This window comes from Rhinolophus hipposideros (assembly GCF_964194185.1).
Source record: "Rhinolophus hipposideros genome assembly, chromosome: 1".
NCBI lineage: Eukaryota > Metazoa > Chordata > Mammalia > Chiroptera > Rhinolophidae > Rhinolophus > Rhinolophus hipposideros.
Genome location: NC_138047.1, coordinates 49,916,299 through 50,060,477, shown reverse-complemented (window position 1 = coordinate 50,060,477; position 144,179 = coordinate 49,916,299). Strand labels below are relative to the sequence as shown.

General features: G+C 34.8%; 2 protein-coding genes and 1 pseudogene across 3 annotated transcripts in view; all 3 read left to right on the top strand.

Annotated features, from left to right (window-relative positions):
* LOC308499247 (transmembrane protease serine 11B-like protein) overlaps nucleotides 1–2,755 on the top strand; it is a gene marked incomplete at both ends in the record, with an annotated part of 14,700 nt that extends 11,945 nt beyond the window's left edge. Inside the window, 4 exons of the mRNA XM_081052316.1 lie at nucleotides 82–256; nucleotides 942–1,201; nucleotides 1,650–1,792; nucleotides 2,594–2,755. Of these exons, the coding sequence (XP_080908442.1) occupies nucleotides 82–256; nucleotides 942–1,201; nucleotides 1,650–1,792; nucleotides 2,594–2,755 (740 nt within the window). The remainder of the gene's footprint in view (nucleotides 1–81; nucleotides 257–941; nucleotides 1,202–1,649; nucleotides 1,793–2,593) is intronic.
* Nucleotides 2,756–30,881: 28,126 nt separating this feature from the next.
* LOC308499242 (transmembrane protease serine 11F-like) lies at nucleotides 30,882–129,176 on the top strand (the record flags this gene model as incomplete). The annotated part of the gene is made up of 10 exons (XM_081052304.1): nucleotides 30,882–31,012; nucleotides 91,956–92,107; nucleotides 98,508–98,626; nucleotides 107,727–107,794; nucleotides 109,960–110,123; nucleotides 113,173–113,211; nucleotides 119,626–119,827; nucleotides 123,044–123,303; nucleotides 124,799–124,941; nucleotides 129,018–129,176. The coding sequence occupies 10 exons, from the start codon at nucleotides 30,882–30,884 to the stop codon at nucleotides 129,174–129,176; spliced, it is 1,437 nt and encodes a 478-aa protein (XP_080908430.1).
* On the top strand, nucleotides 109,109–109,512 carry LOC308495889 (large ribosomal subunit protein eL34-like; annotated as a pseudogene). Its single transcript has one exon. The product of its transcript is annotated as a large ribosomal subunit protein eL34-like (transcript).
* Nucleotides 129,177–144,179: the final 15,003 nt, after the last annotated feature.

Genomic DNA, 144,179 nt, shown 5'->3' with positions numbered 1-144,179 from the left:
ATTCACTTCACTGTCAGCTTTGTAATCCAATAAACAGTGTCTTCCTATTCTCAATGAAACAATGCTGACTCCGTTTGACAGGTTGTGGGAGACGAGCAAGGATGTCAGCTACATATGATAGAATCAAGGGAGGTTCTGCTGCTCAGGAGGGAGAGTGGCCATGGCAAGCAAGTCTCAAAAAGAATGGCCATCACATCTGTGGGGCATCTTTGATCAGTGAAAAATACCTAGTGACTGCAGCTCACTGCTTTCGAAAGTAAGTTCATCATGTCGCCCAAGAGTAGGAAGACTAAAGGCCCTGGAACAATTCCAGTTTACCCTTATTATCCCAGTTTAATCATCAGTATCACTTCCTTTCATTCTCAATAGCATCCTGGAAGGTTTGAGAGAAAAATTGTATGGTAAGCCAATAAGGCTTTCCTGCCTTACCAGTCACATGACATATTTTATTCACGTGATTCTTATCTCACATCACTTTATACTCCAGACATCCCAAACTATTTATAGTTGCCCAAACCACCTTCCTGGTCGGCACATCTGTCCTTCTCTACTCTTCTTTTAGGCAAATATGACTCAGCTCTATAGTTTCATCCAAAACGCCACATTCCCTAAAGAATCTTCCGTTCCCTAGAGCATGCAGATTTAAATCCTCTTCTTTTGTGGTCCCACTAATTGTATATACAACCATTTAAGCAATTATAACTGCCTGTGTTTATGCTATTTTTCATTGTTTTAAATTTCTTAAAGGCATGGGTTATTTATTTTTATTTCTATATCCTTATTGCCTTACATAGTGTATGGTATAGGGGCCCAAACAGGATTTTCAAAATGAGTTTAAAAATCATGTATCACAGCCAATGGACTATCCAACAAGGAAATACTAATGTTGTATTTCTATTATTTTGAAATAAATACAAAATGTATAATTTTTGTTTCTTTAGGACACAAAATCCCAGAAACTATACTGTCAGCTTTGGCACCAAAATACATCCATCCTACATGCAACATTATGTTAAAAATATTATTATTCATGAAAATTACACCCGGGGTGAACATCATGATGATATTGCAATTATAGAGCTCACTGAAAAAGTTTTATTTAATAATGATGTGCATCGAGTTTGTCTTCCTGAGGCCACACAGGTTTTTCTACCAGGTGAAGGAGTTGTTGTTACAGGATGGGGACAACTTTCATATGATGGTAAGTTCAGTGAAAACTTGACATAGTGTTTAAGGTTTTAAAAAAAATTAGTGATAGATACAAAGTCATCATTTACCTCTGGATGCCTGGTACTCCCATGGGATCTCTCAGGAAATAGAGTTATGACTTTGCAAATTTCCTTGGTTTGGAACACTGTAAGGAGTCCAATCTGTTTGTTGAAATTCCCTAATCTGGAGAACCTAATTTAGAAAGTTCTGTTCCAAAGATGTAAGAAGAGAGATCAGGACATAGAAAGGAAGCATTAGGAAGCTGTTCCAAATTATTCTTTGAATATTTCTTTTTAATTGGTTTGAGTCAGGAAACTGAGTGGGCTTTTTCATCCTAATAGGCAAGAGTGAAATACATGACTTACGTACAGAGGATAAAACAAATTTTCCGTCCTGCTCTGTTTCAGAGCAGCTCTTTTACTGATGTTTACTTCCTATAGGTAAATACCCAGTGTTACTTCAGAAAGCACCTGTGAAGATTATTGATACAAACACCTGTAATGCTAGGGAAGGATATTATGGCTTGGTGAAAGACACAATGCTATGTGCTGGGTACCTGGAAGGAAATATCGATGCCTGCCATGTAAGTCTGGACATTATTCACATTGACCATGTAATGTTAAAATAACTATTATTTTTTGAAAATTATCAATATGGAGACAATTCTATACTGCAATTAATTTGCACTTTGATAATCCTGTCAAACTCCCTCTTGGCCTTGCCACTTAAGTAATTCTCCCTTACATGCAACGTAAGTTTGTGTTTAATAAACATTTATGTTGGACTTACTCTGAACCAAGCACAGATTGAAATCCTTTACAAATATTAAACCATTTAATCCTCATCACACCTTGTGATATAGTTACTACCATTATTATCATTTCATAGGTGAGGAAACTGAGGCAGAGGAAGGTAAAGTAATTTGCACAAGGTCACACAGCTAAAAAGTGGGAAGATTGGCATCCAAAACAAGGTAGTCTAGAATCACAGTTCATACTTTTAACCATATTTCAATAAAGGATCAGTCTCAGAAATTTTTCAGTTACTTCCAGCCCACTTCTCTTACCTTCTTAGCTTTCTCATGGCTAGGGGCCTGGGTACTTTTCTCAGATACTTGGAGTATATCAATAACATATGTCTCCCAAAGATTTCTCATTGAACTAGACCTTGTAACTTATCAGTTCATGCCTTCAAAGTTCAGTAGAACCTCAAAGAGCCCTAGGGATTATATTCTGGCTAGTCATTGTTACGGATAAGGGTGAAACAAGGATTCATGGTCTCTATGAAGCATGAATCACATACTTCATCTGGGCTTATCACTTTGTGTGAGTAAAATATCTGGGAGTAAATTCTCAAAATGACAAATATTCTTTGTTTTCTTTAGGGTGACTCTGGAGGACCTCTAGTTTATCCCAATTCTCGAAATATTTGGTACCTTGTTGGAACAGTGAGCTGGGGATCAGAATGTGGTAGAATCAATAAGCCAGGAGTCTATATGCGAGTGACTGCCTACCGCAACTGGATTGCCTCCAAGACTCATATCTAAGAGAAAAGCATCTTGTAGAAATTATCTTAGGTCATTTTTACCTGTTACTCCTATTAAACATGTATTCTAAATTAGTGTGTATAATGGGTTTCAAAAGAATTGTGGTCCTGAGGGAATACTTATGAACTTTAATTTTAAGCAGACTCTACCTGACAAAACCAGAAGTCTCATGTTTAGTGGAGAAAGGCCTAAGCAAAGTACTCCTATCAAAAACTGACTTTTACTATTTGTTTTCTATTTCACGATCCCACATCATAGTTATCTCACCATAACATAAAGCTTTTGGTTTTAGGCATTCAGACTTTATGGAATTATGTTCTTGTCCATTGCAAGTTACCAGGCAGCACTGTGAAAGACTGGAAACAACACTTCCTAAAGGTTGGGTTAGAGGATGCTGTTTGAGACATCAGCTTTCATGTCTTAGTTTTTGCAGAATGGGTGTTGCTGTGAATTAAATCTGATCGGAATTTAGGTACTGAGTTAGAGTCTCTTATTTTGGATCTTGGCCAATTCTTGCAGTCATTGTGAAAGAATTTCATCAGCAAAACTGGGCAAAATAACACATTTTAGATGTACAGAGACCAGGTGCACCAATTCTTCAGTGTTCATACAGTTTTCTGTAGAAATTCCTTATTTGTATCATATGTAAAAAGAAGTAGCTATGAACCATGAAAATGTGTAGAGCATTTTAATTAAAACAAATTTAAAAGCAGACTATTTTTGTTCAACGTGACAATTCACTTTCCTTTCTTTTTGTTTGTTTTCTTAAGAGTCTTTTGCAGGTGGCTTTTTCTCTTTTCTTTTTCTGTTATTTCTTCTACTTGGTCAACGGCTTGGGAGAGGGCTCCATGGATGGTTAAAAAGCTACCTTGAGGCAGGAAGGAGAGGCTCAGGTGGGCCAGGAGGGTGCAACAGGTGGGTCCCTCAAAGGCCACTGGGCACATGGGAAGCTCCTAGTCATACTTGAAAATGAGGCCGGCTCAGCCAGGATTGGGGCCCGACAGCTTGGTGAGTTTGGTCAGATGGCCGCCCATCTTCTGGATGAGTTTCAGCTCCAGGTCTGAGAAGTGGTTCTCCAGGAAGCCACAGAGGTGGAAACCCATACAGGTAGAGCCCAGGGTGTGCCTAGTCTCCCGAGGCTTTCACGGCGTACAGGCTGCCGCCCCACTTGTCTTGGATGGCTTGTGAACTTCCTGGAAAAAGGCTTGGTCACTCTGCTGGTTTTGCATCTTTAAGAGAGGCAGGGTGTCCTCCCTTCTCAGCTAACTTGCCGAAGAGGTGCTGCACACTGTACAGGGCCACATGGTATTCCACGTGAAAATGGAGGCCCAGATTGGGTAGGTGTGTGAGGCCCACAGATGCAGGCTGACCAGGCTCTGATGGCAGCTTCTACCTTGGAGAAACAGTTCTAGCTGATCTGGGGTCTCATAGTTCATTGGCCACTAGGAGCCAACGATGGCCCCAAAATGGCATTCAGGGGTCTCAGAAGCGGATGCTGGAATGACCAAGAAGATGGTTCTAGAAGCTGTGGCTGGGGCCTGAGGAGGAAGGAGGGTAATTGGAGGCTGGAGAGCAGGCAGGGGAGAGCACTTGCATCCTGACAATAGACAGACGCACCCACCGTGCCTGTACTTGGCAGTTTTGTAAGGGAGAAATATTTATTACTGGCCATGTTCTTGGTGTCCGTTTGTAGAAGTGAACATGGGTACTGTTTTATGAACCATACAGTCTTCACAAGGTAAGTAACTTCAGTTTGTAATATTCATTTTTCAAGAGTAGAATTTTTCAGTATTTACTGAAAATTTGACTCAGAGTCTTCACGAGTCCTTAGATAGTATTTAAAATTTATTTAAGCTTCAATTAGATTGGATATATAAGAGGAAATGTTTTACCCACTGAATTTTCTCCTCCCAGAAAATATGGATTTTACTCTATCTACTGATAACAATTTTCTATGTACCAAAGATCTGGAATAAGTACATATCATATACTACCATGTAATTTAGTTGTCCCAGAGTTTCATAAATTTGCTTTTAAATGGTATTTTAAAGTTTTTTCTTCTATCATATATAATCCCAGTTTCTTAAGATGCTCAAATACCAAAGGCTCTTAAAGAAGTCTTGGCACATTAAATTCAGTTATTAACTACCTTGATATTTAACACATTTGGTTATAATTAACATAAAATATTATATTATTCATTAGCATCATCATAAGAAATTAAACAATAAAGCTTAACCTTTATTGAGTTCTATGTGTCAGGCACAACTCTAATAACTTTACATACATGATCCCAGTTAATCCTTATGTCCTATGAAGTATAGCACTATTATCTTAATGGTACAGATGAAGAAACTGAGACACAAAGAGGTTAACAACCTTGTCCAAGGACGCAGAATAACATCCATCTTACATCATTCTTCTTCTTAGTCCATCACAGAAATCCATACTAAGGAAGTGACTTTAACCAGAGGTGTGAACTGTTCACATTTTTGTGGGTTTTTTTATTTGTTGAGGTTATTCTGTTTGTTTGTTTGTTTGTTTGCTTATGCTGAAAACAGTGAAACTCCTTATAGCTTTGGGTAATACCTAACATTAGTAAGAAGTTCACGCTGCAAAATGACACCAGGAACACTTCCACAAAACCATTTAAATTTGTAAAGTATTTTATATCTCTCTCGATTCTATATAAAAATGCCCTCTGAATCATGGCCTTGTGAATTTGATTCCCACTGACCATCTTTTCACTCACAGCATTCCATGAAACTTTTCAAGTAGCACTAAATATCATTTTACCTTGCTCTCTAGAGGAATTGTTAAACATATACTGAGGACATAAAAGAGATAAAAAAATGGCATAAGTTAGAAATGTGCCTGAGAATAGATCTCAGATTTCCCAAGGCTTACTCAACTTCAGATGAAAGATAGAGAACATATGTCACATTTCTCATGGCAACCTAGTAGAAGGAAACCTAATATAAACTTAATATAAATATCTAAATAAGTTTTACATAAACCAAAAATAACTAGACCATCAACTCTATTTGGTCTATGACATTTGCAATGGTCTCTGCCAATAAAAGTCATATTTTCTATTTTTCTTGAACATCAGATATTATTCTATTGCTTCCATTGTTAAGATTTACGGAATCTGTACAAGGATCTATTAACCATATCAATAGGAAGTAGATTGGAGTTTCATTCACAGAACTCAGGCAGTATGGCTGCACCCAAATGACTTCCTTTGCAAAGAGAAAATTGATGTTATGTGTAATTTGCAAAATTTCTTTGTCAATATCTTTATCTACTCATAGAAGTCTGTTGCTATTTTTGTTCTTTATGAAATTTTTGTCACTAAGAAAGGCAGGATTATATATTTTTTTCTTCTCGACTGAGTTGGTGTGGTGTATTCTTGTTTATCAAAATACTCATACAGCTTTGGGACTTTGAAATAGTAAATATTCATGATATGTGAAAAAGCTTGATACTTAACTGTATGATCTTAATTACATAAAAATGAAAGCTTAATTGTGTAAATACACACAGGAGACCCAGCAGGAACTACAAACTGTAAACTGTGTGTGACTATGAATGACTTTGTTCTTTGCTTCTTGTATTTTTCAGTTTCCTATTATATGCACATATTTACTTTAAAAAATAAATGTTATTTTAAAAACCTAAAAAACCCTCTTTATTTTGCTATTGTTAATTTCAAAAGTCTTTTTAGAATAAACCAATTTTATACCCCCTTAGAAGTAATTTCTGAAATTAACATAAAGTATTGTACTCAAACTTCCTTACTTCGGTAAAGAACTAAGTTACATACATGTTAATCAAGCATTAATTAGGAAGGAAGGATGAATCAAGGGTTCTGAAAGGATAGAATAGAAACTTAGTTACCCGGATGATTTTATTTTGATTGGGAGCTGAGGACCATGTGATAAAGCAAATGGAGAACACTCTGAAGTTTCAAAGGAATCCAGTTTTCTTTTGCTTTCATTTATCATGGATAGAAATGTCAGCTAAAAGGATAAATTAATGTTTTTAAAATGCAGCCCAGCTGGAGTAAAAAAAGTCATATCAAGGACTTACTTAACACATGTGAATAAAAAAGGAATAATTCATCTTTAGAGAGTGCTTAATTCTGACCCAATTCTGGTCATGGTGACATGTGCATTTTTATATTGGTGTGATGTCTCTGACAACTGCTCCTATGAACTGCCAAGAAAACAGAAGAATAACAAAGTCAATAAATCAACGTACTTCCAGAAGGGTTAAGGATTCAGAGAGATACTGGACACTTACTCATCCAGAGGGGGTGAAAGGATTCAAGAATTTGGTTTTAGAAGTGTAAGTTAAGATTAGAACTGGGAAAGGGTGATACTCTGACCACTAAGAATTTTATCAATCCTGTAATTATTAATATATGTTTCTGACACTTCAGGTGCAGCTTTCATAATAATTGAACTGTTCAACATATACCTTTGCTGGAATTCTATCTTGGACTTAAAATCTTCTTGTCTACCATCTTCCTATAAGGGCTGGAGTTTATTTATGTGGAATAATAAATTTCATCTTTTTATATAAAAAAATCAATTTATAACAAATAAACATTTGTGTACCTCCCATTTGAATACAAAATAAAAAGAGCTTTATGGAGGATAACTGGTAAACTATTTAAAATTCTAAGTATTATTTATATTGTATTTTATTGAATATAAGTTTGTTAATGACAAACTTAGCAACGAGAAACAGCCATGCCAAGGCAGCTGTTTTATATATAAAATTTTATTGACTATTTCTTTTTTGACTATTTTTTAAAATCAAGTACTGCCAATTGAATTATGTCCACTCATAAACTAATCAAAACAGATGGATAATTCGGTGGATATTTTTAAATGATAGCGTATGCCATAAACAAAAAGTTACAACTTAAAGTGTACTCTGCTTAATTTTTTAGACTGGTAATTTTAGATAAAGAAGAACTAATTTGGTTCCTTTATTCATAACGTGAAAAATTTAAATTTATTTCCTGATAGTCTTAATATTAACATTATGTTATGAGTAGTGCAAAATTTGGCACAGAGACTTTTGATTAGAAACATGTTTACCTTAAATACTTCATGTAAATTAATTAAATGTGCATAGCAACATGGACGCAGTCAATGCATAATAAAAAGTTTTCAAATATAGGTGTTTTGAACATTTATGGATATGTATATTATGTATTAAACATATTAAAGTTCTATACCTTAAAATAATGAAATTAAGAAAAGGATGATTCTTGGTATTTATTGAGTTTGTATAAGAAATCAAACCTCAGAGATCTCAGTGTCTGGCAAGTCTGGAAACTTGGTTAGCTAATAATCATAATACACTTTTTCTAAATCCTGGGAAAGGTGCATCTCCTATGGTGCTGTGAAATAAATCTGGATTATCACTGCCTTCATTTTCTCTTTTGTAGCTGTCTTCGCCATTTGCCCCTTGCTCCTCCTCTGGTCTTATATATGCATTAGGCCTTTGACAATGTTCTCAGTTGGTGGTGGCAGTTTCTGCAACTGATTTTTCTGCAAAACTAGTATCTACATACAGTTACTTTTCTACTGGACGTTTTTGAAGTCTTGTCTTTTGAGTTTTTAGCTGCTCATTTTTTTTTCTTTAATCACTCATTCTCAGCCACAGGACTTTCCACATGCCTCTCTAGATCTGCTAATGTGTTAGCTGGATTTGTTAGTTTGCTCTTTTGTGATCCTATGAGATCCTTTGAGGACTTGCTTCCAATAGTACAGGGATTTTTTGGCTTACTCATTTTCTCAAAAAATGTCAGGTCCTGTCAAAAGCAAAAATAAAAAGCAACAAAAAGCAAAACTTGAATTCGTAGCATGTGTTCCTCTTAGGCTTCTCCTCTGAGAAAGGAGAAAGGCTTCTCCTCTGAGAAAGAAGGGGACTGGGGCACTTAGCATCTCCTGAAGAGTCTTTGTGAAAGCTGAAGATGGGTCCTTCCATTTTTGTCCACGTTCTACTGTGCTGTAATTCTTTTTTTTTTTTTTAATTTTTACTTGCTTTTCTTTTTCCAACTCTCCTACATGTATCGTTAACTATTTGATGTGGCTATGTAATTTCTGTTATAAATGAGCCTGCTCAGACAGTTAGCCTCATAGTTTCAAAACAATAGTTCACTTTTTACAGCACTAAGTAAGTCTTTTAGTATTTTCCTTCAACAAATTTCCTTTTCAAAAAATCTGAAAACATTTATCCATAAAGACAAGTGTGCTCCAATGTTCATTGCAGCTTTGTTTACGGTGGCCAAGACATGGAAACAACCAAAATGTCCTTCGATAGATGAATGGATAAAGAAGTTGTGGTATATATACACAATGGAATACTATTCGGTGGTAAGAAAAGATGAAACAGGACCATTTGTGACAACATGGATGGATCTTGAGATTATAATGCTAAGCAAAATAACTGAGACAGAAAAAGTAGAGAAAAATATGATTTCACTGATAATGTGGTATATAAACCTAAAACAACAAAAGAACAAGACAAACAACTGAAAGAACAAAAACTCACAGACATATACAATAGTTTAGGGGTTACAAGAGGGGAGGGAGTGAAGGGAGCAGGGCTCTAGAAGAGGGTAAATGGGGTCTAATATATGGTGATAGAAAGAGAACTGACTCTGGGTGGTGAACACACAATGGGATTTATAGATGATGTAATACAGAATTGTACACCTGAAATCTAGGTAACTTTACTAACAATTGTCACCCCAATAAACTTTAATTTAAAGAAAAAAAATTCCTTTCAGTTACAGTGGGGTGGATATCAGTGTAGGAGCAAAGGGTAGCGGTGTCCCAGCACAGGGAGTGAGGGTTTAAAGGAGTTTAGTCAGCCCATTGTGAAGGACTCTCTCCTGTACCTGGGAACATGGAATAGTGAGAGTTTTCATCACTTTCTTTGGGGCAGCTTTATCCTGAAGTGAGATGGAAGGACTTATTATGAATGAGTTGCCTGAGACTGTGGACTTGAGGGTGCTCATAGCTGGTATGAACTTTCTCTGTCAGTGTAGCTAGTCGACTAGCCTAGCTTTCCAAGTCCATAGTCCCCATCCTAGAGTTTCTATAGCAATGGTTCTCAAACTTTGACATCTTTAGGATCCCTTCACATTCTTCACAATTATTGAGAACTCCAAAGAGCTTTTGTTTATGTAAGCTATATCTACAGATATTTACCATACTAACAATTAAAACTAAAAAAATATTTAACTCACTTAAAATAACAATAAGCTTATCACTTGTTAACATAAATAACAGAATTTTTATTTTAAAAATAGCTATATTTTCCAAGACAAAAAAGTGAGAAAAATGTCATTGTTTTACGGTTTTGCAAATGTCTTTAATATCTGGCTTAATAGAAGACACCTGAATTCTCATATCTGCCTTTTTATTTAATTAATTATTTTGGTTGAAGTATGTGAAGGAAATCAGCCATAACACAGATATGTAGTTGAGAAAGAGAAGAGCATATTAATAGCATTTTCAGATATTTGCAGATATTCTCCTTTGAAAATACATCAGTACTCAACAAGTGGTAGTTTCTTCCAATGTGAAAATACATCAGTACTCAACAAGTGGTAGTTTCTTCCAATGTGTTTTTAGCCACATCAGCGAACTTTGTATGCTCTGTTATATTGAAATCCATTTGCACTTTAAATAGATATTTTATCCATGCATGATTTTATAACAGTTTTTATTGGTCATTTTGAGTTGAGATGATGTTCTAAATGTTGACACCTTTTATTATACAACACCAAAAATATCACATTCATTGATATCAGAACTTATCCCATCATTGGGTCTTTAGGTAAGAGTGGGCTGTCATCACAGGTGCACATATAAATTTACCAAAATTCTAATTTTCATGCTAAATCTCAAAATGTATTACCAATGAATATTGTCAGTTGTTTTCCTTGTGACAGGATCCTTTGTTCATTTTCAAAATAGTGATATAGGAGAGTTAGCATGTCCATAGGTAGACAGGGAGTTCCCTGGTGGGATAAACAAAGACAGTCATATCCTAAAACTTCAGGTTTTAAAATCACTGCTTTGTTCCAGGACATAATGTAACAAGGCCTTGAGGTTAATCATAAAATTCCTTTTGGCCTGACAAATGGAGCAGATCTGATAGATAAAGAGTGGGTTACTTTGCTAATTCCTTTAGGATGGGCAAGCAGAACAAACCTGGTAGACGAATTTCATTAGAAGGCGCCAGTTCCCTTCTTCAAACAAGTTCCCTTCTTCACAGCTCCCCTTCCCCAAGCAGGCAAAAGAAGGTATAAAAGTAAGAGCTTTTGCCTCAGTCATGGGGCACCCCCCACTCGGGAACCCCTCCCGCTCGGGCGCTGAAACCTCTTTTCCTGCCTCTAATAAACTATTCTTTTTAAAACTTTTTGCCTCTCCCTGGTCCATGTGTCCATTCTTCGGCTTCATAAGACAAGATCCCGGCCCACACTCAGAAACTGCCAGCAGGTCCAACATCATCTACCTCAATAATGCCTGCCAAATACTGATTCTAAATAACCATAGTTTGTCAGTTATTCTTCCAAATAAAATGTTCTATGCTAAAAGTGCCGAGTTTAGTATACAAATCATACAGTTCTTCAATGGCTTTAATTCAAGACAGCCATTTTAATTCGGTAGAATTAAAATGTATGTAGCAGAAGTGCTTATTTGTACTTCTCATTTTGTCATTCAGAATACTACAAAGACATGAACTCAGTATGAAGATTTTATACAGTTTATAATATTTCACTCAGGGAATTGCTAAATTAAACTATTTTTTCCCCTTGTGACTGTGGCAGTGAAGAATACAATAATACAATGACTTCGGATAGAGTTTGATGCCACTACCTTGATTTGCTAAGGTGCCAGCAGCTTTATCCACCATTGCTTTTGCACCATTGATGTGATTTCAAAGACCTTTTGAAAGAGTCTCAGAGACCCTCAGGGGTATGCAGACCAAACTTTTAAAACTACTTATCTATGCTAATTGTTCTAAAGGGAAGTATATGTTACCAACATCCACAAAATAATCTCATCAATCCATAAATAACCAAGAATCACTTATGCATGTAGTAATATATGACAGAGCCTGTGAAAGAGGAAACTAACCCAGAAAGGAGGTGGGGGGCAATCCAAACTGAAATAAGTCCTCTAAAATGAACAAGAGGAAGCCAGAAAAAGACTTCCTGGTGAAGGGGTGGAGTTGCTTGGAAGGGCATCCAAAAGACATATTGTCAAACATCATGACTGAATATAGCATCACGAATTAGTCAGGATAGGCTAGATTATGTTGTGGTAACACAACCTAAATCTCCATAGCTTAACACATCAACATTTATTACTCACTTATAGACTATTGCCACTAGGACATCTCTGCAAGGCAGCTGGATCAGCAATTCAGGCTGCTTTTGTCTTATGGATATACATTTGAACATGTGGCCTCCACAATCTCCATGGCAGAGGAACAGAGAGCTGCTAATAGGTCTATTAACAGAACTGAAAATGTATCTATTAATGCTCCTAGACCATTAGCTAGAACTCCTCAAGTGACCCCTTTTAACTTTAAGGGGGCTGACAAATGAGAAAGCAGTTGGATATTTGGAGAGACATAAATTTCTTTGTCCTAACCTAGATCCTTAAAACAGACCCTGGCACTAATTTCTACTGTTGCAAAGAAGAGGTAATTTTTATGAAGTAAACAGTAAAGGACTCTGTTAATCAACCATAATGATGACTAGTAGCCATATTCACACTACAGTTTCAGATCAAAACGGAGTATAAGTAGAACTTGAGGATTCAGATAATAAGAGGAAATTCTTTATGGTGTAAAGAGCAAAAGCTAAGACTGATATTGGAGAGCTAACTTTTTCCTTTAAGTAAGGCGATAGAAGAGGGAAAAGGAAACAGGTATGTAGAGAGAAGTCTTTAGAATTACACAAATTTAACTCATAATGCTAAGAGTACATAAGTTATGTAAAACTTCTATGTAATTTGTCTGTACTGTGTAAAATATGCATAGAAGGAAGACTAAAAGGAAATTTATTTCAATAATTTATTCTGGTGATATTATGAATGATTATTGTTTTCCACATTCTATTACTTATATTTCCATAATGAGAATGGTTCCTTTATTACCAAAGGGGAAAAAATTAAGCTTTGTTTTGAAAAATGCCAATTTTAATGATAAATTTTCTGCAAATAATAAGTCAGATATTGAGATGAGAAATTCATGAATATGGTGAATATGTCTCCTTAAATTGGGACATGAACCTTGATATAAAATTTGACAAGATTGAAAAATTCACATCAAACAGTTTTGGAAAATCATGATTACTTGGCCCCCCTGAAACTAAAAAGCTGTAATTGTGTGTCTTTAAGCTTAAATGGGGTGTATTATATGTGATAGATTTATCATAACACATAATCCTTGCTCTCTACAAATATGTTAATGAAATTTATGTTAATCCAATTTTTATAAACTGAATTACATTTTAAATTTCCAAAATAGCTTAGCATTTAAATAAATGTATTATTTTAAATCATTTTTCTATATGTTTCCTTAAAGGAAAATAAGGTTTTACTTTTTCTGTATTTTTAAAAATTATTTTTTTCAGTTACACTTGACATTCAACATTATTTTATTTTAGTTTTAGGTGTACAACACAGTGGTTAGACATTTATATTACTCATTCATTGATTCCCTCCGATTAGTCTAGTACCCATCTGGTACTACACATAGTTGTTGCGATATTATTCACTTTATTCTCTATTAAGCTTTTAATTTTTACCTCTGAAATCTGGGCTTTTTAATTTTTTTTTTCTTTTGCCAACAGAACACCTATATTCTATCACTTCTCCCAGCAGAGGGCACTACAACCCAAGTGTGCCACTCCTCACACATTTTCCATAAATGTCAAATTTGCATAGTTAATTTGCAAGTTACTTCAAAAGTGATCAATTTTATTGGACTTATCAGGGGGATCACTTCATAGATTGCGTATAATAGATGCCTGACCACAGTGCAATACACCTGAAGCTGAAGTAGCATAATACTGAATGTCAACTATATGTGTGTTGTCACGGGGTGTAAAGTACAGCATAGGGAATACAGTTAATAATATTATAACAGCTATCTATATATGATGTCGGAGGGGTAGTAGACTTGGGGTGGGTGTTAATCACAATCACTTTAGGAGGGGTGTAAATGTCTAGTCATTATGTTGTTTTGTACACCTGAAATTAATACAATAAATTGTATTATTTTTTAAAATTTTCATAGTTACTTGACAACTCTCCTGCATGGGCGAAGTATAGTCCCACTAGGAGGCAGGAGGATAGACAAAGTAAAAACTTCCCTTCCAATCCTTGTTTCTGATAAACAAAGAATATAAACTGACATGATTTGTGCACATTGTTATCAATTTGTACCAGGCATCAGATGAATGGAGACAGCTAACAGTGCAAAGGGCAAACAGTTTTTATGAAGGTGGCATCACTTCTAGGAGGGGTTAAAAATGTTTCTGGGAAGAAGATTAAGTTCCATTTAAAAAACCCGTTCTTGCAAAGACAGTATCAAGATCCATGATAAGGATGTCTATGTTGAGGAATGGATTCTGCTCTAAAAACTACATGATCTAATGGAGAGAAAGTACAAAGAGACAGCAAATTCTAAGGCAAGATACCATAGTAATAACTGCCAGGTCTAGATTCCTAAAGTCCATTTCATATGTTTCACATCTTCTGAGTGAACTTCTTGACCACTTCAAACAATTCAAGTTCCCATAAACTTACCATCTCCACATTTAATCATCTAACTCACATACACATGTTTCTCTTCCTCTGTTCATTCATTTATAAAAGGGCATGACTGTTCTTGAGAATTCATTGTCACCTGTAAATTCACCTTCTCTACCATCTTTCCCCAAGTCAAAACTTCCAACTGTCTCGTAACTAGGTGATTTACTTATACATGAAGCATAAAACATGTTTAGGAGAGACTTTTTAAAAAATTAAATTTACTGGAGTGACACTGGTTAATAAAACTTTATAGATTTCAAGTATACAATTCTATAATACATCATCTATATATTGCGTGTATATTCACCACCCAAAGTCAAATCTCCTTCTGTCACCAAATATTTGGCTCCCTTTACCCTCTTCTACCTACCCACGTTCCCCTTACCCTCTGATAACTACTAAACTGTTTTCTGTCTGTGTCTATGAGTTTTTGCTTGTTTAATCTTGTTCGTTTGTTGTTTTCAGTTTTATATCCCTATATGGATCCCTATGAAATCATATGGCGCTTGACTTTTTCCATCTGACTTTATTTTGCTTAGCATGATCCATCCATGCTGTTGCAAATGGAAGTATTTCCAACCCTCTATCCATTGGAAATCATGCTTTACTATGCACCATCTTAGCATCAGCAGGACAGCAGCATTCTCTAATACTAGCAACTCCTTTTAAGGATGAAAGGTGCCAGCAACTTGCAGCTTATGGGATCCTGGATAGGATCATCAGAGGAAAACAACTTCAAGAATTTGCTGCCATGCTGACGCCTCACCAAAAAGCTACTACAGCTGATGGTTCTAGCATCTTGGACAGAGCTGTTATTGAACACAATTTGTTGTCTGCAAATAAATTATATAATAATATTACCTTTGAAGAACTTGGAGCTCTTTTAGGGATCCCTGCAGCTAAGGTAGAAAAGACAGCATTGCAAATGATAACACTAGGGTGTATGAATAGATTTATTGATAAGATTGATGGAACAGTTCAGTTTGAAACACAAGAAGCCCTGCCTACATGGGACAAACAGATCCAATGGCTTTATTCCCAAGCAATTGTTTTGTTCCCAAGCAAACAACCTTTTGGAGAAAATTAGTCAGACAGCACCAGAACACACAGCACAAGCCATGAAGCCCACATGGCTCAGTGAGTCCTTGTAGAACTTCTGGGCACACGACATCTTTTTCCATGTTGTATAGATTAATTTCAGTATCTCCAAAGCATTTGCATAATGACCTTACGTATTTCAATCCCTTTTATGCTGGATTCCATTTAAAGAAGACATTATTAGGGCAGGAAATTCAGGCATTTAAAATATGCAGTTTCCATACATTCAGGGTCTCTGTGTATCCTGCTAACTCAGATGTTTTGAAAGTTTTCTTTAAATGGAGTAAGTAAAATATCTGTGGCTAAAAGGTTTGGATTTGTGATAACTTTGTAGTCATATAAAACTTAAGTGCTTTGTGCCTCTCCAAATTGTGGTTATTCTAATAAATGGAGAAATGAGCCAAATAAAAGTAGTATTTTTTTTTAAAGACATAGAACCTTTCTTAAAAACAAATGCATAGTTGGCTTGCGTAGTACCGCACTTCACAAAAACCATCCATTTATTATTTCTTTGCTCTGGTATTAGATGCTTTTCCAGCACTTAGAACTATTACACTTTAGGTACCTGGGATAAAGTCATGTTTGTTGCTTGACATATTCATTCATTCTACAAACATTTACTAAGAATCACACTGTACCAGATACAATGTACCATAGTAGGTTGTCACAAAGATAATAAGAAACAATACACATATTCTCTGAGCTCACATGAAGACAAATAAACAAATACATAATTCAAAATAAAGGGATATGTTTTATAATCGCATAATATAGGTGTTGGTATAGAAGTACATGGGACTACCTAAAACTTCTGGTTGATGAGGTACTTCTGAGAAGATTATGTTAGTTGAATTTAAACACTAAAGATTTTCAGGCTGTCAAAAAATACTTCTTGCACGAAGGCACACCACCCAAAGGGAAAGACAGACATGAAGGACGGGAGGTGGAACTGAGCATAAAGCCTATTTGCAGAACCACAAGTAGTTAGGCCTCTCTTAATTAAGAAAAGAATGCTGAAGGAGTTGTCGGGGATGAGGCAGGAAAGCTAGATGAGGCCTTTGTTAAACTTACCGAGAAAAAAAATATCCCAAACAGGGAAAAAGATAATATAATTTGATGAGCTTAGTGATTAATCATCAAGTATTTTCTGAATTTACATGTGTTCAGAACAGTAAACATTGTTATTGAGTCTGGTCAAGAAGCACAAAATGTGTCCCTTGCTTCCAAACTGGGAAATATAAATTAAATATATGAAATACCAGTGGACAAAGCAAGGCAGGATCAAGTTGGGAAGTATGCTTTCTTTCTATAAGCATTCTAAGGAGGTAAGGCCCTATGAAAATGGAAAAATTGTCCCAGGATGGTCTGGGAAAGTACACTAGAGTAGCCTTTTAAAGCACCAACATTGGAATCATCAGCTCTGTGTAGGAATTCTGTCCCTGCCACTGTCCAGCTTGATGAACTCAGGCAAGGTTCTTAAACTCCATAAGTCCCCGTGTCCTTCTGTACAAAGTAGTGATGATAATAATATCAATGCTTGTATGTAACAAGATAAATACAAAGCATTTAACACAGTGCTTACCACATAGACCACCCCTTCCCACCATCTGTTGTTACAGAAGTTAGGCCTTGATGGCAAGGGAGGATTTGGACAGCAGAGAGTGCAGGAAAAAGGCTGGGGTATCAGGTGAGGGGAATAATAAACTTGAACAAAGCAATAAACATGGTACATTTAAGCTCAGTGGGAAAGAAGTGCACAAGACGGAGTGAAGGGATAGGATTGGGCATATGGGGTCGATCTAGAGAGTGTTTCTCAGCTTTGGGGCTCTAAGGAAAGGAGTGGGATATGTAGTCATCATAAGGAATCCTCACATCTATTAGTCCTTCAAGCAATAGTTTAAATTAAAAACAGATTACCTACCGCTTTCAAATATATAGAGTTGTTGAAATAAAACACAATTTTATTTAAAAGAGCCACTAAATTAATATATTTTAAAATTTACCAAAGAATTTCATTCTTCAGGTCTCAATTTCAATTTCACATCTTTGGAGAGATTTTTCCTCACTTCACTACTTAAAATAATGTCCATGCCCTTTTCACTTCCTAGTCCTTATCCTGCTTTGTTTCATAGCACCAAATGCAACCTGGAGTTCTCTTATCTATTTATTCACTTACTCCCTGTCCCCTCTCTTTAACTATAAACTACCATGACTGAAGGGACTTTGTTTTATTCACTACTGTCAGTCCAGCATCTGGACCAGTGTCGCTACATGGTGGGCCTTCAGTAAATATTTGTTAAGTAAATAAACAAATCTATAAAACACTAGTTTCAAATGCTTACAACAAGGCAAATGAATTGATTATTATATGCAGCCATTTTCATCTTCTCAGAGAATAATTTAAATTAAAAGAGCATAGAAGACCCTTCACTTCTTTATAGGCATCATTGGATCTTTGCCTGAAATGAGAATTTCTTACTAATAAAAGAGGTGCCATAGAAGAATTGCCCAGTTAGGAAATGCGTAAGAGAGAATGAGTCATTGTTCTAAAAGGCTTCAGCTTAAACATATGGAAGAACATTGCTTTTCAGATATAAGTACATGGTGTAGCTATTCATTTCAGTGCTCACATGATAGAGACATTAATCAGAGTTTCCCCTAAACCCAGACAGGTTAAACCTCTAACGTATTATTTAAAATTAAGTAATGTGTGTTGTCACTTGGATAACTAGTCATCAAAGTGACAATACGTTTTGAACTCCTGCAACCTCAGCCACTGTAAGACAAAGAACACATGTCATGAGATTGCTTAAAGGTGTAATAGACTAGACCTGTGCTTGTACACTAAGGAAGCAGACCATCAAAGAATATCCTCAACATTGCATGAAAAATCTGATGTGGCCCAAAATACTTAATTTACAGTATTATGTCAGGAGACATCTGAATTTTTAACATCCATGTCACATTATTTGATCCTGTCTTTATCTTTGATCTTTACCCCAACACTTGCAGACACATATCAATTAGATTCCCATTAATTATAAGACAAAAGTTGATAGCTCCACTAAAGTATTTTATGTGTCTGAACTTCCCTCTCCCACGAGTTTGATACAGTTGTCTTCAGTTCATTTTCTTCCTATGAGAGCAATGGAAACAGAAATCATGCTGTACTCTTTTCTTCTCTCAAGTTGGGCTATTATTCTTTAAACACAGTACATCAGCAAATTTGCTCTGGATATTTTGCCATGAATGAATACAATGCATTAATATACATCACAAGCGTAAGCAAATGAACAATTTATACATGGAATAACCTGTTTATCCATATGCTCACCTATTGCTGCATCAGAATTATTTCTGATATGTCCGTACCTAAAAAAATCCTGAACTCCACCTCTTGCAAATCAAGTCCGATATTTTCAGTGCTAGTGACTGGAATAGTTGCATGTATAACTCCCTCCCACCCACCATACCATCTGTTACCTGTGACGCACAGAAGTTACTCAGGAAATTTATCATGATGCTTTTAGTGGAACAACGCCCTCTACTTGGAGCCCAGTAAACGTGATTCTCTCTTCTGTCTCTCAATCAAGTAACTGTAAGTCCGCAAATATTCTATTTCTACAACTTAAGTTGTTGCTTAGGTCGCTGATCTTTTTAAATAGGGTGAACAGGATTTGACTCTAGTTAAGAGAGGTTAATGGTAGGGGAATCTTAAGATTACCAATGATCTTATTTGGAGTTCCTAGAAAAGAGCCTGAGGCAAAAACCTTACTTTTGGGGGTATGCAATTCTGGAGAAGGAGTGAGGGAATGGAGGCAATGAAGCACAAAGAGATGGAGAACAAATGCAAGGGGTAGATTACCAATCTGATTGGAGCTTTTTATCAAGCTAGTGAGATATCTTCAGAGGACTGTAGGAGCTACTGTGTTTCTGAAGAGTCTGACAATGGAGAGAAAGGAAGAATTTACTTATCCTATCTTCTCCTATCTGCCTGTAAACTAAGTTCAGCCTACAGTGAATCAACAGTGACATGGTTTTGCATTGTACCATGTGACCCTTCCAGCAGCCCTGGGAAAGCTACATCCCCAAACAGCAGTGACAACATCCACAGCAGCAGCCACACTGCATGGGGTGAGCTAGTGAGCAGAAACAAGTGAGTGATACTTCCTACTTATCTACATATAGACTTTAGTACATCTCTAAGGTGTCTCAGAGGCAAAGGAAGATCCTAAGTGAGAAGCTGGAAGTGCAGAGTAAAGCATGAGACAACGCGTTGTCAGGTTTTGCTGGAGAATCTATGAGGGACTAGGAACCTCAATGGGACTGACTGTCCAAGCAAGTGGAATACCATGAAAACATGGCACCCACCATGAAGATATCAGCAAGCTTTCCTCCAATAAAGTCTGAAATCCCTACTGTATGGTCTACGCTTATGCGATAGGTGCCAGGAAACCTTCTGGGGGATTATCAGGAGCATCCTGTGGAAAATTGCAGTCTAAAATCCAAGGGATGAACAAAAACTGGGTCCAACAATGACCCAAAAGAGCTAAAAGGGAATGAGACCATGATAAAGGAGTGCAGTCATTGTAAGAAAAAAACTATTTATGAAAATCAAACTTGTAAAAGAAGCAGGTGAATAAGCCATTCTTAATTCATACCTGTTTAAACTAAGTTCGTTAGAGATATCCAACCATTTTGCAGTATTCACCAAAGTGAGTTAACAAACAAACAAAAAAACAGTGCCTGCATCATGGGAAACGTGAGGCACTGTGAGGTATGAAAAGAAAACTGATTGGAAGTAAGAAAAACTGGATTGCAATCCAAATTCTGTTACTCATTTTGTGGTTTGAGAAATGTACTCAACCTCCCTGATATCTCAGTTTGCTCTCCAGTTTAATGGGAATGATAGTACACACTTCACAGCTCTGTGAGGATTAAAGGATACAAAATACTGAAAATGCTCAGTATAGCATTCAGTATGACACCAGTAAATCTTGGTTGAATTGGAAACTGCTCCCAAACTACATGTTGCCACACCTTTTTACATTCTCAAATATTTAATTTCACATACAAATATGTATGACAGTATCTTCTACCAGCTACCTAACACCAGTTGGTTGGATCTTAAAGTGATTTTGCTTTGACTTAGTTAAAAATTGAACTGAGGTGTTACAAACATTCTCTGAAGAATGATTGTTCTTGGATATTAGTATCTGAGCACTGACAATAACTCCTTAATAACAGTACTTACTATTTATTAAACACTTCCTGTGGTAAGCTAAGTGCTTAGATGATCTCATTTAACTTTCTAATAGTTCTATGATGTGGGAACAGGCCATTTACACAATTTGTTGGGCCTAGTAAAATGTGAAAATGTGAGGCCACATAAGCTTTACCCTCTAAAAACATTTTATTACTTACAAAACATAATAGGAATATTGGTGGTACATGAGTAACATTATAAACTACATAGTAAAGTGTAAAAATATAATTTTTGGTGTCATAACTTCAGGTAATTTGATACATAATAACACTTAAAATGTTATATCTTGATTTATCATAGAAATTTTAGGCTGGCTCCTATGGAAACTCATTTGTTAGGTTATCAAAATTTATACTTTTATCAACCTCATTTTCAATTGATGTAATTGAAATTAACGTCAGCTGCTTTTGGCAAGATCACAATTATTATTATTTTGTTGTTTATAAAGATGAGCCTTTTAATTAAAAGTTTATTTTAAATAAACTTTTTATCTTGGACAGTCTTAGGTTTACCAAAAAGTTGTAAAGATACAAGTGCAGTTTCCATGTCCCTCTCACACCAATATCCTCTATTGTTAACAATTTGCATCGATGCGGTATATTTGTTATAATTAATGAACCAATATTGATACATTATTCTTAAACAAGGTCCATATTTTATTCATATTTGTTCTTTTTTTTTTTTTTAATGTCCTTCTTCTGTTCCAGGACCCTATCCCAGATACCATATTATATTTAGGTCATGCATCCTTCGGCTCATTTCAACTGTGACAGTTTCTTATTTTGATGATCTTAATAGTTTTGAGGAGGACTGGTCAGGTGTTTTGCAGAATGTCCCTTAAGTAAGATTTGTTCGATGTTTTTCCCATAATTAGACTGAGGTTGTGGGTTTTTGGAAAGAAGAACACAGAGGTAAAGTGCTACTTTCATTACATCATGACGTACCATCAATATGATTTATCACTGTTGATGTTGACCTTGATCACCGGGCTGAGGTAGTGTTTGTGAAGTTCTCCACAGTAAAGTTACTCTCCCTCCTCCCCTTCTACAGTACTCTTTGGAAGGAAGCCACTATTTGCTGCCCACACTTAAGGAGTAGGGAGATATATTCTACCATCCTGAAAATAAAATATCTACATAAAAATTTTTGGAATTCCTCTGTATGGGAGATTTCTCTCTTCTCTCTCATTTATTCATTTATTAAATCATTTATTTATATCAGTATGGACTTATGGATATTTATTTTATACTTGGAGTTATAGTCCAATACTTTGTTGCTGAAATTGTTTTAAATTTGCCCATTGGGGGCTCTTTTAGTTGCTTCCTGTATTTGATATACTTCCATCATGGTTTTTTATTTTGTTTAGCACTGATTTTCTGGAATTCCAAAGTAATATAGGCTCATGTATATTTCCTGCCCTGTCTTAAAATCAGCTATTTCTCCAAGGAGTCCTTGCTACTACTACTGGAGAATGATATTAGAAACCAAGACCTGGGAGCTAAGTGTGCTTCTGGTTACTGGGTTGTCCTTGCCTCTAAGCCCTCTCAGCTGAAAGAGGGAGAAAATATATGCTTGTATTCACATATATATATATATATATATATATATATATATATACACACACATAGTATATACATAGTAAATATGTGTCTATACATATATATATCAAGTGTATATGTACATATCTATAAATTTTGCTTTATGTAACAATTTGTACCTGTATTAAGCTAAATATGAGTTTATACTGATATCTCCAAGTCTAATTCATTACCACACAGATTATTCTAGTCTTGCAATTTTTAAGAATTTCTAATTTTGAAAAATCTCTTTTTACTAATGCAACTGCTACTAGACCTCTTACGAGTATTTTAGAGGATATGATGCCATTTGGATAAATTCCTAATAAATTGTTTAAAAATATAAGTTTTAGTACCCCTGTTGATATCCAGTTGATAAGCTGAAAATTATCAACTATTTGTCTAAAAATTTAAAATATTCTATTCAAGTGACGTCATAGGTATGACGGCAGTGAGGTGGTCTTCTTGAGCTCTCCTCAGGAACTTACCACAAACTGAACATCCATAACCCATCAAAGAACTCTCTGCTCATCACACAGAACAACTAAGATGCTTGTTCGAGGATTACTAGAATGTGAGCAAATTGAGCGAGCAGAGGAAGAGGGAGGGAGCGGAGTGGAGACAGCGGCCTGCATCCACAGATGTTGAGATGTAGGGGGTTCCAGGACAGAACAGAGACCACAAGAGCCAGGAGGTGGGCTCTTTCCCTGCTTCCTACAGCTGATATTTCCTGCTAGAGCAGCATATCCAGCTTTTGAGGCAGTAACCTCAGCTGAGACCTCCAGCTGGGCCCTAGGTTGGACAAAGGATGGAAACACCATACCTGGGCCACTCCCCCACTCTCCCAATCCTACCCTCGCTTTTCCAGACACTCAAACTGGCGCCTGAACTGAGGAGTAGTGTCAGATTACAGAGAACCAATAGCGCTCAGGATCTGGGAGGACCCGGTTTGCAGCTGCTGTGACACAAGGAAGACACTGGGAAGAGTGTGACACTGCTGGGCTGGGAGAGAGAAGACTCCTCCATTCCCAGCCCTCACCTTTTCTGGCATGCCTTTGGCAGGGCAATTACAACTGCGGAGACAGACACTCCCAGGGGTCAGCAGTAGGTGGCAGATGCAGCTCTGGGCTTTCAGCAGCACAGAAATCTCCTGCTTTACACACACACACACACACACACACACACACACACACACACACACACACACACATATATACACATGGAAGAAGTGCCCTAAGACTCAGGAGACCTGGGCACAGGGCTGGTTGTGTTACTCTCAATGTGCATATGTGCAAGAAAGAGCAGAAACTGCACTGACTTTGTAAAAACTACCATCCAGACCCCATAGCCCCACTCATCTAAAACTGTAGTCCCAGGGTCACTCTGGGCACCAGGTGAACAGCTATGCCTGCACAAGATGCAGAGGACTGTGGTACATCAGAGGACAACCTGGAGATTACTTGATGGGCTTAAGCCAAGACTGGCACTGCTTTTTATGTTTTGTTTTGTTTTTGTATTTTTGATGTTTTTACCTGTGTTGAGTGTGGATTATCAGTTGTTTTTACATGTGAGTGTATTTGTTTTTTTCTTTGTTGTTGCTGTTGTTGTTGTGCTTGGTGATTTGCTTTGTTCTGAAATTGCCCTATGCCCGGGCCCAGCTCAAGAGGCACAAGATTCAACACACCCACAGGCCAACTCCAGACCAAACCAGAGTATTACCGGGTTGGACCTACAAGTGACGCACCCAGAGGGAATTCTCTACAGGCAGAAGAGGCCATAGGGGTCAAGCCTCAGTTGAACGGTCAACCCTCACACAGCAGAACATCCACTGTGGGCAGAGCCAAGTCTCACAACTAGGAGCCATCCCACCTACTGACAAGCCAAAAGCAATTAAAGAACAACTTTAACAGGACAATATACGCAACCACACAAGAGTCACATTTGGACCACATGCACAGGAGAAGGAAGTGCTGCAAGTCAAATATAAAGGACACATACTACATAAGATAACCCAGCAAAAACCAAGAACCCTAAGGGATCTACCTAATATATCGAAGAAAACACAGAGAGTCGGCTAGAATGGGGAAACAAAGAAACATGTCCCAAATAAAAGAACAGAAGAAACCTCCAGAAGTGGAACCAAATGAAATAGAGGTAACCAACCTATCAGAGACAGAGTTCAGAATACTGATGATGAGAATGTTTAAGGAGCTTAGTGACGACATAAAGAAGGATAGAGTAATCATAATGAATGACCAGTTAGAACTAAAGGATACAATAACTGAAATAAAGAACACACTTGAAGGAATTACCAGCAAACTAGATGAAGCAGAAGATCAAATCAGTGACTTAGAAGGCAAGGTAGCAGACATCACCCAAACGGAACAACAAAAGGAAAAAAAACCCACAACGAAAATGGTTTAAGAGACCTCTGGGATAACATCAAGTGCAACAACAAGCGCATCATAGCAATACCAGAAGGTGAAGAGAGGAAGCCAGGGATCGAGAACATATTTGAAGTAATAATATCCGAAAACTTCCCTAACCTGGAGAAGGAAAAGTACATACAAGCCCAGGAAGTACAGAGAGTTCCAACCAGGATAAACCCAAACAGGTCCACACCAAGACACATATAGACACAACATGGCAAAGGTTAAAGACAAAGAGAATCCTAAAAGCAGCAAGAGAAAGATAGCGGGTTACATACAAGGAAACTCCTATAAGACTATCCAATGACTTTTCTACAGAAACATTGCAGGCCAGGAGGGAGAGGCCAGAGGTACTCAAAGTGATACAAAACAAAGACTTACAATCTAGATTGCTTTATCCAGCAAGGCTATTATTCAAAGTTGATGGAGAGATAAAGAGCTTCCCAGAAAAGAATAAGCTAAAGGAATTTATTACCACCAAGCCAGCATTGCAGGAAATATTAAAAGGGCTTCTATAAACAGAAGAAAGATGAAAACAATCAGCATTGCAGGAAATATTAAAAGGGCTTCTGTAAACAGAAGAAAGATGAAAACAATCTAACTACAAATTTTAAAAATGGCAATAACTATGTACCTATCAATAATCACTTTGAATGTAAATGGATTAAATGCTCCAATCAAATGACATGAGTGGATAAGAAAGCAAGACTCTTGTATATGCTGTATATAAGAGACTCACCTCAGATCAAAACACACACAGACAAAGTGAAGGGTTGGAGTAAGATATTTCATGCAAATGGAAATGAGAAAAAAGCTGGAGTTGCAATACTTATATCTGACAAAATACACTTTAAAGTGAAGAATATATTAAAAGACAAAGATGGACACTACATAATAATAAAGGAATCTGTCCAACAAGAGGACATAACCCTAGTAAACATTTATGCACCCAACATAGGAGCACCTAAATGTATCAAACAGATATTGACTGACATAAAGAGAGAGATCAACAGTAACACTATCATAGTAGGGGACTTCAACACACCTCTGATAACAAGGGACAGGTCTTTCAGACAGAAAATCAATATGGAAACAACAGCCTTAAATGATACATTGGACCACTTGGATTTAATCGATATTTTCAGAGCATTTCACCCCAATGCTGCAAAATACACGTTCTTCTCAAGCACATATGGAACATTTTCCAAGATAGACCACATGTTAGGACACAAAACAAGTTTTGATAAATTTAAGAAAATTGAAATCATACCAATCATCTTCTCTGACCACAGTGCTATGAAATTAGAAATCAACTACAGGAAAAATACTGGAAGACACACCAATTCATGGAGGCTGAATAAAATGTTACTAAATAATGAATGAGTCACCATGAGATCAAAAAAGAAATCAAAAGATATCTCAAGACAAATGAAAATGAAAACACGATGACTCAAAATCTATGGGATGCAGCAAAAGCAGTCCTAAGAGGGAAATTGATAGCATTGCAGGCCTACCTAAAGAAACAAGAAAAATCACTAATCAACAGTTTATCTTCACATTTAAGGGATCTGGAAAAAGAACAGCAAAATAAGCACAAATGGGGTACAAGAAAAGAGATAGATAATAAAGATCAGAGCAGAAATAAATGAAATAGAAACCAGAAAAACAATACAAAAGCTCAATGAATCCAAGAGGTGGTTTTTAGAGAAGATAAACAAAATCGACAAACCTTTAGCCAGACTCATAAAAAAAAAAAAAGTGAGGACCCAAATTAATAAAATCAGATATAGAAAAGTGACAACAGACACCACAGAAACAAACAAAAAAATTTAAGAAATTACTATGAGCAACTATATGCCAAAAAATTAGACAATCTGGAAGAAATGGACAATTTTCTAGAAGCATACAACCTTCCAAGGCTAACTCAAGAAGAAACAGAAAACCTGAATAGACTGTTTACCACCAGAGAAATTGAATCAGTAATCAAAAAGCTCCCAACAAACAAAAACTCTGGACCAGATGACTTTACAGGTGAATTTTACAAAACATTCAAAGAATTATCACTTATTCTCCTCAAACTGTTCCAAAAAATACTGAAGGAGGGAAGGCTCCCAAACACTTTTTATGAGGCCACTATCACTCTGATCCCAAAATCAGACAAAGACATTACAAAAAAAGAAAACTACAGGCTGATATCCCTAAAGAACATAGATGCAAAAATCCTCAACAAACCATTAGCAAACAGAATTCAGCAATACATAAAGAAAATCATACACTACAATCAAGTGGGATTCATTCCTGGTATTCAAGGTTGATTCAATATCTGCAAATCAATTAATGTGATACATCACTTTAACAAAATGGAAAATAAAAATCATATGGTCATATCACTAGATGCAGAAAAAGCGTTTGACAAAATCCAGCAGCCATTTATGATAAAAAAAAACTCTTAAGAAAGTGGGAATAGAGGGACCATATCTCAACATAATAAAGGCCATATATGATAAACCGACAGCTAACATCATACTCAATGGGGAAAAGCTAAATCATTCCCCTTAGATCAAGAACAAGGAAAGGTTGCCCACTTTCTCCACTTCTATTCAAGATAATGCTAGAAGTTCTAGCCACAGCAATCAGACAAGAAAAAGAAATAAAAGGCATCCAAATTGGTAAGGAGGAAGTAAAATAGTCATTATATGCAGATGACATCATACTGTATATGTAGAGAAGCCTAAATACTCCACCAAGAAACTATTAGAACTGATAGATGAATTTAGTAAAGTAGCAGGATACAAAATTAATATTCAGAAATCAGTTGCATTTGTATATACCAATAATAAAATGTCAGAAGGAGAAATTAAGAAAAAAATCCCATTTACAATTGCTTCAAAGACTATAAAATATCTGGGAATAAATTTAACCAAAGAAGTGAAAGATCTGTACTCAGAAAATTATAAGACACTGAAAAGAGAAATTAAAGAAGATACAAATAGATGGAAACACATACCATGCTCATGGATAAGAAGAATTAATATAGTTAAAATGCCCATACTGCCTAAGGCAATATACAGATCAACGCAATTCCTATCAAACTACCAACGATGTTTTTCACAGAAATAGAACATATAATCCTAAAATTTATATGGAACCATAAAACATCTTGAATAGCTTTGGCAATCTTGAGAAATAAGAACAAAGTGGGAGGTACAGCCAGACAGAGAAAGTCAGACAGAGAAAGTCAGACAGAGAAAGACAAATAGCATATGATCTCACTTATGTGTGGAATCTAAAGAAAAGTATAAATGAACGAACTAATCAGAAACAGTCTCAGAGACATAGAGGAAAAACTGAGAGTTGCTAGATGGGAGGGGGAGGTGGGGATAATGGGGACAGTGAGGAGATTAGAAAGCACAATCAGTAACCATAAGATTGCCATGGGGATATGAAAATCAATTTGGGGAATGTAATCAATAATGTTGTAAAGATTTTGTAGGGTATCCAATGGACACTTGTCTTATTAGGGAGACCACCTCATGGATAATGTAGATGCTCGATCACTGCACTGTACACTTGAAGCTGATGCTGAACAATAATGAATGTCAACTACAATTATATATATTTTGTAAATATATATATTTACAAGAAGTGGAGTACAGCATTAGGAATAGAGACAGTGGAAATGTAATGGCTGTGTGCGATGTTAGAGGGGTAGTGGATGGGGAAGGGGGATTGTCACTGTGTGAGGGATATAAGTGATAAATGTCTAACTATTACATTGTTCTGTGCACCTGAAACTAATAGAAAAAATGTTTAAAAATTCTATTCTTAGAAGTCAGTTCTGAGTATGTCTGAATTTTATTTTAAATTCAAATTTACACAACAAAAATTTAATATTTCTTCTATATTTAATATTTCCTATAACTTGTGGAGGTCATTTAAGAAATTGAAGAAGACCTAGGCACAGCAGTCAGATAAGAAAAAGATACAAAGCCATCCAAATTAGAAAGGGAGAAATAAAACTGTCATTATTTGCAGATGACATGATACTATATAGAGAGAACCATAAGCAATCTACCCCAAAACTATTAGAACTGATAAATGAATTCAGTAACATTTCTTGTAATACGGGTTTGGTGGTGATGAATTCCTTTGGCTTTTTCTTGTCTGGGAAACTATCTGTCCTGCAATTCTAAACAATAGATTTGCTGGCTAGAGTAACCTTGGTTGTAGGTCGTAGCTTTTCATCACTTTGAATGTTTCATGCTTATTTCCTCTGGCCTCAAAGTTTCTGTTGAGAAATCAATTGGCAGTCTTAGGGAAGCTCCCTTGTACATTGCTAACTGCTTTTCTCTTGCTGCTTTTAAGATTCTTTCCTTGTCTTTAACCTTTGGCATTTTAATTATGATGTGTCTTGGTGTGGGCCTCTTTAGGTTCATCGTGTTTGAGACTCTCTGTGCTTCCTGGACTTGTTATCTATTTACTCTGCCAGGATAGGAAAGTTCTCCATCATTATTTCTTCAAATAGATTTTTCAATCCCTTGCCCTTTCTCTTCTCTGTGATGTGAGTGTTGGTATGCTTGATGTTATCCCAGAGGCCTCTTAAATTAGCCTCACTTTTGAATTTTTTTTTCTTTTTGCTGTTTTTTTGGGGTGTTTTCTGCTACCGTATCTTCCAAATCACTGATTTGATTCACTGCTTCATTTAATCTACTGTTGATTACCTGTAATGTATTCTTCATTTCAGTTATTGTATTCTTCATGTCTGACTTTTGACTTTATATGCGTTCTAGTTCTATTTGGATATTTCCTATCTCGTTGTTGAAGTTCTCTGAGATCATTGAGCACACTTAAAAACCAGTGTTTTGAACTCTACATCTAGTAGATTGCTTGTCTCCATTTTATTTAGTTCTTTTTCTGCAGCTTTTTTCTGTTCTTTCATATGGTAAATGTTTTTGTTTGTTTGTTTGTTTGTTTGAGTGTGTGTGTGTGTGAGGGTCCTCATTGTGGATGCCTTCCTGTGTTTGTTTCTATGTATCAGGTAGAGTTGCTATGTCTCCCTATCCTAGTATAGTCACCTTATGTTCTAGGTCTCCTGTGGGATTACTGGCAGTCTCACTTGTCACCTGAGCCAGGTGCTTTAAGTGTGTCTTTTGTGTGGGTTGTGTGTGCCCTCCTGTTGTAGTTGAGCCTTGGTTGCTGTTTGCACATCAGTGGGAGGGACTGACCCTCAGGCTGATTGGTTGTGAGGACTGGCTGTGACTGCAGTGGAGAAACTATTGTGGAGGGGCTGACCCTATAGATCAGGATTTGCTTTATCAGGGCTCTGGTGCCTGATAAGTCTGTTTATTGGGTGTGTCTTTTATGGAGGTGGTTGGGTATTGCTCTCATGTGGTCTGAAACTGGCCACCAGGTATGTTGGTATAGGGCCTCTTGGGAGAGACTCTGTTGCAGGCCAAGATTAGTCACTACCTATGACCTGTCTGGGGCCTCTTGACATGAGCTACAAAGTGATCTGCAGATGGTTGCCATCTTGCAGATGGCTGCCACTTGTGCTGTGCTTGCAGGAGAGGCTAAACTACGCCCTGAGACCAGCTGACACTAGTACCGGGCTAGAGGCTGTCTAGGTAGAGGTATGGGGCATGGTGAGGCCAGATACTACTTGTTTGTGAGCCTTTGAGAGGTTTTAGAGAAGTCTGCAGCATGAGCTAAGCAAGATAGGTCATTTGTATGGAAAAGCCACTGGAAGTGGGTTGGGTGAGTCCACAAGTGGGTGGGCTGGGGTCTCCAGGAATCAGCAGGATGGGGTGAACAGTGTTAGGTAGGTTAATGGAGACTCCGATATGGCAGCTGCCTTAATTTGCATGCTGGGAGTGGGGAGGGCTCAACAAAGGAATAATGGCTTATGTTAACAATTCTGTCCAGGAGAAAACTGCTCCTCCAGCTTTCTCCCTGATGCCAGACAATTCAGTTCCTCCTCATCGGTCCCCGGTGCCTTTCAAGCTGCTGTCCCAGCACTGGAGCTCAGAGTGAGTCCATCATCATATAAGTCTGTCACAGGCAATTTAAAAGGAGCATCCAGCATTCAAGCAGCCCTCTATCTCACTCAGACACAATCTCCTCTGGTTTCCGTAGCCAGAAGTTGTGGGGACTTCTCTCCTTGACACTGGAACTCTGGGCTGGGGAGATTGTGTGGAACTAGAACACCTTGCTCTTCAGGGGGAACTTCTGTAGTCAAGATATCCCTCCTGATCAGGAGATCAGCCTATTCTGCATCTCTGCATCTCTTATCAGTGTTGAGTTGGCTTTTTCTATGTCCTTAGTTGTAGTGCTTTAGTTCTGTTAGACTTCAGGTGATTATCAATGATGGTTGTTCTGTAGTTTAGTTGTAATTTTGACGTGGCTATGAGAGGAGGAAAGCACAGCATTTACCTATTCCACTATCTTGACCAGAACCCTCTTTGGTGTCATCTTAATTAGGATTTTATTTTTCTAAAATAATTTTAAGATTAGAGAAAAATTTGCAAGTTAATATAAGAACTTTATTTTCTTTACACAATATGTAATATACAGTCATCTTGTTCAATCACCCCCTGCATATTGAAGTGTATATTTCCTACAAATCGGGACACCATTCTGTTATAGTAAAACCACCAAAATCAGGACCGTAAAGTAAATAAATTACTATTACCCAGTCCAAAGACCCCATTCAAGTTTCATTAGTTATCTTAATCACATTCATTATAGCTAAGTGATTCAGATCACATGTCGCATTTAGTTTTTTAGGTTCCTTCAATTTAGAAGAGTTTTTCAGTCTTTCTTTGACTTTCATTACCCTGACATTTTTGAAGACTATAGGCCATCTATTTTGCAAGTTATCTCTCCATATAAGTTTTGCATTTTTGGCAGAAACATTACAGGAATGATGCTGTCATGTTCTTGTTATATCCTATCGAGTAAGACACAACTTTAATTTGCCCCATTGTTGGTCATATTAATTTTGATCACTTGATTAAAAATGCGTCTGTCAGGTTTCTCTATTGTAATATTTTTTGTACGTAATAAGTAATTTGTGAAATTTATGTTGAGTCTATTCATTCTGTTCTTCATCAACCTTACTTACTAAATTTAGTATACTTTTTGGCTGAATCAATCAATCATTGTTATGATGGTTGCCAAGAGGTGATTTTTCTAATTCTATCATTCTTTTTACATTCATTGATAAATACTCCACTATAAGGAAAAACTATTTTCTCCATTTCTTTATTCATTTATTTATTTATAACAGCATGCTTTGTAGCTTCCTATTTTATTTAATGGATCATAATATGGTACTAGTGGAATCAGTCATTTCCTAAAGAGCTCTGGTTACTTCAGTAGAGAATAGTCTTTAGAAACCAAGACCTGAATACTAGCTGTGATCATTACAGTTGGGGTATTATTGCTTCCCCCAACCTCTTTTAGTGGACAAAGCTACAGAACATATTTATATCTATAACTGTTTATGTATATACATCTTTACATCTGCATTTCTTTTCTAATATATTGAAAACTATGAATTAATACCAATACCTCAAATTTCAATCCAAAATCACAAGTTCACTCAAGTTTTCTTCCTTGTAATACTTTTAACGTTCTTATCCTACTGTTAGAAACACGGCTTCTATTATCTTCAATATATTTACTTATTTAGTCAAGCTACTATTGAGTAATCAGTCACCTGACTCCTTGACAGGCAGCTGCTTCTGCCTACTCCTCCTAAGCTCCTAAGCCCCCATGTGAACTTATTTTGCTGGGTTTCAACCCTGAGCCAGGCTTCTGCCACTGCCACCTTCCTGCATGGATGCCATCAATCAACTTGGGCTCTCTTTAGACTGCCTCAGATAGACTCCTATTTTACTTAGCCACTCTCAATCGATTTGGAAGGAATTATAAAAGGAAAACAGAAAGCAACCAAGGAAGAAAGAAGGAAAACAAGGAAGCAAGGAAGGGAGGAGCACCGGCTTAATAGATTTTAAAATCAAGATCATGTTAACATTTAGAAAGACCTGAGGAAATAGTTTATTCTTTCCCCAGTATGTGAGACTGCCTTTTCCCAAGACCTGTGCTAAGATTCGGTATTAAAGAGTTTTTAAAAATGCTCATCTAATGGTTTTAAATGATATATCTCTAATTTAAATTCAGAGTTCCATATTTTTATTGGAACATTTGTTCCTATGTTTATTGGTCATTTGTATTTCTTTTTTTATTTCCTATTTACTAGAAAGTAACAATTCTTTATAGAAATTTTGCTTTAAAGTATAGTAATGAGGAAATGGCCTAATATCAAGGATTTTCTCTCTTTCTTAAAAATAGGTTTATTCAACATGTTTGTAAATCTAAAAGGAACAAGTCAGTACAAAGTAGAAAAAAATGCAGATGCAGGAGAGAAAGTCCATCACTTTCTAGAGGGACATCCTTTGACAGACTACTGGAGAACAGCTCAAGGGGAATAGCCTCAGATAAGAACAGTTAGATTTATGCATCCGCAGACGAGAAGAGGGCAGAACGTGTGGATTCAGATGAAGGCAGGTTCCTAGGTGAGTGTGGGAATTCATTTCTGATTCATTTCTATTTCTTTAGTAAAATAAGTAATAAGGGCATCAGCTGAGTGAGAATGAGGAGGAGGTATCTGAAAAGAACATAGAGTCTGAAATAATTGTCTGGGAGAATGTGATAAGAATTGAATACAGACATATAGTAGGGTTACTAAACAGCATTCAAGGGCCACTTGAATGCATCATAAATTTAAATAGAGAAGACACTTGAGAGTGTATATAGGTGAGTACTTATAAGGAAGGGCTGTGCAATCTAAAATGTGTAACAAAGGAACAGAAGACTTCATATGGGTGAAAAATCATCAAAATCGGATAGGATTAATGGATTGAAGGTGACAGTGGGGTCCAAGATTTGTTGGAATCAGGTTACTAGATAGAGTGAGCTGGAGAGATAGGCAGTGAATGTATAATGTCTTCATTTCTTCCTCCTCCTTAAGTAATCACATATCTAGAAAATGGAGTACTAGGTTCTACATTATTTTTTTATATTTTTGAAGATATTGCTCTATTTTCCTCTTTTTTCATCTGTGATTTTAAAGGGTAAGATGTGCTTTTATGTTTGATTTGCTTTTTTTTCTAGTTACTGGTATTCTGAAATTTTATAGAGGGGGACTTTTAAAAACAATTTATCCTATTTTAAACTCTTTAGGTCCTTTAATCTGCAGATTTATATATTCAGTTATTAGAAATTCTTGGTTGTTACTTTTTTTAATGTTGTCTCACTCCATTATTTTCAGATAAAAATCCTATGGAATATGTTTTTTACCTTCCTCCATGCCTTTATAGGTATTTTAGGTAATATTTTTGACATTTCAAAATAAATTCTTGGAGCCAGAATTTTAACTATTATTGTTAAATGAGTCTCTTTGTTCTAGATATTTATAAATAGCAACATCTGGAGGTGTTCTTTAGAGATTTTCAAAGGTGACAAAATGCTAAATGAGACTATTTAAAAAAATAGTTTTATAAAAATATTTTTTAAAATACATAAAGAATTATATTTAGTTTATTAAAAGTTACCTAGTAAGAGGCTGACTATTCGAATAGGCAATGGCCAGACCACATAAAAAAATGAAACTCTGACACATTATCTTCAACAACTAGCCCAAAAAGCAAACCCACTATCTGCAAGAACCAGCCCAGGAGGCAAAACCAAAAAGCAATTGGCCCTGATTATGATTTGATTGATAACTTTATTAATAACTTATACTTCTCTATTAGTTTTCCCTGTTTCTATCTTAGGACCAAACAGAGAAAACTAAATATGCACTCCATCAAATCAAAGAGTATGCCTCAATTCTAATTAGCCTTCCTACAGTTTTCCCACGCTAACAGCCTCTAATGAGGGCACACATGAAATCTTCCCCTTTTCCACTATAAAGCTTTCCCCCTGCTCTAGCTGCCTTTGAGTCTCTGCCAAACACAAATGATGGTTGCTGACCACCTTGCTATAGCAAACTCTGAATAAATAACCTTTACTTGTTCTCATTTAGTTTCTCTTTGTTTATTTCTATAATATACATGGAAAACTTATAAATATTATGTAGTTACTAGGAAAACTTATAAATATTATGTAGTTTAGTTCCAACATTAAATTCCTTTAGTGCTTTAGTATTAAATAATGTTTTAAACCTTGGCCAGTAGGTACAGCTAGAGAAACTCTCAAAAATTAGATTTTATGTGTAAAATCCTTATGATAGATAATAGATTAATTCATTACTTCAACAATATTTACAATTGTTGTGAGAACTAGAGAGGAAGCAATCCATGTTTTCATTCTACTGATAATTGATAAATTTATGTATATTTTTACTGTTTCCCCCAAAATAAGACTAGCTGGACAATCAGTTCTAATGCGTCTTTTGGAGCAAAAATTAATATAAGACCCGGTATATATAATATTATATATATTATATTATATTATATTATATTATATTATATTATATTATTATTATATTATATAGACCCAGTCTTATATTATAGTAAAATAAGATGGGGTCTTATATTAATTTTTGGTCCAAAATACGCATTAGAGCTGATTGTCTGGCTAGGTCTTATTTTTGGGGAAACACAGTATATGTGTATACATACACACACGCACACGCACACCAGAGGTGCCAAAAAAATGTATACAAGTGGATACTTTAGTCAGTGTTGCTCAAGCACTAGTTTGCCATAATCAGAAGTGTCTGGACAGTGATGGTAACCACTTTGAGCACCTCTTGTAATTGCAGAAGCCAAATGTGACTTGTATTCATCTTTTGTTATCAGTATATATTGAGTATTACAATCTTAGTACAGTTTTCCTTTCTTAAAATGTGTATACTTTTTTCCGTGTGTGTGTGTGTGTGTGTGTGTGTAGTCATACTTTGTGTATATGTACACACACATACGCATTTGCATGGAATGACAATTAAGGTCGTGAACTTGTTGCAACAATGTTGCTAACCTTTTGTTTTTTTAAATATCTGAGGGATTATTCACTATGAATTTGTACCAACTGGACAAACCATTAACCAAGTTTACTACTTGAAGTGCTGAAAAGGCTGCATGAAAAAGACAACCTGAACTTCTCGCCAATGATTCATGGCTTTTGAATCACGACAATGTACCAGCTCACATGACACTGTCTGTGAGGCAGTTTTTAGCCAATAAACAAATAACTGTATTGGACCACCCTCCCCACCCACCTGATCTGGCCTCCAATGACTTCTTTCTTTACCCAAAGATAAAGGAAATATTGAAGGTATGACATTTTGATGACATTCAGGACATCAAGGGTAATACAACGATAGCTCTGATGGCCATTCCAGAAAAAGAATTCCAATATTGCTTTGAAGGGTGGACTAGGCACTGGTGTCAGTGCATAGCTAACCAAGGGGAGTACTTTGAAGGTGACCATAGTGATATTCAGCACTGAGGTATGTAGCACTTGATTGTCAGACCTTTGTGTGTGTGTGTGTGTGTGTGTAGAGATGGGGATAGAGAGAGAGAGAGAGAGAGAGAGAGAGAGAGAGAGAGAGAGAGAGAGAGAGAGTGTTATGGGTTGACTATTTCAGATATCATAATCGGAGAAACTCCTTTGATGAGGTGACATTTGAGCAGAAGCATGAAAGCAGTGAAGGAGCAAGACTTGAAAGTTTCTGCAGGAAGAATTTCAAAGGAGAGAGAATAGAAATTACAAAGATTTAGGACAACAAGTTTGGAACTGAGTAGAGACAAGGTTGGAAATATCAGGGAAATAGTAGGTAAGATTATATATGGTCTTTTATGCCAAAATAAAACTGAATTTTATTCTAACTGTGCTGGAAAGCATTTGAGGGACTTATGTAAGACAGCAACATAATCTGACTAGTATTTCAATAAGATCACTCTGACTATTGCATACAGGATAGACTGAATGGAGCTAATCATGGAGCAGTGACACCAGTTAGGAGGTAATTCATTATTTCAGGTGAATGATGATCAGAGCATTGATTAGGATGGTATTAGATGGCAATAAGTGATCAGATTTGAATATACATGTATATTTTGAAGGTAGAGGTTCTAGGATTTTTAAATGAATTGGATGTGAGGAGGGTTTAACAAGACTACAAGCTTTTTGTCATGACCAACTGGGTGAAGAATGGAAACTCACTGAGTTTGAGAAGAATGGAAAGAAGCAGTTATGAGGGTTAGGAAGAGTTGATTGCTAAGTTTGGGACATGTGAAGTATAAGATGCCTATGTGAAATACACTGAGTATATTGAGTAGAGATGTAGATATGCAGGTCTGGAGTTAGAGAAGAGAGCAGGACTCAAAGTGTACATTTGGGGATCAAACATGTATAGACAGTATACTTGAAACAAAGAAAGTGAATGAGAGTCAGAGAGTAAATGTGACTCTGACGACTGAACCCTGAGAACTTAGCAAGATTCAGTGGTTGGAAAGAAGTAGAGGATTCAGCAAAAAGTGTCTGAGTTGTTGCCCTGTAATGACAGTTTTTATAAAGTATCAGATACAATGTACTATTGCCAAAGGCACAGTAACAGTATAGAGTATAGTAGTTTGAACAGATCTCCTTGTTAATTAGCAATAAATTAAGCCAAAATGTAACTACAAATTATTTTCTTAGGGTATTTGCTCATAACCTTTTGAAACCTTTTTATTAAATTGGATTAATCAAACACTAAAGGTACTGTGAATAATTATGTAATAATAATGTCTGCTTAATCTCTCAAATCTTTCGTGCCTAAGTCTTGCAGTAGTAAGAACTGAATAAACATTTGTTGCATGCTGTGATGATTCATTAGAAATATATTTAATAATCATAAAGCCATTTTATGTACTAGCAAAGAACACTCTAAAACTATTACTGTAGGGGATATTTCCCATTCACTTTCTTCAGCGACATAAAGAAATATGAATGAGAAAAAAGGTATTTCTTGAAATAAAGAATCCATAATCAAGTTCCTTCATCAACATTTTTACTTCTGAGTTACTGAGGCTTTGGTCAATTTGTGTCACATTTGTATAGAGTAAGCATAATATTTTCTTTCTACATCTTGGAAGCTGTAAGAGCTGATAAAATGTGAGCTGTCCTCAGAACTCTCTGGAAGACAGCCAGGGATAATGATAATGGAGATTATAGGTGTGCTAGAAAATGCCTCATTGACCAGCTGTTTTTTTTTTTTCCAGCATGGCCCTATAATTGGCTAAAGAAAGGTGTCATGTGACTACCTTCAAATTGGCAAGAAGCCTTTTGAAACCATGGTCCATTCCTGACACAGATTTAAAGGGTTAAATTCTGGGAGAAGAAGGTGAACTCTGCATTGTCTTCTATATATTTTGGATCTCAGAGAAAAGCATCGGAAGTATCATTCTAGGACCATTTCCAATGGCTGCTATCTAATGACAGAACCACTTCAAGACTACAAAATACAAGGTATGGAAAACAATGGTTAAAAGAATTAATGCATATTTGTAAATCCTTTTGTTTTCCTCCTTATGTCCTTTTATAGTTCCCTATGGTGTGATTTTTATTTTTAATTAGTTTCAGGTGTACAAAGCAATGTAATAGTGAGATATTACACCACTGAAGCTGGTGTGATATTTTTAAAAGTTTACTTATGTTTATATTTTAAATGTGTCCTTTTCAAATTTTATTCTCTCTACTTGATTTGTAACTGAATGATTACACATTTCAAGTCATTGCTCAGAAATGTACTTCAAATCAACTGAAAAATTTCTTTTAGCTTGAAAAGTTAAATTCAGTACTTCTCAAAGTGTACACCGTGGAATCCTGGAGTCCATGAGATGTCTTCGGCTGATATCAAAACTAAAGTCTCCTTTGTGGTTTCACTGTGTTGACAATTGTACTGATGAAGCAAAAGCAAGTTGGTCAATAACTGGCACCTTAGAGCGACTCCAGGCAGAGACATCATTGAACCAGGAATCATTACACATTTTAGTTTCAAACACTCCAGAAAAAAAAAAAAATTCCAGTTTTACTTAAGAATGGTTTTGATTGGAGTATTACACAGCCATAAAGAAGAAAGAAATCTTACCATTTGCAATAACATGGATGGATCTAGAGAACATTATGTTAAGTGAAATAAGTCAGAAAGAGAAAGACAAGTACCATATGATCTTACTTATATGCGGAATCTAAAGAAAAGAATAAGTGAATGAACTAATCAGAAACAGTTTTGTGGACAAAGAGGAAAAACTGAGAGTTGTTAGATGGGCGGGGTGGGGGTTGGGGGAAGGTGAAGGGATTAGGAAGCAGCTGGTAACCACAAGATGGCCTCAGGGCTTTTGAAAATTAATTTGGGGAACGTAATCAATAATGTTGTAAAGATTTTGTAGGGTATCCGATGGACACGTGTCCCATTTGGGAGACCACCTCAGGGATACTATGGATGCCTGATCATGGCATTGTACACCAGAAGCTAAACAATAATGAATGCCAACTATAATTTTATATATATAATGTGATGGCTCGGTGCGAGGTCGGAGGGATAGTGGATGGGGGGAGGGGGGTTCACAGTGTGAGGGATATAAATGATGAACGTCTAAGTATTACCTTGTCTTGTACACCTGAAACTAATAATAAAAAAGAATGGTTTTGATGAAGCCATAGAAATTAATTTTATTAAATCTTGATCATTAGGTACAGATTTTTTTTTAATATGCTGGGTGACAAAGTGAAAAGCATGCATAAACACTTCTGCTGTATACCGAAGTACGATGGTTTTCTTGAGGAAAGTCTCTGACATTTGAGACCGAAAGCTGAAATATCTACTCTTTAACATATATCACCATTTTTACTTGAACGAGAGGCTGACAGACAAGTCATGGTTATTTAGACTTAGAGCTTTGGCAGACAGTTTATTAAAAGTTAATGAAATGAGCCTGCCACTTCAAGGAAATGATTAATAATTTGTTGTTTGTGATATAATTCAAACTCTCAATGAAAATTAGAATTTTGAAAAATTTGTATAATCCCCTGTAAATTTCACAGCCTCCTAATACTTAAAGATTTTTTTATAATGAGATTGATGTTGATGTTAAAGAACATGATTTTTTGATATTGTATAATGAAATGTGCCAATATTTGGCACATCCATATGACTGTTAACTAAGTGAACCAATACTTCATAAATAGCCAATGCATAATACTACAAAATTATACTCATTAAAAGATTCACTCAAAGTGCAACGGAGAATGATGGAAGTTAACATTAAAAAGTACAAAAATCTCGTTGATATGGTTTCAGATTCTATATTGCAACAACTAACCTCTAAGAAACTACCACTTTTCAAGTTTTGGTGTAGAATCAAAGAACATCTACAATTATTTGAAAACGCTATCAAAGTACTCCTCCTTTTTTCCAACTACATCTTTGTGTGAGACAGAATTTTGCTAAAATACTTCTATCAAAACAACCCATTGCAATATAGTGAGTTCAAAAGCAGACAGATATAAAATGAGATTCATAACTTTTGAAAATATAATTTCAAAAACTAAGCACGTTATTTTTTAATGGTTTATTATTTTTATTTTAAATTAACACATACATATTTTAAATTTCTGACTTTTAATTTCTAATAAAGCAACTATTGATAGATCACATAAACCATAGTTGTTTAGGGTCCTCAATAATTTTTATGAGTGTGAAGTGGTCCTGAAACTAAAAGGTCTGAGTACCTCTGGTTTAATTCTTTGCAAGGGAGAAGTCAGCCATTACAGAACTATGTAATTATAGAGTGTTAATTTATTTACCTTTAAGCTGTATTTTAAAAAATATATAAACACACACACACACACACACACGCACACACATTATCTGTTTTTTTTATTCAGTGAAACAGCCCACCACATATTTAACATAGTGACTATACATCTAATGACTGTGCAGACCAGAACCTTTAAAAAGTATAATGTTAGTGCTCTAGGTGGAATATTTTTGTCTTAATTAATTCTTATTTCTTGGTCTCAGGCACTTAACACAATCATCTCCACAATCACATTGATGATATCTAACTAACTCTATACATATACATATACAAAAACATATACATATGTATATATATGATATCTCTCTCTCTCTCTCTCTCTCTCTCTCTCTCTCTCTCTCTCTCTCTCTCTCTCTCTCTCTCTCTCTCTCTATCTAATTTGTATATGTATGATCAGAACCTTGTTTGACCCTACTTCAAATAGTTTTAGGTTTGCCATAGATCATGTGATTAAAATCCTGGAAGTATAATTATTTTAGAATAAAAAAAGATATCAGAAATTATGTAGTCCAAACTTTCTTTTGGCAGAGACAGAAATGGAGGCCCAGAAAGGAATAGATAACATACAAGATTAATGTGTGACTAATTCTAGAACTAGAATCTGGCTTCTTAGTTGAATTCTCTTCTCACTATGCTGCTTTTATTCTTTCCTGATCTCCACTTTCTGATAATGTGGAATCTTTGCTGTTGAGCGCAAAATACGATTATAATGTTATAGCAATTCCATAAACCTAAGTTGGTGATCGTTGAAAGTTTCACCCACTCCTTCAGTCCACTAGGATGGCTCAATTTTATAAAGTTAATGTCTTGAGGTACTAAATTAGAGGTGGGAAGATTTGATACTAAAAATCAAATTTGGAACTTTAGCTTAATTTTCCAGGTACTACAGTCCTAGTTGCTGCTACCATGTCTGTTTTATAAAACAAAAACAAAAACAAACAAAAACAAAAACATTACTATGATTATTTGGGTAACAATGATAAATTGGAACCTCTGAGAGATTATAGCTAAACAAGCATTTGAAGAGCCATGACCTGAGAATATTCTGAAGTTTATATTAAGAGAAACATTTGAGCTTTGTAATCTTCAGAATTTCCTGTTTCTTCTCTCACTTTAAAAAATTTTTTTCTGCCCATTTTCTTCTTTCTCTTCTCTATTCCTCCCCTTCCCTATCCTTAAACGTAAAATGAATTTTCACATTTAAAAAAGTGTTACATTTATTTAACAACTGTATGTTGCCAGTTTTCACATGTAAAAATCATCTTAGCCTTATATAATGTCTCTTTCTTTTGTAATATTTTTGTGCATATCTTTGCAGAATTTTTTCTTTCTAAATGTATGTAGTTTCTCTGTATGGGTTTTGCACATTTCATGACTATTACTAGTTATACTGTACAATTTTTGCTTTTGTGAAAAGAATTTTTATTATTTTTTACAGTTGGCTAATACTGATAAAGTTATTAAATTTGGTATATTTACTTTCTGAATCAAGTCACTTTAAAATTTTTATTAGTTTAGTAGTTTTCCCCTTAATTAGCTTGGATTTTCTTTGTAGAAATAGTATTTTTACCTACCAGCCTTTGAGTAGCTAAAAGTCTTACAGTTTCCTGCCGTATCATATTATCATGAGCATACAGAAAACTGTTAAACAATATTTAAATCCTTCATTTCAACAATGCGAAAAACGATGGCTCAGAAGAAATGATAACCTACGTTAATACTAGCTAGTTAAAAAAGTATACATATTAACCTATAATCAGTTTTTATAATACCTATTGAAGCAGGTTTAAGATCATCTTCTCCCTTGATATAAAATAACTGAATGGTTATTCATGTAGAATTAAGAATAAACCATCCCCTGTTAAATCCTTACCTAAATATGTTTGATAACATTTTAGTTGTTTATAATAAATTTCTGGAAATTGTATAATAATAATTAAATCTGTTTACAACTGGGGTCTATCCTAAACCAAAATAAATAAGAGAGAATAAGTTGTAATATTTGAAATGTGCCATTAAGCATAAATTTTTCGTCTTGTTATTAATCAGGCATCTAACTATAGCTGTCATGAGGAAATCCTGACCAGCCAACATTGCGTCATGTCTGGTTTCATTAACGAATACAGGAAGAATCTCCTCCAGTGATAAGTACTTGAATTATGCATAGATAGTGACAGAGATAATTACGAAATTAGTACACTCACTGGAGATGAATGAAACAAAACACCTGGTTCAAAAAGGGATGGTGATTAATAAATGTCAGTGTTAATGTGAACTTGGAAAGGAATAAAAAATTGGCCAGAATTCAATAAGAATAATAAGTATGTTTTTAGATGGGGACTAGCATTGGGGGAGAAATTGAGGGATAGTGCTCAGGTCAGGGCCAGACTTGGGAAGAGAAACCCCAAAAAGCAAGGGTAGGAGTCTTTGGGTGACGCCCACCTCTCAGCCCGACATCGGCTTTGAGGTACTATTATCTTTGTTGTCTTTGCCTACTAGTGTAGGGGCCAAAGAATGTAAATCAGCTCCTTGATTTCTATGACTACCCCTCAGTATCAGAAGTCTAGTTTAGTTTCCAATTTAGAATTATATCTAATTCACAGGACCCCAATGGAATCATGTAATTTATTCTAGAAAAGTTTCTTGGTAGCTCTAATTTGTATGCCTAAGGATCAAATGAGAGAGATATTTTTCAAAATCAGTGCCATTACCTGTTGGTAGTAAAGATGACTGTTTTGGGAAACATACATGCTTATCTATGTGTGTAGTATGCTAGATATAAAATGTATTTTTACTGTGGACCATGGTAAAAAGAAAAACTTGGGGGGGAAAGCTGTTCAAAGATGTGTTAGAATCCCCAATACTGACAAGGAAAAGTCTAATGCCCACAAAAATAACTTTGGAGCATGATGTAAGAGGTAGGATGGGAGTGGGGCATTAGTGGGAGTAGTCCATCCTCAACAGGAAGGAATATTTTATTAATGATGTTTGGAATTGCTTGTGAATGGTGACAAGAATAGTCATACCAACTTTAATCAGTTTCCTTTTGCTTTTAAATTCTTTACAGACAACATAATCCCCTCATTTCTTGAGTACTTCCTAAACACTTGACTCCAATCTCGGTGTGCCATTGCTGTAGAGCAGCTGTGGAAATCCCGTTATTACATATCAGTCTCTTTTATCGTTATCAATAAAAATAAGCCACTTATGAATAAAAATATAAGCAACTGCAAAATCTAGATCAGCCACCAAAAAGAGAAGGAAAGTATTTAGAAGAAATGGCTATCCAAATTTTCCTCTGAAGTGTAATTTATTAGAAGATTCCTTTTTCTTAACAAAATGTGGCATAGGTTGTAAGTGCTAGCCAAATCTATCAGAGGAGAAACTATAGTTCTAGAATAATATACCACTACTATTAAATATTGAACAGGATCATTAGGGTTATGCAATGTTTATTGAGTGATTACTCTTGTTAGATACTTTTTTCAGATCATCTACATTCATTATTTCATTTGCTACTCACAACTATTCTAAAGGGTAGATACTCTTTTTTATCTTTTTTTGTTTTTTGTTTTTACAGATTAAGAAATTGAGGCACAGATTAAGTGACCTAACTAAGATCACAAAGTTAGTGGCAGAACAAAAATTTGAATCAAAGCAGTTGATACCCAGGAATTGCACTTTAAACTGTTATCTTAAACTGTCAAAGATTTCATTAAAGAAATGGTAATTGGGTTGCTTTTATGAAGTATCATATTTAAGTGAGAGAAAAGACTAGGGAGAACAACTCAATTGGAAGGAGGCTGTGATAACAAAAGAGAAATTACAAAGATTCCATAATACATGTTTTAGGAATGAGAAAGACTGATTAGATTTAAAGTTCATGATGTGATGTATCATGAGAAATAAAGTTGAGATGAAGTTGATTCTTAGAAGATTTTAAATTTCATTGAGCACATTCTTGATGAAGTAGAAAATAAGTATCCATTAAAATATTTTTTAATAGTAATGTGATGAAAGCCATGTTTATAGACAATTAATTTTTAATGAGCATGAAGGTGAATTAGAAGGAAAGAACAAGAGTCATGGAGTTCAGCTGGAAGCTGTTATAATAGTCCAAGCTAGGCTAGGAAGAGAAAACAATATATGGACCAAAGAAACAATTTGAAGGAATAATTATCAAAATCATGGCTGAATACAGAGAATGAAATTAAGGACTGAGTCAAGGATACCTTTCAAATTTAGAAGTAGGTGATTGGGACATTGGGTGGTGCCACTCACAAAGACAGAGAAGCTTGCAGACACCAAGATTTACCGAGTTTGAAATTCCTGACTAGACTGTAAAATTCTCTGAGAGCTGGTGTTAGTAGAACTACCATTTTAGACTTAGCAATGAAATGGGCATAGTGCCTGGCACATAGTAGGTGGTCAAGAAAATATTTTTTTAAATACATGATTGAATGTGGTAATGGTAGGATAATGAAAAAAAAGTCAGTAAGCATCTATAAGACTACAACTTCAGGAAAAGAGTAAGTGAGGATACAGAATTAGGAGTCATCTGAACAGAGGAGAGTTCTATAAAGTCAGAAAATGGATTAATTCATTGAAGAGAAATTTGTTTTGAAAACAAACAAACAATCCAGAGGACCTAGTATAGGAACCATCTACTTGAGGTCTTAAAGGACTTCCTTTAATTTAAAAATTATGCAAAAAGAAATAAATGCTTATTTAGTGTTGCTGTCATAAAATAGTCTCTTTGAATTAAATCCTGGCTGAGGAATTTATGGTGCCTTGATCCATTTGACATGTTTTTCTTTCAGTCAAAGTCACTGAGATACAGCTAATACACAAGAATGTAAAGCAGATTAGTCTGCCCTACTCAAATCCAATATCATTTGATAAAGAAGAGAATATCTCAGTCGGCTTGATTCCAAATGAGAATCACCTAATTGGTTTTTGGAAGGACACACTAGAAAATGTTAGTAGATCATACTCATAGCTCATGCTTTCTCATTTTGGAATGGTGTACACCAAAACAATAGCAGTGGTTAACCCTGAGTGGCCTAGGAAAAGAGAAGACTAGAAGAGTGGGTATTAATCCAAAGAGGCATTAGTCACACCTTAAAGTTTAATTATATTTTAGAAATAGGTTGGATATATTGTACTATTTAGAGGTATGAGAAACAAAAGTTGCACTTTCTCCCATGCTTCTCTGAAAGAGGTTATACTTCCCAATAGATCAAACTTCTGTGTGTTTGGGTATTTATTATTTATATTCAATCCTTTCCATTTTGTGAGGAAAGTTGAACTAAAACCAGATAATTTTATTCATAAATAATCCACTTAAATAAATAAACATAAATAACAATACATCAAAATATGATGTCAGTGCCACTGTCAACTGAATGCTTAGTTTTTCCTGAGGGTATCTGGCATTCCGTATGTGACGTATGACCTGACATCCAAGGCCAAATGAAGATTCCAGTGTTAATCAAAGTATTAAACATTAGTGACATTTTGCTTCTTTGTTTATATTATTTACATTTTAAAAAATACATGTACAATAAGTTCTAGTAGTTTCCTCCCATATCTCTTAATCCCTCTCATGGAGTGTAAGCCCTTCTCTTTGGAGAGTATGGCAGACTAGTCTAGATTCACTCTACATGTTAATAATTGAAGGTAAAGTGGCAAAAATCAAAGCTTGCTCTTGGGAGTGGTTCTTCAAAATTTCTGGAAGCAGGCAATGTTTCCTAGGTGTTATCTTAAATGCAATCAGCAGGGCTATGTAAAGAATGGCCACATCACATTGTGGGATCTACACAGTATAGGGCAACCAATCTTGGTTTATCAAACTAGAAAACTGAGCTCTTTAAATATCATCAGGATATTGATGACTTCATGCAACAAATGATAATAGAGGCAGATATTGCCCTAATTCTTCCCTCATTTCCTGCTGTATGTCTTAGACTACATCCTTCCATAGAAATACTTTTTAAAAAATAATAATAAAAAAATTGAATAGAATTAAACTTTGAAAATATTCCAGTTACTCTTCCAATTTTATTTCCAACATTACCTTAGTAGTGCAAATGGACTAAACTTAGCACTACTATGTGTTAAGTTTATGAAATATGTAATATGTAAAATTCTTTATTCATATTACAGCATTTCACTGAAATCTACTAGTTTATAAGTGGGTGAAATAAGACCATTTAATCACTGAATCTAAATTGTTAGTCAAACGTTACATGGGAAGCTTGTAGTAAAGTTACCCAAGAAAAAAATCACATGAAAATGTAAATGAGACATGATGGAGTCTTTATACATATCACTTGGAGAATACTGGAACACATTTAATTCACATTAAAAAAACCTAACAATTCTGGAAGAAATTGTTAGAGTTTTACACCTATTTTGTAAAACTCAACTGTAAATGTTCAATTTATTAGAAACTTCTTAATTCTGTATTACCTAGTATTAAAGAGCAAAAGAATCAAAATGTTTCTTAACCTGACTATCATATCTTTCTGAATTTCTTCTCTGCATGGACTGAAAACTGCTAACAAAAATATGAAATTTCATAGTGACACCTCCCTTTCCCTCAATGTAAGATTTTTGGAGAAAAAACAAAATCAAATCAAATTTATTTTACCTTAGGTATCAGAATGTTAAAATTTGATTAAAATAATAAATTTTCTTATCATAGTTATTGATAGTTACTGAAACTCTTGAGTCTAAGGTACTATGATAACTAAAAGGAAGTCAAAAAATCACAATCTGAAAGAATGTTGGACAACAGTGCATAATTTAAACCTCTAAATAGAGTTCGGCACTAGAAAACTGGATTTCTTTTTTCAGAACGTGCTATCAATCCTTCAGCTTTTTTTGTACCTAGTATATAAAACGAAGCATTGGGTAAAAATCCTTCCTACATTACTCACCTCCTCATCTGTAATCATTAAATTGGAGCAAGGAATAAATCTGATATAGTATAAAAATGAATAAACTAGATATGTCTTTAAAATATTCTATAGAGTTATATTCATATCTGTCTCACAAAATTTTACAGATTAAAGACTATTTTACTTGGCACAATATGAAATACAAAGTCAGTGATACTTAAACTAATTCAAATATAGAGTGAACTAAAACTGAGTGTGATTATTCACTGACAGAAAATGTTATTTGTTTGGCTTCTCTGAATCTTAGAATCTTCACTGTAGTAGTCAATTTTGCTGCCATAGCACCTTGTACTTCTGCTATCATAACACGCGTTACTATGATTATTTGCTGATGTATGTCTTGTTTGCTCAATTCTAAGGTATTTGCAGATGGAAATTAATCTTGTTTGCTACAGTGTGCTCAGCAATTAGCACACCATTTAGCACATAGTAGGTGCTCAATAAATATTTAATGACTATGCCTGAATAAGTGAAAATCTAAGTCCAATTCCTATCTAGATCTTCGAATCCAAGAAGCAAATAGAACACCTAATTGCCTCAATCCCAACAGGCCTTCTCCAAGGCACATTGTATTGAAGCTGTCTAAAATCAACGGTAAAGAAACAATCCTCAAGGCAGCCAGGGAAAAGAAGACGGTAACCTACAAAGGAAAGCCCATTAGATTATCATCAGATTTTTCAGCAGAAACTCTACAAGCCAGGAGGGAGTGGAACCAAATATTCAAACTATTGAAAGAGAGAAATTATGAGCCAAGAATAACATATCCAGAAAAGATATCCTTTAGCCATGAAGGAGGAATAAAGACCTTTGCAGACATACAGAAGCTGAGGGAATTTTCTAATACACGACCTGCACTACAAGAAATACTAAAGGAGGCTATTCGACCACCATCAACAGGGACAATTTGTGGCAACATAAAAACGGGGAGAGTAAAGGCCTGAACCGGAATCTGGGAATGGAGAAAGTAAGCGTGCTGAAGAAAAGGGAATACTCTATATATCAAATTTTCTTTCACATAAACTTAAGGGTAACTACTCAAAAAAAAAAAATCCAGAACTGAAATATATACTGTAATAACAGAAGAAACAGAGGGAAACATCATAGAATACCACCACACAGAAATAACAGACAACAACAAAAAGGCAAAGAAACAATGGAGACACAGCCTTACCAGAAAAGTAAAGATCTAATGAAAGGAAATCCTCACATATCAATAATCACCCTAAATGTAAATGGACTGAACTCACCAATAAAAAGGCACAGAGTAGCAGATTGGATCAGAAAACTAAACCCAACCATATGCTGTCTCCAAGAGACATATCTCAGCTACAAGGACTAACATAGACTCAAAATGAAAGGGTGGAAATTGACACTCCAAGCAAATGGTATACAGAGAAAATCAGGTGTAGCCATAATGATATCAGATGAAACAGACTTCAGGGTGAAAAAGGTCACAAGAGACAAAGATGGACATTTCATAATGGTAAAGGGGACTATACAACAAGAAGTCATAAAAGTCATCAATATTTATGCCCCAAATCAGAGAGCACCAAAATATACCAAGCAACTACTAACAGAACTAAAGGGAGAAATTGACCAAAACACAATTATACTATGGGACTTAAATACATCATTGACAGCTATGGATAGATCATCCAAACAGAAAATAAATAACGAAATCGCAGCCCTAAATGACACATGAGATGAAATGGACATAATTGACATATACAGAGCACTTCATCCTAAAACATCAGACTATACATTCTTTTCTAGTGTACATGGAACATTCTCAAGGATAGACCATATATTGGGACATAAAAGCAGCCTCAGCAAATTTAAGAAGATTGAAATCATACCAAGCATATTCTCTGATCACAAGGCTTTAAAATTGGATATCAACTGGGAAAAGAAAGCACGAAAAAACACAAATAAATGGAGATTAAACAATATACTTTTAAACTGGGTCAAAGAACAAATTAGAGGAGAGATCAAAAGATACATAGAAACAAATGACAATGAAAATGCATCCTACCAAAATTTTTGGGATGCAGTGAAAGCAGTTTTAAGAGGGAAATTTATATCATTATAGGCCTATCTCAAGAAACAAGAAAAATCCCAAATAAATAACCTTATTTTACACCTTAAAGAATTAGAAAAAGAAGAACAAGTTAAACCCAAGGTCGGCAGAAGGAAGGAAATAACAAAAATCAGAGCAGAACTAAATGAAATAGAGAACAAAAAGACAATAGAAAAAATTAATGTGACAAAGAGCTGGTTCTTTGAAAAGATTAACAAAATTGACAAACCCTTGGCTAGACTCACTAAGATAAGAAGACAGAAGACACTAATTAACAAAATCAGAAATGAAAAAGGGGAAGTTATCACGGACACCACAGAAATACAAAGGATCATGCAAGAATACTATGAAGGACTATATGTCATGAAATTCAATAACCTAGAAGAAATGGACAAGTTTTTTAGAAACATATAGCCTTCCAAGGCTGAACCATGAAGAACTGGAAAATCTAAACAGACCGATCACCAGTAACGAAATTGAATCAGTCATCCAAAACCTTCCCCAAAACAAAAGTCCGGGACCAGATGTCTTCACTAGTGAATTCTACCAAACCTTCAAACAGGATCTAATACCAATCCTGCTCAAACTCTTCCAAAAAACTGAAGAAGAGACAGTATTCCCTAACTAATTTCACGAGGCCAACATTACCCTGATACCAAAACCTGGTAAGGACAACATAAAAAAAGAAAACTACAGACCAATATCTCTGATGAATACTGATACAAAAATCCTAAACAAAATTCTAGCAAATCGAATACAACAATGTATTAAAAAGATTATTCACCTCGACCAAGTGGGGTTCATCCCCGGGGCACAAGAATGGTTAAACATTCACAAATTCTTCAATGTGATACATCACATAAACAAAATAAAGGATAAAAATCATATGATTATATCAATTGATGCAGAAAAAGCATTTGACAAGATACAACATCCATTTATGATTAAAACACTTAATAAAATAGGGATAGAAGGAAAATACCTTAACATAATAAAGGCCATATATGACAAGCCCTCAGCTAATCTCATAATTAATGGTGAAAAACTGAAGCCCTTTGCTCTACGTTCAGGAATATGAAAGGGCTGCCCCTATTGACTCTGCTTTTCAACATAGTGTTGGAAGTCCTTGCCAGAGCAATCAGGCAAGAGGAAGAAATAAAAGGCATCCAAATTGGGAATGAAGAAGTTAAATTATCACTCTTTGCAGATGACATGATGCTATATATAGAAAACCCTAAATGCTCCACCAAAAAGCTGTTAGAAACAATCAACGAATACAGTAAAGTTGCTGGCTACAAAATCAATGTACAAAAGTCCATTGCATTCCTATATACTAACAATGAAATCTCAGAAAAAGAAAACAATTCCCTTCGCAATTGCAGCAAAAAGAATAAAATACCTAGGAATAAACTTAACCAAGGATGTGAAGGACCTAAATAATGAAAACTATAAGACATTTTTGAAAGAAATTGAAGAAGACTCAAAGAAATGGAAAGACATTCCATGCTCATGGATTGGAAGAATCAACATAGTTAAAATGGCCGTATTACCCAAAGCAATATACAGATTTAATGCCATCCCCATCAAACTCCCAATGGCATTTTTTAAAGAAATAGAACAAAAAATCATCAGGTTTGTTTGGAACCACAAAAAACCCCGAATAGCCAAAGCAATGTTAAGAAAAAAGCAACACTGGAGGTATCGCACTCCCTGATTTTAGCTTGTACTACAGGGCTACAATAATCAAAACAGCATGGTATTGGCAGAAAAACAGACACATAGATGAACGGAATAGAATTGAGAACCCAGAAATAAAACCACATAAATATGGACAGATAATTTTTGACAAAGAAGTTAAAAACATACAATGGAGGAAAGACAGCCTCTTCAATAAATGGTGCTGGCAGAATTGGAGAGCCACCTGCAAAAGAATGAAACTGGACTGTTATCTGTCACCATGTACCCAAATTAATTCAAAATGGATCAAAGACTTAAGCATAATACCTGACACAATAATCTGCATAGAAGAAAACATAGGTACTAAACTTATGGACCTTGGGTTCAAAGAGCATTTTATGAATTTGACTCCAAAGGCAATGGAAGTAAAAGCTATAATAAACAAATGGGACTATATGAAACTTAAAAGCTTCTGCACAGCAAAAGAAACCATCGACAAAATAAAGAGGCAACCAACTGAATGGGAGAAGCTTTTTGCAAACAGTGCCTCCAATAAGGGGCTAATATTCAAAATATTCAAGGAATTCATGAAGCTCAACAACAAAAAAGCAAACAACCCAATTGAAAAATGGGCAGAGGACCTGAAGAGACATTTCTCCGAAGAGGACATACAAATGGCCAATAGACATATGAAAAAATGCTCAACATCACTAATCATCAGAGAAATGCAAATAAAAATCACAATGAGATATCACCTCACCCCAGTCAGAATGGCTATCATCAACAAGACAAATAGTAACAAGTGTTGGAGAGGCTGTGGAGAAAAAGGAACCCTCATGCACTGTTGGTGGGAATGCAGACTGGTGCAGCCGCTATGGAAGGCAGTGTGCAGGTTCCTCAAAAAATTACGAATAGAATTACTGTATGACCCAGCAATCCCTCCCCTGAGTATCTCCCCAAAAAATTTGAAAACATTTATACATAAAGACACGTGTACTCCAATATTCATTGCAGCTTTGTTTTCGGTAGCCAAGACATGGAAACAACCAAAATGTCCTTCGATAGATGAATGGATAAAGAAATTGTGGTACATATACACAATGGAATACTATTTGGCGGTAATAAAAGATGAAATAGAAACATTTGTGACAACATGGATGGATCTTGAGAGTATAATGCTAAGCGAAATAAGTCAGACAGAAAAAGCAGAGAACCCTATGATTTCAGTGACATGTGGTATATAAACCACAAACAACAAAAGAACAAGACAAACAAATGAGAAACAATAACTCAGACACAAACCTTAGTGTAGTGGTTACCAGAGGGTAAAGGGGGGTCGGGGGAGGGAGATGAGGGTAAGGGGGATCAAATACATGGTGATGGAAGGAGAACTGACTCTGGGTTGTGAACACACAATGGGATTTATAGATGATGTAATACAGAATTGTACTCCTGAAATCTATGTAATTTCCCTAACAACTGTCACCCCAATAAATTTAAAAAAAAGAAAGAATGAATACAAATAAGGAGAATGAGAAACTATTACGACTCCTTTAGTTTAGGAAATACATCATTTCTTGGGGAAGAATATTTCTGTACCACTGGATATATCTACTTGGGAGATGGAGCAGAAATCTAGATGTGGAGTTTTTAGATTTTCAGTGGGATATAGAAAAATCAGTACGGAAGAAATGTAATCTCACCCACAGTCATGAGCTATACCCTTCAGAGTTTTGCATGATGATGTCAAATATGCCAGTCAGAAAGCTTTCCAATATGGGATTTTTGTTGTTGCTGTTCTTGGGTTTGGTCATTCCTTACTCACTGGCCATTCCAATGAGCCAGGACATTAATTATCTGATCGTTGTGATGACGGAGAAGTACAGACACTCTCTGTGAAGGCTCAGGGAAACCCTTCTTTATATCACTCTTTGGCATGGTATTATTGACCACTTGAGTTTCTGTCATTTGATTTTGAATTGTCATTACACTCAAACAGGTTCTTTTGGTGGAAAGATACTTGGCATTAAGAAGTTTGTGTTATTTTAATTTTTCCCTAATAGCCTACCCTGCCACCTAGAATTCAAACTGCTCATCAAATTGGAGATCGGGCTCAAGATGATCTCCACTTAAAGATGATAAGTGTTAGTCAATCAGTTACTACGGTACAACTCCAGGAGCATACATTCTTAGACTTCCTCAACCAGGTGAAACACATTACACAGATGTTATTAAGCCATTTATCTATAAGACCTATTGTAGAGAGCCAGGGCAGAAAGTATCATGAAAGAAGATAATCCATAAACTATAAATATACTGAAAGCAACAAAAGAATTTCTAAAAATTCCCAAGAATTAAAGTTTTTACCTGAAATATTTTCCAAAATCACCCAAAGAATAAAAATAAATGACTACTTGATTATTAAAAACAGATTCTCAGTGCTACTGATATTAGTCAATTCATTGCAATATAACCACTGTGTCTGCTGGGTTCCCAACATTTAGCTAGATTATAGATAGATCACAAAGTATAAAAAGTAAACTCTACATATAAGCATGCAAAACATATTTTATTACTTGTAGAAAAACTTAAGTAGAAATATTTTTAAATATAGAGAATTTAACTAAAAACAAATAAAAACGGAAATTTTATAAGATTTTGTGATTTTGAAAATTTCTGTTACTACCATACAACCCCTGGAGCATACATTCTTAGACTTCCTCAACCATGTAACCATGAAAAAGGTTACAATGTAAAAAATTGATATCTTCTTCATCTTTTATGTTTACTTGATCCTATTGTTACAAAGTTGAAAACAGAAACCTCTAAGATCATGAGAAGATCATCCAAAGAATGCTGTATTAGTTTCTGAAGTCTTCAATGTACTGCTGAACAGATAAACTATTTTAGCTACCATTATAGATATTTATCAGCAAGGATATCATTTAGTATTTTATATTTGAATGATAATAGAATATGTCTGTAACTTTGAAGATGGTTATAATGAAGTAATTAAGCTATTTATATTGAAATAATTTCTTATATGTAAAATACATATTTCGCTTAAAAGTAAAAGTTTTCCAAAAGAAACAATTAAGATTTGGAAAAAAAATTTTCTTTGAACATTGGCTCAAACAACTCCAAAATCTGCTCTTTGAGATTAAAAAAGGCACATACTGTATATTTTGTTTTGATCTTCTGAGTTCCATGGAAATGATCCATGAAGATGAATTGATTTTACAGTGAGTGTCCCTAGTTTTTGTTACTTCAGTTTTCTGGACAAATAATTTCTATTAATATTTTTTATAATATTTTAGAGAAAGGCTACCTAATTTGGTTTCCTTTTCCTTAGGTCAGTGATACATCATCCATTCTAATCCATGGGATTCATTGTTTTTCCCTCAAGACTAGTCTCTCTTCTGTGTTATCACCCGTTGACAGTACTGACATGAGTGAAGATGTGATCCTTTGTTAAATCTCCTTATGTTCTTTCTTCAATGGAAAAATAGTACACTAATTGCCTTAATAAGTGCAAAGCAAAATGTAAGGTCAGCCCGCAAACCTTAGGCTATTAGTATGAAATTAAGTTACTTTCTTAATAATGACTATTTAATTAAGTTCATACATTTAATTAATTATTATCAAGTCTGCAATTGCAAGGAAATGTACACAATTCCCTCACATACTCTAATGATCTTTTCTTATTCCTTTCTTTTTTTTCGACACAAAAGCAGTATGATCAATTTGGGAGTATCTTAACTTTCCCCTTGACGTCCTTGTGTAATATCCTCTTATTGTTGACTTTTCCTCATTAACGTTTTACATCATACACTTTTTGTCTTTGACTGTTAATAAATCAATCAACAATGCAGCAATTAAAACCAGTATGATGTCTGCCCACATGTGGTAACGTGTGCTGAGGCTGCTGAGAACCTATGAAATAAAATTCATATGTAGTGATTTCATTTCTATAGTACAAATTACTATTGCCTGCCAACCCTCAGAATTAGCTGATAGTTTTTAAGCCTTATTAAGAATAGACATTAAAAAAAAAGAATACACATTTAAAACTTTTCATATGCTGCATTAATTAGAACTCAATATGTCAATATCTTTATTACAAATAAAGCCTCTTGAGGCAATATGTTGCTGAAAAGAGAACCATAGAGAGAAGAGTTTGGAAAATACCACTTTTGAAGTCTATCGAAAACAATTAGCAATATAGTGCTAATCCTTTGGGTGGAAAAATGAGAGGAGAGAGAGAATAAAGTATCCAATATATATGAGGATTTTATTATGGACCAGGCACCATTTTAATTCCTTTATACTTAGTATCTTATTTAAACTAGGTACGCATATTATCCTCACTTTACCGAGGGATGAACTGACGTGTAGAAAGGTTAAGAATATTCTCAAGTTCACACAGTTAGCTCATGATAGCACCAGGAACTGAACCCAGTCATTTTATCCAGGAGTATGGTGTACTCCACTATGCCAGTTCATCATGATAAATACATCATCAGAGAGAAGAAAAATAAGTTATTTTACATATTCACTGAAAGCAAAAGGAGGGAAGAAAACTAAAAGAAATAGAACCTTTAAAACCAAACAGAAGATACTTTGAGAGAATTAACAGAAAATAGCAGGAAAGTTTCCTGTGGGCGACAGTTGAACCTCTTTTTTTGAGCTTTCACAAAAAGATAACTTCCACTGCAATCTTTGTTTAAATATTACTGTATCTCTTAATTTTTCCCCGAGTCTTATGATCCAATATGAAAAATGCTGATTTTTCTTTTTTAACTAAGAGAAGAAATATGTACATACCACATGTCTCATTCCAGCACCCTCAAAGTTGGTTCTTGTACGTATTTTGGGTATGCTTCTTGTATAGCATAATTTTCTTCACTAAAGCCACAGAGTATTATTTTCTACCATATTATTATTTACTAATATAAAGAGCTGAGAATATTTTAATAAATTTTAACAAATAATAATTATGAAAATGTCAATTCATAAATGAGAAATATTTTAATATAACCATTAAAACCATTTCAAAAGCATATATGCACAATGTTAATTTCAAGTTAACACAAGTACTAGTATATAGAAAATCAAAATAATGGTGGGTTATAATTATGTACTAAAATCACATAACTTTTTAGCACCTTTTTTTTCAGATTTTTATAATATTTTTACTTTTGGGAAATCAAATCTCCAAAGAACAAAGTTACTTTTGCTAAATTAAGTAATAATTTTCAATTTAATTAAAGTTCTTTGGTAAGTTCTGTGAACCATTCATTCAGAAATTTTTATTCCTTCTCAAAATTATATTGTCATATATTTTTTGTCCTATTGTTGATGATTATACATATTGACAATCTGCCTCAGTTTTTTCATTTGTGAAATGTCTTGTGAAACATGTTTCATATTAATGCTTAGCAAAATATTATAATGAAATTTTAACATTAGATTCATATTGTATTTGTACTATTTTAAATAAATGTATTCTGTATGAACAACAAAGATGCATTCTATAGCTCTTTTTTCTTTATTATCTCCTGACTCCGAGCCTTTAAAAGTAGCTCTTAAAATTGTAATATCCATCCTGCAAGTTTACTGATCTTTAATGGTGGTTCATATATTCAGACTAAAACCTTTGTGGATGAATGCCATTAACTAAAGTAATTATTTATAGATATTGGGAAATTCACATACACTAAGATGGACTAAGATATTTCTCATGATGAGGAAGGAAAGGTTTGTTTTTTATACTTTCTCTTTTTGCCTTTTTGGGGATAAACAAATTCTTGCAATAAAATCTATTCTCTTTAGAGGTAAAATGAATAGTATTAGAAAAGATAATACAGTCCCGCCATTTTACTTTTAAGGAAAATAAGTACCAATGAGCTAAGCAGCTTGCCCATGATTCACACCACTAAGGTGGCAAAAACAAGCACCCTGGCCTGTGCGGAGCCCAGGTCTTTCCCACACCACCACACCTGATGGTTCCCTCAAAGGGAAGAAACACAATTCTAGGAAAGAAGCAAGAAGTGCCATCAATGTACTCTAATGTTTGCTGTTGTTGCTGTTGTTTTTTTTTTTTTTTGAGAACAAATTCGGGCCACACCTCAGTGCTGATCATTCCTCCCCAGCTGGAAATGCGTGGCCTGAATCATCACCAGTTGCTCGTTGTGTGCCCTCCACAGCTTGGAACTTCTCTGTGGAACCACCTATCACAACATTGATCATGTTCTTATCAGACTATATCCAGGCTGCAGATCTCAGTCACTAAACCTGTCAGACTCGTTTCCTTTCCTGTTGCCAATGACTGTCATTATTTTCCAGTCTCCCAGCCCTGACCTGGCTGGTACAGATCAGATGGTGACTGGATAGAAGCTGCCCCAGTCCTGGGTCCATGATGTATGCGTAAGTACTCAGCTTTTCTCAGTCATGGTTATCAAGGTGAAAGAGGTTTACGACTCCTGGGACAGACTGGATAGATGTTGGCTGGTGGAGAGTGCTTTAAAAATAAGTTTTCCATGTATGTTATTGTATTTTGTGTTAAAGTGTTATTTTGTTGTTGTTTTTAAATGTAAAAATATTTTTAAACAAGACGAGCCAAAGTCACTTTTTCTTTCTAAATAATAGAAATATAAATGATAGACAGTAATAAATTAGCTATATTATATTTAAACATTTAGGAAACCTATGCTTCAAAAGTAAAGTTTTTAATGTAGTTTATTTGGTGTTTTTAGTGTGATCAATAGTTTGGTATAAGCTTTTGTCTTATGTTGCTTATTGAAGTATATTCTGGGAAAACTTAAAATATAAATGTAAGAGGAGAATCTACTGCAATTTTTATTTCTTCAACTCTAAATAATAAAAAGTATGGTAGCAACAGGATTATTGTATATACGTATGAAATGATAAAAATTAAAATATTCATATGTAAAAATTATTTAATTAAAAAAATCTAGATTCTATGTGACATTTGTCATAATTGAACTCCAAAATAATTAATCAACTAATGAATTTAAAGTAAATAAATTTAGATACATTTATATTTAGGTAATTTCAGGTTATTGTTGTACAGACCCAGAAATGAACAGCTGATACTTGATCAGAGTGAATTCATTCAAGCTCCTGCTCAGAGTGATCTTGCTTCTCAAAGAGGTTGTTAACCTCTCTATGCACACCTTTCCCACATGTTCTCTACTGACTAATGTTTCAAACTCATTCATGATTTTATGATAACTATAATTGTACAGTCACTTGATTTTGGCTTCAATTAAATGTAATACGTTAGGCCTATAGACTCTGACATTAAATGGTGAGTGTCTTGCCCTCTCTAATTTTTTTCTCAAATAACACATGAGCCTGAGGAAGACTCCATTTCATGCATAATGTTCCCCTCGTGGACCCTTTCATGATAGAATATTATCTGAACTTCTTATCAAATAAAGTGTATTTCTTATTTACCAAGGACAGAGTAAGACAAAATATGCAATGGAAAAAACCTTACTTTTATATTTAACAAACATTCATACAAATATGATATGCTAACAATTTTAGTTTCAAAAAATTAGTGAAGAGCATGAAATTCTTTCAGTCTCATTTTTTTCAGAATTCTGCAGTATGACTTTTCTATCAGCTTGGTTCTCCTCTTCTCAATTTATGGCATCATCTCTATTCACTCATTTTTTTCACTCTGAAAGTATCATTTCAGACACGAAATTTCTATATTGAAGGCTCATCAGCTTTAATCCAGAGTTTATAGTTTTGATGACATTAAGTCTCCTTTTCTATCTGGATTCCAGATCAGTGTTATTTTTAACACAGATATTATCAAAAAGTATGGACCCTGGAATAATTGAATTCATCAGTAAAGGTGTTTTGCCCAAGGAGTATAGTCTTAAAGAGAGGATGAGTTAGATATGCAAAGCTTCTTAGCAGAACTTCTGTCTTTCTCATTGTGGTGTATTGGAAAGAGTACTAGTACTAGCACTTAGATGTGTGTAGATCCAGCTTTGCACTCATTTGTCTGGACAAGTCACCTCTCCAGACTTAATTTATTGTATCTATAAAACATGAGGAGAGTTTGACACTAAAATAAATGGGGGAGGAGGAGAGGTTGTCACCATTAATGGGACTTGAAATCATTTTTGTGAATAAGCATGAAGGTATTTTTGTTTTTTCAGTTTATTATTTGTTTTATTTTTATATTTTTCCTTTGTTGTATTAGATAATCATGAAATATCCGATGTTAATTTTCTTATATTTTTACTATATCATAAGTATTAATTATAAGTATCGTACTGTGGAACTGTTGTTTTAGATATACAATTATGTGTGTGCCCCATGCTGTGATGTAGAACATTTCTTATTGTGGGTCATGGTCAAAAATATTTATTAAAACACTACAGTAGGTAGCTTTAAAATCCTTTGGAGTACTTAAATTCTTTGATTTCCAAAGAGTTAATAACTAATTAATATGGAGGACATTAATTTTCCTAAGGCACTAGAGAACTATTTAAATTACCCCAGAGTATAGTTTTTTTTTTTTTTTTTACTAGTCCCTATATCTGGAGCTCTGTACAAGTGAAGCAGAGATAAGAGATATGGTTACCAGAAAGTACAGACCTCAGAGGTGAGAAACAAATCAATAAGCCACACCCTAATGGCACACTATGATAAACATAAAAAAGGTGCTATGGGAGTGCCCACTTAATCTCACAAAAGCTTCTTTGAATATATGATTGAGTTTAGTCTTAAAAAGCCACTAGGGATTAGTTGAAGGAGAAAGAAGGAGGTATTCTTGGATTGGAGAACATAGCCCTTGCAAAGGCCAAGAGGCTTGAGACACGCTCACAAATAGCTGTTGGAAGTTACCACGTGGAACTGAATTGATCAATCTGACTAGGAAGGACCAGATTAACATCTCTGAACTATATTATGAGAATTGAGTAAAAATTAAACAAGAAGAAGAAATGATGAGATTTGCAATTTAGAATCCTTAGAGAGGACCAGAACGGTTTGGTGGTTCAATTGCCTTCTGGATACAGTTGGAGAACTAAATGAAGGGAGTGGCAGGGAGACCACATCTGTACATATTTCTTTTGCCTACAATGAATATTTCTTCTTGCATTCGGTGGGACACTGTAGTCTTCCTTCAAGATTCTAATCAAAGTTATTGTTAAAATTTTCTCCTACCCTCATATCTTACATCTTAATTATTCCTGAAGCACAGCTGTCCTATTCAAAGTTGCATACCACATTTTATATACTTCTGTTGGTACTTCTCTGTATGGTTAATTATTTCAATTTTAACTGAGGAGACGTATTTTCAATTACGTCTCCTCAGTTAAGCAGAGAGTTCTCTGTATTTCCATTGCCAAACACATTGCCTGTCCCACTGTAGACTCTCAACATTTGTGTGTAGACTTATGATAAACTATGCCTAAAGCCAAAGAACACACGCTGAGAAAGAGGAAAGCTTAGGAATAAATAAAAATACAAGTTTACTTTTCATTATATATCTATTCAAGAAAGCCTATGGGCTATCTGAGTTATAATAATTCAGAAGCAAATAAAAAGCTGAACAGTGGAGAGAATTCATTCCAAATAAACTTATGTTGTGGTGCTGATGGGGATTTATTGTAGAAAGGATGAAAACATCAGATAAATGCATATTGACTAGATTTTAAAGTTTGATTTACTCATTAATTCTACCAATGCTTATTATTCCAGCTTTTAATGTACTAGTGGCAAATTATCCACACATAATATATGTACACACATACATTACATATACACATGGTAAATGTTGTGGCTATATATTGTGTGTGTATACATATACATACAACATGCACATGAATACACACACATTCAGACACACATAAATAAAACAAAAATATTCTCTACTTGTATGGTGTTTACAGTCTAAATGAGGAGACATGATAAACAATTAAACAAACAAATGGGTGTGAATTATAAATGTAATAATTATGAGGCAAAGGATTTGTACTTTTTTCCAAAAATTTGTCTATTTTGTAATTGCTGGATTTGATGATAATGTTGGCAGTGACACCTGCCTACTTTTTAAAAAAATAGATTTTCAGTTTATATGATAACCCTATACATTCTACGTTTGTTCATCTGCAAGATAAACAAAAGCTAAATTTATGAAACATATTTTTAAAGCATTATGCACAGAAAATGTTCCTACTGTGCTTAAAGAAGCCTTGTGAAGATCTAAATAGGACCTCTTAAGACACATATTCAATATGTGTGGGAAGAAAAGATGAGAACAAGTATTTGACCAAGAAGATAAGTCTTTTTTAAAGACTACAGTTATTTGCAGTAGTCTTTGAAAAAGAAATTGTGTCTTGACTGCTGCAGGGTTGGGTATGTTAGGTAGTGGATGGATATTTAGGGACAAATAACAACAAAGATTTCATACACTTGAATCATAACCACTATATGACTTCATCATTTATTATTAAGCATTTGAACCCTTAGCATTTCAGCAACATTCATATTTAAAATCCAGATTTAAAAACCAATTCAAAGACAAATCAGAGATGTTCGCACTTTCTTTTTTTTGACTCTGTACATTATGTTTTCTCCCAATAGTGTTTGTCGGTAAACTTTGACTCTTAATTGTTTCCCTATAGTTTCCAGTATTTAATACATATTGATTTGTCTTTAAATTATCTCACAAAGTTTTTAAGATTTTATAATTAATTGCTTATTACTGCTCAAAATGGGAAAACAAGCTATAACACTTTGAGGCATTAAACAATTCATACATTATTATCATTGGATAAAGAGAGCAGCCCACATCTTAGGTATTTTATACAAAATAAAAAGGAATTAATTTAAAACGTAACTATAGAAAATACAGTAGCATGATCTGTTAGTGGGAGCCACATGAAATTGCCTCTTCTGTAGATTAAAAATGACTGAATACAGAAAGTTTATATGGTTCAAACTCATCAACTCTTTTTCAGGTCTTGTTCTATTTATCCTAGACTATAACATATGGAATGACTAATGCAACTTTAAAATTACATGATTTCAAAAATGATGAAAGTAACATTTGAAAAATCCTTCAAACTATCTAAAAAATATTTTCTACTTGTGTGGCTTAGACACTAGAATGTCAAACTTTCTTGAACACACATTCCAACAGGTGAAATAAGATAGAGCATGTTAGCAAGAATTAACTTCTGAAAATAGAAAAAAAAATCCAATGCAAAACAGAGCATAGAGTGTGTCTAAACACTATTATAAGCAAAAAAGGGGGTGTGGAATCCAGTCAATCCTTGTATCTATAGGGCGTCAGACAACTGCCTTAACATTGTATCTACCCATCTTAGACCCATTGACAGATTCTTGTATAATCAGCCAAACAAACGTGAACAAGCAGAAGGACCTAACATGAATGAGGCCTTCAGTACATTAAGGTACTGTCAAATCATAAGAGGAGCTCTGCAGTAAGAATCTACAGTTTTCATCTTGATAAGTTTCTAAAAATTGATTAAAAATCACATCAGTATTGCTACTTGCATCGTTCATAATGAACTCATGATTTCGATCATGCTTGTAGACCTCAACAAGTTGTACACGTATGTTAAGGATTGGGTTTGACAATTAGCATGGACACCACCTCAAAACTAGATCAATGGTATCATCTTAGCTCTCATCTCTACGAAGTTCATGAGGCATTTCCTGCCCCGTTATGACCCTCCTACCAATCTTCCCTTCCCACTTATCATTTATTCTTCCATAATCATCTTTCTCCTTGGTGGTTACTAGTCTCATTTCCAATTGCAAACTTCAGTTGCTTTAGGTAGTACTACTGGCCACTCTTTCTACTACTGGTAAGGTAGAGGAAAGATCAACTAATTTTTTTTTTCATTACTTATATATCATACCACTTTTAAGAACACATTAACTCATGGGATATTATGATTGGGTACTTGGGATACTAACAGATAAAATGGTTGAGACAAGTAACTTCACCTTTTACATAATTAGTAAAATTAAGAAATATGTTCTCTTTAGTGGTAAACACAGACTTAGATCCTTTGCTTTTCATGATTCATCTTTTTTGGGGGGCAATTATTTTTTGCTTAGGACTGCTACTGTGTTCTTTACCCTTTGGCTCAACAAGAGCAGCAAAAATTTAGTCAACATTTGCTACTTTAAAATTGGGAAAACCATTCATTTCTCCTTGTTTCCATTTATTGAGCTGGTCAGCTGCCATCAACTTTTACTGACAACAGCATTTAAAGAGTATAAACACTACTCATAACTAACACATAGAAGGAATGGCTTCTTAGCCCAAAACATCTTCATTCACAAACTTATGGACTTTGAATCAATTTTTTAGTAGAATTGTGTATATCTATTTGTATTGTGGGGATCCGTTTTTCCTGACTCCCAGGACCCTCCATTAGTTGGAAATTTGGATGGCTTAGGTAGATTTGTAGTTTATTGTCAAGGAACACAGTAAAGCTGAGCTCAGATTTAAGTGTTAACCTACATTTCCTCAAAACAAATTTTTTTAAGTGGATCAGAAACTCAAGGAACATATCTTTAAACTAATGAACATAAAGGATGTTAATCTTCATGATTGCCTTTCTGGAAGTGATGCAATAAATTTTAATTAAGATGCACTTTCATTCAATAATCTGTATTAGTTCTTCTAGTTGCCTAGGAGTGGATTATCTGCTTTAATTATGTTATCTATACATTAGAATAAATGAAATAAACACTATTTAGAATGGAATCTACCTATTAGAATTGCATTTTCTTTGATTCGTATGCTAATGTCATTTATAATGCTTAACTGCAAAGGAGAAAAAACAGGGAAACTAGATTCCAAATCCTTCAATATACTTAATGAAATATGATTACTATTATGAATATAGCTATGAGCTTTATTTCTGCAATTCCTTTTAGAGTTTTATCTGTAGCCAGATGTAATACTATAAATTGATTAATGGATTTCCATGCAAATATAGAAGTAAATTTCTGTTAATCTGTGTATGGAAATAAAAGTAGGATCTAACAGAATATGAAATTCAATAATAGAATTCTAGGTATTCTTGCAAAGATAAAATTAAATACTTACATTGCTTAAACTATATACACAGTTTGTAAGTTTTCTTTAAAAGCGTAGAAGTTAAAATTCATTTATTCTATGTGATTCCATAGCTACATAGTATGTCTTTTTGAACTTCTGGAAATTAGATGATTTTATTATAGTAATTAATTATCACTGAACCACTTAATGTATATTCAGACCTTCAAAAAGGGAAAAAAAGGTTATTTGAAGAGATTATAAATCTAATGAAATAGCACATTTGGGTGGTAGTATATTTTAGTTCACTAACCAATGATAAGGCAACTAACTCAGCATCGGAGGGGAAAATTTCAAGAATGAGAAGCTCTTAAATTTCTTTGTATGCAGCTTTCTAACCTACTCATTGCTTCTTTCACACATGGCCCTTCAGAAATGTGACAAAGATTCTAGGACATGTTAATTTTGTTTATTTAATATGCAGATTATATTGGTTGTAATCGAGAACATTGTTGATCTCTTCTATCTAGGACATTTATATCTTAATTATAGTTCCTCCCTCTTAACTGGATTGTGAAATACCACTGAAACACAAACCTTTATACCAGTACAGGAAGCTAAGAGAAGAACATCGCTTGCTTATTGAAAACTGTGTTTTAAATTTTAATTTAAAATTTATACACTTAACTATTTAGTTTGCCAGAAACTGCATAGTAATAACACATTGTGTTTGGTATCTGTCATATATCTATAGAACTGGTATTTATTGCAAGTTCAAATTTATAGGGATTAACAGCACTTTGTATAACTATTTGGTCTTCGAATAGGAGACAAAATATTGAAGATTTTTCAGGGATGGCATACAAAAAATCTTCAACAAATATACAAAATATTGGTCAGGAGAGTATGTCCTTAACAGTTTATGGATTCTTTTTCAACTACTAATACTATTTTAAGTTTGCCTTTGCCCCCTAAAATATTGTTCCAAACTCAAGTTGCAAGTAGCAAGATTGATTTCTCAAGGAACATTTTATGCTGTGTTGGATGAGGATGGTTAAAATTATTCTAGTTGAAAGAAATGACTTGAGTTTTTCAGAGGCCATTGGACTATCTCATTAAAAAATAAATAAAGAAAATAAAGAACTGACATAGGAGGTATGGATCCAGTCAGTAGTTGTGCTATACAGAGGGAAGGTGAGATTTAATATGCACTTTCATGTAATTTAGCATTTCCCTTTTCAATTTATGCCATTATGTGAAAAGAGAATTCCTGGATCATTTTTGAGGAAAAAAATAAATGTCCTGCTCATTACCTGATCTGAAGTCCAAATACTAATGGAAAAGTCTTATTTTTCTCTTTACTGTTAGATTATATATATTATTTCATTTGTCTACAGTTTCAGAGGTATTATTTTGTTTATCTACGGTTTCAGAGGACAAAACAATACCTCAGACCAGGAAATTTTGATTTGATTCTAGAAAGTTACTGTAGTTGTTCTTATTTGTTGATTGTCAAATGTTGGTTTATATCCTCCTTGTCCTCAGGAAATCCTGGCAAGTTGTGAATCTGGGGTACACCGTGATTCATATTCATAGTTGCAATTTTCCGAGTGAACAAGATTTTCTAACTAACTGCTATACAAGGGCCTTTTGGAAACAGAACATATGCAAAAGATAAACTTCCACTCTTCAGCCACTTACAATCTTGGAGAAGTAACTTTACACACATAAGCAAAAAATAAAGTAACATGCAATCAAGGCTGAACAGTGTAATAGACTATAAAGTACAGGTGGAAAGGACAGAAGAATGTTAATAATATGCCAGGATGTTTATATATAATCATCACAGGTAGTGTTTGTATAATTTGTAGATGTTTTGTCTATATGGTATTTCTGGTAACACTGAGTTTTTCCAACAATTTCACAGTTACTATATTTTAAAGATATTCAGAGTAATGTGATACAACTTTGTATACTTACATTATTGTTCTTTAATAAACTTTATATTCCATAATATTGGCTATTTATAAAGCTGATTTTTGAACACTCAGACACAAAAAATTTTGTGGGATTTTTTTGCATATTTTTTTTGCAGTGACTTTATATTACATCCACACTAGTCTTATTTCAGTATATGAACTTGACAAACTTCTACTCACCTAACACATAGGCAGCATGTGTTGCTTCCTCTGCCCATGCTGCCCTCTCTAAGCTTTATCTACTTAGATAATCCTTCAGGTTTTGGTTTAAATATCCTCAGGGAAAACTTCCCTGATTCCTTACTCTATATAAGATTTCCGTTATATGCATAGGAGACCACCTTACATTTCTCTTAGCATTTCATGGTAATTATACACATATTCCTATAATATTTTTTTAATATTTGCATCTCTCCCTAGTTTATAAATTCTATGAGTAGTCTCATTAAACATTTCACTCCCAACCAGTAAAAATTTTCAATGACTATTTTTTGAATGAGTATATAAATGCTAGAATTATTTACCAAGCATAAAACTGAAAACCTGATTTCAAAAAATTGCTGGAAATCTTTTGTAATTAGCATATTGAGCATATGTAATGGATACTTCCAAACTGCATAAAATATAAACAAAGTTTCTCACTTCAGTAGGTTATATTTTCTTTTTAAATATTTTTATATGTTATGTAATACAAAAACCATTGTGCGAAATATCAAAAATTGAGTTATAATAGAGCTTGAATTAAATCTTTCTTGAAGTTTCAAAAAAAAAAAGCTATTCCATATCCTTAGAGGCTGTGTAATTAATATTTAAATATGTGTATTAGTTTGGATGTTTTTATTATAATTAATTAAAAACAGCCTCAAAATGGCTCAAACAATAAGAAAAATTATTATTTATTATAACAGGAAACCCAAAGGCCGGACTGGTCTCAGTGGTGTTTGATATAACAACTCAGATGTATTGTATGAGACCCAAGTTTTTTCTCTCTACTTTGCTGTTCTTAGTAAAAAACAGCATTCTCAGCTTTGTCCTCAGGTTGGCTCTTTTCAAAGCTGCAAGAGGGCTGCGGCATTCCCATGGGTCACATGGGCACATAATGTCAAGAGGAAAAGAAAAGAAGCCATCTCTTTAACTTATTTTAAAAGAAAGGGAGTCTTTCTAGCAGTCCCTCAACTACCTTCCCCTCATGTATCATTGGCTAGAACTGAATTCATGCCCATTCCTGAATAACTATTGACCAGGGGAAATGGAACTATCAGGATTAACTGGTACTAATTACTTGGGGTCAAAATATATGTAGGGATGTGAATTAATGGAATTTTTGCCCAGTATCAATGGTATTAGTAGTTCTTTTTATAATTGATTTGATGATTGAGAACTCTAAGAAGCAAAATGAGCCAGAAAGATTTTTCAATGAAATGCCCAATCTCATTTAAGATAACATTAAATAATAATTGGATATTACTTGTATTTGGTGCTCAGATTTATATTTTGATAGTATATTTCTCTTTTTATTATTGCAAATACCTGTGCAAAATTTCAAGAAATCTCCTTTACCCACCACCATTTTAGGGAATGAATATGAATGGAGATTTAACTATGTTTAATCTGTGAACATGATCTGAGAACTATGCCTTTTCTCTTTAGAGTAACTTCCTCCCCTTTGATACTCAAGATAATTGAAAAATAAATATTCCTAACTACAAACTTCGATTCTCCATTTCAGAAAGTAATAGATTTCTTCTAGTCTCTAAAACAGACATTTCAAAGTAATACTAAGCATTGAAAAGTTCTCATGCCAGTGTACAAGAAGTACATTTTTATGATCTCTTTCTCTCTCTCTGTCTCTCTCTCTCTCTCTCTCTCCTTGTTACAATTTAATCTGTGGAAATGGAATGGTTTAAGCTTTGCTGAACCAGTCAGCTAGTGACAGTCTTACTAAGAAGGAAGGTACTAGTAAAAGAGAATCTTAACATGAAAAATGGCAAGCAAAACATACAGGATTTCCCAGGATACTTGCCATCTATGCATGGACTACAAAGACACTTGTTTTAAGAAGAAAATTAGCTAGCCTTGTTTTATTTATGTAACTTATTTCTGTTGAAGGTTATATAAGTAAAAGTTTTCTTTTTGTAAATCTTTTACAAATTTTGTTAGGTTAATACCTAAGTGTCTCATGGTTTTTAATGCAATTGTGAATGGTACTGTTTTTGTAATTTCAATATCAATTTGTTCAATGTTAACATCAGGAAAGATAGTTTGATTTTTATATATAATTTGCTATTCTGTGATGTGTGTAAACTTATATATTACTCCCTTTCTAGTAGATACTCAGGGATTTTTCTAGAGAAAATCCTTAGGCCTAGAAAAAACAGTAGGAGACTATTGGTTCAACGAAAGAAATGAATAGCGAGTGAATACTAATGGAACATTAAGTTAGCACTGAAAACTCAATTACTTGACTGCTGATCAATATTCAAATGTGTACATGCTTTCTTAAATATTTAACATTTAAGTACACAGACTTTTTTTAAATATCAGAAGCCACTACAACATATGGTCATTACATTGCCATGATTCTGTTTTTTATATAAAATGAAGGTGCATCTAAAAGAGACTACAATGATATTATATCTTTAATTATTATTATAAGTCTATAGGATAGGTTTTGAAAGAATGAGTTTTCAATGGCAACGTTACTGTGACTACCTTTTTCCACCTGTAGTTCCATAAAGTGAAACTCAAAGTAATAGCTTATTGTATTAAAATTTTTACTAAAATGCTCATTGATGCAATAGTTTTACCACTACTTATTTATATCTTTTACACTAGATTTTTAAATATTTAAGTACAGATTACTAGTGATCAGAGCAATGTTGGGACAGCCTTTCTGTGAAGAGGAGTCTTCCATGTGTCGTGATTACCTCTCCTTGAGATGGTCCTAATAATAAATGAAGGTCCACACAGGTAGATTTTAACTCTAAAAGTTTAACTAGAAGCAGTTTATTAAGTAACTACATCACAACCTTTAGTTGGTATTAGAGCGACCCAAGGAGAGGTAATCATGACACATGGGGTAGCTATCTCCCTTGGATGCTGGTTCACTATGTTGAGCAAAAACATTAGTGCTATATTAAATCAGTATGAGACAGCTCATTTCCTCGAGAAACTTACGCTATGTAGCTAGATGTCTCTTGATTAGCTGTACGTATGTTTGAAAAATAAATGCAAACAACTGAATATATCTTTGACACACACTTGTTGTTCAACCTGCTAAAGAGGGTTATGTTACAAAATACTGAAAGAGCAATACATGAAGGCAACTGTTAAGTTAAATGTTAAGTTCATTTATTCATCAGATAGTTACTTGATATCCATCATGTGTTTGACATTAAGCTAATATATTTTAATGGAGGAGACAGAAAATAAGCAAACATATATCATAAATTGGATAATGATAAATACAACAAAAAATAACAAAAATGGGTAAAAGGTATATAACGTAAGATGGGATTTTTAAGGCAATCAGATTTTTAAGTCCTCTCTGAAATGGCTTTTGAGTGGTCATCTGAATGAAATGAGTGTATAAAACATGTAGCTATATGTGGGAGGAATATTTCAAGCAAAAGAAGAACCTTTTAATGCAATGATGCAAAGGTAATTTTTTAATAATGCAGAGTAAAATATTATTACTAAGCCAGGATAACTGAGAAATAAACAGCTTGAATTATGTAGTATTTGAAAATGTAATTACACACATAAATAATATCTAGAACTAAGTCACCAAGATAGTTCCTATGCAAGTAAATTTAGCCTAGTGGTAAGGATAATTTCTATGTAACTTACTAGTGATAGAGACTAAATGTTATTTCTTAACTGTTTAGGAAAACAAACTTAATTTCTTAAAAAACACTATTAGTTTATTTCAAAGTAAAACTTCAGCAGGATTAGATTTGAGGCTTTATTGAGCTGCTTTTATATAAATCAGCATGGTTTAGTCAACTGTAAATCTTTATTCCATTATGTTATAATTCTTGAGATGATATATTATTCCTAATGGCATTTGTGAGTTAGCACCAAATGGTATTTCATAAAATATTAACCCGTTATACCTCAGTTTATTGCCTAGAAACAGTTATCTAGGATATTTTCCTTTGAAGTTTAAAAACATATTTTATTTAATGCATAATATTATAAATGTAAATGTTCTGAAACTATTTCTTATAGAACAAACTTTATAAGGGAAGATTTATTAATACTTGTATATTTAATACATATTTATGAACTCAATGAGTGATATAAAGTTTAAAGATTTTCCTCTTTAGGAGGTCATAACTTAGAGAGGATGTAGGGGATTATTAGTATGACAGATAATTAAATGAAGTAGAATGTACTACCTACTATGTACTCAAATATGTTTATTGAACAACTACTATATACCAGGCACCGTGCTAGATATAGGAGATACAGCAGTGAACAAGACAGGCGCTATCCATGCCCTATGGAATTTTCAACCTAGTAGGGGGAAGAAAAGACATTAAATCAATACAAAGATATTGAATTATGTATGATTAAGGATGAAGAAGTATAGGGCACTATGGGAATATACATGTAGTAGAGAGAGTACAATATATCACAGAAGAATGTTACCTCCAAAGAGGCTTGGAGTTAAGAAGAGAGATCTCACTTTAATCTAGGAATTCAGATAGCATCCATAGAAACGTAGGGTTTGAGCCGGATCTTGAAGGGTGGGTGGGATTTAGGTGTGGGAAACAGGTAGGAAAGAGCAATACTGTTTGTATCCACAGCTTGAACTGAATCATTAAAGTTGGGGGAGTGTTCAAGGGATCAAAGATAGTCCAGAATGTAAAACCTACTGGGAACTTTAATAAAAATGGTAACGGGTTGGCTGGAAAAGTAGGTTTAGAGCTATGAGTGCATGCTATAGAGTGTAGGCTCATTCAGTAGACAGTAGGCAGCTGGAGAAGACATTTAAGCAGAAGAAACACCATCTGGAAAGGACTTCCCCAAATTCTGTGTATAGAGTGTTGGACAGATTGCTGGGGGGATACAGTAAAAACAAGATCAGCTTAGACTCCACTATTGTTCTTTGGGTTTAATTATTTGTGAGTTTAATTATCAAAGGAAGACGTGTAGAATACAGCAATAGTTTCAGATTTGGAATCATAGTCCTGTTTTTAAATCTTTGTCCCAATTCTTGCCATCTAATCTTGCCAGAATAATAGTTAATTCATCACTAATGAAGCTATTAATAACTACATGATGGAACTATTGGATGAGTTTGCTTCTCACCACCATGACTGGCAGACAGGAGATGTTCCCAGGTGGAAATCACACAAATCTGCCTCCTCCAAGATGACATTTGGGAGGTTCTATCAAATGATTTATAGTTTCACATTGATGAATAATAGTTATCATAATGCTTTCCTTTTATTGACTGTCTCTTATCTGTCAGACACTGTGCTCAGCTCTTCATTTACGTTATCTCTTAAGATCATCCAGAATATTAGAGCCATTATCCTGATTTTTCAGATATAGAACTGAAGATTATCAAGAAGTTATAAAGCTTATAAGCAGTAGAACATACTGTTATCTGCAAACATCGGGCAATCTGTTCCATGATCTCTTAATACAATAGGCAAGAATGTCTGAGTTGTCATAAGAGTAGTAATAAAAGTTTTGTAAAGACAAATATCTTTATTAAAATATTTCATGGAAGAGAAGGAATAATTTCAGATATATTAAACTCAGAGGAGTAAAAAGGCAAAATATTTATGTGATCTGAAGAGAAATTAGAGTATTAAACTGAGAGGAATGAAAATTGTGATAATGGATGTGGAAGCTTCAGCTGTAAAAAGTAGACTGGGCAAAAAGGTAAAGAGGGAAAGCAGCTGTGTTCTGGGGTTATGGTGCTGAGGTTTATTTGTGTTACAACATCACACTTAATACAGAATTTATACAGAAGCCACCTCTAATTGATAAGCTTCAACCTAAATAATGCATAATAGACGAATGAGACCAAAATGCGCGATGGCCTTGGTTATTCTGAGGGGACTTTATACTATGTTCTTGACAACTAGTTGATGAGTTGGTATTCTCCATTTCCATCATTGGCCTCCTACTAGAGCCATTTTATTTTTAAAGGCAAGAAAGTCAGATAAGAGTACAGAAAAATATTCATTGCAGTGAGAACCAAAATAAAATGGCCACACTGAAAGGGAGGAAAGACATTTGAATTCAATTATTCCTGGATAAAACAGTTTTTATAAAAATCAACAAGTTGGTAGCATTATAATAACAGCAAAAATCTTTGTAGTACTTATAGAACACATATTGTCTCATTTATTTTCACAAGAAACTTATGAAGCAGATGTTATCATACCCATTTTGCTGATTAAAAAACTGAGGCACAGAGAAGTTAAGTATCTTGCCTAAAGCAATAGAATTAGTAAGCGTTAACATGGGGATTTAAAAGGGAATGGTTGGGCTCCAGAAGGTATTTTTAATCACTACACTATACAATACTAATCTTTACTCAAATCACTCAAAACAAACTGTATGCCTTTTAACTGACCATAGAGCAGACCATAATGAAAGACAGTCCATTGCTGGTGACTTAATTCCACTATACCCTATACCAATGGCTAAATACTGGGGAGGAAGTGCTCTGAGTCTGTGGATATTGCTGAGGTTGAAAGTTTCTTTGGACATTCAAAATTGCATTTAAAATAAATAGCATATTTGGTTTCTGTTGCTACATGTATCCATTAACGTGTGTATCACTACGTTTGTGTGTGCATGTTGTGTGTGTGTGTTTGTTTTAAGGAAGGTTGTTAACCTCAGTTAACATGTATTAAAAAGGTATTACTAATCATGGACATTCCCAGAAATGAAGTCTTTTTGGCAAGAAGTAGGGAGAACTGTGCCCAAACAGAATATCTTATGTCTAGGTAGGCTTCAGCTTGAATACAAATATGTTAAGACATGTGTAAGACATAAAAAGAATTTCCCCTCAGGGCTGCTACCTTCCAGGAGAACACCTGATTAGCACATAAATGTTTATGCTGCTCACGGAGGAGTGTACCTCATTTACCTTAAGCTTGGTTATTTACATTTCTTTAGTACTAAGGATATAGTCAGGTATTTAAATTCTCCTGTCAATGGCATCATTTATCTGATGGATTCACTTCACCCACTTCAAACTAATTGCACAGGGTTTCCCTGTAACATTTTAATGACATTAAGAACAAGCACAGAAATATGCCCAATGAGGAGGTCATGTGAGAATGACCAAAACGATTTGAATAATACCGGCCACACTTATTAAAGGATGTTTATAGAATCCTCACAAGATAACTTCTCTTTTGTACTTTAAACCCTTGGTCAACTCATCCTCCTTTTCTTTGTTATTGAGTCAAACTAATATACAACTTTATTCAAGAACAACAAACTCTTGGCTTTCTGTTTCTAATTTTGAGAGGCATCATTTAATTAATTGATTTTAAAACAAAGTCACAGCCTTAAATTATGATGAAAAAAAGCATACTTATAAAGTTCTCAGGGAGCTGGGTTTTCCTCATTTATATTCACCTGTAATATAATTCCTATTAATAGTTCTTAATTCTTGAAAGATGTATAGGAAATGCTTTTTCAACATGTCCCTATTTTCACAAGGCAGTAAGGGGATTTGGCCAACTGTGGAAGGAACTGGAAATGTTCCCCTGATTTTAATTTATGTGATAACAGGGACCGAGGTTTGCTCATCAGCGAATATCCAGGGCCTATAATGGTGCTGAGTACACAGTAGGTTCTCAGTAAGAACTTACTCAATGAATTACATGTGACAGAAACATTAGATCCCTATTGTGTGATCCTAAAAAAAATATAACTAGTGTTATGGATGTAAACTTTAGGAATGCATTCCTAAAAATCATCCTCAGGTTATTCAAAGGTGAGAGAACTTTGCTCAGGAAGTTAAGAAGGAATGGTCGTAAGAATAGTCTGGCCCACATTATAGTACTCATATGACGAAGGGGATTTTAGCATTGGTGACTAAAGGGGATTACTTACAAGTTGTGTTTAATTGTGAATTCTGAGATTCTACATGGGTTCCTGGGTGAAATCAAGAAAGGAGTCTTCAAATTCCCACCCCTCATACTTATTGATATATTTGCATTTGTAACCATTCTCAGAGGAAGCAGGTCTCTTTGTCAAAGACAAACTTCTCTAGATTCCAGCCTTTCCTACCCCTTCTGAGGCCATAGGACAAAAAGGAAATACATGGCTCATTCTATATCCACTGTCTGCCTGCCGGTTGCTTACTTACAGGTCCAAGTCTGCCCAGGACTTCCCATGTTGACAAGACTTTATAGAGGTGATACTTGAAAGATGAAAAGGTCCTCCTTGGGTGTATGGCAGATAAAGGATAGAGGATGGAATGAGTGATTGATCATGCTGCTGAGGGATCCATCAGGAGAGACTTAGGGGTTATGCTAAAGAGTTTGCACGTCAATGTGAAATTTAGCATTAATTCTTGCAAATGTGCCTCAATGGGGCAATTACATACTGTAGAATTCTATACACCCTCTCCATCCCAGAACAGCTCAGTTTTAAGTGAGTGTTATATCTTAGAGTTCTATATAAGCATGAATTTGAGAAAGGGGTCTCACCACCTTCAAAATATTTCTTTCCCCTGCTCAGGCTAAACACCTTGGAATCCTCCTTATGTCTTCTCTTTCTCTCACCTTTTGCAACCGATTCATCGACAAAGCACTGCCTTAAAATATATTCTGAATCCAATTATATGTTCTGATGTCCTCACGGCTACCATCCTAGTCCACACCGCTATCTTCTCTCACTTGATCTATTACAATGGTACCCTAACCAGTTTCCCTGCCCCCCCTTCATGCCTTCCTCACCCCCATCATAGTGTATTCTCCACAGAATGACCCCTTTTACAGAACCATTTCATTCCACTGAGCAAAACTCTAATGGCTTCCCTTCTCACTCAGAATAACATAAAGCAGTCCTTATTGTGACCTGATCCACTACATGACTCTCTCTCGGACCTCATCTTCTTCCATTTTCTGCTTGCTCACTGAACACTGGCCACATTGACCTTCTCACTCTTTGGCAAACACACCAACTCTGCTCCCACTTCAGGACACTTGGACTTACTGTTCCCTCTGCTTGTAATACTTTTTCCTCAAATATCTGCATGGCTCGGCTCTTCAGTTTGTTCATGTCTGTACTTAGATGTCACCTTTGCAGAGAGGTCTCTCCTAATCACCTTAATCCCACCCTACCCCAAGAAACCCCCACTCATTCTTTATCTTCTTACCTGACACTTTACATTTATGTACAGATTTATTTATTGTTTGTAGTCTGTCTTCCCAAATAAAAGATGTGAAGGTAAAGAACATATCCTCAGTCCTGTTCTAGCCCTACTACCTAAAATAGTGCCTGAAGTAAGTAGATACATGCTCAATAAACATACATTAAATAAATGAGTGAAATTACGGGTATCTTTTAACAGTATGCATGGCAGTCATAGTAAGCATAAAGTCTTCTTGAGGCAGAAGATTTTTGAAGAGCCTGGTATGTTTTTGAAGGACACAGGGAAATTATAGAAATGTTACTCATATTTGCAGGAATTAAATTAAATTACTAAATACTACTGTTCATGTAGTGACTTTTAGAGATGGAGCTGACCTTGCTAATATTATAGTCAGAGAGGAGGCTGCTTCTGGGTGCTTACAAGATGGCAATCATGATTTTAAAGGTCATCTATAAAGAGGGTAGATCTTGTTCTAGATCTAGAATGCATAGATCTAAAAAAAATTTTTTAAAGGAATTTTTGGAAAGCATAAAATGTTTATCACTGATATCCTGAAATGTCCCATATGCTTTTTAATATTATATTGCACTATGTAAATAAGATGCAATAGGACTAACATTCCCTCCCCCACCACCTAAAGAGCTATTACACATTCCATTAAAGGAGCAGGATACTATGCAGTTTCTGCCCATACTTTGCAAATTTGTTCTTCTCCATTGCCTGCTAAACCAGTCATGTCTAGCTGATAAGGAAGCTGATTTTGATGACTAACTCATACTTGAAATTCTCCCCATTTCCCACCACTTTTCCAGTTCTTTATTCTTCTGTAGTAACTTATGATGACATTTTTAGAATATGCCCTCATGTGTCTTTTGGACAAACCAAGGACATTTCTTGCCCGAGTTCTTTGATTTGCGTTCCTACTCTTTGAAATTCTTATTAAGTCCAAAGCAAATTTTGCCTCATCATGAAAATACCCCAGTGTCGTTTCTACTTAGATAGCTGTATCATTTTTAAATGTGGCAACAACACAATCAACTCCTCTCTTTTACTACCCACCATCTTGCCAATGTTTCTGATTCATGGGTTCAAGTACTGCTAACAGTCCTCCCATAGAAAGAGACCTCCCAAAAAGAACTGCACTGCTATCAGCTGAAAGAGAGTGTTAAAACCATTAACATGGTTTCTCAAATTCTCTTAAACTCTTACTTCTCATTTTCTATCTAAAACATGTGAAATATTTTCTTTTGTCCATTTGATAAAGTTCTCTATTGAGTGGTAGTGGAAAATTCTATTAATCAGTAAGTTTTCTTTGACATCCAAATAAATTTGTGGTTGGTCATATTCCTGTTATGATGATGAGAAGTTCTGTTTGTGAGCAAGAAGTAATAGGTGCAGGATGTACTTAACCAATATCATGTGCAGAGGAACTCCCTTTATCCTTCAAGGGCTAGCTCAGCTATTACGTTGTCCGAGAAGTCTTTCCTGTATCCATTTCTGTCCCTTTCCCAAACAACTTTTATTACTCAATTCTCCAAGAAAAGAATAGTTTCTTGGTAAATAGTTTTTCTTGGTAAAACTATTATTTTCCCTATGACACTATATTGAGTTTTATTATTTTATGTCTTTCTACTTTACCATAGCCTCTTGAATACAAAGTGTGTATCATTTTTGTTTCTGAAAATTTTTCGTATCCCTAGTGCAGGGGTGTCCAAACTGCAGCCCACGGGCCAACTGCAGCCCGTGATCCATTTTTAATTGGCCCGCAGCAAATTCCAAAAATATATTTAGTTTACTTAAATAAACCACGTGAGGCAATACGTAATTCGCCTCGAGTGAGTGGCCCGGCTGTTTGTGTATTTTACTGCATATGGCTGTTGGTGAAAACCGTTGAAAAAAGTTTGGACACCCCTGCCCTAGTGTTCTGAATATATTAGGCACATAGTAAAATGTTCTTAAATAGAACTGAATTAAATATAAGAAAAGGACATGTAACGATCCTGCTGATCAGATCACACACGTGTGGCTCTGTGTATGTTCCAAGTTCAGTACAAAGTGAATTTTTCCCAGAAACAACACATTATACATGAATAAACCAGTTGACATATTATTAATATGTAGTTTTGGAACCGTTTGCCATGAATTCAATAGTCACATAATAAGACTGTGGTAGAGAAAAGTATAGGAAAAATTCTAATCTATTTGGACTTCAGAGAAAGTAGATGATACCTGAGTTTACAAAGCTTAAATCAAGCTTTGCCTCTGCATCAACAAATAAAATACTGTAGTTTTAATATTTATTATTAATGTCTCTATTACATATTTGCATAATATACAGAGGGTGGCAAAAAACGTATACACATTTTAAGAAAGGAAAAACTGTATTAAAATTGTAATACTCAATATACAGTCATGTTTGACTTCTGCAATTACAAGAGGTGCTCAAAATGGTTACCACCAGCATCCAGACATTTCTGATCACAGTGAACTACTGCTACATAGATAATATATCTTAAAATGTGTATACATTTTTTTGGCACCCTTTCTACATACACATGTACATATACATATACATATACATACACACAGCTTTGTTCTATGGATTCGCACATTAAGATCAATAATCTGAAAGATATACCCAGTTTGAAGTCTGAGGGACTGGGACATGTCTTAATCACATAACAATTTCTTTATTGTGCCTAACATAAAAGACATTCATGCCATTTAATGTACAAATATATATTGAAGGTGGCCTACTTCTGCACACTTCTACTTAAACTACACTTGTTAGCACCCCAATTAATTTACCAGAAAAACTTCCATTTTAAGAAAAATTTTATAAAACAAAGTAGAAAATCAACTCTATTGCAATTGCTGAAATAAACTTAAAAGTTCAAGACTAAACTAGCTGTAGCTTCTCTCTAATAAGCAATTGCCAAATGTCCAACTGTCAGCCATCTTTGATATACTAGTATACTAATCACAGAGCTCATTACAATGAATGATATCATTACTGGGAGGGGGCAGGCTTTCTCACCTATTTATTTAGGTATTATTACAGTGTTTATCATCAAAGAGGCTGCCCGTAAATGAGGACATAACTCAGGCTTAGTTGATAATCTGCATGAGTGGCACTTTGGAGGGGGCAATACTATAGGTCATGTTTGCTCACTTGATCAGAATACTTGTGAAGCTGTCTAGAGAGAAAGGTGTAAGACTGAACTCTTTTTTTTTTTTTTTTTACTTAGATGTCCATCATTTATATCCCTCACACTGTGGACCCCCCTCCCCCCATCTACTATCCCTCTGACCTCGCACCAAGCCATCACATTATATATATAAAATAATAGTTGGCATTCATTATTGTTTAGCTTCTAGTGTACAATGCCATGATCAGGCATCTACAGTATCCCTGAGCTGGTCTCCCAAATGGGACACGTGTCCATCGAATACCTTATAAAATCTTTACAACGTTATTGAATACGTTACCCAAATTAATTTTCAAAAACCCTGAGGCCATCTTATGGTTACCAACTGTTTCCTAATCCCTTCACCTTCCCTCTTATCCCCTATATACATCTTTTTGGTCTATAATAATGTAGTTAGTTTGAGATATCTAATTTAGTTAAGTCCTAAGAATGAAATAGCAGCATATACTTAGACTCAGGAAAAATGTAAGCAGGGGCTACCTCTAGGAATAGAGATTTTTTTCTGCTATAGAAACTGAAATGTTCTCTTACTAACAAAAATTTAAGCCACAAAATGTTTACTGGTTTATAGCTGCTTCTCCATAGTATTTTTTTTCCAGTGACAAGTTCATCGAACAGACCGAGTTATTTATCTTTTTTTTTTTTAAATTATAGTTGGCATTCATTAATGTTTAGCTTCTGGTGTACAATGCCATGGTCAGGCATCCACAGTATCCCTGAGGTGGTCTCCCAAATAGGACACATGTCCATCAGATACCCAACAAAATCTTTACAACATTATTGATTACGTTCCCCAAATTAATTTTCAAAAACCCTGAGGCCATTTGTGGTTACCAACTGTTTCCTAATCCCTTCACCTTTCCCCTTATCCCCCCCACCCCGCCCATCTAACAACTCTCAGTTTTTTCCTTTTTGTCCCCAAAACTGTTTTTGATTGGTTCATTCACTTATTCTTTTCTTTAGATTCTGCATATAAGTGAGATCATACGGTACTTGTCTTTCTCGTTCTGACGTATTTCACTTAACATAATGTTCTCTAGATCCGAATTATTTTTCAATGCAAGCACTTCACACACTTTCCACATGCCAGAAGCAGACTTGTAACAATTCCACACATGGCATATCTCTTCTGATTTTTCACATCTCAGCAAAAATGTTACTTCAGAGAGAACTTGCTTACTCACTCTTCCCAAGCAGTTCCCTCTACTCACCCGATCGATAACCTTTTTATTTTTTATTATGGACATCTTATTCACCTACTTCCTAGCGTTTGTCACCACTCGTAAGGATGGCTATGATTATAAATTTTATCTGTCTCCCTTCAGAGACTATAAGCACTACGACAGCAAGGACCATGTATTTGTGTTTTATTCACTGTGTGTCCAGGAACTATTAATGCATAAAACATGGTGGATGTTTATGAAATAATTATTTGTTGCATATTTAATAATAACACATTTCAGAATTCTTCAGCTTTTGTATGCAAATTATTTTTCTATATCTAGGATCTGGACTGCATTTCTTTCATTCATCATTCATTCATTTATTCAAAGAGCAGCAAAATTCATGTAAGGAATTACATTAGATATTAGAGTTAGATAAAAAGTGGTAAAATAATATTTTATTTTTCTCAATGGTATGTTTTCTGACAATTCTTATTCATATAGCTCTTCAGAAATTATGAATTATCTCTACACGAGTTTTTAAAAAATTCTCGCAACAACCTTGAGAGATGAGGGATATTATTACCCTAATTTAATAGACAAGGGATTCTTAGAATCAGGGACAGCAAGATAACAGGGTCAATACATGACCAAAGGTTTGAACCCTTGGATTTTGATGCAAATTGCATGCTTTTTCTAGTATTCTTTTCATGTGTATTTCATTACTATAACCATCGTTTTGTTTTTATTAAAAATACCAAAAGGTTATAGTTCCTGTATTTTGTTTACTTTAATGAATTTTTTAGAATGATATGGACTTGCAGATGTGATAGTTGATTTACATGTCATCAGTACACTAATGTGATAACATAATAATGCTATTCTTATTTGATGTCTGCATTGAAACATTAAAGAATGAGGCATTATTCCAGAAGGTTGTTAGAACAAAGGTATAAATTTTATTTATTTATTTATTTATTTATTTATTTATTTATTTATTTATTTTTGGTGGAGTGGTGAAAGGGGGAATCTTTTTTTTTTATTAGTTTCAGGTGAACAAGACAAAGTAATACTTAGACGTTTATCATTTATATCTCTCACACTGTGTGAACCCCCGTTTCCCCATCCACTATCCCTTTGACATTGCACACAGCCATTACATTTCCACTGTCTCTATTCCTAATGCTGTACTCCGCTTCTTGTAAGTATATACATATATATATATGTATATATATGTATATATATATATATGTATGTATATATATAAAATTATAGTTGGCATACATTATTGTTCAGCTTCAGGTGTACAGTGCAGTGATCAGGCATCTACATCATCCCTGAGGTGGTCTCCCAAATGGGACACGTGTCCATCGGATACCCTACAAAATCTTTACAACATTATTGATTATGTTCCCCAAATTAATTTTCAAAACCCTGTGGCCATCTTGTGGTTACCGACTGTTTTCCAATCCCTTCACCTTCCTTCTTATCCCTATTCCCCCTCCCATCTAGCAACCCTCAGTTTTTCCTCTTTCTCTCCCAAACTGTTTCTGATTAGTTCATTCACTCACTTATTATTTTCTTTAGATTCCACATATAAGTGAGATCATATGGCATTTGTCTTTCTCTGTCTGACTTATTTCACTTAACATAATGTTCTCTAGGTCCATCCATGTTGTTGTAAATGGTAAGATTTATTTCTTCTTTATGGCTGCGTAATACTCCATTGTATAACTGTACCACAGTTTCTTAATCCAGTCATCTATCTATGGGCATTTCGGTTGTTTCCATGTCTTGGCTATTGTGTATAGTGCTGCAATAAACATAGGAGTGCATACTGATTTTTGAATTGGAGTTTTGGATTTCTCCGGATAGATACCTAGGAGTGGAATTTCTGGATCATAAGGTAGTTCCATTTTCAGATTTTTGAGATACCTCCATACTGTTTTCCATAGTGGCTGCACCAATCTGCAATCCCACCAACAGTGCACAAGCGTTCCCTTTTCTCCACATCCGCGCCAGCACTTCTTGTTTGTTGATTTATTGATGATAGCCATTTTGACTGGGGTGGTATCTCATTGTGGTTTTTATTTGCATTTCTCTGATGGTTAGTGAGGTTGAGCATTTCTTCATATGTCTGTTTGCCATCTGTATGTCCTTTTTAGAAAAATGTCTCTTCATGTCCTCTGCCCATTTTATAATTGGGTTGTTTCTTTGGAGTTGAGTTGAGTGAGTTTTTTATAGATTTGTGATATTAACCCCTTATCAGTTATATCATTGGCAAATATCTTTTCCCATTCAGGAGGATCCCTTTTTGTTTTATTGATGGTTTTCTTGGCTGTGAAAAAACTTTTTAGTTTGATGTAATCCCACATGTTTATTTTTTCTCTTACTTCCCTGGCATGAGGGGATATATCAGTAAAAATCTTACTGCGGGTAATGTCTGTGAAGTTTCATCCTATATTTTCTTTTAGGTATTTTATGGCTTCAGATCTTACATTTAAGTCTTTAAGCCATTTTAAATTTATTTTTGTATATGGTGTAAGGAGTTGGTTCAGCTTCATTTTTTTGCATGTGTCTGTCCAGGTTTCCCAGCACCATTTATTGAATAGACTGTCTTTACCCCACCGTACATTCTTGCTTCCATTGTCGTAGATTAAATGGCAATATTGGCATGTGTTTATTTCTGGACTCTCTATGCTGTTCCATTGATCTATGTGTCTGTTTTTATGCCAGTACCATGCTGTTTTGATTACTGTAGACTTGTAGTATAATTTGATATCAGTTATTGTTATACCTCCCACTTTGTTCTTATTTCTCAAGATTGCTGATGTTATCCGGGGTCTTTTATGGTCTCGTATAAACTTTAGGATTATCTGTTCTATTTCTGTGAAAAACGTTGTTGGTAGTTTGATAGGAATTGAGTTGAATATGTATATTGCCTTAGGCAGTATGGACATTTTAACTATATTAATTCTTCTTATCCTTGAACATGGAATGTGTTTCCATCTATTTGTATCTTCTTTCATTTCTTTCTTCAGTGTCTTATAATTTTCTGAGTACAGATCTTTTACGTCTTTGGTTAAATTTATTCCCAGGTATTTTATAGTCTTTGGAGCAATTGTAAATGTGATTGCTTTTTTAATTTCTCCTTCTGATATTTTATTATTGGTATATACAAATGCAACTGATTTCTGAATATTAATTTTATATCCTGCTACTTTACTAAATTCATTTATCAGCTCTAATAGTTTCTTGGTGGAGTCTTTAGGGTTCTCTCTATATAGTATCATATCATCTGCATATAATGACAATTTTACTTCCTCCTTACCAATTTGGATGCCTTGTATTTCTTTTTCTTGTCTAATTGCTGTGGCTAGAACTTCCAGCACCATGTTGAATAGAAGTGGAGAAAGTGGGCAACCTTGCCTTGTTCCTGATCTTAGGGAGAATGGTTTTAGCTTTTCTCCATTGAGTATGATGACAGCTGTGGGTTTAACATATATGGCCTTTATTATGGCCTTTATTATGATCCCTCTATTCCCCCTTTCTTAAGAGTTTTTATCATAAATAACTGCTGGATTTTATCAAATGCTTTTTCTGCATCTATTGATATGATCATGTGATTTTTATTTTTCATTTCGTTAATGTGATGTATCACATTAATTGATTTGTGGAAGTTGAACCACCCTTGAATACCAGAGATGAATCCCACCTGATCATGGTGTATGATCTTTTTAATGTATTGCGGAATTCTGTTTGCTAATATTTTGTTGAGGATTTTTGCATGTATGTTCATTAGAGATATCGGCCTGTAGTTTTCTTTTTTTGTGGTGTCTTTGTCTGATTTTGGGATCAGGGTGATAGTGGCTTCATAAAAAGTGTTTGGGAGTCTTCTCTCGTTCCGGATTTTTTGGAGGAGCTTGAGGAGAATAGGTGACAATTCTTTTTTGAATGTTTTGTAAAATTCACCTGTAAAGCCATCTGGTCCAGGGCTTTTGTTTGTTGGGAGATTGTTGATTACTGATTCAATTTTCCTGGTGGTAATCAGTCTATTCAGGTTTTCTGTTTCTTCTTGAGTTAGCCTTGGAAGGTTGTATGCCTCTAGAAAATTGTCCATTTCTTCCAGATTGTCAAATTTGTTGGCATATAGTTGCTCATAGTCATTTCTTAAATTTTTTTGTATTTCTGTGGTGTCTGTTGTCAGTTCTCCTCTTTCATTTCCGATTTTATTAATTTGGGTCCTCTCTCTTTTTTAATGAGTCTGGCTAAAGGTTTGTCAATTTTTTAAAATCTTCTCTAAGAACCAACTCTTGGATTCATTGATATTTTGTATTGTTTTTCTGGTTTCTATTTCATCTATTTCTGCTCTGATCTTTATTATCTCCTTCCTTGTGCTCCGTTTGGGCTTATTTTGCTGTTCTTTTTCCAGATCCCTTAAGTGTGAAGATAAACTGTTGATTAGTGATGTTTCTTGTTTCTTTAGTTAGGCCTGCAATGCTATGAATTTCCCTCTTAGGACTGCTTTCGCAGCATCCCATAGATTTTGGGTCATCGTGTTTTCATTTTTGTTTGTCTCGAGATATCTTTTGACTTCTTCCTTGATCTCCTGCTTGACCCATTCATTATTTAGTAACATGTTATTCAGCCTCCATGAATTGGTGTGTCTTCCAATTTTTTTCCTGTAGTTCATTTCTAATTTCATAGCACTGTGGTCAGCGAAGACAATTGGTATGATTTCAATTTTCTTAAATTTATCAAAACTTGTTTTGTGGCCTAACATATGGTCTATCTTGGAAAATGTTTTATGTGCGCTTGAGAAGAACATGTATTTTGCAGCATCGGGGTGAAATGCTCTGAAAATATCAATTAAATCCAAGTGGTCCAATGTGTTATTTAAGGCTGTTGTTTCTATATTGATTTTCTGTCTGGAAGACCTGTCCCTTGTTATCAGAGGTGTGTTAAAGTCCCCAACTATGATAATGTTACTGTTGATCTCTCTCTTTATGTCAGTCAATATCTGTTTTATATATTTAGGTGTTCCTATGTTGGGTGCATAGGTTTTTACTAGGGTTATGTCCTCTTGTTGGATCGATCCCTTTATTATTATATAGTGCCCATCTTTTTCTTTTAATATGTTCTTTATTTTAAAGTCTATTTTGTCAGATATAAGTATTGCAACTCCAGCTTTTTTCTCATTTCCATTTGCATGAAATATCTTACTCCAACCCTTCACTTTCACCCTGTGTGTGTCTTTTGATCTGAAGTGAGTCTCTTGTGTACAGCATATACAAGGGTCTTGCTTTCTTATCCATTCAGCCATCCTATGTCTCTTGATTGGAGCATTTAATCAGTTTACATTTAAAGTGACTATTGATATGTAAATAGTTATTGCCATTTTTAAATTTGTAGTTAGATTGTTTTCATCTTTCTTTTATTACAGAAGTCCTTTTAGTATTTCTTGCAATCCTGGTTTGGTGGTAATAAATTCCTTTAGCTTATTCTTTTCCGGGAAGCTCTTTATCTCTCCATCAACTTTAAATGATGGCCTTGCTGGATAAATCAATCTAGGTTGTAGGCCTTTGTGTTCCATCACTTTGAGTATCTCCTGCCACTCCCTCCTGGCGTTCAATGTTTCTGTAGAAAAGTCATTTGATAGTCTTATGGGAGTTCCCTTGTATGTAACCCTCTGTCTTTCTCTTGCTGCTTTTAGGATTCTCTCTTTGTCTTTAAGCTTTGCCATTTTAACTATAATGTGTCTTGGTGTTGACCTGTTTGGGTTTATCCTGGTTGCAACTCTCTGCACTTCCTGAGCTTGTATGTTGGTTTCCTTCATTAGGTTAGGGAAATTTTCAGACATTATTACTTCAAATATGTTCTCAATCCCTTGCTTCCTCTCTTCACCTTCTGGTATTCCTATGATGCGCATGTTGTTGCGCTTGATGTTATCCCAGAGGTCTCCTAAACCATCTTCATTATTTTTCTTTCTTTTTTCTTTCTGTTGTTCTGTTTGGGTGATCTCTGCTAACTTGTCTTCTAAGTTGCTGATTCGATCCTCTGCTTCATCTAACCTGCTGTTAATTCCTTCAAGTGAGTTATTTATTTCTGTAATTGTGTTCTTTAGTTCTAACTGGTTATTTGTTATGATTTCTACATCCTTCTTTATGTCGTCTCTAAGCTCCTTAAACATTCTTATCACCAGTATTCTGAACTCTGTGTCTGATAGGTTGGTTACCTCTGTTTCATTTGGTTCCACTTCTAGAGGTTTCTTCTGTTCTTTTATTTGGGACATGTTTCTTTGTTTCCCCATTCTGGCTGACTCTCTGAGTTTGCTTTGATGTATTAGGTAGATCCCCTAGAGTTCTTAGTTCTTGCTGGGTTATCTTATGTAGTATGTGTCCTTTATATTTGACTTACACTACTTTGTTCTTCTCCTCTGCATGTGCTCCAAAGGTGACTCTTGTGTTGTGTATATTGTCCTGTTAAAGAAGATCTTTAATTGCTTTTTGCTTGTGAGTAGGTGGGGATAACTCCTAGGCTGACTAGTTGTGAGACTTGTTCTGCCCACCTCAGAGTGTTCTGCTGCATGAGGGTTGACCACTTAAATGCGATTTGACCTCAATGGGCTCTTGTGCCAGTAGAGAATTCCTCTGGGTGTGTGACTTGTAGGTCAAACCCAGTAGTACTCTGGGTTGTTCTGGAGTTGGCCTCTGGATATGTTGAATCTTGTGCCTCTTAAGCTGGGTCCAGTAGGGCAATTTCAGAACAAAGCAAATCACCAAGCACAACAACAACAACAACAACAAAGAAAAAATCAAATACACTCACATGTAAAAACAACCGACAACCCCCACTCAACACAGGCAAAGATATCAAAGACATAAGACAAAACAAAACAAAACAAAACAAAAAGCAGTGCCAGTCTTGGCTTAAGCCCACCAAATAATCTCTAGCTTGTCCTCTGCTGTACCAAAGAGTCCCCTGCGTATTGTGCAGGCAGAGCTGGTCACCTGGTGCCCAGAGTGACATTGGGACTGCAGATTTAGATGTGTGGGGCTGAAGGGTCTGGATGGCAGTTTTTACAAAGTCAGTGCAGTTTCTGCCCTTGCCTGCACATATGCACACTGAGAGTAGCACCACCAGCCCTGTGTTCAGTTCTCCTGAGTCTTAGGACTCTTCTTCCGTGTGTGTGTGTGTGTGTGTGTGTGTGTGTGTGTGTGTGTGTGGCAGGCGGGAGATTTCTGAGCTGTTGAAAGCCATGAGCTGCGTCTGCCACTTACTGCTGATCCATGGGAGTGCCTCCGCAGTTGTAATTGTCCTGCCCTAGGCAGGCCAGAAGGGTGGGTGCTGGGGATGGAGGGGTCTTCTCTCTCCCAGCCCAGGCATGTCACACTCTTCCTGCAGGCCAGAAAAGGTGGTGGTGGTGGGTGGAGGAGTCTCTTCTCTCCTAGCCCAGCAAAAACCACACTCTTCCCAGCCTCTTCCCTGGGTCAGAGCTGCCTGCCAGTCTTCCCAGAGCCTGAGCACTAAGGCTCCTCTGTAATCTGACATTACTCCTCAGTTCAGGGGCCAGTTTAAATCTCTGGAAAGGTGGGGGTAGGATTGGAAGGGGTGAGGGGCCAAGGTATGGCGTTTGTATCCTTTGTCCCGCCTAAGGCCCAACTGGAGTTCCCAACCGAGGTCACTGCCCCAAATGCTGGACACGCTGCCCCCTGGGCAGGAGAGATCAGCTGTGGGACACAGGGAAAGAGCCCACCTCCTGGCTTTTGTGTTCTCTGTCCCATCTTGGGATCCCCTGTGTCTCTGCAGCTGCAGATGCCAGCCGCATTTCCACTGCTGCAGATGCGGTCCGCGTCCCCACAGCCATAGATGTGGGCCGCGTCTCCACTCCACTCCCTTCCCTCTTCCCCTGCTCACCCAATTTGCCCACTTGCAAGTAATCCTTGCATGAGTCACTTAGCTGTTCTGCGTGATGAGCAGAGTCCTTTGATTGGTTATATGTCGCGTTTGTGATAAGATTGGGAGGAGAACTCAAAATGTGTGCCCCGCTGCCGCCATTCCTATGACGTCACTCTCCCCGAAAGGCAAGTTTTATTTTAAATATTCTAGGTTTGTTGCCTTCAGAGTGAGGATCATGGTCTTATTTTAATTTTACTGACTGGTTAGTATGTGGAACCAGCTGAACTCATTAGAGCATTTTTGCACTGAAAACTAATAGATTTATATTATCAATGTTTATGCATCTAGAGATCAACAAATTAATTTTGCTGCAAATCCAGAAACAATGATTTTCATAAATTTATAAAGAAAAATATATGAATAACTTTGAAAGTAATTGTATTGAATTATAGATAACTATGGAGAAAATATGAAAATATTCTTTACTATAAACCGTCAGATCATCTGAAGAATTATATTCAAAGACAAGATCAAAAACGGAACAAAAGAGAGCAAAACAAAACCATTAGCTTCTGTGAAAGACATAAACAGGACTATATTCTGATTCTTTACTTGTATTATTTATTTGCACCATTTTGGATCCTAACAAAGCCATAAAAAGTTTCTATTCCTCATTTCACAGGTGAGACGACTAATTCCAGAATTTAACTAACTTGCTGATATAGCAAAACCAGGATTAAACCTCATTAGTCTGTGTTTATTTCCATAATAAAGAAGTAGTCACTTCCCAGCATGTACCAACATTTTCCATTTATCTTTAAAAAGGTTGCTTTAATGGAGAAATAAGTTTGAGTTATATTTTCCTTCTCCATTTGTTTTCTCATTTTTATTTTCATTTTACTTTAATAGGAAGAAAATAAAAAAGGCAAAAGAACAATCCTCTCCCCAAAAAATAAACACTAAAGAACAAATTTATGCTTAATTCTTTCCTTTAAAAAGATGCAATGCAAGGTACCATGAAAAAGTTCCATTTTGATTAGGCTCATATTCAGATTAAACGAATAAATAATTGTCATGTACAAGTAGAAGAAACATATAGGAATATATAAAGGCATTTTAAATGTCATCAAAATAAATCAATGTCTTTCATAGATTGAATAAGTTACACATAAAAAAAATCTTTTTAATTTATAGCCAAGTTCTGAAAGTTTCACACTTAAGACTCCTTTGAATTTTTGTTTTTTAGGATAACTACCACTTTCTTTGCAATTAGCTTGCATTTGCATACAGCCCCATTCAGCTCTACTTCAAAACACAGAAATAAGTATTTGGTAAAACTTATTTTAACTTCCACATGACACAAAACTGAGCATTTATCAAACTGAGAATAGCTGATCACCAGACAAAACTCATTTTAAAATTAAATATAACGATGATATATAAAAAAAAATCTTCTATGTTATAATGCAGTGTTATCATGGTGTAATATATGGTTATCACCCCCAAAGATTTGAAAGAATTTGACTTTTGTCATTTTTTTGCTTATTGAATGGCACAGGGTACAGCAATCGACAAAACTTAGGAAAACAAGAAGTGAGAATTTAAAACTTGCAGTAACCAAAATATCCATACTCTAAATAAACAGGAATATTTATGCCATAGATTTTGGAAATGGAGACTTCAATTATTAGCGAGGAAAAAGGCATCGCTCGTGGGGACATTAGAAACTTTGATTTTTCTGAATTGTGTGACACCAGCCTTGACAGTTACTTTTATTAGAGTCATGCAAACATGTTGTTAGTGACACAACGGAAATAAAATGAGTCAAAGACAAAGGGCATGAAATGGATACTTTCCATTTGGCTCAGACTTAAGTATAAGGACAGCACATTGCTCATTATAAACAATATTGATGCTACACTGGAAATACTTTCTCTTCATTTAATCTTCCTCATCTTGCCTGGAGGCACACTCATTTATTTAGCTGGACAAAACATGGGTGCCATTAATCCTTTTCTTGTCCCACATCTAAGCAATCAGTCACCAAAACTCAAGGATTAGAGCTAAATCCATCTCCTCCTCTTTACCTCACTGCCTCAGCCAGGTTCGGGCCCTCACCATCTCTCTCCTGGACCTTTCAAAATGACCTTTAAACCAATTTTTCTGTCTGCACTTTTGTTGTAATCTCTATTCTCATTCATATCTCTGATTATTCTAAATTCTCAATATGATTAAAACTTTTATTGGCTCCCCATCTCTTGCAGAGTCAATTTCAAAAGCTCTTTACTTTGGGTTATGAGATTCCTCATGAGCTGGTCCAGTCTGGCAGCCTTACCATATCCTCTTCCTAGTACGTAAGCAGTACTGTGAAAGACTTGCAATTGTGGATATACTTTGGGAGACCATATATTCTCTGAGCGCACAAGCCATATTCTAAGTATATATTTCTATTTTTCAATGATAATTGTTAATAATAAATGTTTCACATCACCAGTTTTTTGTTCTTTTTGTTTTGTTTTTTTGTTTTTGCACATGCTGGGTTTTCCTTTTCTCCTTTTTTTAATGGTATACCTGAAAAACTTGTATTACTCAAAGTTTTAATTATGTTGCCTTCTTGATAAAATTCCTGACACAGCCCTCCAAAGGTTAAATATTTTGTCTTCTTGTCCAAGTTTTATTTTGGCACTTTTCACACTATATATCAATTACTTGTTTCCACGTCTGTATCCCATTTTAAAGTGTGAGTGCCCTAGAGGCAAAGAGTATATCTTAAAATACTATACCTCTAGGGTTCTAGAACAATTTCTGAAACATAATTATAATATGGTAGACACCATTCTAAGGACTTTCTATTATCTCATTTAATGAATAAACTTTAAATAAATATTTGTTAAACAAAATTAAAAACAAACAAAAATAACTTTTATTAAAAGAACCCCACTTGCAAGATTATTAAATATTGAATCCTGTTGGGGAATTCAGAAAATAAAGTAAATAAATGGCAACTTTCAAGTTGGAGAAAGATAATTTAAATGGCTTAAGGTATTTTGGGTGCACAGGTAGTGAATGAGTTGGGACAGGTAAGAGTCACGTGGAAATGAAGGATCTGTATTGGGACTGGAGTCTTATCCAGTAAATTTACAATCTGTGATTTCACTGGGAGGTGCTAATAAAATGTGAAGAACCATGATCAGGTCTTCAAAAGTAATGTTGCCACTTTTAGAACAAGCCATTAATTTTTTTAAAAAAGTATTCCATTAAAAAGTGTTCATATTAAAGTTGTTTATTTTGAAACAAATAAAACTGATTAAATAATTATACAACTTTGTTGCTAAGGACGCCATATTAAAATATGAAAATGTTATTTATAAGTTACCTTTTCTTTAAGTGAGTCTTTGTATCTCACCAGTCAAATTTCAAATTGCCAATTCGTTAGACAGAATGTAATGGGAATAGATCCTCACTTGAATGTCAATATCAGTAGAGCTTTAACTAAAACTTTTGCTGTGATTGGGGTGTTGGGGTATAGTATACAAATTAAAACTTGTTCTTTTTAAGATCTAAGTATCCTATTGCTATTTAGCAATATAAACTATTTCCGTAGAGTAATTAGCAAGTGGACATGGAATAGAACTATAATGGATATTTTTTTGTCTTCTGTTTATTTCTTTTCATTATCACAGACCACTTGAGTTTTCAGAAGCTGATTACCCACAAGTTGAATATCAAAGAAGACAGCAATTCTGGGACCCTATTCGGCTAGCTCTCTTCACTTTGGCAATTGCAGCAATCATAGGAATTGCAATTGGTATTGTTACTCATTTTGTAGTCGAGGGTAAGTATCCAGGTCACATTTCTATTGCCTAAGTGCTCCATGACTTAACAACTTGAAATTCTCTGTTGCATAAAAAAAATTCCATTTGCATGATATTAATATTTTAATTACTAATCTTTTACTGATGTTAAATTATAGTTTGCTCCAGTCTTAAGTTCTGTGTTACATATTTCAAGCCAGTGAAGCTTGCAATATACATTACTACATGGATAGATACATCTAAAAGAAATACATATTTAAAAAGAGAATAACAAGATTATCTTTAGAATAAAGACAATCATATCATGTGCTGAGTTTAATATACTTTTTTTTCAAAATCAATATCTTAATGAGCTGCCCCAAGAAAACTGAATAACATGAGAAAAGTTACCTAAAAGAACATTTCTAAAAGGCTAAAGATCAAACACTATTTTTGAAGGAAAAGAGTTTGTTTCATGACTGGGGAAAGAAGATAAAGCTTAGAATTAATTCCATATTGTGTGCAACAATAGATAGTACCACATTTAAAACAAATGACAATCAACCAAGATTCATTTACCCTTGTCTTTGGTATGTGTACTTATAATTACATGTGACTGAGACTTTGCTTAAAATTTTACAGAATCATATGACTCCCAACAATAAAGCCATACTTGAGAGACCTCCCAGGAAGAGATGAATATTGTCCAACATGCCCAGCTTTCTCCTTCCAACTTTATTGGGGGATTGATAATATCCATTTTTTAGATACTCATAAAATAAAAGGATAAACCAAGTTATCCTCTGCAATTGTGTCTTTCTTGTTAATGTCTTCTTTGGGTTAAAAGGTAGTGAAGTAGTTTTGTTTTAAAAATGCCCTCTATCTCTGATATGACAGGTGTTCAAAAAAATAAAAAAAAGTGAAGGGATAATAAAAACAATGGCAAAAAAATATTTTAAAATATATCATAGAGGTTGTGGTAAGCTGAATAATGCCCCTCACCCAAGGCATCCATGCCTTAGTGCTTACAACCTGTAAATGTTGTCTTACACGGCAAAGGGGACCTTCCTGAGGTGACTAAATTAAGGATTTGGAGAGGGAGAGATTATTCTGGATTTTCCAGATGGGTCCTAAATGTAACCCCCACATCTTTAGAAGAGAGAAGCAAGAAGGTCAAAGAGAGGAAGAAGGTCATATGACAACAGCAGCAGAGGGAGAAGGGACCATAGGCCAGGAAATGAGGATAGCCTCTAGGAGAAGAAAAAGGCCGGGAAAAAGATTCTCCTCCTTAGAGCCTCCAGAAGGAACCAGCTCTGCCAATATCTTGGTTTGAGCCCTGTTACATTCATTTCAGGCTTTTGACCTTCAGAACTATACGAGAATAAGTCTGTGTTGTTTTAAGCGACTAAATTTGTGGTCATTCTTTTCAGTAGCAATAGGAAACTAATACAGAGGTTCACACTCAAGAATTTGAGAATCTATCACATGAAACTTCCATGCAGTTAATTGAGAGTTGCCTGCTTATAGATGGAAATTTAATAAAACAAAAGAGAAAACTGTCTATCACAAAGGATAAAAAGTGAAAGGAGGTAAGATAGAGGTCTCTATCACACATTTCAAAAAAGTAATGTACATATTTTTATGGCATAAGGAAATCAAAACCAAGTCAGTGAAGGAAATCACATTGTAGTAATCAGGATAAAACCAAGAAGAAGAAAAATAGTTTTAAAATATTAATTTTAAAGAGTGGAAATAAATGGATCTGAAAGACAGGAGAATAAAAACTATAAAATATGTGAATTAACCACAACAGAAGTAAGGATTTTAGCAGACATGATAAAATTTACATCACCAGGACTGAAATGTATTTGATAGAGTTATATTTATCCTAAGGATTTCAAAAATTAAGAATGATCAGCTTTTCCTGTATTCTAATTCTTGTTATATTTATCCTAAGGATTTCAAAAATTAAGAATGATCAGCTTTCCCTGTGTTCTAATACTGATCAATTAACTACTCCCTGATATATGAGAAAACTTAAAATAAGAGTTACAAAAGAATACAGTGACTTTTAGAATATGAATGGTTTGATATGGAACATATCTGTAGTTGAACAAGTTGGGTGTATTCCATGTTGCAGGGAAGGAGAGCATACGCCATGGAGAGCATGGGGAGGCATAGTCAGAGATTCTTAGAAAGAATATAAGATTTTGATTTGTGTTAGGTCATTTGGGGAAGGGTTTGCCCTAGATTGGATGCTATCAGGAAACTGGACTAATACTGTGGTTTCGTATCCTAACCAATCTAATCTAGAAGGCAAAAGCAATGAAGTGAAGCTGAAGCTATAGCTGTTAGAGAAGCAGCACTCATAACAGTCAGGAGAGGGAGATGTTCTGTCTCTTTTGTTTGTTTGTTTGTTTGTTTGTTTCAACAGTGTTTTCATTTGAGTTCAAATCTGTCTATGGAATGGTCTTGTTTTTGTCATTATCTATATGGTCACAGAGTGGCTTCATCGAATGTTGATGTTCTGTGAAATTGTGTATGTTCAAGAGGAGAATGCCAAGGCCTAGATGATAGCAATAGGCCAGTGTCTAAAGCAATAGGCCACTTTTTCTTTTTTGCAGGTTTTATATTTACCAGTCCACAAATTCCTGGGTATCACTTTAGAAGACAATTTCTGTGTTACTAATTAAATATTCAGTGCCAGACAATTAGTGTCTGTAACTTTTTTGTTAACGCATCACAATGAAAAGACTGATCAGCTGTTGTGTTCTTATTTACCCCTGGAAATTCCACTCCAGTCCTCTTTTTACATTTAATCAAAGAAAAATAAAATATTTAAAAAATGAAATCGTATTTGAACATAAAAATAAATATAACAACTTGATACATATTTTCTCAGCCTTGTTTCTACTTAATATTGTTATAGAAGTCATCTACTTTTTTTTAGATAGCTCTAGCCCATTTATTTTCAATATCGACTACTAATATTCCATTGTCTTAAACATGCTAGAATTGACTTATCTAGTCAAATGGTCATGGACATTTGGGTGGTTCCAAGTTTTAGACATTTAAACAATACTGCTATGAACCTTCTTATGCATATATCTTGGTACACACATGCCAGGGTTTATCTAGGGAACATTCGCAGATGTACAATTGCTGGGCATGTGTTTTTTTAACTTTATTTTTTAACTTTTTAAAACTATAATACCAAGTTGTTTTCTATTAGCATTGTATAGGAATTCCTATTGCTCCATATACTCATTGACATTTGCTATTAGCATGTCTTTATATATTTGCTAATTTTGTGTACATTATAGTGTTATCATTGTAATTTTAATTTGTATTTGCCTGATTGCCAGTGATGTTGGACACCTATCCATGTGTTAATTGATCATTTAGATTTCCTGCTTTTGTGAAATACGTGTTCAAATCTTTTCCCCATTTTTTATTGAGTCATCTGTCTTTTCCTATTGATTTGGGTAGTTTTTCCTATATTCTGAATATAAATATCCATTGTCAGTTGTATGTATTGCACATATGTTCTGTCAATGAAAAATATCATGGGATGGATAAATATATATATATATATATATATATATATATATATATATATATATATATATGCCTTCATAATTGCATGAGGATCTTTTTAATATTAATGAGCAAAATCACCAGTACCATTCACATGAAATACGACATTAACTAGAAAAATTCAAACATTGAGCTTCCCAGTTTAGTTACCTAGAGTTATATACTAAGTTATATTTTTCAACAAATATTTTCATGATCCAGATCAATTGTTTTTTCAAGATTCTTTAGGATTACTTACTATATCTTTTGTTATGGTGTAAAAACAAATCTGTTTTATAAAGAGTTACATGAATTCTTTTGAAGTCTTTAGAATTGCATTTTTACAAAATCTAGATAAACTCAATTTTCTAAAACTATTTTTAAAGCTTGATTTTTCTGAAACCTACAAGTGAAGTCTAAATTGGGACAGTATCATTTGTCTTCCCATTCTGCAGGATTGGCTCCACTTCCAGGAATGTAGGAATATATTGTCTCATGAGATTTAGTCAAATGAACCTTGGTTTTAATGTGAGACCTACCATGTACTAGTTATGTGGTCTTTGGAACATTACTTTTTTCTTCACCAAGCTTCAATTAAAAAAATATTTTTTAGAAGATGAAAGATAAGTCAAAATAATATCACTTACTTCTAGATGTCACAGTTATCGATTGTCTTTATTCTTTTATACATACTTTTCTGTTAATTCCAGAGTTTCTGACATAGCACTTATAATCTGAAAAATGTTTTAAAATAAAAAATTAATCAATTATGACAAAAGTAGAATGCTGAGCACAGTCTAATATACAATACACTTAACACATTTTGAACATAAATCATAAAGGGAATGTGGCAAAGAATATGCTCAAGAAGAAGGCAGAATCTAGGCCAAGATAAACCTTTGTAGATCATAGCAAAGAGCTGACACTCCTTACACAGGCAAGGAGAAAATTTGAAGCATTTTAATTAGTGAAATGATACTGTCAAATTTTTAATTTGAAAAGATCACTCTGCTACTATGTGGGGAATAGATTTGAGGAAAACAGAACTTGAGGCCAGGTAATAGTTAGAAAGCTGTTACATTTTCCAGACAACAAATGATGAGGGAATGAACTACAGCCTGATGGCAGTAGAATTTGTGAACAGAGGATGGATTTTAAAAATTTAGATGATAACATTGTCAGAACTTGCTGATTAATTAGGAAGAGACCAAAGATTACTCTAAGATTTCTAGTCTGGGTGACAAAGCAGATTATAGTGATAGCATTTAAGATGGGAAATCTAAATGGAGGACTTCTTTCTTTTTTTTTTTTAATAGAAAAGTCATTTGTGTTCAATAGACATTAGATGAGTGGTTGATGAGGACTTAATTAAGAATGGATGGGATAAAAAATTTTATGGATGGGATAAAGAATTTAAGAGATCTCAATGAGTTGCATCCACAGAACTTAAAGACTGCAAGACTGATTTGATGTTGGAAATGAGGATGAAACCAAGCTTTGGGTGATTTTGTGGATGACTGCACTGATTATAAAGACAGACAATATAGGAAGTAAAGAAGGTTTAAGTACAGGAAGAAGTAAATGATTATTTCCCTTTGGAAATATATTTAAGGTGCCTATTTGATAGTCAATGAATAGTGCCCCAAAGTCAGTTGTTATAGTATTGAATGAAACTCATCGCAAAGATCTGGTCTGGAGATAAAAATTTTAAAGTCATTAATTGTTAAAGTAATTAAATTGTTAAAGCAAATTGGATTGAGGTGGCTCTAATGTCTTGGTAGCCTTCATAAGCAAACCTAAACCTAAACCAGAGTCAATGCGCTCTTATCTGATAAAATGAAACTTAAGAACACCAATCACAAACAGGCTTTTCTACATAAGACAACTACTTAAGCTACAGCAGATCAAATAATTTTCTTGCTTTGCTTCTGCATGCTTTCCATAAAAATCTCCCCTAGCTCCTGTTGGTAGAGTGCTCCTAACCACTTTTGGTTGGTACTGCACCCTATTGGAATTGATGCATGCTGAAATAAACTTGAAAGTTTAAATGTGCCTTGGTTTACCTTTTAACATCAACAAATAAGTGACGGTTGAGGCCATCACAGTTAAGGTCACTCAGAAGGAGTTATTTAATGACCACTCCAAAGACAGAAACTTGGATGGCTCAGGATAGAAGTAGGAATAAAAAGTTCTCCAAGGTAACTGAGAAGGGATGATCAGGGAGGAAGAAAGAAAATTAGAAGATGGCTTCATAAAGTCAAATGTGGAGTTTCAAGGAACATGGTTAAGGTTGTAAAGAAATCCAGAAAATAATGAACAAATAAGAAAGGTGGCAATTTAATATTACAACTATAGTCCCTGGCAATAGCAGTTTCAGTGGTGTGTTAGTAGATTACAGAGAATTGAGATGTGAACAGGCAAAAAGAATGTGAAAACAATAACTATAGGTTTCTATTTAAGTAAACTTATCAGTAGCATAGAAAAAAATGGTAGCCTGTTCGCTATATCTTCACAATACTGCTTAGCTATGATAAACCTATATTAAAAGTTTTTGAGGAAATTGATCATTTTTATATGACTTTCATCAATTGCTTTTAATATTTACTTTACACTGTATGTCCAATTGTACGAAAATTTTGATGTACATAAACAGTGTAAATGGAGTATTCTGAAAGTATTTTTTAAGGCCTGACTTGTCTATTTTAGCTGGGTACAATGATGAAATTACAACATATTTGAAAAATGTTCACAATAAATTTTGTGCTAAGAAATAAACTGCATTATAATAAGCCTATTTTCTGGGGGTGAGGGACAAGGAACTGATTATATTTAAGCATGGATCTTTTGTTTATTTTTACCTTTCAGATGATAAGTCATTTTATTACCTTGCTTCCTTTCGAGTCACAAATATAAAATACAATGACAATTATGGAATGAGAACCTCAAAAGAATTTACACAAAGGAGTCTTCAGATTGAGAGGATGGTAAATCTAACAGAAATTTTAAAAGTTTATGAATGTGTTTCTCTGCCTCACTTTGAATGTGGTTGTCATAGGAATTTAGTTTCTCCGTGCCTCAATTTCTTCTTCTGTAAAGTGAGGGTAATATAGTATATAGGTCATGCAGTTATGAGGATTAAATAAGTTAATGTACGTAAAATATTTAGAATACTGTCCTGTACCACTAAATGTATGTGGATTAGAGTACGCAACTAATTATCACCTGAGGAAATTGTTGGTTGAAACAGATGTTTCCCTATTTTTAACTCTTTGATTTTCTTTCTTCAATTTTCTAAATCTGTTTTTTTTTTTTAAAAAACACATAAAAATATAGGATTGCTAGATTACCTTATTTTATTTATTTTGCTTTTAAAAGTATGTAAAGGGTCATATACAAGGATGTGTATCTTTGATTCTTGATATCAATCTCAAATTTAGTAATGCTTCTCAAATATTTGTTTTTCCTTGAAAACGTATGTGTTTATCAAGGCATTTCTATTAAATATATATATTAGGCAAGCTAAATCTTTACCTGTCATAGCAGAAAGTCAAATAGAATAGTCTTTCATTTTTGGTCTCATGAAGAACATGTCTGTGGACACCATAGATTTGTTTAGCAAAACCAGTGTTTTAGCCTAGAGTGTACTCCTTTAAACTTATGAGAGTTATTAGGGTAAAAAGAAGTAACATATCTATAGAAAGGGGACTGAATCAGTATGACTCTTTACGATTAGCTATAGATAATCTCTTAATTAAAAGATGAGGACTTAGCACTCCAATTCTTCAAGCACTGTACTCACCTTTCCCTGAATTATTAAAATGTAGGAAAGCATTTGCCTCTTATTCTGTTACTTATCTTTATATAGGTTGATTCTAAATGTCAAAAGCCAATAAATAGTATTTTCATTTCCATAACTATTTAATGTTTGTCACTTAACATAACAATGGTTTTTATGATTATATTGCTACAATTCTTTCTTTCCCCTCACGTTATTGGTGGTGGGTTTTTTCAGAATTATGTTCAGATTATTTTATTTTTATTGAAATATAATTGATATATAACATATTAGTTTCAGGTGTACAACATAATGTTTTGATATTTGTATTCATCATGAAATGATCACTGCAATAAGTCTAGTTAACACCCATTATCACACACAGTTATAATTTTTTTCTTATCATGATGACAACTTTTAAGATTTACTGTCCACGCAACTTTCAAATATATAGCTGGTTCTCAAATAATGTCATTTCATTATAAGATTTATGAAATTGACTTAAGAACTTATCTCTTGTTTATATCAATTAGCCTATGGTAAAACTGGTTTTATTTCACATCATTTCACTTAAAGCTGCAGAACCTATCAACAATGTTAAGTGAAAACTTACTGTATAATACAGTATTATTAATTATAATATAGTTAATGTCACCATGCTGTACATTATATCCCCATGTCTTATTTATTTTATAAATGGAAGTTTGTACCTTTGACACTTTCACCCATTTTGCCCATCCTCCATCCGCCCTCTCTCCCTCCACCTCCCGTGCCCTCACCCTCTGATTTCCATTTTCTGCTTGGGGACATCAGGTAACTAGTACATTCCAAGTAGGATTCCAAACCTCAGAGCCAATGCTTTAAAAGTTTGTTTGTTTATATAAAAATAAATATAAATACAAGTTCTGATATCCATACCATCTGCGAAACATTGGTTTCACTTTGGAAATCAATGCTCAAAATAATTCAAAAAGCTAATACTATAAATGAAATTACAATTATTATTGTTGGATAGGAAGACAACTTCCATCTATTATGCAGAATTTTCAATATCGAAAAACTACTGATATTGGCTCTACGTCCTTTTAACCTTATATTTTAATATTAGCTTCCCACCAGACTACGCTTTATTGTACGCCATATGTTCTAAAATTACAACTAAGTTTAAATCTTCAAAAAAATTTTTTTTTCTATTTCAAAAAAGTAACACAATATAAAAACACCTTTGGAGACACATAATATTATCTCTAAAAACACTTTTCCATTTAAGTTTGTTAAATCCTTTCCTGGTTACAACCTAAAACCTCCTGTAAAAATTAAATATGTGGGATCACTGATCTTCCAAAGAATGGACTCATTGAAATCGATGCATAGCAGAGCATTCTCTAGTTCCAACTAATTTACTTGTCTAGGTCAGATCCCAAAAAGGAGAGCCTATGATGAAGGTTCTTGATTTAGTGATTTATTAACCAAAAGCTTTCAGAAAAGTCTTGTAAAAAGTTAGGGCAACAGAAAGAACAGAGTAAGAAGCTAGACAAAGATGTGCTTTCAGGAATGCAGTCTCAGGCTAATTTCTCTGGGAGATCTGGAACCTAAATTGCCTCACAAAGGTGGTTCTGCCCGGAGGTAAGAGGGCTGGGCTGTTTGTGTTACACCACAAGATAGAGCATAAGCTCTTGACATCACTGAGAAAGGTTCTCAGGTCAGACAAGGCCAGGCTGCTGGAGAAGTGTAGGTTTGAGCTGTGATCAATCAAGACTTATAAAAGCTAGGGAATGGATACACCTGTCTGGTAAATGCAGTTTGGGTAGGAACAAATATGTGTTACAATTCCTCTTTCATCACAATGCATCATCATTTAAGTGCATTCAGCTCCTTAAGAAATTTCCCAAGAAAGAAGAAAAACTTCATTTGCTTGTATATGATTATAGACAGTAAAATTCCCATTTTGCTAGGCCTTCAGATGATCCTGACTTTGCTTCCCTTTCTTCTGTTGCTCTATAAAATGACCTTGTCCTTTTCCATGATAAATAGAACACTTTTGGTAGAAAATAGCAGAAACCCAATTAATGAGTCAAAGAAAAAAAAAGAAAGAATGAAAGACAGAGGAAGGGAGGGAGGGAGGAAGGAAGACAAGACTGTTAGGAAAATCTAGAGATTCACCTGGCTTCAGGTATGGCTGGATTCAGAGGCTCAAATAATGTCCTCAGGCTTTTAATTTTCTTAAAAAATATTTATTCTCCATGTGGCAGGTAAGAAAGCTAATAGCTCCTCTATACTCACATTTTTCCCCGGTGATTCATTGAAGGAGGAAGAGACAGTTTTCCATAACAGTCCTTTGAGGAAAGTTTGAAGAACTAATCTACTTGGCCAAATTTGGAATGTCTGCCCATGCCTACAATAATCACTTTGACCAAAAGAATAAAACTGCCACCCTGTGGGAGATGGGAGGAGGGGGTGACTTTAGTTCCATTTGAACCATAAAAAATGAGTTCTCATTAGGAACGAGGGGTTCTCTTAGCAGAAATAAAGAAGTACTGATAGATATACAATAGCTCTAATTCCAAAATTTTAATTTCTAACCCAGATTTCTCTGAACCCCAGACTTATACATTTCATTGTCTGCTTGATATTTCCACTTGGAACTCTCACAGGCATCTGAAAGTTACCATATCTAAATCCAATTCTTAAAAGTTTCTTTCCCATCCTATTTTTTGCACTCAACAAATGACATTACTGTACATCTAGTTGCTAGAATACCTACATTTCCCTTATCCTCATGTCTAATCCATTCACAAATCATGTTTCTACTTCTAATTCACTATCTCCATCCTAAACCTAACTTAATATATGTCCTCATATAGGCAGCTCACAGTTATCTCTGTTTCCACTTCAGGCTCCCTCTTAATATCTTGTCTACATAGCAACCAGAAAAATCTTTTAAAAACACATTATGCTACTGTTTTGCTTAAAATTTCATAAGTGGGTTCCGAATGTACTTAGAATAAAATCCAAGCTCCTCACAAAGGCCTTCAAGGTTCTGATTGCTTTGGCCCTGACTATTCCTCCAACTTCTACACTCTCTTTTTTGCTTACTGCTTTCTACCCATATTGGTCTTTTGGATTCTCTGCACATTCTGTTTCTTTTACCTGGAAGATTGCCCCATGGCCCTATTCATTTTGTAGTTTACTCATTCTGATCCTTCAGCGATCATTTAAATGAACCTCCCTGGAGAACCCTTCTTTAGTACAGACCCCCAGCCATTACTCTATAGTATGACTTTTCCAGACTAGTGGCTTTTTAATTTATTTCTCTCTCTAGTCTGTGAAACCAGGGACTACAACTTCTACACTTTATCCACTGTTGTCACAGTGCTGGAAATATAGGAGACTCCTAATTATGTTGAATGAATAAATAAATAAATGAGGAAAAGAGAAGGAGATAGGGTATAGTAAAAGTGTCATAAATCAATGCAAAAGCCAGGAGTTTTTTCTTCATACTGCTGTTCCTTCACACTGTTGTTTAAAATTACCCATAGCTGGAGAATCAATCGATTAATGAAAATGGTATTGTATAACTACTTTTTGCAATGCTGTGAAGAATACCAAAATCTGTACAGTTCCTTCCTTATTGGAGTCTATAATAATGGGTTATGTATGGAAGTTTGTGCATGGAAAATAATACAAACTGAAAAGTTATATAAGATGAGAGCTAAAAAGATGATATAACAATATGAGAGCTGCACAGTGCATAATATAATTGTCAAGTATACAACTAGAATGGCCAGTATTTTAGGAGTTCAGAAAAAGGAAAAAAAAAAAAAAACCTGTTGAGCTAGCAGGAAGCATTTTTGGAGAAGAAAGGAAAATGGAATCTGGCTTGTTGGTGTATTTGCCCTATGCTGGTATATACTTCCTTAAAGTAGCAGGAAATCTGCAGAATTTGCCCGATGTATTTTCATGGGTGGACCAGGAAAGGGATTCCCTAGCTGGTATCCAAATGCTGAAGATACAGAGGTGAATCAGACACACTCCCAGCCTTCACTCAGCTCAATCTAGAGTAGGAAAGACACAACTGCAAACCAGCATGATAATTGTTGTAATAGAATCATGTGCAAGATGCTGGAGTGGCCGAAATGAAGGGACATTCAACTTTGTTTGAGGAGGGCAAGCCAAAGAGTTGTTGTCATTGGAGTTTCTCATCTTCCATGAAGACTTAACCTGCATGTAGTTCCCTGCCAGAGGGGAAGGTGCAAGCTCAAGCTTACCAGAGACTTACCAGTTACTACTGGGTGTACTATTAGTCAGAACCTCATGTATATATATATATTTTTTTCACATGTATTTTTCAAACATGTTCTTTTGTTTTTTTAATGCTGGAGTTCAAACCAAGGACTGCAATTGGTATGTGATTTCCTAGGTCAACTTTTCCACTTTACCATGAGCTTAGACACTTGCTTTAAATGGAATAATAGCTAATAAAATGACCTGTTTCTAGGTTTGGACCATAAACAGACAAAGATACAATTAATTTTTGTAATTTGGACTAAATGTAATACTAGTGAGTTCTCAGTAGAAAAATATAAACATAAGTTAATATAAAAATATAAACATCTCCAGAAATTACTTGCAATAATGATTAGGTGTCTGACAGAAGCAGTCCCCTTAGCTCTGTCAGACTTAAAAGCAGGAAAAAAAAAAGCAACCTCAAAAGAGGTTGTCTTTTATGAGGTTTAGAGCTAGGAAATAAAAGATGTATTGAGGCCTTCTTTAAGGGTTTCCTGCCTCAGGACCTCTCTACCTCTACTGACTTAACACCTCTTGTCAAGTATATAAGTAACTTAGGGTTGTCAGTGTCACTTAATGTACTTGAGAACATAAGGTCTAGAGCCACATTTCCTCGGTTCATACGAGGTCTGACAATTAAGTTCGCGAACTCATCCCAGAAAAAGTGCTACCTACCTCATTGCTGAATATCACTACAGTCACCTTCAAAGTACTCCCCTTGGGAAGCTATGCATCAATACCAGCGCCAAGTCCACCCTTCAAAGCAATGTTGGAACTCTTTTTCTGGAATGGCCATCAGAGCTGTTGTCGTAATACTCTTGATGTCCAGAATGTCATCGAAATATCTTCCTTTCAATATTTCCTTTATATTCGGGTAAAGAAAGAAGTCATTGGGGGCCAGATCAGGTGAGTGGGGAGGGTGTCCCAATACAGTTATTTGTTTGTTTACTGCCTAAAAACTCCCTCACAGACAGTGCTGTTTGAGCTGGTGCATTGTCGTGATGCAAGAGCCATGAATTGTTGGCGAAAATTCAGGTCGTCTAACTTTTTCACGCAGCTTTTTCAGCACTTCCAAATAGTAAACTTGGTTAACTGTTTGTCCAATTGGTCCAAATTCATAATGAATAATCCCTCTGATATTAAAAAATGTTAGCAATATCACTGCAACAAAGTTTGCTAACTTAGTTGTCAGAACTCATATGCCAGAACCACCACTTTCTTTTGTTGTTATTCTTTGTGCTTTATTTGTAACTTTATAACAACTTTACGGGGTAACTGCTGTATAATTCCCCTTTGGTAAGTGAGAGGAGACATAGTCTAAGAGAAGCTAAATTCTGTTTCTAAAATCATCTTCTGGTGCCAGACAGCTTTAGTAGTTGACAATGTGCTTAACCACTATGCTGTCACAACCTCAGACTTAGTTATGTTTTTCTAATACTCCACATACCTGTCCATTTTGTATGTGGTTCATTTAAAAATATATTTAGTTTCCAATTACAGATAACATTCAATATTAGTTTCAGGTGTACAACCTAGTACAGAAGAACAACTTTCTATACCTTAGACAAGTTGACTTAAGTGTCCTGAGCTCATTTTCTTCTTGCAGAAAATGGGGCTGTTGAGAGTAAATAAAATATTTTCCTCACAAGATGGGTGAGGTCTGAACAAAGGAATTAGCCCAATGCCTACCGTGTAGTATGGGATTAATGCATGTACGCTGGTGTTCATACTTACACCAGTACTGGACTGTACCAGAATCTACCCAATTTTTAAATAGCAGTTGACTCCTTAGGGAACCATGGCCTTGTTAATGTCACATTTTAGTTTGAATAGATTCTTGGTATTTTCTTAAACTCTGATACGACAGTATCTTAATCTTTTCCCAAAGTGCCATTATGCATAGTTCAAAATTTTAGAGGATTTTTATATAAAGTTCTGGAGAACTTAAAAATCAGATTTTCTCCCTGTTCCTTCAGAGATAGAACTAAAATGAGCTCAGAGAAGCTTAGTGAAATTGTAAGTGATATAACTCAGAACTGATTTAAATCCCTGGCATGACCATCCATGTGGAGGTCACCACCAGGATCTCCTGGCTTCCACCTTACTTGAGATTCCTATGGATTTCTGCTTAAATTTAGCAACATGATTTGCAGATAAAACAAAACAACATGTATTATGTTCTTCCCTTTACCATAGTGTTGATTCTTCATTCCTTTATTCATACATTCATTCATGGATTTTTTTCATCAAACATACATTGAGTGTTTACTGTGGGCCAAGCATGTGCCAACCACTGAAGATACAAAGATGAATCAGACACACTCCCAGCTGTCACTCAACTCACAGTCTAGAGTGGGAAAGACATAATTGCAAACCAGCATGATAATTGCTATAATAAAATCATGTGCAAGATCCTGGAGTGGCCCAAATAAAGGAGTGTTCAACTTTGTGTATGGAGGGCAACTCAAAGTTTACTTCGTTGTCACTAGAGTTTCTGAAAAATAACAGATTGTCACTGAAAAAATTTGCCTGAGAAAAGAAGTGTATGGGAGGAGGAGAGAAATGAATGTGCAAAATCAAAGAGGTGTAAACTAGTCTAGTGTGTTTAGGAAAGAACAGGTCATTCAATAGATAAGAGAATAGGCTTTGGAGATAGGGGCAAAGCAAGGGCCAATGAAAGGCTAAGAATGTGGAGCTCACACAGAGGGAGGCACTGGGTGTGAAGTAGGAGTATGACATACTCAGATTGGCACTTCAGAAGAGGGTAAATGGGGTCAAATATATGGTGATGGAAGGAGAACTGACTCTGGGTGGTGAACACATAATGTGAGATATAGATGATGTATTACAGAATTATACACCTGAAATCTATGTAACTTTACTAACAATTGTCACCCCAATAAACTTTAATTAAAAAAAAATCCTAGTTGGTAGCATTGTGGAGGAACAAATGAGGGGAGGAAAGATAGCTTAGAACCGTATAAACGTGTCAGTGAGGGGACTGCTATGAAGGCCTAGGCACAAGTTTCAAGGGAGCTGATTTTAGACCATTGCAGTGGGGTTGAAGGAAAGGAGGTAGAATCAATATTTAGGCAGTATAAGCCAATGAGTATTGTTACTAGTTTAGAGGTATCAAGGAGAAGGAGGAATCTTGTGGGGAAGGAGGCAATATTCCCTCCTCCCAAAGGATATAGTAATTGGAAGGCAAAATTTACCATGTAAGTGGGCCTTATGTAAACTTATGTGGGCCTGTAATTTCCAACTCTTAGTCCAGTGGTTTTTTCTCTCTCTAAGGCAGTGTCTCAACAGTCTTTTGGGAAGCAAGACCCTTTAGGAAATCAGTTTACTGAACAACCAAAATCAATGGTTCAGACTGGAAAACTTGAGTAATAAAATGCTGATGGTATGGAACGTGGTAAAACTTATTCCTAAACCTAGCACCACTTGTAAAAGCCTGATTGCCATAGAGAGATGACTAACAAGTGAGGGAGTCAGAGTCACACAATAGATGTTGTTACATATTATGTCAAATGAGGTAGTAATGGGATAATCATTTAAGAAATCAAGAAATATCAATAATGGATTAGATGCCACACCTGAGAATAAGGTAAACTTAGGGTGGGTTTTCTTAAAAGTGAGTGTGTTGCCTTAAAAAATAATACAAATACTTTATTATTTGATGATAATCAAAATAAACATTATCAATAGTTGATAATATGCCAGGCAATGTGTGAAATGTGTGATATACATTATTTCATTTAATGCTCAAAACAACTCTATGAGGCTGGTATTGTCATTACCGTATTTTACAGAGGCTTAGCAACATCGAACAATTTTGTTAAGGTTGTATAGTTCTGTAAGGATTACTGGTAGAACTTGGTTTAGTCTTACCACTCCAAATAACCAGCTCACATATCTGAGAATAAACTGAAATCCTTATTATTGACCCAAGTCTCTAGATAAGATAAGGAGTAACATTTTTCTTAAGACTAATACTTACTTGTTAAAATTTTTCTAATCAGATGTCTAGGATATTTCAACGTTCTTCAGGACCACTTCGGTTTATCAAATCTCATGTTATCAAAATAAGGTAGGTAAACTTGGTTTGCAACTTCAAACCAGTACAATTAAGAAGCATTGGCTCAACAAGATTGCTCGGCTCCTCTGAGCAAACCTTTGCAGGAACACAAAGATTTCATAAATCCTGAGCAGCCCAGCTTATACTATCTAGCTGTTTCTCATTCACAATAGAAAGATATAAAGTGCTCTAAGCCAAGAGACAATGTCAATTATTAGATTTTTTTTTAAAGGTACTCTCCAAGAGAAAAAAAATTACAGGAAGAGAAGAAATGGTGCTGCTAACACACCCTGCTCCTTAAGCTAGGGGCTCAGTAGAACTTAGTTTAGTTCTTTTTGATTGTCCTCATTTCAAACCTACCCAACAATAAGCCTATGGCTTTCTCTGCAATAAGGTTTTTTTCTTCAATCCCATTGCATTTCTATTATTACTTTTAATGCTTTTCATTTTTATGCTCCGATGAAAGGCAATGTCCATAAATTGAATATACAGTTGTTGTCAGATAATAAAATAAGTTACTAGAATCTATCCTGAATGTGCTTTTTATATCATGTCCAAAGGCTTGACATTTATTTGAATAATACGTCTTTTCTACATACTTTGATCAAAAGTTTTAAGACTTAATTTGTAGATATATATATATATATATATATATATATACATATACATATACACATACGCACATCTATATCTATGAGTATATCTATATATAACACTTAATTTGTCTGCTTTACTTCTTGGTGGTAAAGTCAATAACGTATGGTTAAGGAGCCCATGTCTTTTCTTTCCCTCTCCCTCTCCCTACTTTTGCTCCTTCCTTATTTTCATTCCTCCTTCCCTCTCTTCCTTCCTTTCTTCTTTCTTTACATGTTTCAAATTAAATTCATTCTTGAAAGGTGACTAGAGGCTTCCTAGACTTAAACATTACAATATAAATTAATATAGTCGAAATTCTTATCAAAAGATTTCCTTTTATAACTGCTTTCTCTAATGACCTCCTTATCAAACACATATTAACTGATCATTAAACCCCCAAATATTAATGGTTTAACACATTTCATTTGGTGGTTCAGTTCAGCCAGTCAGAAGTGGCAGCAGGGAATGTGCTGGTAGGGATTGGGGAATTGCGCACTGGGTCTTTTGCATCTGGTTGGCAAATAAAGGAAGAGTGAAGGCATGGAAGTGGGTATGGGAGGTTTTCAGGGATCAGGCCTGGAAGTGGGATACATCATTTCTGCCCACATTCCACTGTCCAGAATTTTCTAGAGAGTTTCAATAAACTGAAAGGGAGCTTTTCCAGGGACAGTGTCTACAGGCAAATTCAGAATGGTCCAGCATTTGACATACTATTGGAGACTGTCCCATAATACAGCTTCTAACAAAACGAGGCTGTTCCAAACCCCTGGTAATAGAATTGTTTACCTTTATACCAAGAAGGTTGGAAAAGTACCAAAATCTGCACGTGGCATGTGCCCAAGCTAGCTTCGTGGAGTTTGTACTGTGAGATCTAAAGTTTTAACGAGGTTGTCTGAAATGAAAAAAAATGTCAGCAGGGCCTACAGTGGATCCAGGTGTGCCAAATGTGTTCGTGACAGGATCAGGGTTGTTTCCTTATTGAGGATCAGAAAATTGTTGTGAAAGTATTGAAAGCACAAGCACAAAGACAGAAAGCTAAAAAAAAAATAATAAAAAAAAATGAAGCTTTATTGAGTAAAAAAAAAAAAAACTAAGAACAATTAAAAGGCTAAAAAAATAAAATAAACTGCAAGGAGGCTAGGGAAAAAATCTACATCTATGTTCTGGAGACAAAGGCAACTGGGTTTGGTGAACGCAAAGCAGTGTCTCTACTGAAGAATAATGACGTTGGTTGTAACATTGACTCAGAATGCCTTAAAAAGCAAATCATATAAGTGTATGTAAAACAGGATTTAATGAACATATCTCCTTCTCCCATAACCCCCTCTAGACTATGAGCTAAGTAAGGGCAAAGAACATTTTTTTTCAGCTATGTATCTCAGCCAGTATTTGTAAAGATAGTTTAGAAATCTGATCTACACATATGCTACACATTATGCTTCTTTAAAATTAGTGTGAATCTTAATACCTAAAAATAGTTAATGATTAGAGAACTGGCTTTATTATTATTATATGTATTTATCGGCTTTTTTGCTCTTCAGCCCAGATGCAAATGGTGTGACCATTCTTACGGTGCTCATGTTTCGATACCCATCTACTGGTAATGCTGAGCGAATCAAGACAAAGATTGAGAATATTTTATATCAAAGTCTGAAGACAAAACAACTGCCTTTGACTATAAACAAATCATCATTTACACTCACATGTAAGTCTTTTTACCATCTTTCTGATTCCCTTCCCTTGCAATCCACTCATAAGAATTTAGGTCAATGTACACGTATTCTCTCATTTTAAGAATTCACCATTGATATACATATACCAGTATGAAATAAAACTAAAATAAAAGTTCATTATGATGCTAAGTTTAGATTTATGACTGTTTGTTTTATATTTGATTTAGGCCTCTGCTTTGGTTTGTAATTTTTCCCCCCATGTATCATGTTAGATCTTTTCAAAAGCATAAAAGAATTAAGTATTATTTTTTACCATTTTAAGGAAGTTGAGCCCCAAGGAAGATGTAAGATATGGGACTAGCAAACTTTGGGGCCAGATCTGGCACAGGTATTCTAACTCTCAGAGATCTGGGGGTTAGCTTCTATTGTATCAAAGCTACAGATATCATTATGAAGGTTTACCCCTGTAGGAAGACCACTGATGTGAACTGTGAAGAGGTTCTCTAGCTTATTTCTAATTTTAAACAATTTTTTTATTCATCTCTTCATTTATTCCTCACAAAATTAGAGAAGTTGTCATTTTGTTTTCCCTTAAAATTGGAAGAAAATGAAGTTCGAAAAAGTCATGAAACTTAAATTACTTCAAAGTTAGTTGGAATCCTAGCAGAGCGGCATTTCTATTTCTTTTATATATCCATACATAATTAGAGAAAATAAAATTCCGTGTTTCAAATAAGATCTTAAGTGCCAAGTTCAGGTACTTTTTCTTTCTATTCTCTTACCTCTCCTTTCTTACCTCTTACACATGTCACATACCATATGTGTCGCAGCTTTGTTCATTGCTTCTGATTAAGTATTCTAAGTTCAGTTACTCCTGGTTTAATACCAAAAAATAAGCCTTGCCCTTTGGACCTGAAAGTATTTCTCCTACCAGCAACCATGAATTTAAGAAACAGGTTGTCTAAAGTTAATTTCTATGTTAGAAATTGGGAAACTCCTTGAAATACATTTTGAGATGGAGTCCCCACACACATTAACGAGAACTTTTTCAAGAAGTATTAGAAATAATGAAGAGTATGGTATCCACCTTTATTATCAATCAATTATATCCTAAAATAAAACATGGTATTTTCCAGGACTCTATAAATGGCAATCTCCAATTAAATCTCAATTTCTGATAACATAATTGCCCCTAATGATCAGATATGCTAAAGTAAAATATCTATCATAAAAAAATGTTAAAGTGTATAGTTTCTCATTTTACAATTTAAAAAAAAATCAGCCTTGTTGGTCATGTACTCTGAATATTTATCATACAGGTTGTGTTAATATCAAAATATCTATTTTCTATGACCATACTCAATAACCAAAATTCTACTGCATATATTTTTTCTGACACAAACATATCTCTTGCTAAATAAAGAGAAGTGAAATGTCCAGAAAACCTCTAATAGGATGTGGGACTCACATTCCTCTTTTGGGAAAGTCAGTGTGCCTAAGCAACTTATCATATACTTCTCTATTTTCTTGCTAACAAATAACCCAAAACAAAACAAATACCAAACCATCAAAAGTCCAATGAAACTGAGAGTAAATGAACACTAAGATAAATTTGAAGGGGAAACAAATGTCACAGAAAGAAGCCTAAAGTGGAGGGGGAGATTGTGGAATTGGTGGGGTCCCAGGACTGACTGTATATGAGAGCTTCATGCCTCTAGTGCCTGCTGCCTCATGTGCAACTTTCCACCATATTCACCACGAGGGACCTGCACTGACTGAATTCCTACCCTTTGTAGACTAGGGCCTGGAAATCAGGCTATGAGGGGTCTGTGATGCCTTTAGCTCATTGGAGCTGCCTTTCAACACTGTCGCCTGGCCTCCTAACACACGTAGGCTAGTACACCTGATGTAGAGAACACCCGTTGTGATGGGAATTTGAGATTGTTTCTTTGAGTTATACTTGAGCTCCCAAAGGAAGCCGTCAGGGACATTTATCCTTACCATCCTTTCCTAATTTCTTAACTTCTTTTCTGATTTCTTAGCAAAAATAAAACCCAAAATGTTTTTATTTTAAAGCAAAATTATACATTTTGGACCAAATCAAAGTAGAGTTATTTATAACTCAGTTATGAAAAATCATGCCCTCTTGAAATATGGATGCTTTGGATAATAAGCATTTCTTTTTTTATTTTTTAATTTTTTTTAAATTTATTGGGGTGACAATTGTTAATGAAATTACATAATTTCAGGTGTACAATTCTGTATTACATCATCTATAAATCCCATTGTGTGTTCACCATCCAGAGTCAGTTCTCCTTCTATCACCATATATTTGATCCCCCTTACCTTCATCTCCCTCTCCCCACCCCCTTTACCCTCTGGTAACCACTAAACTATTGTCTGTGTCTATGAGTTTTTGTTTCTTATTTGTTTGTCTTGTTCTTTTGTTGTTTTTGGTTTATATACCACATATCAGTGAAATCATAGGGTTCTCTGCTTTTTCTGTCTGACTTATTTCGCTTAGTATTATACTCTCAAGATCCATCCATGTTGTCACAAATGTTCCTATATCATCTTTCCTTAACGTCGAATAGTATTCCATGGTGTATATATACCACAACTTCTTTATCCATTCATTTATCGAAGGCATTTTGGTTGTTTCCATGTCTTGGCCACCGTAAACAAAGCTGCAATGAACATTGGAGCACACGTGTCTTTATGTATAAATGATTTCAAATTCTTTGGGTAGATACCCAGGAGAGGGATTGCTGGGTCATATGGTAATTCTATTTGTAATTTTTTGAGGAACCTCCACATTGCCTTCCATAGCGGCTGTACTAGTCTGCATTCCCACAAACAGTGTATGAGGGTTCCTTTTTCTCCACAGCCTCTCCAACACTTGTTACTATTTGTCTTGTTGATGATAGCCATTCTGACTGGGGTGAGGTGATATCTCATTGTGGTTTTTATTTGCATTTCTCTGATTATAATAAGCATTTCTTATACTGACAATTTGAACAAAATTACATGAACATAAGAACATATTCTTCTACCAACTAATTTATGTTTTGTTTATTTTAGCTATCGACAGCAAAAAGATGAGGAATCTTCTTAACAGCCGTAAGTTCAAAAACCCGCAATTAACTGTCTCTTTCATATCAAAGATAATGAATAAAAGCCATAGAAAAGTTAGTAGAATTTACCAAGATTGTTTATTCCATCGAGGTATAACTGACATAACATCATACTAGTTTCAGGTGTACAACATACTGATTTGATATTTGTGAATACTGCAAAATGATCACCAAAATAATACCAAGATTTTTTTTTTTGGTTCATTTCATGTTTTGTAAACCAAACACTTAGTCTTTTTATTATTGTTTATTATTTTTAAGACACTTAAATTTATAAATTTATGACAAATAAAATTTTAAGTTTTTTTGACTTACAGAATGTGGTATAAAAAGAAAATTACACAGCATTTTTGATATTATAGCATATAACTATATTTCTATAATTCTATTTTAATATTTAAATAATTATCTTTTAATATTCTCTCACAATTCAGTGTTTTTATTAAATTTATTGGGGTGACATTGGTTAGTAAAATTATATAGATTTCAAGTGTACATTTCTATATCATTTATATATTGCATTATGTGTTCACCACCCAGTCAGTTCTCCTTTCATCACCATATATATGACCCTCTTTATGCTTTTCTACCACCCCTCTTACCCTCAGTAACCACTAAACTGTTGTCTGTGTCTATGATTTTTTTGTGTTCATTTTTCTTGTTTGTTGCTTTCAATTTTATATCCCGTATATGAGTGAAGTCATATGGTCCTCGACTTTTTCTGTCTGGATGATTTTACTTAGCATGATAATCTCAAGATCTATCCATGTTGTTGCAAATGGCAGTATTTCATCTTTTCTTATGGCCAAGTAATATTCCATTGTATATATGAACCTAATTTTCTTTTTCCAATTACCTATCAAAGGATACTTTGGTTATTTCCATGTCTTGGCCACTGTGAATAATGCTGCAAAGAACATAGGGGTACATATATATTTACAAATAAATGTTTTCAGATTTTTTGAGTAGACACCCAAGAGAGGGATTGCTGGGTCATATGGTAACGCTAATCTTAATTTTTTTGAGGAACCTCCATACTGTTTTCCATATTGGCTGTACAAATTTACATTCCCAATAGCAGTGTATGAGGGTCCTTTTTCTCCACAATCTCTCTAACACTTATTATTACTTGTCTTGTTGATAATAGCCATTCTAACAGGTGTGAGGTTGTATCCCACTGTGGTTTTGATTTGCATTTCCCTAATAGCTAATGAAATTGAGCATTTTTTTCATATATCTGCTGGCTGTTTGTATGTCTTCTTGGGAGAAGTGTCTGTCCATGTCCTCTGCGCATTTTTCAATTGAATTGTTTGATTTTTTGGTGTTAAATTGTATGAGTTCTTTATATATTTTAGATATTAGCTCCTTATGAGAGGAATTGTTGGCAAGTATCTTCTTCCATTTGGTTGGTTGCCTCTTTGTTTTGTTGATGGTGTCCTTTTCTGTACAGAAGATTTTTAGTTTCATATAATCCCATTTATTTATTTTCACTTAAACTTCCCTGCCTTTGAGGTCAAATTCATAAAATTTTCTCTGAACCCAAGGTCTGTAAATTTAGTATCTATGCTTTCTTCTATGCAATTTATTGTTTCAGATCTTATGGTTAGGTCTTTGATCCATTTTAAGTTAATTTTTTTTTAAAAAATTAAAGTTTATTGGGGTGACAATTTTAGTAAAGTTACATAGGTTTCATGTGTACAATTCTGTAATACATCATCTATATATCACATTGTGTGTTTACCACCCAGAGTCAGTTCTGTCTATTTTGTCTGGTATAAGTATTGCTACACTAGCCTTTTTTATTATTATTATTTTTATTTCATTTCCATTTTCATGAAATATCTTTTTCCATCCCTTTACTTTCAGTCTGTGTGTGTGTGTCTCTCTCTCTTTTTTTAATGTTTTTGTTGGGGAATATTGGGGAACAGTGTGTTTCTCCAGGGCCCATCAGCACCAAGTCAAGTCGTTGTCCTTCAATCTAGTTGTGGAGGGCGCAGGTCAGCTCCAAGTCCAATCGCTGTTTTCAATCTAGTTGCAGGGGGTGCAGCCCACCATCCCATGGGGGAATTGAACTGGCAACCTTGTTGTTAAGAGCTCACGCTCTAACAAACTGAGCCATCCGGCCGCCCCCTCTGTGTGTCTTTCAATCTGAAGTGAGTCTTTTGTAGGCAGCATATGTAAGGGTTTTGTTTTCTCATCCATTCAGCCACTCTATATTTTTGATTGAAGCTTTTAATCCACTTACATTGAAAGTAACTGTTGATATGTAACTATTACTATTTTATTATATATATAGTCATATACATATGTCATATATAGTCTACATATATATGAGTATATGTAGTCGTATATATATATGACATATATATGACATATATATATATATGACATATATATATATCACACACACACACACACACACACACACACACATATATATTTCTTAAAGAAGTCCCTCTAACACTTCTTGCAATATGGTTTGGTGGTGATGAACTCCTTTAGCTTTTTCTTGTGTGGGAAGCTTTTTATCTGTCCTTCAATTTTAAATGACAGCCTTGCTGAGTAGAGTAGTGTTGGTTGTAGATCCTTACTTTTCATCACTTTGAATATTTCCTGCCAATACCTCTTGGATGAAAAGTTTCTGTTGAGAAGTTAGCTGACAATCTTATAAAACTCCCTTATAGGTAACTAGTTGCCTTTCTCTTGCTGTTTTTAAGAGTGTTTTAAAGTGGTAACTAGTTAGGCTTCTTCCTGTTAAAATGTCTCAGATTTTTCGCATTTTTGTTGAAATACCTGGTGCGAATATTTTGCCTTCCTCTTCCCCCATATTGGTACATATTCATGGTCTTTTGTGAACAAATATATGTCCATTAAAAATACTGTAAGCACAATGTGATCTATAGATGATGTATTAAAGAACTGTACACTTGAAATCTATGTAATTTTATTAACCATTTTTACCCCAATAAATTTTAATTAAAAATATAAAATAAATATAAACAATCTTATGAAAAAACATTGTAAGGATACTGAAAAATAATTAATATCTGCTCTATAGAACATGCAGCATTTAACATACATATTTCCAAATATTATCAGCACTCATATGTTTATTGTTCTGATTTATGTTTTCTGGCTTTGAATACATATTTTTCTTTCACTGTGTACTTTTTCTGTAATACACGCTTTGTTTTTGTTTATATCTTCTTGTTTGCCTTATATTTGTTAAATCTACATATGAACCTTATTTTTTGTTTATCAAACTAAACGATAAAGAACAATATTTATAATGAGGAACTTACATTCTAAATTTCTCTTCTCAACTTCAATTGATATTCCAAACTTTCATAAATAACTTTACAATTTTATTTATCTCTTAATGTTTACATACTTTATCAATATTCTTTTTCAAAACATTATGTTCCATTTTATCCTTCTTGTTAGAGTTATTTATCCACCACTAAAGTCTCCTGTTATAATTTTTCTATTTCCCATTCTTGAGTCTTGATTTAGATTTACCTTTTGCCTGCTAAATTGTATCTTCAAGTCATTTTTAAACAAGAAAATTATACAAATGATATATTTTCTTAGTACTTGCATATATGAGAATCACTTTCCATTTCCTTTATCTCAACATCTTATAGGATTATGAGGTCATAAACTTTCCCAAATAATTCTATACATATTACTTTTTATTGTTCTAGTTATTTTTGTTGTTATAAAATAGAAGTCTAAAGCTGGTGTGATTTTTATTCTTATGTATGCTATCTTCTTTGTTTCTGGATGAAATTAGGAAATCTTTATCCTATAAGTTTTTTGCCAATAGATCGAGATGTGGTTGTATTTTGTACTGAATTTTGACAAGGACACTGTGTTTTCAATAAGTACACTATTTTTTTCTCATTGTGGAAGAACATCCTTTCATTATAAATTTTAAGATTGATTCTGTTTAGATTGTTCTTTTATTCTTTCCTCAGGAACACAAATGATTTATTATTTGAATGCCCATTTTCTGTTCTCCATCTCAAGGATTGTTTCTAGTTCTAGTTCAGGTTACTTTCCTCTGCATTCTGAAAGAGTTTATCAAATCTATATTTCTGAAAACCACTTAATCTCCATTGTCTGGTGTCACTTTTTCTCTTTACTCCTCCATGTGGATTTTATATCTGCTATGATATTTTTGTGATTTTTTTCAATTTTATTTAATTACAGAGAGCTCTTTTGTTATATGTGTACTCTTATCACAGCATATTTTTTCCCTATGGTTGCCTGCTTTTGTTATATTAAGATCATATTTTCTTGTATATCTTTGCTGATACCAAGCACATGTGTCCTAAATTTTTTTTTTTTATAGAAAATAACTTTCAGAGACATGTCTGTCTTCTGAGTTTATAAATCATCTGATTTGGATGGCCCTAATCATGCTGTATAGTTAGATGCAGGCTTATGATCTGCTCTTGCAAGCAGAGTACATGAAAACATCAGCTGCCCTCTTTGTACCTCCAGCTCCATCATTCACTGATGTCAGAGCTCTGCCTTTCTCTATTTAAATTGCTTTTCATGAGGTGTCTTGGTCCCTTCATAGTGCTATAACAAAATTCCACAGACTGGGTGGCTTAAACAGCAGATATGTATTACGCACAGTTCTGGAGGCCAGAAATCTAAAATCAGGGTGTCAGCACAGTCAAGTGAGGGCCCTCTTCTGACTTGTAGACTTCTTACATCATTACGTGGCAGAAGATACTAGGGATCTCTCTGGTGCCTCTTTTATCAACCTTTAATCCCATTCATGAGGGCTCAACCCTCATCACTTAGCATCTTCCAAAGTCCCCACATACTAATACCATCACCTTTAAGGGTTAGGATTTCAGCATAGAAATTTTGGGGATACACATGCAGACCATTGTATGAGGTGACTACATTTTCATAGAACTTCTCATCTCTTTTGTATCCCTATAAAGGACAATATACTGGGAATTGTGGCTTCTGAATATACACATAAAGAAAAGAGTTGATGAGTCACACTGGGATGGTTCAAACTGTAGTTTCTGCGTGGCTGGGGACAGGTGCAGCGCAGCTCTTTTTTCTGGGCTAGGGAATCACAGCAGCAGTGAGCCAATGAGTTTGTCAAACTTCTTCCTTCCATACAGTTTTAGTTCACAGGATCAAATCTGGGTAGTCCAAAAATTTGCTTCTCAAATCAACCCACTGGATATTGCAGTTACTGAAAGTTACTACCAGAATTTATAATGTTTTCATATCTTTCCAGAATTTTTGATGTTTTTGCTCCTTTTGCCTTTGAATAATACCATAGACTCAAAATTGTCATCTGCAAGTTGAGGATAATAACATCTACTATTGAGAGTTGTGAAAATTAGAGAAAACATATCTAGCACTATGTACAAGGCCTGGCTCATAACCAGTAGATATTATTTATATTATTATTACCTTATGCATATTTTGAGGGGAAGTTGGGAGAGTTAGGCACTACTGATATGATGCCATATTAACCTAGAGACCCTATTTGTTCAATTTTATGCTCAGCTTAAGCTGAAGCTATTTAATCCTGAGTAAATTTTGATGTACATGTTAATAGGATTTCAGGCAACTATTTTTACCTGTTTTTGAATAAAACTCCTTTTTGAAAAAAAGAAATGTATTCTTAACAAAAATATAAATAATTAAAAGGTACATTAATAAAGTATACTAATACACTTTCAAATTTTATTTAAGGTTGATTTATAGTCTAATCAATTTAGGGTTTGTTATCAGGGAATTAGAATTTTGTTTTAAAACTAGACTTCCAAATTTTAGAAAACTAAAAGAGATGATTATTCTTTAAGATTATTAAAATTCAAGGCTTTCCAAAGACAGTGTATAAATTCATGTCAAGGGAGAATCATGACCTATATTCAGTATTGGGCTCTCTTGCAGTAATAAGAATACAAACATTGTTGTGGATCCTCCTAATTTTATATCCAACTCTCACTTACAAGCTGGGTGACTTCTAGCAATTTATGTTCTCTATCCAAGGTTGAATTTATTCATCTGAAAAGTGTTTTGTTGTAAATGTACCTAAAACACTTAACAGAGAATCTATATATTTTGATGTTCAATTAATTACCTACCTATCTATTTACTCATCCATATATGCACTATATGGAAAGACAGAAGTTAATTCCTGCATTGGATGCCTTGAAATGTTAGTAAGTATTTTTTCTGAACCTCAACAGGATCAGTAGGATCCTTACAGAATAACCTCAGAGACCGAGTGCTAGGAATAGGTTAAAGAGTAGCAGGTCCGATAGATTATCTAAGCATCAGTACCCAATGCAAGTCAGTATATGCATTTTCCCCCCTCCTTTTTATGAAAACAAGCTAATGTATATTTCTGTGATAGGCTGTGGAATAAGGATGACACCCTCAAACATGCCACTACCAGCATTCACTTCTACAGAAAGGATTATCCAAGGAAGGGAAACATCTGTGGAAGGGGAGTGGCCATGGCAGGCCAGCCTCCAGCTCAAAGGGGCTGGTCATCAGTGCGGAGCCAGCCTCATCAGTAACACATGGCTGCTCACAGCTGCTCACTGCTTCCGCAGGTAAGTTCCCCAAGGCTGCTGTGAGTCTTCCTGTTTTCATTATCAGTTGCCATCAATTGATTCAGTGTTGGGGAAGAGTCCAATCTCACCCTCTTGTCCTCTGCTCCATTATGGATGGACCCTGCTCTGTCCCCTAAAATACATTATGCTTGCTCTATGCCCTATTCATTCACCCCTTTTCCCTTTTCTCAATATCTATGTTTCATTTGTATCACTCTCATGGTTCTTATATATTTTCCTGTATTATCACGACACTACTGTTATATTTCCTACTATGTCGTAAATTATTTTAGTGTATATACTATTATACATGTAACAAGTTTAAACTCTTCCACGTATTTAAGGAGAAATTCCAGCCACTGTTTTATTTGGTTTCTGTTACTCCCTCTATCCTTCCACTATCAATATCCACTATCACTTTATAAATAAGAAAAAAATCAGAGGTAGCGCTGTTGAAGCTCCCTCTCCCAACTGCATCATCCAAGAACCCCTGTGGGCTTGTGTGGACAAGAGAGGTGTGTGGATGCAGCGAGACTTGCCACCTTGTCTCACTGACTTCACAGTATGGAAGGTTCGTCATACAGGACCTGGCAGGAACAATCTGTTTGAGATTTCACAGTCGTAGCTTTAAAACTCAGTTATGTCAGTTCACATACATGGGTATACCCAGGCACCCTATTGCCCTAGGAGATCAGGGACATACCTTCATTCCCCCTTGAGGTTTCAGCGTCATGGTGCAGAAAGCTTTTCTTTTTAAACTCTCAAAAGATAAAAGCTCTGCATGAAGCCCTGGACAGTGGAACTGTTCACACACCCGTTCAAGGATACCATCTTTGGTGAGTCTAGGAGGTTCTTGACCATCCTTCTAAGGGTAGCATTCTTTCTAAGGTGTCTACACCTTCATTTATGGGGTTGATGTGCAATGGGAATGACTAAATGAATTTAAGGTGATTGTCTATCATGCTCTTGTGAGAGAAGAGAAAAGGGACTCACTTACATGTATTTACAAACCCCAGAATAACTAGCATCACGCCTTAAGTGAACTTGAGTTTCACTAATTTTTTAAGGCTTTCTGATTTTTTTGTTCACATAGTGTTCCAATCTTCATACTTGTTTTTGGGAGTGCCATTCATTTCAGTTTATCACTGATCTCTGTTTATGTAAATTAAAAATAATAAATCCAGAATGCCAATTAATTAATATTTAGTGAAAAATATAAGCAATAGTGATTGAGATATGTGTTTTGGCAGGTCCAATGCAGTCTGTGTGTTGACAGGCCTAAATGGGAATTGGCACTGAGTTTGATAAAATAGAGATAACTGGTGACTTTGATAAGAGAAATTGTGGTGATATAACAGGGATGGGAATGAATTGAAGAGAGAATAGAAAGAGGATTGGATTTAGTGAGTTTGGATGACACTTTCAAAGATTTTTTAAATGAAGAAGAGCAAAGAAATTTGACAGGTAAGGGTGGTTATGGACTCAAAGGAAGGTTTTCTTAAAATATGAGTGATGTTATAGCATATTTTATGCCTTTAATAATAATATAGAAGGGTTGGGAAAGGTGATGACACTCAATTTTGAGGGTGATATAATTTCATGTAAGGGAAAAGGGATGACTATGAATGATATCTACTGTTGTGAAGGAAAAAAATACAGGGTACTTTAAAGACAATGCCATAATTATCCAGAGTTTTTAAATTTTTATTTTTTCCTATGGAAATAGTGTAGGTTTAAAAAATCATTTTAAGACAAATTTTAGCATCTTTATGTCTTTAAAAAAGGAAACAGTGTGGGTGGGGAAAAAGTTCTTGACAGGATATCATGAGACCTGGGCCATCTTTCCCTGACACTAACCAGCTGGATATGTCCCTCATCTGGGCATACCCAGCTGGTTCTGCCCTCACATTTAACTTCTGAGTCTTATTGTCCTTATGCACAAGCATGTTGAACCTGGCCTGTTACGTAAGTCTTCCTTTCTGGTTGGCAATGCATGAGGAGAAGGGGTACTTGTTTTATGTACTCAATTAGTTTAGGAGCTCCATGAAGACTGAAGTCATATATGTCTTATATCTTCCAGAATTCTAGTTTTCAAATGAAAGCTTCAGCCCTAAGATTTCAGCTTTGAATAAAATCTTACTTTAAAGTATAAAGAACTAAGATAGCTGAGAGATGAGCCCTCCACATCTCCTGGTCCCCATCCTGGATATCTGCCTAACCATTTCTGGGGCAGTGCCTAGTACTTTGAAAACCACTGATATTTCATTACACTTAAACATTTATGATTCACTAATACATAAACAAGGAAATCCCATTTATTAATTCTTCTCTGTCTGATTTCCTTCTACATAATTTTCCTCTACAAAGAGAATTTCAAGTTTCTATATATTTCTAGTCGTTCTTGATGGGGATAATTTGAAAAAGAGAAAAACTGGGCTTTGGAGGAAATAGGGAAGTAAAGAGATGGTAGGACTAGACAGAAGTGGATTGTGGTATAACTTTGTGGGAAAGAAAAGCATGTGCATGAAGGGAGAGCCTCAAAAGGAGAAAAAGGGACTAACCAGGCCAGATCAAAGGGCAGCCGGAGTTTTAACAGCATGACAATGAGTTAGAGCTCTCAGTTTTTGAATATCAGGATAGGGTCTGGGTGCAGGGTGGAGAAACAATCCTGTATACACATAGAGTTTGTATTCACAAGCGACAAATTACACTTTGTCTCAGTGATCACAGTAAGAGCCAGTAAACAAGAGCTGACGAGTGAGTCATAAAATAAGAATGGAGGAAGTGTTGGATACAGAGGGAAAATGCCTCTTCATATGAATAATATCCAAAACAAATCAAAATCAATATATAACCATTTCATTGAAATTATGGAAGACAATCTGATGAGTTTCTAATAAACAAGGAATTAAAAAATTGGAAATTAATTGTATAGTACCCATTACTATTATTAATCCAAATAAAGCACGGGAATTTCATTTAGGTGCTATTCTCTTTTTTAATTTTAGAGGATATAAAATATTTTCAGAGCTTTCATAATCTCTTATATCATCAGTGTTTTTAATCTCTTTTTTCAATAAGGTCATCAACTGCAAATTTTCTCACCATAGGGATTTTCCAGGAGTATAATCCCAATAGTTGGGGAGAAATACAGTCTTAATCTTTTTTGAAGCATAAAGTTAAGCATCATAAATTTTATCTTTTAATGTTTTGCAGAAATAAAGACCCAAGTCAATGGATTGCTACTTTTGGTACAACTATATCATCACCCACAGTGCAACGAAGTGTGGGGAAAATCATCCTTCATGAAAATTACCGTAGAGAAACAAATGAAAATGACATTGCTGTGGCTCAGCTCACTACCCGAGTTGAATTTTCAAACGTAGTCCAGAGAGTTTGCCTCCCAGATTCATATATAAAATTGCCACCTAAAACAAGTGTATTTGTCACAGGATTTGGATCTATTGTAGATGATGGTGAGTATCCAACCCAATTTACTTAATACAAATATGCCTTAAGCTCTAACAAGATGTCTTAGGGCATCCCTCTTTAGATTTTGAGTAAAAATAATGTTGATTATTCAGTGTGTATGGCCCTGAGCAGAACAGGGGACTGAGGGTTAAAAAGTTAAAGGAATCAAGTTCCTATTCTTGAGGATTTCACAATTAATTGAATCAGTGCTAAGAAAGGGGAGGTTAATATAGAAGAAAAGAACACACTGTTTTAGATACTCTAAGAGGGACAAAATGCTATGGGAGTACAAGGGAGTAAATGATCCAAATTGTATATTTCCCATATGTAAACACTCCTGGTTAGCATATACTTCAAACCACAATCTTCTAATAGTTTTTTCTTTCTTCTTTTTTTTTTTTTTTTGTCTAAATTCTTCCTCATTTTAACGAAACTTTATGGTGATCAAAAACATGAATGCTTTGTGACTGTTTTGAGAATGTTCATTTTGGTTAGTTAATAGAATCTGTATTTCTTTTCCTCTGTCCCACCTCATAGGAGGTTTAAAAGACATCAATTCTAAAATTTTATAAACTGAAGAACAGAACTTAAGCTTTCCAGTTACTAGTTCATCCTCTTTAAAGAGAGAGATTAATTGAATGTTTTAAAGTAGGAAATAAAAAATGTTTAAGGTTCTATCAAGGATATCCTGAATAAACTAGGAGACAAATGCTAATATATCTTAATCTATTTTTTTACAGAACTCATATATGTAAGATTTCCCAAATGCCCCATGTAGCTCCAACCTGACTTTGTGAGAGGTTGTTTTAAGTCTCTTTTAGTCTTCCCTTACCTCATTGCTTGCTCAGAGCTACTCACCACCAGCTTTAATCCCATACTCAACTGTGCAGTGTTCTCTCCTAACTCCTGGCCCTGTTCTGTGCTGCTGTTCGATTGTTAGCACATATTTGGCATCCATTCTATTTCCCATGCTTCGAGACACACCTAAATAACACAGAACAGCACAGAATAGGGCAAATAGCTCTGTGCAGCTCATATCCTGGTTTCTACTTGAATAGCTTTTGGAAAATCAGTCAACTTACCTGAGATTCAATTTCCTTATATGGCAAAATGTGCCAGTTGGACAAGATCATTGTGATGGATACTCTCCTCATGAAAAAAATAATATATAATATATATTACACACACACACACACACACACACACACACAATATTGCATGTAATTTTAAAGATTCCCATAATTTTTAAAGATCCACAAATATGACATAATATTGGGCTGCATATGTTTATGGTTCTTTGCATGTGGTTGCAAAGAACCATAAATTATGGTTTATTTTCTGAGACATTTATCACTCAGAAAATAAAATTAGGCAACAATTACTGTTAATAAAGTAATACTGTGCTTTTGCTCCTAGAAATATACAATTTATGTGTCTTCCATGTCTTGGTGACAATTGTATTTGAAGAACATGTTTTTTGTTTGTTTGTTTATATAATAGGACCTACACAAAATAAACTTCGGCAAGCCAGGGTAGAAACCATAAGCACTGATGTGTGTAACAGAAAGGATGTGTACGATGGCCTGATAACTTCAGGAATGTTATGTGCTGGATTCATGGAAGGAAAAGTAGACGCATGTAAGGTAAGTCCAAAGTCAAGGTTAAAACATTAAAAAACACACAATGTGATATACAGATGATGCATTACAGAATTGTACACTTGAAACCTATATAACTTTACTAACCACTGTCACCACAATAAACTTTAGTTAAAGAAAAATACATTAAAAAAAAGAAAGTTTCCATCAGCTATTTCTAAATTTGGTGTATATTTCACTTGGGAGAAAAAAAATAGCATCTATTTTACCAAAGACTCAGTTTAATTAATAATCATAATAACAAAAATTATTATGTTGAATGTTTACTATACACCAAGCCAAGTGCTAAGCACTTTTTAGACATTATTTTATTTAACATGAGTTCAAAGCAGTACTATAATTATCTCTATTTTACAAATTAAGAAATTAAAGTCTGTTGCTCCTATTTCTGGTTCACACAGTTACTTTTAAGGTCTATTGTTCTTTTCTTAAACAAAACTGAAAACAAAAGCAACCTCTCTTCTGAAGAACACTTTATTCAGCTTTGTCATCATCTCTCATGTATCTTGTTTCATCCCCTATCTCTGAGTCTCTCCCCTTTGTCCCTTTCATTCTTTAAAGATTTTGACACCTGAAACAGGTTTCTTCTCCATCTCAAGTCCTGTAATATTGACATTGGCCCATTTGAATGCTGGATTCTTAGTTCCTAAATCTCCTAATTTCCAGTGATCTTCACCTATATTCAGCCACCTATTCTTATTATCTAAAACTCTTCCAACTTCAAAAACACTAATTTCCCAAATCTTCCCATTAACTCATCTCCCCAATCTTACTTTCCGCTTTTCAACTACTCCTGCTTCCTTGGCCACACTGTCTGTGTTCAACTCCAAACTGCCAGCCCTCACTCCCTAACCCACAAAACCTACATATACATTCTCTGTGTTCCTTCTCGGTTTTATTTTTATCTTTAGCTCTCATCATCATCCCATACACGATATATTTTATTTGGCTGGTATACTGTCATTCTCTCTCTCCCACTAAACTAGAAGCTCCATGAAGGAACAGCTTTTTTTTTTTTTGGAGGGCGGAGGGGAGAGGTCTATTTTATTTATTGCTGTATTACCAAAACCTAAAACACTGCCTGGCACAAATATTTACTGGTTGAATAAAATATTGCCTTTCTTCAAGTATATAGAGACCTATAGACAATTGCTTCTCTGTTTTCTCACATCCCATCAGGCCTTTCTTCCATCATCCACTTTTCCAGCTTAGATTTTACTACTATTTTTAAAACACTTTTGCTAATAGCCTATACTCACTTGTTGCCCTCTCTTTCTAGTATTTCTGTCTGACAAAGTCCCAAACATGGAAGAACTCAACTATCCAATCTCCCTCTGCCTGAACCCTGGAAGTCAAATGCTCCTAGAAAATATACAACAGAACCCATTGGTTCCACTATAGGTTCCAGATAACAAAATTCACAATCTTACTGTTTTGTTTGTTTGTGTTTTCCAAATCTACCATCCTCTGAATTCTCCCAACATTTTCCACTTTCCTCACCTTCTGTTTTTTTTTTCTAACACTTTATTTTTAACTGATGATTTTTTGTTTCCCAATTTTTGAAGACAAACAGAAGCCATATGAAGGAAATTTCTCCATCTTCCCAGCACCAGGCATGCAGATTGGCCTTCATCTGGACCCATTTTATCGACCTTCAACTTAGGTCACAACAGAGATGCTGCCTCTAAGGCTGATGATCCCTTCTCCTTTGCTCAGATTTCTCTTCTTTTGGGGAAGTTTTCACTAGCAATTATATCCTATCACTATTTTCATAGTCAGCATTTCTCCTGTTACCATATGTTTCCCTATTCAGATCTCTCAAGTTAGGAAAAAACAAAATGAAGCACCACAACTTTTTCCTGACCCTTAAGCCTCCAGCTAGCAACCTGTCTTCTCTTTACCATCAAATATTTGGAAATGTCTATACCCATTGTCTCAATTTTCTCCACCCCTGCTAACATGTCACACCATTTCTATATGGTTTCTGCCCTATCACTTCAAGAAAAATATAGCTCTTTCTGAGGTTTTCAATGATCTACCAATAACCTCCAACAAACGATTTTTGGTCTTTTTTTTTTTTTTTTTAATAACCTTTTAACAGCATTTAACAATGCTTACCACTCCCTCTTTCCTGAAATATTGTCTTTCGTTGGCTTGTAATGATTTTCATCCTACATCTCTATCTGTTCCTTCTCTGTCTCCTTTTCAGGATCGTTCTCTTAATCCCAGACATTAAATTTTGATCTATACTATGCCTGTTCCTCTTTTTACTCTATACTTTCTCCCTACAGACTCTAATTCACTTCCATGGCTTCAATTATCATCTTTTTGCAGATGATTCATAAATTTATACTTTTAGCCCCCAGCCTTACCTTTGATCTACAGACTTATATACTCTGCTCCACTTGGATATTTCAATGGCATTTCATTAAAAATGTTGCACCTGACTCTGCCTGTTTCACCCTCTCCATCTGATCTTCTTCCTATGTTTTGTATCTCTATGAATGGCAACCCCCTTTCATTCTGTTAAACAAGCCAGAAAGAGCCATTCTAACTTTCTCTACTTATCACTTACTAATTGATCACCTAATTGAATGGATTTTACCTCCTTAAACATCCCCCCATCATCTCTTGCCTGTCTCTCTCTCTCTCTCTCTCTCTCTCTCTCTCTCTCTCTCTCTCTCTCTCTCTCCTCTCTCTCTCTCTCTCACACTCTGCCCCTTCGCCCTTTCTCCTCTCTTCCTCACCTCCCCAACCACATTAGTCAGCTGTCTTATTTCCTTATATTCATTCTATGATACTTTAGTGCATTAGTGAAATGAAAGCCAGAATGGTTTCCAACAAGATGTAATCTGATCATGTCAATGTCAACACTGTCTTTAAAACACTTCGGTGGCTTACCTTCATTTTTTCCTTAAGATAAACAACAAAAGCTTATTAAAATGACCACGGGGCTCCACTTGGACTAGCCTCTCCCTACCTCTACAGCCCCATCACATAACCACTGGACCCCTTGCTGTCTTCTCTCCAGTCTCTTTTTTTATAGGTCTTTACATAAGCCAGGCATGCTGTTTCCTCTACCTAGAACACATTTTGCTCGTACTTCCCTTTTCATGGTCAACTCCTCTTTCTTTAGATACCAGCTTAATTACATCTCATCAGGGGACACTTTCTGGGCCTCCTTAACTAATAAAATTTCCCTATTGCATGTTTCCATAGCACTTACCACAGTTGTAATTTTGCATTAATTTGTGGGCTTATTTAATATCGGCTCTTAAACATAAACTTCAAACTCTATGAGCATCCATAGAACCATTCATACTTGGTCATTATTGTATTCTCAATACCCATCAAAATGCCTGAGACATACAGCAGGAACTCAATAAATAGTTTACAAAAGAATAAATAAAGAAGGTGGAAGAGGCACAGAGAGGTTAAGTATCTTAGCCTCTAAGTATTAATTACAACCAGTAATTAATAGAGCTGGGAGTGATAAGTAGGCAATTCAACTATTGAGACACTTTTAACCTTTACATTTATATCTTCTTATTTACTTAACTTCCTTGTTCCAAAAGAGATTTATGGGGGATTAAAATTCAGCAAGCAAACATAAATTATTTAGGTGAGTAAAAGAAAAAAAAGCCAAGAATAAGTCCATAAAACACAGTCAAGGTAACCATACTCAGCGGAGATCATCAAAATTTTTCATTATGCACAAATAGTGAATATTAAATATTCATAGTAAATATTTTATATACATGCTTACTAAACCATGCATAAAGTATGTAATCAAACTAGAAAAAAAAACTAAGGATCTTGAACTAGAATAATGTAATTATTCCATATGAATGAGTATTAATCTTTCTATAAAAGAATGCACTTTAAAATTTATAGTACAAAATTTTATCTCAAGTGAGAGAAATATTTATAATCTATCTCAAGTCTGGCTGCCTGTTCTGTGTACCAATTTCCTTTTTTTTCTGTGGAGGAGAGATGATTGCAGATCTTCCTACTGAATTATATTAGTTAACAATTTTAAATATTTTTGTTTTTTTCTCCAGGGCGATTCTGGTGGACCTCTGGTTTATGATAATCGTGACATCTGGTACATTGTTGGTATAGTAAGTTGGGGACAATCTTGTGCTCTTCCCAAAAAACCTGGGGTCTACACAAAAGTGAGTCAGTATCGTGGCTGGATTGCCTCAAAGACTGGTATCTAGTATGAACTGTCCATGAATTATATCCATGGCACACAGAGCTAAAACTCCTGCATATTGTGTATTATTTATATTCATGTGGTTTGGATCGGTGCTTTTGCTGAATGTCAAGAAGTCCTTCAGACTCAGACCAATCTAATATTATAAGGTGGCCTTTGTGACTGAACTCTCTTTTTACCCTGAGGGAAGAGGACACAGCAAATGACAAGTAGCACTAACTCCTTACTCACAAAGGAAACTGTGATACTTATTAATAAGATGAATATTTATAAATGGTTTCCCCCAATGGAAAATGGGAAACATCATTTTCTACAGGATATGAAGAGCTGCCAGAGCTGCCAAAATCTTACCTCACATAACACCTGGAACATTTGGGATTCTTCTAGCAAAAAATCAAACAATACTCTGCCCTGAGGATTCAAGGCTTCAGCGTTCTAGCATGACTGTATACTCAGCGGTTAGAAAGGAGAGACATAGGATTTGCAATAAAACTTGAACTCTAACCTGGGTTTATAAATAATAACACAGAGCATTATCATTCACCACAAGAGTTGCCATTTAAAAGATGTTTAAATGTATTTGAACTTGCTTTAACATTGTTTTAAACACAAGCTCTAGCTTCAGGATGCATGTTGTATTGTTAATAAGCATTCTGATTTATTCTTTAACAGAATCATCAGTTGGAGTTAGGCCAGAAAGGAGAATAAAAAAGATTCTTGTGAGCATTTTTCCATGGGTACAAAGAGGATAAAAATAATTGATGGGACCTAGGCATGCAGAGTTTGTTTCAAATGATTAATAACAGAACAAACATTCTAGTTTTTTTGTGGAATGAGCTATCCAATTATTTATTTAGAAATATCTATATCAATATATGGTAACTAGTGCTCTTGTAAGACTTCAACTCTCTGACAGGTCAAATGTCTATCAGAATGTCAGGTTAGAAGAGCTGATATGTGTAAAGCACTTAGGACAATGCCTGGCATATATCATGCACTATATAAATGTTTGCTATAATGGAAAGGAATGTCTCTGTGAGTTTTAAGATAAATTAGCTTAATTTGTCAAATTAGTGGATGACTTTGGGGCTTAAATCAGCCCAAAATCTAGTGGTGGAAAGCACAAGCTTCGGAATCAGGCTGTCTGAGCTTGAACGATGGCACTGCCACATATGAGCTATTTGTCCTTGAGCGGGTTTCTTAACATCACTGTGCATTAGCTCTTTTATCTCTACAGTGGGAATAAAAATGGTACCCACCTCATATGGTTGTTATGAGGATGAAATGCGTTAATACAGGTAAAGCCCTTGGAACAGTTTCTGCACACTGTCAGTGTGGACAAGCTACTATTTATTAGTAGTGTGCTTTGGACACAATAAAACAATATGCTTTTTAAAAACTGTTCCTTGTTTCTTTATAGTCATGTAATTGATTTCAGAATACTTTAAATTAAACTACACACTATAAAAAATTTAAATTACACTATAAAAATGTTAGGTGAACCACTAGATTTTCAAAATCACTTTTTATGTCTGTTTAATACATTTTGAACTATGTCTGCTTGTAGACACACAGGACGCATTGCCATTTGGCCTCAGGGTTTTGACTACAGAGATGCGGCTGCATTCATCTTCCAGCCTCCAATGTGAGACCTCAAGTGCTAGATTTGTTGCTCTGATTTATCAGAGAAAAATTTAACCTGTTTCTTTACTGACTGAAACTTTTGTTACTTTATGTGTATGTATTTATATGTAATATATGTAAACAAGATAAGTATAACTAAAAAAGCTTCTAGTTGTTATTTATAGCTCAATATTAAGATATAAACAGAAAAGTTTCCTCCATACATACTTTCCTTTTAAACAGAAAATGTCACCAAATTTCTGAGTTGATGACTACTAACTAAATATCAACAGAAAAAGCCACGTGAAAAGCTATATCTTTACCCTTCTTTTTACATGCATAGAAACATCCAAAGCTTTCTAGAGAATATTTAGTACATTCAAGATGCGCTTGATTAACCTATTTTATATTAAAGATAAATACGGCCTTTGGTAGAAACAGGAAAACAACTCTGTTTACAAAAAAAGTTATTTTCTAGTATGTAAATTCTATAAAAATGGATATGTGGTTTTGTGTAACTATACTTGTATTTCAGAAGACTGTGATCACTTTTTGCATGTAAGTGTCTGTGAAACTATATATCCTGATTTAAATAATTTTATGCTTAATTCAATTCAGTGACGTTCTAGCACGAATGAGAGGCATATATCCAACAGGCCATAAGTAAATCTAAGAAAGGGAAAAGTGGATTTTGAAAACAGAATTTACATGTACTATTTCTAGTTCAATGATGTCTGACCCGAGTGGTGTTATAGGAGTCATGCAATAGCTTTTCCTCAGGTGTTCCATCTATCAAATGAGACATTAAGCTATCTACCTCATAGCACTGTTGTGAGGCTTTCCTGTTGAACAATAAAGTTGAAAAGGCAAAGAATGTTTAAAATCTGCTCAAAAGAGTGCAAAGTATATTATTGTAAATTTTTATCAATACAGATGGTGCTGCAAATGCATTAAGATTGTAAAGAAGCTTTTTTTTACAGTGTTAGCATATTTATCAATACCATTGCTTTGTGAATTTTGCAAATATATTGTGGTTTTTAAAAAACCTGGGCTTTGCCTCTTATGCTGTAAATGCTATAATAATAGTCACATCTTTTCACAGAAAAAAATCCAAATCAACCTTCAATTTGTCTGACTTATTGTTTTAAAATACAGGTCCAATCCATTAGGCTGACAGTAAACACTACAGCACATAATTCGTATGGGATCTTGATGGAATTTTGGGTGCCATGAGAACTAAAGGGTTAATTTTTAATGCTAGAACAAGATTGGACCCAAATTTTTGCAACTACTTAATCATCTTCTCTTGGTGAAATCTTCATGATTCAACAACAATGAGAACAAATATATATTAATAGGAATCTACCCCTTTCAACTGAATAAAGTTGCTGCTTTGTTAATATATTTATTTGAAGGAATGTGTGGGAGACATTCCTTCATGCAATCATGGAAATAAAAAATAAACTTGTTATAATTTATTGAAACTAATGCTGGAATCATAGCTGTTAGAACCAGGAAGGACCTCAGAGATTATCTATTACGTTGGTGCAAAAGTAATTGTGGTTTAAAGGTTAAAAATAATTGCAAAAACTGCAATTACTTTTACACCAACCTAATACAAGAACCTCTGCTTTTGACTGACGTAAAATCAGAGCCAAAAGAATTTCCCCAAGTGATACAGTAGGTCACAGCAAGTGTAAGAACAAAATCCAGGAGCCCTCACATCCAGTCCCATCATCTCTCCATCACTCTAATTTGAGTTATTCAGGTTCACTAGCAAGGAACACAGAAATTCTAGAAGTCACTGGAATTAGATGATTGTTGCCAAACCAATGTCTCGCCTTGCAAAAATGTAAGGTAAGTTAAACTAGCATGGTATTTAGCAAAACACATCACTGGACAAAACCAGTTTTACAATTAGGACAAATAACGCCACTTAAAACTATATCCAGCTATACTTAAGGGAATGCAGGATGATTTTAATGCAGGCAAAGCTGCAGAGCCCATTACAGGGGCAGGTCAGAGTACTCCATGAAAATTTTACCCTCCAAATCATTACCTTATTCATTCCTTTTCTCACCCTCTACACTAACCTTTGTAGTTATAGAGTAATTTAAAGCCTTGGTATGGTATAAATTAAAAATCTATACCATATTTCAAAATGAGGAGCAGCAAAAGATTTTGAACGCTACTAAAACAACAAATGTTTGATTCTCTCTTTGCTATAGTGAATGCCTCATTAGTCTGTTTTATAAATAAAACTACAGAAAGCCCACTAAAATGCAGCTAATTACAAAGTTTTGATTAAGCTGCTTTTGTAAATACTTACAATAAACATTCTTTTATAGGTTTCAACATTTTTCTTGCCTAAAAGTTTTAACTGTGACTAATAAGAAATGAGAGAAATGCAGTCGTTACACAATCAAAAAACATTCCTTACTCTCACTGTGACTACAATGAGATACCATACTCGTGATTATGTTACATTACATGGCAAAAGAATATTGTAGATATGATTAAGATTACAAGTCAATTGACTTTCCAAGTGGCTCTAATGTAATCTTCTAGAAGTAGAGAGTTTTCTCTTTCTGGCAGCAGAAAAGGCAGAGATTCTAAGTATGAGAAGATACATTACTGATAGCTTAAAGATGAAAGGGACAATGTATCAAGGAATGCAGGTAGCCTCTAGAAACTGAGGACAGCCTAGGCTGACAGGCAGCAAAGAAATAGGGACCTTATTCCTTTCCTCAAGGAGTCTTTCCTCAAGGAACTTAATTCTGCCAACAGCCTGAGTGATCTGGGAAGTGATTTTTCATCACTGCCTCCAGAAAGGAACCCAGCTGAGCTCACATCTTGCTTTCAGCCTTTGAGACACCAAGCGGAAAACAAAGATGAGCTCTCCTAAACTTCTGACCTGCAGAATAAGATTACATAATAAACTGCCGTTGTTTTAAGTGGCTAAGTTTATAATTTGTTACACATTACTAGAACATTGGCCGAGGTATAAAATATTTATTAGCCAATTTGAAACTTTTCTCATATGCTCATTTATTAATTGTAATATGTTCCCATTTTGCCAAAATTTTTTTTTCAAAACAAAAGAGGTATTGGAATACGAAAATGAATGTTGACCGTCAAATCAACTAAAAAAAGACTCAGTAAGCATTGAATGTCGTAGTGTTTGCTGAGGTGCTGATAAGTGTATTTATTGAAAGACATCACAGTTGCAAATGTTTTACTATCTTACAGGAGAAATAGGTCTTAAATCTAATAATAAGCAAAATTAAAATTAGATGATTGGTTGAAGGGAAAACATAGGTTAAGGGTGGTTCAGATAGTGTGAGAGTCAGGAGATTAAAGGGAAACATCCTGGAGGAGTTATCTTTAGAGTCTAAGGACCCTGTGTAGACAGATTCTGATTCAATGATTTGATTTTACAGTGAGGTGGACTTTGAATTGAGAACTGAACTATACAGAAGGGAAGTGATATTTTAGGCATGTGGGCAAAGATGCAATGAGGAAAAAAGGTTTGGATCAACAGAAAAGAAAACTCAACTTCAGAGAAGGTAAACACCTCTATAGTTACATAGGAGAGCACATGGAGAAGAGACAATTAGCAGTTGAAGCCCTTTAAAATGGCAGTTGGCACAAATATATTTTTATTGTTTCACTTTAAAGCTCAATACTCTTTAGAGTAAATACAAACAAATGACTGGGCCAGATGTAATGAGTACATGTACTATCGCACTAAGAAAATCAAGTCAAGGGCTATGAAATGCTTTATGAACACCTCTGACCTTGTTTCACACTTGCCTCTGAAAGAGATGAATGGAAGGGCCTGAAGACCAGACTTGTACTGACTCAGAAAGAAAGAGTGCCACCTCTTAAAAGAGAAATACAAAGCCATTCAAAGTACTTAGGGATGTTGCTTAGGTTTCGAACATAATATTGTTTCTCACTTAATTATCCAGAACCAGGAAATTTTTCCGGCAGTAAAGACTTACAAGGGATTCTTCACCTCAAACCATACTATTGGTTAAAGTATACCCATCCCAACCTGTCAAACTAGTTTACTTTAAATCCTTAAGCACTCTTTCTTTAGTCAGCATACAAGTCTGAAAGAATGCCCAGGATGCTGCTCATTTGAGGAGAATTCACAAAGCAGCACCGAGGTGGAGGAGTTTGCATTCCCAACAGCGTATGATGTATCAGTAAGTTTAACTTTATTTTCATGTTTGAAAAGATTCATTTCAGATTGTGGTTTCCAATTCAGGCAATTATTCTAAATTGGGAATTTGGTTTTTTTTTCTATTGTCGTTGGAGAAAATAATAATATAGTAATGTTAATAATTTTTATTTCAGGAAACCATGCTAATGATTTTATATCTAGGATTTGAAAAATTTAGCAGGTTGGATTTTAACTGACAAGTTTAATGTGAAAATGAGATAATCACAGAGAGGGAGGAAAAACAGAGAGAGAGGTGAAATTTTATAGATTTGTAGGAATGAAAGGATGGGGCAAGGAAGAAAGTGTTTTCTCATCCTCAGTGCGGAGTCTAGCATATATAATGCTATTTGTTTAGCATATATAATGCTAAAGTATGCATTTAATTGATACATTGAAAATAGAGGAAAGACAAGTTGTATAAGAAATACTGTATTTTAACCCTAATTCTGAAATTGATAAATATAATTAAAATGCAAAAAAATGAATCTGAATTTTAATGACCTTTGAGAAATTATTTGCCTTTTAAAACAAAATTCTAAAAAACAATATAAAAACAATTTGTACATAAGAATATAAAAGCGAGAAGCAAATAAATAATTCTAAGATTTCTGTATTTTAATAGACTTGGAAGGAAGTCTATAGAAACTAAATGAGAGAGAAATGAAAGTGACATAAAGGTAGAGAAACAGGAAAAATACACTGAAATAAAAATCTAGGGAAAATGAAGGAACTATATCTGATGATACAGCAAGAAACCATTTAGGCCTCTTTATCCCTATCACTTTGCTTTTTCAAGATTTTCAAAGTTGTCCCCTCCAGATCCAAAATCTTTGAAAATTTTATGGTTCCTTTCCATATCAAAATTAATGAGTGTGACCACTTTATAATTTTTTGCTTTGGTTTTCCTTGGCTTTGTGGCTCAGTGATAGTAAGGGGTAAGAGTAAAGGGATTGGTGGGGAGATTTTGAAAAGCTATCCCTACTCTTCCCATTGATAATCTATGCCTCAGTGTAATTAAGTCTTAGAGGGTTTTCTCCATTTGAAATATACAAATAAAACTTTATTAGTTTTTGTCACATGTGAGTAATATGAAGAAAATATATCTTATTCATTGTTGTACATGCCAGTACCTAGTAGAATTCTTGGCACATGTTTATTAGTTGAACCATTTAATTTTTCTTTAAATTTATTTGGGTACAATACAATATTATTAATTATAGTCACATGCTGTACATTACATCCCCATGACTTATTTATTTTATAATTGGGAGTTTGTACCTTTTGACCACCTTCATTCATTTTGCCCCACCTCACAGCTCTGGCACACATCTAGAGTCTTTTTTCATGTAGTAACATGCATTAGTGAACTTTAAGTTATTTCCAACATTGACTATTAAAATCAAGTTTTGGTTTTATAACAATAAGCATAAAAGGACCCTGTCAAGTGAAAACATATAAATATAGAAAACAGGGCCCAACTGCTTTAATTTGCAAACTAAACTTGTCATTTAAATGAAAGGCTTCACTCATCTTCTGTAATATTGTGTTGGGCTTTAGGAGTTCAGCACTGTCAATGTAGGACCAAAACTAGATACAAAAAATAAAAAATAAAAAAAACAGATGGCACATAAACTAAGAATAATAGTATCTCTGAAGTGGCATAATTCTAAGTTTAAAGATGAAATTTAAGCTTTATCAGAACATATACACACATATTATGCATATATATACATATTCATATTTTATCATATTTCTTTAAAATAAGACATAGCATGATACAAACATATCGGTTTTATATATGGTTAAGTATTTTTACAGGAAAATGTTATGATAGATTATCTTTAATTTAAATATCTATTTTTTTTCAATCTTGGCAAAATTGTAAACAACACTGTTAAAATGAACATCCCTCTGGCTAATTTTTGCACACATTTGAAATTGTTTCCTTAGGATAAAATATCCTCTGCGCTTTCATAATTTCTGGAATGTCATCCCATGATTAGCAAACTACTCTACATCTTAAACTTCTTTTTTCGCTAAATATTCCCCATCTCCCTAGAAAATTCAAATATAATTTGTTCATTTTCTTTCCCTCAGGACACAGCACTTTTTACAGCCCTTTCAAGTAAGGGTTTATTACTGAAGATTGAGTTTTGTCCTCTCACTCCCTAATGCCACCTCACATCACTGCTCTCCACATCCTTGTAAACTGCCTTGCTCCTTTGGTGCTCTCACAGTTCTGCTCTCCACCATCTTTCCCTCCTCATCGCTATTCTATGGACCCATGATTATGCCGTAATTCATTAAAGACTGACATTTATGTCCCTATCTCCCAGGTTTAGCCTAGGCAGCACCAGTGCCCATGTGATTGATCCTCAGCATTGTAGTCATTTATTTCCTTGATCTCATCTCTGTAACCTTTTCTTCAAATATTACTTTCATGTCCACACCCTAGAGTTTGTCATGACTTGGGATTACTATCTGTGAATCATACCTTTGGACAACTGTCACTATACTAACCGTCCTGTTGCAGTCTTAGTTATTTCTAATGCACCAGGGTTTTTTGTGTTTTGTTTTGTTTTTGTTTAATTTCATTGGCTCTTCCAGTCAATGAATTCTTCATATCCATCGGTTGCCACCCCCACCAAACACACACACACACACACACACACACACACACACACACACACACACACAGACAAACACACTCATCTTTGTTTCTCTTGTGATCCTTAGGTTCATCATTTCAACAAATTTCTTAATGATGCCTTAAACTCCACTGAAATCTCTTGTTTCATATTTCTTCCATCATTCATACCTGGATAAAGTCTAGAGTGAATACAACTATCAGAACAATGGCTCTCTTCTGCCCAGACCACTGAGGAATACTACAGAAAATCTCACAAATGTGCAGGAAGTGCCAGTTCATCTGAGCCCTCAGTTCTGACCTACCATTCCTACTACATCACCTTAATTTATACTCCAATTTTCCACAATGACTATTTTCAACTTCTCTAGCCTTCTCAGAGTTCCAATTCTCACCACCAGCCCTCTCATATTTCAACTACTTCAAAAAGATAACTTGATTGATCAATTAGATGAGAATTCTGACATGGAACCAACAAACCTACCTGTATCTATTTATGCTCTTTGGAGGTTGCCTACAATTTGTCTAAGTTCTCAAACCTATTAGGTGGAACCATATGAAAATGTCAATATATTGCCCCTTTTGACCTACACAAATGGCAATCACATATGTGTAAACCTAATAGTTCAGAATCCATGATACTTCAAATATGCTGTCAAAACAATCCTCCTCCCAACCTCAGGATTTCTACTGGCTAGTTTACACTGTTGTAAGTATGCTCAAAACTGTCCCATTCACAATAAAAAGAAAAAAATCCTCTATCAACCCCATATACCTTGATGACCTACCTGACCTACCTGTCTGTTTCCATTCATAGCCAAACTCATTAAAAAAATAAAAATGTTAATATCCACTGTCCCATCTCCTCACTTCCAATTTTTCTTTAAACCCACTGACATTTGGTTTATAATTCCACTACTCTGTTGCTTTTTCTCTCGTGGTCACCAATGACTCACATTGCTTAAATCAATGGGTATTCTAAATTTTTATATTTGATTTTCCAACAGCATTCAATACTGTGGATCAATCCCTCCTTGAATATCCTCTATCCTTTGTTATTATTATATCACATTTATTTATTTTTTCATATTTCCTCCTTATTTTCTTCTGTGCTTTCCAGGATTCCTCATCCCTTGCCCATATCTTAAATGTTAGTCTTCTTTGGGATTCTTCTCTGAGTTTTCCATTCTTGTTATTATTTTAATAAAAAATATTCTTGAGCACCTACCATATTCCAGGTGCTAAAAATACAATGATGAATTTCACACAGGCTCTGGCATGTTTAAATGGTAAAATAAAATTGCTAAATTAAAAGGAATGAATATTTAATGGCTTTCTATTCATATTGATAAGTTAACTTACTCCTTTTCATATCTGTAATATGTAACTTACAATTTGCCACTTAACCTTTATTTTGAAACTTTGATAAACAGAAGGTTTGATGCAATCATTAGTTTTCCCCTCCTTTTTCTTTTAAAGTAGCCCAATTATTTAATGTTTGCTTTGATGATTTCTACCTCCATATGTGAGTTTTAGGAAATGAATAGTTCACTCATAAACATGACAGCAAAGTGAAAATAAACCAAGATCATGTGGAACTAATTTTTCTAATCTCTCCTAGAATTTTATAAACAAAGCCAATAAAACAGTAAAAAAATATGTGTTACACATATAAAGCAGTTTTTATAAGGAGGAATTTACTTTTAGATTACTAATAAATGTTGACATAGTACAACACTTAAATGCCCCTGTAGGAATAAATAATACACAATAATTATTTTATCTTATAGAGTTTTAAAAGATTAGTTTGTAGCCTGAGATTACTGTTGCCCAGTTCATCTTGTTTCACAAATTCATGGCACAGGCTATATTCTTTTCCCCAGTTTATTAGTAATCTAAAAGTAAATTCCTTTAAAATTTCCTGGGTATTGACATACCACTGAGTTAGAATGCAATTATAATACTCAAGTTGGGTAAATGAACCAGACACAGAATTTCAGGCTCATACAGAGGGGTCACAGTGAATGAATATTGAGAGTATTTCTTATGCCAACCAAGAATCTAAATAACAATAAGATGAGCTCAATGTTATTTCGTTTCAACCACAACCACAACAAAAAAGGTACTCAATTATTACCAAGGACAAGATTCATAACAAGGCACATGGTAGAGGAATAAAGGAAGCATGATCTCTGGTTAGGGGAAGAGAGAGAGAGAACCATAAGTAGTAATAAATATAATGTAATTTAGATTTGCTTAAATGTTAAGCACAGGTATAATCAAGGCACTTTAGTAGCATTACCTAAAAGATCAGTACTCATATTGCTGGTGATATATGAAACGACTATACGTAGGATTTATTTTAATGTATACGTAAGAAAATAGAACTACTGAATCAAATTCAGTATTTGGTAAATATTATTGCTTAGGGATTGGCTATATTAAAAAGTGAGTCTATTTTCAAAATTTAAGGAAATTGATCTGGACATGTTAGTACTTATAGCAGAATTGTGATGACTGCAACTGCAATTTGAGAAACATAACAACTCAAAGAAAGAATAATTTTAAGCAGGACAGGAAATGAAAGCTTTAAATTAAGCACTGGAATAAGGTCTTAAAGATGAGTACATTTTTGTAAATTGGCAAGTAGGAGAGCGCAATCTAGACTGGGATCATGAAACTCACAGTGCAGAATACTTACTTAGGTGAAGTAATAGGTGTTTTGTTTTTGGCCAAGTTGATATCCTCAAGAAAAATGCAAATTATAAGCCATTTTTTCTTTTTAAAAAAATATTTTTACTAAAATATAGCTAACATACAGTATATTAGTTTCAGGTGTACACCATAGTTATTCAACATTTATATACCTAAAGAAGTGATCACTATAAGTCCAGCAACCATCTGACACTGTACCATGCTAGCACAATATTATTGACTATATTCCCTATACTGTACATTATATCCCCATGATTTATTTGTTTTACACCTGGAAATTTGAACCTCTTATTCCCCTTCACCTGTCCCTCCTTTTTAATTTTTCAATTACAGTTGACATTCAATATTATTTTATATTAATTTCAGTGGTTAGATATTGGTTAGTGGTTAGATATTTATATTAGAAGTGATCCTCTTGACTAGTCTAGTACCCAGCTGGCACTATACATACTTATTACCATATTATTGATTATATTCCCTATGCTTTATTTTACATCCCCATGACTATTTTGTAACTACCAATTTGTACTTCTTAATCCTGTCACCTTTTTCACCCTGCCCCCAACCCCCTCCCATTTATCACCCCAATAAATCTAGTACCCATCTGATACTATACATAGTTATTACAATATTATTGACTATATTCTTTATGTTATATCCTACATCCCCATAACTACTGTGTAACAACCAATTTGTACTTCTTAATCTCTTCCCCTTTTTTACCCACCCACAAATTTCCCTCCCATCTGGCAACCATCAAAATGTTCTCTGTATCTATGAGTGTTACTATTTCATTTTTCTATTTTGTTCTTTAGATTCAACATATAACTGAAATCATACATTTGTCTTTCTCTGTCTGACTTACTATACTCTGCACAATACCCTCTAGGTCCATCCATGTTGTTGCAAATGGCAAGATTTCATTCTTTTTTACGGCTGAATAATATTCCATTGTATATATGTACCACCTCGTCTTTATCCATTCGTCCATTCAGGGACATCCAGGTTGCCTTCATATCTTGGCTATTGAAAATAATGCTGCAGTGAACATATGGATGAGCACATCTGCTTGAAGCATCATTTTGGGTTTCTTTGGATAAGTATCCAAAAATGGCATTATTAGGTCCTTCTTTGTCTCTTGTGTTTTGTTGTTTTTGTTTGTTTGTTTGTTTTTAATTAAAGTTTATTAGGGTGACAACTGTCAGTAAAGTTATTAACAGCGTAAAGTTATGTTTTTACCTCTGTACTGATATTTGATATTAAACACCCTAAAAACTATAAAAGATTACCATTGTTAAAAGATTACCATTGTTAAAAGATTACCAAAAGATTACCATTGTAAAAAAGGTTATCATTGTTAACAGACCCAATGGAGGTTCTATTGGAAAGAGAGTATAGTATATTAAAGTAAGATTTGATCATGACCGTTGTGCAAGAAGCACCTGTGTAACAAATGGCCAGGTGATTTTCTAGGGGTTTATTATACTTTGACTTGGATTCCTACTCAGATTCCTGGAAACAGATCTGATAGAATGGTTTATTGAGTCCCACTTATAGGTGAATTAACTGTCTTCATCAGAGGATTTTAGGTCTCTCCAAGAGGAATAATCATTTTCTGGCCACCAACTCTTTATGGGGTTCCCTGAAGGTCACAGCCCAGCCCAGCTGGTGACCTCACCATCTTGAGACTCTTACACCATGTGACTCAGGCATGCCTCCCAACAGGGTCTCCTGGGCAGCTTCACTGTAAGGCTTTGGTTCCCAAGGTACTAGAAGCTCTCAATTGTTTGCCATGTTCTAATCTTAAGTGTATTTGGGCTCCTCCAGACCCCTGAATCTTGGATGAAAATTAAATTATTTTTAGTACAATTCTGTTCAGCAAAATTCACCTCCTTGTTCCCAAGCTTCTATTTTTGTACCATGCTGCACTGGTCGTTGTTGGGGTAATTTTTTATTAGCTCCTGTGTTCTACAGAGGAAAATGTTCATAAATAGAAGATAGGAAATTTAGGTGGGTTCAATTAAGTACTTTTATGTTCTTGGGCAAACTCCTTTAGCCTCAATTGAAAAGTGGGCATACTATTTACCATGTGAACCTTACAGAGATGTCATAGGGTATGCTAAGCTCTTTAAAAACTATACGGTGCTACATATTCATAAATCAAAGCTATTATCATCATTATTAGTATTGTTAGGATGACCTGTGATTCACCCTTATATGCTTAACACCTCACCCTTTGCTCTCCAAACGTGTTTGGAATCAGGTTGGGCAACCTTGAGTAAAGGAGCACTCTACCTTTCCAGGGGCCTTAAGATTCTAGAATCATCATATGAGACTCTGACTACACTGTGTAAATTTATCAAACACAGACAGTAAGAACTCTCAGAAATTAAGATAGTTCATCAGCTATATACAAATGCCATTTATACTTAACTGAAGTAATATAGTCACCTTCTGGCAGGTATTTTATCACTAAAATGTGAGGGCAATAGGAAATGGGACAAGAGAGCAATCTTGGTTGTCATTTAGACAGAAATCTCCCAAATGAGTGTAACTTCTGCAGAATGGCTGGACTGTCTTTGTGAGAGCAGTTATCAACTGTTTATACTTTTCAAACCTTATACTTTTGTTCCAAAGTGTCAGCAAGTCACACTACTTGTTTAATCAAGCCTGATAACAATAGCTAACAATCAGTGAACATTTGCTATCTCTTTTCATTCTCATGATGCCTCTGTGGGAATCATCTGCATTTTACAGATTAATAAACTCAGGCTCTAATAAATGAGATGAAGTCACATGACTAGTGAGTACAAAGGCATTCTGTCTGAAAATAACTCAGGCTCTTTCCACTATACATGTAGCCTCTCTTCAGAGACCGGGTGAGACCTCTGTGACCAAAGCAACCTCTTAAGAAAAAAGCAATATAAAAGAAATATTGCTTGTTTTCAGTTCAAGACTATGTGATATATACAGAATCATCTAGAAGAGGGGCCCTATCATGTAAAATGCATAAAATAGTGTATCACTTTCAGGAACTAAACAAATTATCCCTAATTCCAGCTCTAGGAACTTGCTGCCAGCTGGTTGCCCTTTCCCAGTTTTTCTGGAAGCTGTTTCCTTACAATTCACCCCTCAGCTCAAATGGTATCTCTTCAGGGATGACTCCTTGCTACCCAACAAAGCACCCTCACCCACTAGCTGTGTCACTCTCTCTTTGTGTTTTACTTTAATGAGTGAAACTTATTCTTTGGCTTTTTTTTTTTTCGTTCAGTTTCCTTCCACTAGCCTGTGAACTCCATGAGAGTAGGAACTTGCCCGTTTTGTTCACTATTGTTTTTTCAGCAACAGAATCAGTTTTCAGCACATAATGGACTCTCTATAAACATTTCTTGAGTGAATAAATACTAAGCTAAAGACTTTATATTCTATATAATGAGAAATATCTGAGGCTTTTTGAACTAATGAGTCACACGATCAGAACTGTATTGGGAAGACAATTCTGGCAACCACATTGCAGAATGCATTTGAAGGGAAATTATCTGGAGATAAAAACATCTATTAATGGCTACTGTGATTGTCCAGATAAAACACATTGAATGCCTGAGGTAGGATGGTATTAGGGAAATGCAAAAAGGGCACAAATAGAAAAGACAATGCAGAGGTAAACTGATTAGGTGAAGGACTTGTGGAGAGAGAGATATCATAGCATTTGAAGGTTCAAAGAGAGTGAGTAACCTGGAAAATTTTATTTTTCATTTTTTTAAATGTGATTAAAAATAAAGGCATAGGGGAAT